This window comes from Choloepus didactylus, chromosome 8 (assembly GCF_015220235.1).
Source record: "Choloepus didactylus isolate mChoDid1 chromosome 8, mChoDid1.pri, whole genome shotgun sequence".
NCBI lineage: Eukaryota > Metazoa > Chordata > Mammalia > Pilosa > Megalonychidae > Choloepus > Choloepus didactylus.
Genome location: NC_051314.1, coordinates 76,586,162 through 76,707,842, shown reverse-complemented (window position 1 = coordinate 76,707,842; position 121,681 = coordinate 76,586,162). Strand labels below are relative to the sequence as shown.

Genomic DNA, 121,681 nt, shown 5'->3' with positions numbered 1-121,681 from the left:
TTTCCCTTTATTTTTTATTCTTATTCTGATTCTTTCTGATGTACGGAAAATGTTCAGAAATAGATTGTGGTGATGAACGCATAACTATATGATCGTACCGTAAACAGTTGATCGTATACCATGGATGATTGTATGGCATGTGAATATATTTCAATAAAATTGAATTTAAAAAAATAATAAATAAATAAATAAATAAATAAACAAACAAAATCACACACACATACACACAAAATATTAGCTCAAACGACATCTTTAAAAACGCTATTCTGACACTGACAAAACTTCCAGGCTGGGGAAAGGCTTTAAAAGGGACTTCTTTTTTTCTTTTTACTCTTTTATGTTTTCTTTATTTAAAAGTAACATATGTGGCTCAAAAATTTAAAGTAACATATGTAGGTATTTTCTATCAGACAGCCCAAGTTGAAGGTCTAGGCTAGTCTTGGGGGAAGATGGGTACCCAGAACTTCTTTGAATTCTGAATTCATTTCTGAAGAAAGTCCCCACCCCAGTCTTTAATTGACAACTCAGGCTGACCAAGGAATTAAGCTGGAGTTGCCCCAAAGAGGAGAGGGGAGAATGGAATAGGGACCCTGGGAGACAGCTGGAATTCCTAGGATAGGGGAAGTGGAGGGATGCTCAGCTCAATTGTCAGCTGTCCTTCTGGAAATCAATCACCAGGGGCTGGAATTGGGAAACAAGCTTCAGCCAGCCACACCCCCAAAAAGATCAGAGTCAACAGGAGAACTAAAGACACTGAAACTTCTTACACTGGTTAGGAGCTGTGGGCTGGCACGCACCACCTGCTGGAAAGGATAGGAAAATCACCAAGTGTACAGGTCTCATGGGGGGGTGTCAATCTCAGGGAAGAACCATATACTCTTCCTGAGACCTGGGCCTCTCTAGACTGGGAAAACCTGACTGGGGTCAACCATATCTGAGGAGACTCTCCAACAAAAAGGCTAAAGAGAGGCAGGGCAAGAAACAGAAACACAAGAGGTGTAAAATTCTGATCGACTAAATAGAATTTAAGCTAGAGGTCTAGAATAAGTTCAATTATACAGCAAAATTTAGAGAACAAAGACAACCCACAAGAAAACCCTAGGTAAAAGGTGAAAATGAGCTCCAGAAAAAACTAATCCAGAAAATCAGATGCCTAGACAACTTACAATAATGAGCCACACTAGGAAACACAAAAATGTGGATTAGCTAAAGGAACAAACTAATCTTTTAACCAAGATACAGGAGTTGAGGTAACTAATGTTAAATCAATTCACTGAACTAAGGGAAGAACTAATTAAAGATGTTCAAACAATCTCCTAAATTAATTCAATGAGCTGAGAGAAGATATGGCAAAAGAGGTGAAGGATATAAAGAAGACACTGGATGATCATAAAGAAGAATTTGTGAATTTGAAAATCAAATGGCAGAACTTATGTGAATGAAGGGCACAATGCAGGAGATAAAAAAACACAATGGAGGGATACAACAGTAGATTTGAACTGGCAGAAGAAAGGATCAGTGAACTGGAAGATAAGGCATTTGAATTCATACACAAAAAAGAACAGATGGTGAAAAAAATGGAAAAATATGAGCAGGGTCTTAGGGAGCTGAGTGACAACATGAAATGCACAAATACACGTGTTATGGGTATCCCAGAAGGAGAAGAGAGGGGAAAAGGGGCAGAAAGAGTAATGGAAGACATATTCACTGAAAATTTCCCAACTCTTATAAAAGAAAATTAGAGAGTCAAGAAGTAAAACATACCCCAAATAGAATAGATCCCAATAGACCTACTCCAAGACACTAACTGATCAGATTGTCCAATGTCAAAGACAAAGAGAGGATTCTGAAAGCAGCAAGAGAAAAGCAATCCATCACATTCAAGGGAAGCTCAATAAGACTATGTACACATTTCTCCACAGAAACCATGGAGGCAAGAAGACACTGGCATGATATATTTAAGATACTGAAAGAGAAAAACTGCCAATGAAGAATTCTATATCTGGCAAAACTTTCCTTCAAAAATGAGGGAGAGATTAAAACATTTTCAGACAGACACTGAGAGAGTTTGTGAATAAGAGACCAGCACTACAAGAAATACTAAAGGGAGTGATGCAGGCTTATAGGATAAGACAGGATAGAGAGAGTTGGAGAAGAGTGCAGAAATGAAGATTATCAGGAAAGGTAAAAGGAGAGAGAGGAAAAAATAAGATATGACATATAAATTCCAAAAGACAAAATGGTAGTAGAAAGTACTGCCCTTACAGTAATAACACTAAACATAAATGGATTAAACTCCCCAATAAAAAGACACAGACTGGCAGAATGGATTAAAAAACAGGACCCATCTATATGCTGTCTACAAGAAATTCACTTTAGACACAAGGACAAAAACAGACTGAGAGTGAAAGGTTGGAAAAAGATATTTCACACAAACAACAAACAAAAAAAAGTAGGAGTAGCTATATTAATATCAGACAAATTAGACTTCAAAAGGAAAACAATTAAAAGAGACAAAGAAGGACATTATATATTAATAAAAGGGTCAATTCATCAAGAAAACATATCAGTCATAAATATTTATGCACCAAGCCAGAGTGCCCCAAAATTCATGAGGCAAAAACTGAGAACACTGAAAGGAGAAGTATATACCTCTACAGTAATAGCTGGATATTTCAATACACTGCTGTCATCAATGGATAGAAATTTAGACAGAGGATCAATAAAGAAGCAGAGATGTCGAATTGTATGATAAATGAACTAGACTTGACAGGCATTTATAGAACACAGTGCCCCATAACAGAAGGATACACTGTTTTCTCAAGTGCTCATGGAACATTCTCTAGGATAGACAACATGCTGGGTCACAAAACAAGTCTCATCAAATTTTAAAATATTGATATTATACAAAACACTTTCTCAGACCATAATGGAATGAAGTTGGAAATAAATAATGGGCAGAAGGTCATAAAATTCACAGATATATGGAGACCAAAAAAACCATATTAGAAAACCAGTGGGTAAAGGAAGAAATTACAAGAGAAATTAATAAATACCTCAAGGAAAATGACAATGAAAGCACAATATATCAAAAGTTACAGGATGCAGGAAAGGCACTGCTGAGAGAGAAATGTATTGCCCTAAACACCTATATTAAAAGAGAAGAGAGAGAAAAAATTGAGGAATTAATGGTTCACCTTCAAGAACAAGAGAAAGCAAACAGGGTAAGCAAACTAACCCCAAATCAAGCAGAAGGAAAGGAATTTCAAAGATTAGAACAGAAAAAAAAAAAAATTGAGAACAGGAAAACAATAGAGAGAATCAACAAAATCAGAAGTTGCTTCTTTGAGAAAAACAACAAGATTGATGGATCCCTAGCTAGGCTAACAAAAAAGAGAGAGAGGGAGAGTGGATGCAAATAAATACAATCAGAAATGGGAAAGGAGACAAAACTACTGACTCTGCAGAAATAAAGGAGATAATGAGAAGATACTATGAGCAACTATATGCTAATAAACCAGACAACTTAGATGAACTGGACAACCTCCTAGAAAAGCATAAATAACCAACATTGACTCAAGAAGAAATAGATGACCTCAACAAACCAATCACAAGTAAAGAGATTGAGTCACTCATCAAAAAGCTCCCAAAAAGGAAAAGCCCAGGACCAGATGGTTTCACATGTGAATTCTACCAAGCATTCAGGAAAGAATTAATACCAATCCTGCTCAAACTCTTCAAAATAATTGAATAAGATGGAAAGCTACCTAACTCATTCCATGAAGCCAATGTCACCCTAATACCAAAATCAGACCAAGATACTACAAAAAAAGAAAATTATAGACCAATCTCTTTAATGAATATAGATGCAAAAATCCTCAACAAAATGTTCACAAATTGAATCCAGCTCCTCTTCAAAATGTCACTCTCAGTTGCTCTCCAAAATGTCACTCACAGCTGCTCTGCTTTCATGTCCTTTTGTCTCAATTCCTTTATAAGACTCCAGTGATCCAATTAACACCCACCCTGAGTGGGTGAGGTGACACCTCCTTGGAAATTATCCAATCAAATATTTTACTCATAGTTGATTGGGTCACATCTCCATGGAAACATTCAAAGGATTCCAACCTAATCAACACTAATACATCTGGCCCCAAAAGACTGCATCAAAGAATATGGCTTTTGGCAGGACATAATATATCCAAACTAGCACAAAAATAATAGGAGTAAATCAAGTTTTACACAAATTCCAGGAAAAATTTCCTTGTACCAATGCTGGAAACCCTCTGCCCAAGCAGGAAACTATAAGACCCATCTTTTAAAACTCCAAATATTTTCTACAGACCAAATGTCAAATATGTTATATAAATATTGTTTGTATCCTTCATTCAGATTCCAAAACTAGCTTCTTATGACACTTCTCTCCTCAGGGCCAATCACTATTGAATTGAGGAAAGGCAGTGATGAGAAATCAGAAAACAATAACAATACTCATCCTCCTGAGATGGACAGATAACTCAAAGCTACATGTTCTGCTTTTGATATTTTTATTTCTCACCTATATGTCTAGTGTGGCTGGGAACCTAACCAATAATAGCCTCACACTTTTGGATTCTTGTCTTAAAATTCCCATTTGTTATCAGGTTCTTTTTTTTTAAATCCAATTTTATTGAGATATATTCACACATCATATAATCCATCCAAAGTAACAATCAATAGCTCACAGGGTAATCACATAGTTGTGCATTCATCAGCACAATCAATTCCAGAACATTTTCATTAATCTAAATTAAAGAAATAAAAATATAAAAGAATACCCATTATCCCTCTATTATTTATAAATTTTTCTCATTATTTTATTACTCATCTTCACATACACTGGCTAAAGGGAGTGTCAGTCACAAGGTATTCACAATCACACAGTCATGTCATAAAAGCTATGGTTATAAAATTATCAAGAATTGAGTCTACTGGATTACATTTCAACAGATTCAGGTATTTCCTTCTAGCTACTGTATTACACTAGAAGTTAAAAAGGAATGCTTATATATTGCATAAAAATAGCCTACAGAATGACATCTTAACTTTATTTGAAATGTCTTAGCCACTGAAACTTTATTTTCTTTTCCCACATTTTGGTCAAGAAGGCATTCTCAATCTCATAATGACAGGGCCAGGCTCATCCCTGGGAGTCATGTCCCACACTGCCATGGAGACCTACACCCCTGGGAGTCACGTCCCATGAAGAGGGAACTGAGTTGAATTGCAGAGTTGGCTGTAAGAGGACACATCTGAGCAAAAAAGAGGTTCTCTGGAAATGAATCTTAGGCATAATTATAAGTTGGCTTAGCTTCTTTTTTGCAAGAATAAGTTTCATAAGGGCAAGTTCCTAGAGTGAGGACTTGACTTATTAAATTGGGAGTCCTTAATGCTTGTGAGAATATAAGGAATTCCCCAGGTGAGGGGAGGTTTAATATTTCCATATTTTTCCATAGTCCCTCAAGGGTACTTCACAAATAGTTTTTTATTTTCTGCCCAAAATACTCTGAGGTGTTTTCAGGTATTACATTAACCTGTACAGAATAACAAGCTCTCATTCCCTATTCTAGATTCCATGTAACTGTGTTGTTTAAATAAATTGAATATATATCTTAAATTAAAAAGGTGCTAGAGAGAATACTAATTTTGAACCAAATAAACATCTCTTAAATAACAGTTAAAATGCAGGAATAGATGTGACTACTTTAAGAGCTTACAATCTACAAACCCTTACAGTAAGAATTATTGAAAAATCTGTATCCAATTGCCCAATCTCTGCATACATTCTATCTCCTGATAACCTATGCTTTCAAATTCAGTTCTACACATTTGCACATTATTGTTGGTTTTTATTAGTGGGGCCTTACAATATTTGCCAAACAATTGGCAAACAAGCCCGGGGACCAAGACATAGCTGGTAGCAGTAAGTCCAGAGAAGGAAGATTCCACAGGGGTGTTCTGGTTTGCTAGAGCTGCCATTATGCAAAATACTAGAAATGCATTGGCTATTATAAAAGGGGGTTATTTAATTACAAATTTACAGTTCTGAAGCCATAAAAGTTTCTAAACTAAGGCAACAATAAGGGATATCGTCACTGGAGAATGGCCGGTGGCATCCAGAAACCTCTGCTAGCTGGGAAGGCATGTGGCTGGCATCTGCTGTTCCTTTGCTCCTGGGTTGCATTGCTTTCAGCTTCTGATTCCAATGGCTTTCTCTCTAACTGTCTGGGCATCCTCTCTTAGCTTCTCTGGGGCAAACTTTGGACTTCATCTCTCAGCTTAGCATCTCCAAATGTCCTTTTCTCTGCATCTCCAAGCATCTCTAAGCATCTCTGCCAGCTCCCAAGTGTCTCTTAAAGTACTCCAGTGATCTAATTAAGACCCAAATAGAATGGGCAGGGCACACCTCTGTGTAAATATCTAATTGAAATGTCGCACCTACAGTTGGGTGAGTCACATCTTTATGGAAACAACCTAATGAAAGATTAATAAGTCTTCCCTCACAAGATTGCATTAAAGATCATGATTTTCCTGGGGCGCATAATAGATCCAAAGAGAAATTACTACATTGACCTATATCATCCATGTGGGGAGGGGTGGCTATTCTCGTAGATGAATGTGCACTACTGCAAGAATATTAGAATGTCCCAAAAATTCTGGCACATTGCTATTTTGCAACAGATAGTAGGACAACTAAATATTAGTTAAAGGAAAAGAGAACAGCAAATTGTGGTGGCCATAGACTGACCCCTTTTAGGACACTTACCTATGGCTACAGAAGAACAGGGGGCAAAAACAACAGCCCATCATCTAGAGGAAGAATTAAAACTATAAAATAATACACAGCTCACTCAAGTGGACATGAAAGGCACTTTAACCCAGCATTTGCACTGTGTAGATGATCAATTAGAAACATTAGCTTGTAGGTATGCTCATAACCATGGTTGGAAATTACCCCATGTCTGAATCTAGAGAATACTAACTAATCCAAGAGGGAACCAAAAGCTTGAGACACCATAGATATTTCATTTGATTATGAAGAGAAGGCAAGGGAGGAAGTATGGGAAGTAGAGGAAGAGGAGACCCTGGCAAGTACACCCAGTGTTACAGCAAAGAAACACAGCACAGGAGTGATATGCCAGGGTGGATCATCAAAATTTACAACCTCCTGAACAGAAACTCCATATTACTGAGGGAGATTATTTTGCTGCTGCTGAATTAGGTGACATTGGAGAGTATTACAAGCAGAAAGCCAGGAAGTCACTACATGACTGGCTTTTATGATTATGGGACATAGGAGCTAAGGGCATAATATTAACTGGGGGGCAAATGAGTAAGCTAGCATATACCACAACACACCCATATGTCAGTGCCTGTATACCACCCTAAATCATCTAGAAATCATATCTTTGTTAGCCTGGCAAATAGCTGCATGCAAGAATTCCTAACCCAATGAGGGAGATACTCCGCACACTACTTCCCATTCGCAATCTGTGGAAGAACTGCAAGATGTGTTTCAGGATTCTGGGATGAAACATACAATATATTCTAGAACTCTGCAGGCCCCAACAATGAATCTTTTACAGCAAAGATGAAAGATATCATCTTGCACACAGCTCCTAATCATTTTTATGGACCTCTCATGTACATTTTGAGTCCTCTAGTGGGACATCCCATTTTGAGAGATGCTCAACCCATAGCAGATCTTAGGGAATCAGAGCAGCTCTGGAAAAGAGGAGTGAGGACCATGGAAAAAACTCCCCAAGAACATGACAGTCCTCATCAGCTCTTATATAAGCAAATGTGGGCTGATCTAATTGCCACAGGGACAGAACTAGAAACCATAGATAAACAACCATATGCTGTTTTAGTTAAATTATGGAGCAAATTACTCAAAGACAAAATATTTACTAAAATAAATCCCTAGACAGCTGGAGGGGAAGATAAACCAACTACAAACCCCCTTTTAAAACACAAGAACCCTCCTCACCCCCATAGGAGACTGGGCAAGCTCCTTTTCCCCTAACATAGGTGGGAGGTCAAGACTTCTGGGTGTGAGTAATAACCAGGGACTCTTGGGATCCAAGGCCATACATAGAATTAACTATTTATCAGTCCCGTACTAATAAACAGGGAGTGTTGGCAATAGTATATACTGGGACGGAAGGTACTTTAATTTTTGGAAATGTAGCCCAATTTAACAGACCTGTGCTGGCCACAGACAGTTATGGGGAAAAGAAAACCACAGCCAAATAGCATAATTTTTTCCTGCAATTTTGGACATTGCTCCCCCAAGGAATACACAGTACATTTTTCTCCTACACATGAATATATACTAGGAATTGATCTTCTCTTAAATTCCACATTACAAACTACCATAGGAGAATTCAACCTCTGGTGTAGAGTAGTGACAGGAGTCTTAAAGTGTCAGTAAAATGATCCCCTATAAAAGTACCACAACCTCAGAGGATTATAGCCACTGAAAAATATCAGCTTCCATGGAGATTTCAAGGGATTTCTTCAACCATTAAGGAAATGGAAAGAGTGGGAATATTAATACCAACCCATATCCCCTTTAATAACCCTGTGTGGCCTGTAAAGAATCCTGATGGAATCTAGCACATGACACTGGATTAGAGTGAATTAAATAAAGTAATACCCCCTATGAATGCAGTGGTTTGAAATTTTGTCTCTTTACTACAAGAAATTGCACTCATTTATGTCATTACCATTTTCTTTTAGATTTAGCTAATGTTTCCTTAGTATTCCCCTAAATAAAGCAAGTCAACCTGCTTTTGCCTTCACTAGGGAAAGATGATGAAGGACTTTCACCATGCTCCAACAAAGCTATTTTACCTAGTGGCAAAAGACTTGGCCAATTGGAGAACCCCAAATTCATGACTTTCATTATATTGATATTATGTTAACTGTCAATTCTCTTCCAGAATTAATAGAGTTGTCATACATGTTAATATCCCATCTCAAGAGCTGAAGATGGGCAGTCAGTCATGACAAGCTACAAGGCCCTAGCTCCTCAGTTAAATTCTTGGGTGTTGTATGGTCAAGTAAGACAAAAAGTTTTCTTTCTGCAGTAATGGATAAGGTACAATATTTTTCTGTGCTGCATATGCCAAAGCAATTAATGGCCTTTCTAGGACTACTAGGGTGTTGGAGACCTTTCATTACCTATTTAGCTCAAATATTAAAACCACTGTATATGCTGATTAGAAAAGTCATACTTGGGAATTGGATGGCCTCCAGCAGGCTGCTTTTGAAAAGGCAAAACTGGTATTAGCACATGCACAAGCACTGAGTGGGGTAGATCCTGATTTGCCCTGTGAATTTGGATATGACTAGCACCAACATTAGCTTTGAGTGGGGTTTGTTACAAAGGGCACATTCTGAATCATTACCCCTAGGATTCTGGTCACAATTATGGAAAGGGTTAGAATTAAAATATAGTCCCTTAGAAAAGCAACTCTGTGCTCCATATAATGCTCTATTACAATTGGAAGATATGAAGCAGAAATGTCCTCTCACCTTGAGGATCCCCCTCCCTATACAGAGCTGGATTATGGACACAGCCAATAAGCCACACTCTGGGAATGCACAATTAAGTACCTCAACAAAGTGGAAAGCTTACTTGTTGCAACACAGTGTTTTCAATACCAGCCCTCTTAGTGCTGAGATGCACAAAATTTTACGACCAGTGTCATATGTAGAAGATTTAACAGCTAAAATTGCTGCAACTGAAATGGCTGTTAAAATACCCACTACAGAGGGCACAGGAACACTTCCCAAGTCTCCATAGTATACTGATGGATCCACTAGTGGGTGGTCTCCCATGTGAAGAGCTGTGGCAGTTTAACCTAGTACTGACTCTATATGGTGGGAGACTGGTGCTATGCAAAGCAGTCAATGGGATGAATTACGAGCTGTCTGGATGGTTATAATGCATGAACCAAGGAGACATGCTAACTGTCTGTACCAACAGTTGAGATGTTTATGAAGGTCTCATGACCTGAATAGTAACCTGGAAATAAGAAAAAAGAACAGTAATAAGTCATCCCTATAGGGAAAAGAGCTGAGGAAAGACATCTGGGGTGCCTGCCAGTGATGAATTTTAACAGCCAAACATGTCCCTGTGCACACTCTGAACAGGCTACCTGGGAATCTTGAGGCAGACACCCTCACCTGAGTCTGGAGCCACACTTCTGAAACCGAAGAAGCAGCCAAGTGCTTTCAATGGAAGAGTGGACACCAAGGTTATCAAATCATATGGCATTAAGCCCAGCAGTTCCAGCTACCCATCATGTGCCAAAAACCTACAGACATCACATGGGAGTGCCCATTGTGCTCCCTGTGATGACCATGCCAACTGCTCCACCAGATGCAATGCATTGGCCAGTCACAGGCTCCAGTGATCCAGTGGCATGTGGACTACATCAGCCTTTCTGCTCTTGGAAGGGGCAAGGTATGCATTCTTCATGGCAGACACTACCAAGGGACTACTGTTAGCTTTTCAGGTGGGGAAATCCAATCATGAAAACACCATAAGCTCCCTAGAAAGGAGAAGCACCCTCTATAGGATACCAACATAAATAGACAGTGATCAGGGATCCTCTTTCACTGGACAAATGACACAAGCATGTCCCACAGGTGCAGACCTGACAGAAATAATGAATGGCTTCTTAAAGGAAAAGTTGAGAGATGATAAGAAATCCCTACAACAATGGGGTAAAAGGCTATATCAGGCCCTAACCCACCAAAACTCTACACCATGGGCTGCAGCCCCAGCTCCTACTGAAATGGTAATGTCAGGGCCAATGCAAGCACTAAGGTTACAAATTAAAGGGCCTGCTGTTTTACAGCCTAGCAGGGGGAATCATAATAATTTGTTGCCTATGTCTCAAACTGTACAAATGGGAAAATGAGGTCTGTTCTAGTTTGCTTATGCTGCGGAATGCAAAACACCAGAGATGCATTGGCTTTTATAAAACGGAGATTTATTTTGCTACACAGTTACAGTCTTAAGGCCACAAAACGTCCAAGGTAACACATCAGCATTCGGGTACCTTCACCGGAAGATGGCCAATGGTGTCCGGAAAACCTCTGTTAGCTGGGAAGGCACATGGCTGGCATCTGCTCAAAAGTTCTGGTTTCAAAATGGCTTTCTCCCAGGACGTTCCTCTCTAGCAAGCTTGCTCCTCTTCAAAACGTCACTCACAGCTGCACTCCGTTCAGTCTCTTTGAGTCAGAATGTTTTATATGGCTCCACTGATCAAGGCCCACCCTGAATGGGTGGGGTCACACCTCCATGGGAGTATCCCACCAAAGTCACCACCCACAGCTGGGTGGGGCACATTCCAAGCAAATCTAACCAGCACCAAAATGTCTGTCCCACAAGACCACAAAGATAATGGCATTTGGGGGACACAATACATTCAAACTGGCACATTCCACCCCCTGGACCCCAAAATGACATTATCTTTCCAAATACAAAATACATTCATTTCACCACAATATCACAAAAACTTAAACCATTTCAGTAACAAAAGTTAAGTACAAAATCCCATCAAAATCAAATATAGGCGTGGTCAGTCCTAAGGCATACTTTTCCTTTAGCTTGAATCTGTGGACTTAGAACAAGTTATATGCTTCCAATATACAAAGGAAGGACATTCATAGGATAAACATTTCCATTGCCATAAGGAGAAACAGCAAGGAAAACAGGGTTAACAGGAACAAAACAGTTCCTAAAACCTGAAGGACAAACTCCATTAGATTTCAAAGTCTGAGAGTCATTTACAGAACGACGTTGCATCCTTGGGGCTTCAGAGAGCGGGAGCCTAACCCTTCCCAAGGGCCTTTTTGGCAGCTGTTTCCTCTCCAAATGCTTGGGTGAGTGCTCCAACATTTCCACACATTGGGGAGACCACCTTCTCAGCCCCACCCTCCTCAAACATCGGGGCAGCTCCCGGATTCCCTTCCATCTCCGGGGCACACGCTCAACCCCTTCTGAACAGTGTGGTGGCAGCCAGGCTCTCCCCAATTCCCTGGGAATGTGCTCCCACCCTCTTTGGGACCTGAGGTGGCAAAACTCTTCCAGAGCATCAAGGCGGAAAGCCCGCCCTCGACCTCCAGGGCAAACTCACCCTTTCCATGCGTGTGGGCTGCTCCACTCTCCCAGCCCAAGGCCTCTTGACTCCAGACCTCAACCTCCATGGCTCTGTCTTTGAAGAAATTTTTCCTGCAATTTCTTCCTTGTCTGTCTCCTCCAGTCCAGACTGGCAGCGGCTCTGTCTATAAAGTTCTCACAAAAATTCTGTTGGCTTTGCATGAAGCACACAGGGGTCAAAGCCATCAGACAACAGGAGTTTCCACAAATCCTTTCTGGATAATTCCATCTCCAATCTTGGCTTGTACTGAAATGGCGGCTGGGTTCCATGTTCAGTTACATCCTCACACTGGGCTGTAGCTTCTGGGATTCCACCCCCTGGAAGCCTGTAATTTTCCAAGCCATCAGCTTCTGGTTTCTTTGAACCCAAGAATTCAGTTCTAAGTTTATCTCTTTCTGCTCGCATTTTACTATAAGCTGCAAGGAGAAGCCAGCATACATCCTCCACATGTAGTCTGGAGATCTCCTCAGCTAAGTATTCCAGGTTGTTGCTTTCAAATTCTTCCTTCCATCTGACACCAGGGCTCAATTTTGCCAAATTCTCTGCCACTTTAAAACAAGGATCACCTTTCTTCCAGTTCACAACAACACAGTCCTCATTTCTGCTTAAGTCCTCATCAGAAGTATCTTTAGAGTCCATATTTCCATAAACAGTCTCTTTAAAGCAGTTTTGGCCTTTTCTATCAAGCTCCTCACAATTCTTCCAGAATCTTCCCCTTATCCATTTAAAAAGCCACTCCAACATGTTTGGTATTTGCAAACAGAGCAGCAAAAGCACCCCACTCTCGGTACCAAAATCTGTTCTAGTTTGCGTATGCTGCGGAATGCAAAACACCAGAGATGCATTGGCTTTTATAAAACGGGGGTTTATTTCGCTACACAGTTACAGTCTTAAGGCCACAAAACGTCCAAGGTAACACATCAGCATTCGGGTACCTTCACCGGAAGATGGCCAATGGTGTCCGGAAAACCTCTGTTAGCTGGGAAGGCATATGGCTGGCATCTGCTCAAAAGTTCTGGTTTCAAAATGGCTTTCTCCCAGGACGTTCCTCTCTAGCAAGCTTGCTCCTCTTCAAAACGTCACTCACAGCTGCACTCCGTTCAGTCTCTTTGAGTCAGAATGTTTTATATGGCTCCACTGATCAAGGCCCACCCTGAATGGGTGGGGTCACACCTCCATGGGAGTATCCCACCAAAGTCACCACCCACAGCTGGGTGGGGCACATTCCAAGCAAATCTAACCAGCACCAAAACGTCTGTCCCACAAGACCACAAAGATAATGGCATTTGGGGGACACAATACATTCAAACTGGCACAAGGTCCTCTGGTCTTTGTGCTGGCCTATGCAGCTGCACTGGTTAGGAATGTTAGCCCACAGGAAACAGGAGTCACCCCAAACACTGTAATACAGCCATAATTTTTACAAAAAGGGACTGTTAACATTTTTATCACCAATCCAGGACCTCCTATTCCCAGGGGAATTTTATGTATAACTTTGTGGATCTTCCTTATCTCTAGATAAATGATTGATGTCACAATGAATGACTCTCAGGACTTACAAGGAGAGAATATCTGGTATTTAAAACCTCCCCACAATGTCCTTCTATCAGGTACCTTACTAGCTACCAATGGAACTCTTGCATGTATATTATTAAATTAACAAGATTTACCCTTTGTTGTTCCCCATAAACTCTTTATGTCCATAGCACCCTAGCAAACACCTTTCTACAGCTTCAGTGGTAGCTCATGTGCACAATCAAACACAATGTTGGGTTTGCACAGACTTGCCATCTTCAGTTGCTACTGGCTTTCCCTGAACCATAACTCCTGCTAACTGGACTATGTGGAAAACCCTGTTGATGTTGCAGAATTCTACATATCTACAAATCTGGAGTGAGACTTTCTCTTTTAAGACTGAAATCCAGTTATCATCTCATAATGAAACCCTTGTGAGGGAACAATTATATAATCCCTGGCCTATATTAAGGTATGCTGTACATGACAGAATAGGGTGGGTGACAGTGGAAGCAGTCACCTTATCATATTGCCCCTGTCTGCATGGAACATCTTAATGGGAACTGAGATAAGGGGTGGTTACCCTCAGGAGTGTGTAATTTTACCATTAAGCTACAAAATGATAGCCTTTTCAAATTTCAAAATGTCTCCAACAGACACAGAGCATATGCTTCCCCCATGCATGGTTATACACCTGTGGACAATAAAGATGGCCCTCTTTACTTCGCAATTGGAAAGGATACTGTACGTGAGAGCAGCCATATGTCCCTGCCACATTATATTATTCTTTACCACACTCTCCTAGCAAAAGGGAAATGGTTAAATCTAGACATAAAGTGAAGCATACACCATGGTGGTTTTATCCTTTAGCTATTCTTGCCCCAGGGGGACCTGTGATGGTTACTGAAAAGTATATAACAGCCTTAGCCAATGATACAGCTCATGTGCTTAATGAACTAAATTAGCAATATCATTGTTAAATGATGAAACCCCCAATAATGGAAAGTAGTTTACAAAATAGAATGGCTTTAGATATTTTAACTGTGACACAAGGGGGAACTTGTGCCCTCATAAACATACAATATTGTGTATATATTCCTTATCACTCACATAATATCTCACAAGCTTTAAATCATATGCAAGAGAACATACACAGTATTGATCAGTTATCTACTGACTCCTTTCTCCTTGCTTTAATTCTCTTAGCCTTGGTAGCATTTCTTCATAGAAATATCTGCTCTATGTGTTGGATTATTACTACTTTGTTGTCTTTTATATTGTTGTGGTGTTATATGAATGTCTGTACTTTGGTCAATGCAGCCTGTTCTGGGGCTGTGGAGTGTGGTGGCCCAGGGCCCATGGTCTCTTCTAAATTGCCTGTAACAGGCCTCCATTAGCCAAGGACAAAGGTCAAGAAAGTAAAAAATCTCTCCAGATGAGGAAAAATGTAACCACAGATGTAAAGATGGCATTGATTTTATCTTAGTCTTAACACAAATCTTAGTAAAATATCAGGTTTTGGGCCCCTTTAATGATTATGCTAGAGACACAATGTCTTCATAGTATATGAAATGTCTTTGTTCTAGAATCATATCTTGCTCCCTGCACCACCCCACCCCCCATCCCTTACAGGGCACTAACCCTCCAGACCAGCTGCCACAAGAGAATCTTTCCTGTTTGTATGTCCAAAAAAAAATCTATGTCTACTTCTGTGCCTGGAATATTTTTCAGTCTCATGGAAGCACAGCCTGTGCTCTGCAAAAACTTGGTCTGGGCCCAAACAAGAGTAAGAATGAACCAGTAAGAATGAACTGCTGCGTCTTCCATCATGAGAGAGTCCAATGTAATCAACCTGCCACAAAGTATTCAACTAGCGTTATGGTACGACACCAGGGACTGATTATTTGTCTTTGTGGCTGGCATATGGGACACTAAGCAATGGCTGCAGTCAGGTCTGCCTTGGTGGATGGATGGCCATGTTGATTAACCCATGCATAACCTCATTCCCTACCACCTTCACTAATTTGTCCATGAGCTCATTGGACAATAAAACGTGTGACTGTGGAAAGAGGCTGGCTGGTCTCCACAGGAAGGGTCATCTTATTCAATTAATTATAAAAATCCTCACCTCCTGAGGTCACACTTTAATGAGCATTTACATGGGATATACATATGTATGTATGTATATATATCTTTACTTTTTTGCACATTCAGAAATGTCGGGTCTATCCATATATCTCTCACACAGACCTTGTCACCAATTTTCTAATCAAACCCACATATCACTATTCAATCACATCTGATCATTTCTCCTTCAAACCAACAAAACTGGTGTAATATTTAACTGTGTTCTTTGAGAAAAAAATCTACCAGGAAGATTTTGGCCCAAATTTAGAATTTCAAAGTCCCTTAATTTTGGTTTTAATATCTACTCCAGGATGCATAGGGAAGGTAAAAGCAGAATGAATGAAAATAAAACTATTCATACTGGAAAATGGGCAAAGAGAAGCCAAATATCAGTTTGGCCAGGAGTAGTGGTAATGAGTATAATCAGAACAGCGCATTTTTGTGATAAAATTTACTTCACTTTAAATTTTACTTCAAAAATAAAAGTAATCACAATGTTTTAACTCAGACACAGCAAATTGAATAATTAAATTTCCTAACCCAGTAGTGTGTGGGTACATCCTAAAAAAGAAAATAATATAGCTCTATGTGGAAAATTTTATTGGATTTTCTGCTAGTAAATTTTTCTTAAGTATTGTATACATGTCTGTAATTGTGTAAGCAATGGATGCTATTCCATTAATTCCTTGAGTGTTTCCATGGAGATATGCCCCACCTAACTGTGGGTGATGACGCTGGATAATTTCCATGAAGATGTTGCCCTACCCATTTAGGGTGGGTCTAAATTAAATCACTGAAGCCAAATAAATGATCTGAGAAACAGAAGGGACTCAGTGCAGCAGTGAGTGACATTTTGAAGAGCAACTGAGAATGACATTTTGGAGAAAAGCTGAAGCCTAGAGAGAAACATCCTGGGAGAAAGCCATTTTGAAACCAGAACTTGGAGCATATGCCAGCCATGCGCCTTCCCAGCTAACGGGTTTTTCGGATGTCATTCACCATTCTCCAGTGAAGATACCCTTTGTTGATGGACACTTTATGGCCTTAAGACTAACTGTGTAACCAAATAAACCCCCTTTTCTAACAGCCAATCCATTGCTGGTGTTTTGCATTCTGGCAGCATTAGCAAACTAGAACAGATTTTGGTACCAGAAGTGGGGTGCTTTTGCTGCTGCATTTGCAAATACCAAATATGTTGGAATGACTTTTTAAATGGATAAGGGGAAGGTTCTGGAAGAATTCTGAGGAGCTCGATAGAAAATGCCTAAACTGCTTTGAAGAAACTGTTTATGGAAATATGGACTCTAAAGATACTTCTGATGAGGCCTTAAGCAGAGATGATAAATGTGTTGTTGTGAACTGGAAGGAAGGCAATTCTTGTTTTAAAGTGGGAGAGAATTTGGCAAAATTGAGTCCCAGTGCTGGATGAAAGGCAGAATTTAAAGGTGACAACCTGGAATATTTGGCTGATGAGATCTCCAAGCAAAATATAAAAGAAGTAGCCTGGCTTCTACTTGTGCCTTATAGAAAATGTGACAGGACAGAGATAAACTTAGAACTGAACCCTTTGGTTCCAAGAAATCAGAAACTGATGGTTTGGAAAATTCCAGGCTTCCAGGGGGTTAATTCCCAGAAGCTACAGCCCAACATGAGGATTTAACCAAGCATGGAACCCAGCTGCCATTTCAGTGCATGCCAGGATTGGAGACTGAATTATCCAGAAAGGATCTGTGGAAGGTCCTACTGTCTGACAGCTTTGACCCCTGTGTGCCTCATGTGAAGCCAGAATTTTTGTGAGATCTTTATAGATAGAGCCACTGCTGGTCTGGACTGGAGGAGACACACAAGGAACAAATTAAAGAAAGGATTTCTTCAAAGACAAAGCCACGGAGTTTGGGGTCTGGAGTCAGGAGGTCTCAGGCTGGGAGAGCAGAGTGGCTCACATGCATGGAAAGGGTGAGTTTGCCCTGGAGGTTGAGGGTGGGACTTCTGCCTTGATGCTCAGGAGATGTTCTACCACCCCAGGCCCCAGGGAGGGTAAAGCACATTTCCAGGAAATTGGGGAGAGCCTGGCTACCAACACACTGTTCTGAAGGGGTTGAGCATGTGCCCTGGAGGTGGAAGGGAACCCAGGTGCTGACCCAAAGTTTCAGGAGGGTGGGGCCGAGAAGGTGGTCTCCTGAATGTGTGGATATGTTGGAGAACTCACTCTGGTGTTTAGAGAGGAAAGGGCTGCTGAAAAGGCCCTTAGGAAGGGTTAGATTCCCACTCTTGTAAGCCCAAAGGATGCAACATCATTCTGTAAATGACTCTCAGACTTTGAAATTGAATTGAGTTTGTCCTGCAGGTTTTAGGAATTGTTTTGGTCCTGTGAACCCTGTTTTCCTTACTGTTTCTCCTTATGGCAATTGGAATGTTTATCCTATAAATGTTCCTCCTTTGTATATTGGAAGCACATAACTTGTTCTAAGTTCACAGATCCACAGCCAAAGGAGAATTATGCCTTAGGACTGACCATGCCTGTAATTGATTTTGATGAGACCTTGTACTTAACTATTGTTACTGAAATGATATAAGTTTCTGTGATATTGTTGTGGGATGAATGTATTTTGTATATGGAAAGATCATGTTTTTCTGGGGTCCAGGGGGTGGAATGTGCCAGTTTGAATGTGTTATGTCCCCGAGAAAAAGCCATGTTCTTTGATGCAATTATGTGGGGAAGATGTTTTAGTGCCGATTAGATTGGAATCATTTGAGTGTTTCCATGGAGATGTGCCCCACCCAACTGTAGGTGATGACACTGAATGGATGGTTTCCATGGAGTTGTGGCCCCACCCATTCAGCACTATATAGACTCAGGCAGAGGGAGTAAGCTTGCTACAGCCAAGAGGGACACTTTGAAGAACACACTGGAACTGAGAGAGGAACCTCAGCTTACAGGCATTTTGGAGATGGCCTTTAAAAGCAGAATTTTGCTCTGGAGAAGCTAAGAGAGAACAAATGTCCCAAGAGCATCTAAGAGTGACATTTTTGAGGAGCTGAAGCCTGGAGAGGAATGTCCTGGGAGAAAGCCATTTTGAAACCAGAACTTGGAGCAGATGCTGGCCACATGCCTTCCCAGCTAACAGAGGTTCTCCGGACACGATCAGCCATCCAAAGGTACCCGATTGTTGATGCATTACCTTGGACACTTTATGGCCTTAAGACTGTAACTGTATAACCAAATAAACCCCTTCTATAAAAGCCAATCCATTTCTGGTGTTTTGCATTCCAGCAGCATTAGCAAACCAGAATACCATATTCAAAGAATGAAAGAGGATCCCTATCTCACACCTCATACAAAAAGTAACTCAAAATGAATCAAATACCTAAACATTAGGATTAGACTATAAAACTATTAGAAGGAAATGTAGGAAAATATCTTAAAGATCTTTGGAGAGAGGTGGCTTCCTAGACCTTACACCCAAAGCCCAAGCAATGAAAGAAAAAATAGATAAATGGGATCTCCTTAAAATTGAATATTCCTACGCATCAAAGGATTTTCTCAAGAAATTAAAAGGCAAACTATTCAATAGGAGAAAATATTTGGAAACCACATATCCAATAAGGGTTTAGTATCCAGAATACATAAAGAAATCCTACAACTCAACAACAAAAAGACAAAGAATGCAATTTTAAAAAGGGCAAAAGCCACGGATAGACATTTTTCCAAAGAGGAAATACAAATAGCTAAAAAGCATATGAAAAGATGCTCAACCTCACTAGCTATTAGGGCCTCTAATAGCTGACGTTCCTGGTGGAAGAGGCAGTACTTCTGTGAGGGTGACTACTGAATATTCTGCTTTCTGTTTATTTTGGTCCATGCAACTCTTTCCATCAGTAAATATTTCTAGGTCTTGGTCTGCTGGTGGCACATCCATTAGCCCTGGTCTGCCTGAGTAGACTTCATCTAACAGCTGAACACAAACATGTTTTGGGCAGTTCCATTAAGGCCCCTTTTTAATTTCTGGGAGAAGGGTGACAGGATTGAGTTTATCTGTAGTCTTTAGGATGACATTCAGATTGTCCAGCAGCACTGCCTGACAGCAGCTCAGTCTTCGCATTGTGAGCCATTATTCCCCTTTTGTTTTAGTAAGGATATAATAGGGTAAGAACACAGGTTGGGGAGCTTAAAGTAAACTTTTCTGTTTCTTGAAGGAGTCCACAGTGACTGCCACTGCCCTTAGACAATCAGGCCATCCTTGGGCAACTGTGTTAAGTTTTTTGACAAATAAGCCACTGGTCGTATGCTTTTTCCAAAATGCTGCACAAGCACCTTGTATTAGTTAGGGTTCTCCAGGGAAACAGAATCAACAGGAGATATCTGTGAATGTAAGATTTTTTTTAAAGTGTCTCACACAACTGTGGGTATGCATGAGTTCCAAATTCTGTAGGGCAGGCAGCAAACTGGCAACTCCAATGAAGGTGTTTGATGAATGCCTCAGGATACACTTCACTGGATAGTGGAAGAAGAAGTGAAGGTCTTCTGTCTGCCTCACTTAAAAGTCTTCAACTGATTGGATTAAATTCAGCTGATTGAATTTTCTCAGCACAAAGGGTGGGACCAATTGCCCTCTTAAGAGCCCTCCAGCTGAACACAAGGCAGAGTCACCGGCATACACAGACTTAAGATTTGCTTTTGCCATTTTGCATGCTCACACAATTTAAAAAAAGCATGATCTGTTAATCATAACCTGACAAAAAGCATGTAGATCTGATTTTTAAATTGTTAGATGCATTAATGCATCCCAAGGAATTAGCTGTTATCCACTACAAAGGAAATCTATCCATGGATAATAAAAAGGCTTAGACAGAGAAGAGGACAGGCAAAAAGATTTTACAGTGATGCCAAAAGTCCCTGGAAACTACAAGTATTTGCTAGTTATTTGTGGACACTTTTACTAGATGGATAAAAGGTTTTTCCTTGTTAGACTGAAAAGGTACAAGAAGTTGTAAAATGATTACTTCAAGAAATTATGCCTAAATTTGGACTTCTGCTTTTATTCAAAGTGAAAATGGACCGGCTTTTTTAGCAAAGATTGTTAAAGTTGTTTCAAGACTCTTCAGCATCAACTGGTGCCTACATTCTGCTTACAAGCCATGGTCTACAGGAAAAACAGAACGCATGAATCAAACTTTAAAAGTCAGCCTAGGCAACAGCTAAGCCATCTGGGAAGGGATACATCTTTTCTTCTGTAGGCTTGAGTCAAGAACTGTCAGTCATCTTGGATGGATGACTAACATTGTGGGGAAAAGACCAGGAGAACTTTCAGAAACTGTATCCAGTACTCCAAACTCACTGTGTCCAACAATTCAGATATGGCAGAAGTGAAGTCAAAGTTCCAGGAAGTTCTTCCAAAACAAGGGTAGTTGTCTATGGAAGCTATAACCACAAAGGTGCTGTGTAAACCCAAACTTTTACTCTTAAAATCTCCGACTATGGAAAAACTGGAGAAAATGCAGCAAGTTGCACAGGATACAATTCACCAACAAGAAATGGCAGAGAAGGAACAACAGCAAATAATCAACTGAAAGATGATTTAGCATGTCCATGAGCACCTCAACATCTATTTAATAACTAGAAAACAATCTGCATCTGTATGCTGAAAATAGTAATAAAACCAATAGTATTCACATAAATAACACAAAAATACCCAAGACTGATAAAACCTATATTGTGAATTTTAAAATTTTGATTTCTGTTGAACAAGAAACTTCAAACCAAATTACATGGTTTGTGTACCCAGGTGTTTAGAATTGCAAATAATTGTTCAATACTCCCATTGCTGTCAATTTTATAGATAACATTCTTATGCACAAGTATCTAAATGCAACTTCCTGTATACAGAGGATCATCACACCTCTATTAAACATCTGCATTTGAAGATACATTCTCATCTTGAATAAGGTATTCATGCTGGGTTTTTATGTTACATAACATAATATTTTACCAATTTTATGCATCATATCACGTTTAAAGCTATCTTGCCTGACAAACTGATCCTAATCAACGACAAAACTGTTTCTTAAACAAATCTGATTTTTAAAAAACTGTCACCTATTCTGCATAGTCACCCATATTTTTAGTTATACTAATTTTTAAAACTTAAGAATTATGTGGCTACCTTTACCATCCAGGTATCAAAGAATTAAAAACCTGAAAATGATTAATATAATTATCTATAAGTCATAGTAATGTGGACTTTAAAGAGCTCATGAAGTAAATTTGAAGTTAAATTTGAAGTTTTGGTTCTAAAAGACTGTACCTAAACCTATAATAGGTATATTACTAAGAATACCTTTATAAATTCTGAATATAATTCTAGATTGGCTTGCTGTAGTCAATAATAAACAATTTAAATTCACACAGGCCTTGCGGGCTTGCTGAATAATTAATCAGGCTCTACAAAAGAGATATTTGAAATGTGATCATTCTTTAGATAATTGTTATTTATTTCATAGCTAGTATTTTCTCAAACACCAGTAAATATAAAAAGTTGAGTTTTATCATCCTGAGGATAAGAGTAGCACCCTGAAGTGGGTTAAGTTTACACCCTTATAAAATGACATTTGGAAGACCATTTCTAAAAGCTGAATATGCAAGTAACATACATCCAACTCAGAATTAGCTATGATTCAATATGTAAAAACCTTTAAGAGCTACTCTAACTGAAATTAATAATTATGCCTCTAATCATCTTAAGTGCTCCACAGGGACCCCTCCCCAGACTCAACTAAATCCTGAATAGGTTAGGCCTTATCTAGTGTTACTTTTTGCTCATTCTTCTCTTAAATTGTCAGGAATAAAGCCCTGGATTTCCCAACCCAGAATCAAGCCATGACCATTCCAAGACAGACACCTTCCTGTTAGCTAGAAAGTCGTGGTGACAGTAAATCCTCCTGGTAATCCAGAACATAAGTATACTTGTGAACCTCTGAATGGCCTAAAATAGTTGCTTAAAAAGAAATCTTCCCACACAGGCCCTCCTGGCCAAAATGGTGGTGGTCCTTGGTGCAGGGTCTCACTCTTAGTGCCTGTTGCCCTTCCCCTTTGCAAAATGCTAAAGGAGAAGAGGCTGGCAGAAGGGGACTAATAGGCGATGAGTCCACAAAGGAAGCACTAAGATGGCACTGGCCCAAAGGACATGCCGTGCAGCATGGTGGCAGCTGAGGAGTACAGCCTGGTGTTCCAGCCAGGGATGAAGCGGCTGAGGTTGGCCTGTGATTCTGGGCTCTGTGGGGCTGCAGAGGGGCCTCCCCCAGCAATGCAGCAGCAACTACAGCCTCCAGCACCACTACTTGCAGTAAAAGTAACCCCAAGGAAATGTATGAAACAGCAAAGATTGTGCTGAAAATGGATTTATTCTCATGTACCTTCAGTTCTCCTAATGATCCAGATGGACAGAATGATATCTTTTGGGATCAAAATTCTCAAATGACAATACAGTTAGGATGAAAAACCAACAATAAATTCTATGCTGGGCATGTGGATTGGTGCATCTGCTATTCCTTGTACTCCCAATGTAGCAAAAGGAAAATCAAGAGCAAAATTCAGTTGCACAAAGTTAAAGACAAAAAAATCAAGAAGAACTTAGGAAGTTGGCTTAGCAATTTGATAAAAATACAGAAGAGCTAGATGTGATTCAAGAGCAAAACAACAGAAATCATTATTTTATCCCAACAATTTCAGAAACAGAGACTTTACATGACAATAATGTACAGATGCAGTCATTATATGATATGGTTCCCAAAATTGATAATGCTAGAATAAAGAAGCCAATGAGGGAAAACACCAAAATATCTGTGGCAAATGATTAAAATAGCAGTCAGAAGTCATTTGACCAAAACGTTGAAGCAGCCTTTAATGCCATTTTTGATAGTTCCACTCAGAAATGTAGTAGACACTTAAGCCAAGATCCATCTGATGCTTTTTTGAACACCAGTAATACTACCTTTGGAAAGAAAAGCAGTTTGAAAGAGAGAAAATCATTACTAAAGAAACTGGTCACTGAAAAACTGCAAAATAAAAGTCTGGGATCACTTTCTTTTCAAGTAGGTACTACCCTAACAGCAAAATCATGTATAACTGCTTGTACTAAGGAGTTAGAAGTTTTTAACAAGCATGTTGATCCCTTTTACCACCAATAATTTTGAGAATGATTGGGAAAACCTACTAGATGATGAAACTTTTGTTATACAAAATATCAAAATGCCTGAACTCCTCCCTGCTCCTAAAACAACCCATAGTGCTATTCACAAAGGTATTTGTACTTTTAACAGTAAAAATGATAAAAGTAAGCTAAGATGCCAGCCTGTGTCATTCAAATATTTTACAAGATCTTCCTTCAAAGACACATAACAGAGAACTAATAGATGCTGGGAAAGACAGATTTTCAACAAATCCAAATGATAAGCCAAACAAATTGTAATCCACTGGAACTAAACAAAATTTGATAAATCTTTCAATAAAATTGTTATTCAAAACAGAGTTGTACCTAATCGAACAAAAGTAAAGGATGATATTCATATTAAGTTTACTCCAAATATAAATGCTTCTGAAAAGTTTTCTTTGAACACAAGATATGCTAATGAACAAAAAAAAAAAGCCCATTTTTGATCAGTCTTCTAAGGCATCTGCTAATATAGATCCTTTTGGTTCTGCAACTTCAAGCAATGAAACTACTGTTAGTAACCTGAATCAGACTAATGCATCAAAGTTAGGTCCTTTCTTTGATGATTAGAATGACCTATCATTTTCCAATGAAATTATTAAAACATGTCACCAATTAGAGAATACCTGGGAAACAGATGAGGCAGATAATGATTTGTTATAACATGCATGTGATGATACTGAAAGACTGACTCAGCAACAAGATATTAGGAAGGATGATAAGACATCAGAAGGTATACTGATATCAATAACAGTTTCAAATGGTGCTCAAACATGCTCACAACTTCCAAACAAGGAAGCCAGTTGGTGCAATTGAAGCACTTGCATCTGGGCAGCATTACACTGCAAACATCCTCCTTGACAAATAGCTCACAAATAGATAAATCAATAAAGAAGGAGAAAAGGGAAATTTGTGAAAATTTCCCAAATAAGTTAGGTGCTATGATGAATTTGACTATGTACTCTAAGAACTCAAATTGTCAAATAAATAATCTGCATGTCTCCTGGAATAACACTGGTATTCCAATAAAAGTGAATAGTTCCAAGTCTGTTCTTGCAGGAAGTTCAAGTCTGAATGTGAGTTCAGTCATAGCAGTACAGGAATTACTAATTATAAGGAAAAAATGAGTACTCAGCATCTATCTCTTAGGACAACAAATGAAGCTCAGAGTAGTCATAGCAAAGTTAAATTACCAAAGCATACATTCACAAAGATGAAAAATTATCAGGCTCTCTCTCAGTTTAATCAAAATTGTATAACAGGAAGTGCATCTGATACTAAAATTACACAGGGTTTAGGGGAAAAAAAAAACTCTATCTGTGAATCCAGTACTTGGGGAGGCTGTTCAACAACAGTCTTTGATAAGACTTGCTGAATCTTTGAAACAACTTCAAAAGAGAAAGAAGAGAAAAATGGAAAGTATTGTGAAGAAATTCAGAGAAAGAGACAAGAAGCACTGGTTCAGTAATTCAATATCTAGTTTTCTGAGAAGCCACCAAACTGTCTTCCACATGGAATTCCTATGCCAGCTAAGTCCCAAAACTCAGAGGCAATAGCCTCTGCAAGAACATCAACTAGATGTGTCCCCTTTTCTCATAAAGTCAACACCCCTTTTCAATATGAACAAGTTGTGGGGGGGGGGGGTCACTGCCTAGATATTCCTGAAGATCAGAAAGTGATTAAACTATAGGAAGGGATAGCAACAGACAAGATGGAATTTAACAAAGGATTATGAATACTGAATCTTTATATCATCTTCTTTTTCTTAGTTGCTACGGTATTAGAATAGCTAGGAGGAAAGAATTGAAATGGTGAAACTGTAATACATAGCATCCTTTAAAACTTGTTCTATAGCTACTTGTTATATTGTAATTTGAAAGCTATCACCTTTTTGCATATGTTATATTTCACAATAAAGAATTAACAACTTTGGAAATTTCCTATATAACTACTTGTTAAATCATACTTTGGAAGATAGTATCTTTTTGTATATATGCTATATTTCACATTAAGGAAATAATTGAAAATGTGGAACTGTAACCTATAATATTGTTTTCAATTTGCTCACTAACTACTTGTTAAATTGCACTTGGAAAGTTATCACTTCTATGTATATATGTTATATTCTACAATAAAAAAATAATAATAAAAAGAAGCACTAGTTCAAAGAATGGCCAAAGCACAAGCATCATCCGTAAATGCAGCTTCCACTTAGCCTAATTTCTTTAATGAAATAATGGTTGGAAGACTTCACAAAGACTGTTGATAACTATCCATGATAGAACTTTTTTCCTGATTTCCCTATGAGAAATTTAATGCTGACTTATAAAGCATAGATTTCTACTTTGTTATTTAATCAGTGTTTACAGTGGTAAGTGAAACTTTTCTTTGCAGGAGCATATGAAAGTAATTAAATAAATGTTTTGGAAATTCAGGAAAGTTAGCAATTATGTAGTAGAATTACACAGAGGAAAGTAACAATATTTTTAAGTACTATGATTGCAGAGGATCATCAAAAAGTAAGTACTTTACTTATTTGTTTATCATACTAATTCTTTTTCTAATACAAGACTCATCACTAAGATAATAGGGACAATTTTTTATAATTTTACTTTCAATAACTGTTACTTAAGGTTTTTAAACATCCCTGAATTTTAATTAATATTTTCATATTCCTAGGTACATGGTTGGTAGGAAATAAAGGACTTAACTTATTTGTAAGGAAATTATTAATTATTTCAATTCCCAGTCTGAAATGGATTTGAATTTTAATATTTCCAAAACATGATAGATTTTGAAAACTTTCCAACATCTTTAGGGACATTTATTTAAGATGTCCAGTTTAGAAAAAAGGAAGTAGTGGATTGGATTGGTTATATAAATAATGTAGCATCAACATTAACATTTAGAGCTGGCAGAAACCAGAAATCATCTGGTCCAGCTTCTTTATTGTATAATAAGAAAAATGAATACTGTTATTCTTAAAGTCACAAGGCAAGTTAAAACTGTGTTGGGATGAGAATGATTTTGTTTTGGACAGCCAGACAATTACACCATTTGCTTCAGAACATTAGAGCATAAAATAACTTCTTTGAGGAAACATTAATTATTTTATACTATAAAACTAAAAAAAAATGTAATTAAAGACTCATTCAGGACTGTTTAATAACAATGCATATTGTTTCTTATTTTGTATTAAAGAATGAATTGTTCCCAGATATAAAAATGAGAATCTTTCTCCATTCAATTTTCCTGTACTTCTTTACTTCTTGATTAATTTACCGGCTTAACTAATTTTCTTCTCCGTTTATTTTTTTTTTTTTTCCTTTTGCCTGTTTGGAACTTATTGAGCCAGAAATAGATGTCTAACCAGATGGCATAAGGCAGCAAGGAAGCTTTATTGCTCCCAAATGGCTACAACAGGCCTGGGGAAAGCTATAGATACACCTATTCTATCATGGTGTTCATCACTATTCATGTGTCTTAGAGCTGTGATAATACAGAAATTACTAAATGCCTTTTAAGTTTTTCCTATATAGGTATAGATCATTTTGTAAATTGTATTTTCATATACACAGTAGAGTAACAGGTTCTAAATAACATTTATTATTTGTCTAAGTATTTGTAATAAAAACCTAAATAAATATAGGTAAATTCTGTATGAAAATGAAACACTGAGAACATCTTCTAAAGTGGCTTCACAGTGCTTTGACTGCTTTCATATCTCTATCTTTGCTTAGCTCTTCACTGTCTACCACTTGCTTCCTCTAGAAGCCTTTTAGCTGATTCTGTCCATTTATTAAGGCTCAGCCTAATAAGTCCGAGTTTCCTTGAACTTTTACTTGAGCATACTCATTGGAATTAATTTCCTTGCTCTGATCACAGTGGTAGTTATTCCTTGTATCATTCACGGGCCAATTCTATAATGACTTATTTGTGTTCAGTTGTATAAATCTCATAGTAGTGTCTCTAAATCTTGTCATTTGGTGTCTCTTTCAATATTCTGCCATGTTTTCATGCAGCCTATATTGTTATGTACTTAATAAAAGTGACCCCCCCCCCCCGTATCTTGAAAAGGAAAAAAAAGTCTTCTTCTTCAGATTGGTTTGATGTCTCTTGCTTTCTGTTTTTCCATGGCCTTAGTATGCCCTTTAGTAACAACCCAAGAAAGTAATCCCTTCTTGAAATGAGCTCATTCATATGCTGCATCTATGAACCAGGGTAACTGATGGATTTGTAGCCAGCTGCCTATCTCTAGTGTCTCTAGCCTGCCATGGTGGATATCCCCCTTACAGGGAACAGACTGGATTGCTCTCAAGTTATTAATAACTGAGATGCAAGAAAAATACAGTGTGCTAAGCACCAATAACATCACCAGAGACCATCTTGTCACTGGCTAGTAAACTTAATGCAACCAGAACATTGTCTTGTTTTCTCTGCCAAAATCACTAGTGAAATGGTGCTGTTATTCCTGTCAGTTAAATAGAAAGGGAGAGAATTTACTGAAAGCATAAATGATGGACATGTTCAACTCTAAGATAAAATAGTTTAGCTTACCCCAAGATATGGGAGACTGAGCCAGAAGGTGCCACTTTGTTGGGAACAGAAAAATCATGCCCTGTTATACATCCCTTTCTTGATATGCAAAATGGGACAGTTACCCCCTGAAAATTGTTAACAAACCATCACTTTATTAGCTAGAGATTGGTATGGAACTGACTGGAATCTGAGACCCAAAATATATTAGGTCATCCCTAATGGGGAACCCAATAGATTGGATGATCATGTAGCTATAATTTTTGTCCCATCTATAGGAGCAGAAAATGTAATTGCCTGAGTAGATGCACTAAATGACAACTATCACAGTGTAACTCTAGTAAATGCTGAAATGGCTTTAATACACAAAGCAGTATTCCAAAACAAAATGGCCCTAGATATCCTCACTGCCTTACAAGGGGGAACTTGTGCTATACTCAGAATGTTGTACCTATATTCCTAATGACTCTGGTAACATCTCTTCTCTCCTAGATCACCTAAATGATGCAGTTCAGGACATGACTACTCCAGTTGATAATTTTAATTTCTCTGATCTATTCAGTTGGCTACCTTTAAAAATAGGATCATGGTTATGGATTCTTCTTCAAACCATGCTTTGCAGTTTTCCTGATCGTTATATCTATTCTTATTTTTGTTAAATGCCTTTTGTCTCTATGTACTCGAATTGTAACTCAAATATGTATGAAACCCTTTTCATCTTCCAGAACTCCTGCCAAGGGTGATTCATTCTCCCCTGAAATAAATCAACAATATCTGCCAGTTATGAGTCAGAAATTTCACCAGATGACTCCCCAACTATGTCACCCCAGGTCAGCAGGGAGTAGCCAGAATGAAAAGTTGAATTCCCAAGATTGGAAATAGATATTGTTTTAAGGGGGAAATTGTAATAGCAGCCTTTCACATGTAACCTTAAAACTGTAAGCAAGCTGTGAAGTGGAGCTCTTAGTCTCATGGAGAAGCAATATGTAAGTGTAAAGTCTGTACCTGTACCCACATATGAATATGCTTTCATCTATCACCCCAGATATTAATAAGCTTTCATGTATTGCCCCAAACTTGGAGGCACCATGCCCCAGGTGTCACTGAGGGTGTAAATCCTAAATAAAGTAGTAAATAACTGAGATTAAAAAAAACTACTGAAGTTCTCCAGACCTCTGTTACCTATTACCCAAGACAATTACCTTTCTTTTTCTCTAATGAATATAAATGCCAATTAAAAAATCTGTACAGAGAGGAAGATTTGGGAAATTTCCCATGCCTTCCCACTGGCATAAATAAACCTTTTTTTCCTTCCTCAGCCCATTTGGTGGATCTTACCTTGGCCATGTTGAGCATTGAACCCAGATTTGGGGAGGGCCCCATCTGCAATTTTACTGAGGTGGTGGGGCCTTGAACTTTATGGGATGCTATGGAACAACCCAGATTTGAAAGCCCTGCAACAAGTGTTTATATATCCCATGTTAATGTATCTTTGAATTTCCTCCCACGATGATGTCATTAATGTAATGCCATATTTGTGTTCCTGAGGAAAGTTGGATGCAGTTAATATCTTGCCTGAAGAGACCATGTGCCCTGGCAAAGCTGCTGAGATACCTAAAGGGGAGGCAAGTGAAGGTATTTTCTTCTTTGAAGAAGGCGGCAAATTGATTCTGAGAGAATATGTAAATAGGCAATAAACAGAAAATATCCAAATTTATAACAGCATCTATTTCCAACTGCTGATTGGATGGAGTCAGTAATTTCAGGAATATTGAATACGGGAACCTTAACTGAGGAATCCATGGCATTAAGGTTGTGGCACAGCATCAAGAGCATTCATCTGTATCAGGTTTAAGCATGGACCAAACTGGGCTATGAAGGGGAGAGACAGCAGGAACAATGACTAGGCCAGAAATACCCATCCCAGGGGTCTCACTCCATTGTTCTCAACTTTTCCACAAACCTCATGGCAGATTCTCTCATGGAACCATTTCCAAAGTCTCTCTGGAATCTCACCCTGCAACCATATTTTCACAATTTTTTTCAAAACTGTCAATAATTGAGGTTCATTAGCACCTTCTGAGTTTGGGCCCACAGGGTATCTTTAGCTTCTTCAGGAAATTGATCCCTATGTGCCTGCTCAAGAAAGAGCAGATAAAATCCGTCACTCTGGCTAACATGAAACCTGCCTTATAAGACTTCAACATAATCTCCCTTAGAACAAAAATATTAAGGAATATTCAGTCCTTCAAAGGTCTTCTCTTCTAATTCTGTCACCACGGAGGATTTTTTGTTACTTAGTTTCTCTTTTTTATTCCATATGCAATGGACTGTGTCTCCCAGGAACTGCAATTTGATTCTGATTTGGATTTATAAAATGGAAGATAATACACTTCTTTCCTAAGTTTGTCTCACAAGCTTGAGTACTTCTACTATGAGAACGGTAGGATGTAGATGGAAAGTCAATAGAAAACATTAAATTTTAAACTATTTTTAGACTCACATGTGACATCTCACCTTTGATTTACCTCTTAGGAATACCAACGTAAATGACCCACGGCAGTAATTCAGACAGTCAAGGGTGTAAGCACTATATGTTTTTAAAGGCACTGAGGTTATCATTCCATAAATGTGGACCATGAAATCAATTGTGAAAATATGGAAGAAAATGCAACACAACTTGCAAAAGACCACAGGTTAGTATGTACCTAAGGGAAGGGAGGGTTATAGGAGATCCAAGCCAATGCTTAACATCACCTAGTGCCTCCATAAGCATATACAGAATAATGGGAAGATTAACAAGAATGCTTGTGATTATAGTTTTCTAACCCCCATGCATGTGAATTAGAGGAACCTTTTATATTTCCTTGTCCTCTTAGCCATAAAAAGCTAAAGATATATGCAGGATGCCACCACCAAAGTGTCCTTCCCTGGGAATAACCAATTTATTTACAAAGAACTCATTGTCAAAAGCATGAGTGCCCCTTTTCCTAGTCTCTATATGCCAAGAAAAGAGGACAAGCAAGTTTGATACCATGATGAACTGTCATCCTTAGCTGCCATTCAGGAATCTTTAAAACTCTGAGCAAAATCCACTCTGAGATGCTGCCTGGGGATCACTCAAGATCTCTCTTCCCAGAGATAGAAACCAAATTAGTGCCTGGAAACCCTGAATATGGCAGATAAATACATAATAAAATGCTAATTAACATGACTTAGTGATGCCTGAGCCTTAGCCAAGTACAGGGAAAGGCTCACAATACAAAATAAATAATACTGAGTCAAAGATCTTAAAGACCTAAAGTCCCATTACAAATTCATACAGAAGACATAGAATTATAGAAAAAATTAATTTATGACATCAAAGATCTTCAGCATTGCTTGTATTGGGGAAATTCCCACTGGTTTCTGAGACAGAGAAGTCACATATTCAGACAGTAACAGAGATAAGGGACTGTGGCAGATATACAGTGAAAGAGCACTAGTACAGAGAGAGGAAAGGAAGAAACATAAAAGAAGAGAAAACAGAGCCAGACAGAGATATTTCTACCAAGAGCACAGAGTAGTAGAGATGAATAGTCAGAGGAAAGTGACTCAACTATGGAGAATTCATAAACATTTTGGAAGGAAAATGTAAGTTCAAAAACTTATTCTCCTGAAAAAAAATTTGAGTAATTACTCTTTAATACATTTTTGTTAAGTACCCAGGAAAAGATCAACCTGAGGAGAAATGACAAGGACTGCAGGAATAATGCCCCTTATGTAGGAGCCAAACCTAGTCAGATAGGATTCTGATTTGGGCCAATTGGATGGAGGACAATAATATGACCTGATCCTGTTGCTTACAATCAACTTTCTATCACCCACCCTGAAATTGTTTTTTTTTTTCTTTCCAAGCTGAAGTTTTATTTAAAATGTAAAAGAATTGTTTCTTTAAAATGCAGGTAAATAAAGCAAAAGGATACAGTGCTCTTTTCCTACAAGTTAACCAGCCTATCCAAGTACAGGGTATATATAGTACTTAAATGCTGGTAGAACTTCACAGTAGTTTAGTGTTAAGACATTATCTACGTTTCGATTATGAAGAGATTCTCAGTGTGTGATGCTTGGTTTGGAGGTTTTCTTCACTGACTTCCACTTTTTTCATTTAGATGCACTGAGGGTCAACAATGAAAAACCAAACTGCATTTACTGAGTTTATCCTGCTGGGCCTTACAAACCGACATGAACTCCAGGTGGTGACATTCCTCTTTCTGTTCCTCACCTACATACTAAGTGTCCTAGGAAATCTGACCATTATCCTCCTCACCTTATTAGACCCTAACCTCCAGACTCCTATGTATTTCTTTCTCCGGAATTTTTCCTTCTTAGAAATTTCCTTCACATCCATTTTTATTCCCAGATTTCTGACCAGCTTGACAACAGGAAATAAAGCCATCAGCTTTGCTGGCTGCTTGACTCAGTATTTTTTTGCCATATTTCTCGGGGCAACAGAGTTTTACCTCCTGGCCTCTATGTCCTATGACCGCTATGTAGCCATCTGCAAACCCCTGCATTACCTGACCATCATGAGCAGCAGAGTCTGCATACAACTTGTGTTTTGCTCCTGGCTGGGGGGATTGTTGGCTATCTTATCCCCTATCATCCTGATGAGCCAGGTGGATTTCTGTGCCTCCAATGTGCTGAATCACTATTTCTGTGACTATGGGCCCCTCCTGGAGATTGCCTGTTCAGACACAAGCTTCATAGAACTGATGGTCATCCTCTCAGCGACTGTGACTCTGGTGGTTACTCTGGTGCTGGTGACACTTTCTTACATGTACATTATTAGGACCATTCTGAGGATTCCTTCTGCCCAGCAAAGGACAAAGGCCTTTTCCACTTGCTCCTCCCACATGATTGTCATTACCCTCTCCTATGGCAGCTGCATGTTTATGTACATCAATCCCTCTGCAAAAGAAGTAGGTACTTTCAACAAAGGAGCAGCTGTACTCATTACTTCAGTTACCCCCTTGTTGAATCCCTTTATTTATACCCTAAGAAATCAACAAGTGAAGCAAGCCTTCAAGGGCACTGTCAAAAAGATTGTGAAGTTTTAATTTAAAAACAAAATTTAAAAAAAAGTGCTCAAATGGCCTTTGAGGATAAAAATATAAAATTATATGTCATAATTTCAAGGAACCTACAGTCTAGTGGGAAAGAAAGGTGTATAAATAGCAAATTTATAAGATAAAATAAAATAACATGTTAAGGGTTATTAGTGAGATGAATGAAAATCCATAAAAAAGAAGAGTTGGAAATAATGAACTCTACAAGTAAGACCAGGAAATGATTTACCCAGGACTTTCAATTTGTGAAATGAAATATAACTGTTTTGATACTTTGGATGGATCTCAATAAAAGTGCATTCAAGACATATGTATATATAATTGGTTTAGGAGAGTAGGAATAATAATTTATAGGGGGAAAAAAAGAGGCCAGATTATGAAGGTATTTTATTACAAACTACAGAGTTAGCTGGGCACTGGTGAATCGAGAAGTTACAAGGAAGGAGGTGACATTACCAGCCTTGTTTTGAGGGGAGTACATATAACATTTGCATTGTTCTTCAACCCTACAGACCATGTTCCCAACAATGGCTCAATAATCTTTATTCTCCTCCCTTTTTTCATTTCTCTTTCAACTGTAGCCATTTTAACTTCCACCTTTCATAAGAGGAAAAAAAGGAAAAGATACACATTCAGTACACTTTTCTCCAAATGAGGGGGTATTATTGGAAATTCTCAAGATTTTTTGAACTTAAACATCCATTTTCTAGAGGTTGTAGGCAAGGTTAGACAGAATCTCCTAGACAGAATCTATTGTTTCTTTCCTTAGCTGCCATCTCTTTAATTTAATGGCATGAGATTCCCCTGTTCTCTCTTCTTTGGTAGTGCAGAGGATTTTTTTTTTTTCTATTGTGATTTTATTTTAATATTTTTGCTTCCTTTCATTGGATATTAGGAAAGAGTAGTAAGTTTGTGATCAGTCACCACTCTCAACTTTTACAAAAACCTTCACTTTTTATGTTTAACATTTATTTGTTTTATTTTAGTAACATTTTACTATTAACATAAGCCATAGATACCTATTTTGTAAGATGACTATAAAGTATCAATATAGTATGATATCTAAAATGTTCCAAATTATGAAACTTCGCAATCACTAGGAAATACAGTACCCTACCAAGATCTCTACACACAAATTCGAGGTAACAACAACTTGAATTTGAATAGGTATTGGTAGGGCCTCAAATTCAATGGAACTAAAGACATTTTGGAAATCTGAATACTTATACATAATTCAGTAATATCCTAATGTATTATAGTATGTTATTTGCAGTTTGGAGTGAAAGCAAAATATCATTGGGTATATTCACATGAATCCTACGTGGCAGTACGAATTCTATGTGGGACCAAAATGATACCTTGCAAGCATTTAAGAAACAAACTGGATTGGACTGATTATAAAAGTAAATATCCAGAATCATAGAAAATATTGAAGAGTGTAGAATATCCAGAATAAAAGGTCTTTTATGTAAAGCTGCTGCCATTTTGAATATCTATGGTTTGGTTTTGGTTTTGGTTTTTGTTTGAGGGGTTTTTTGGTGCTTAAGCTAGATATTAGTAATGATAATTTATTCCAAGTTCATTGAACTACTTTTCAATTGATAACAGCAACATCCTTAAGGAGCTATACCTGAATCACTAAGTTCCCCCTAAAATTTATATTTCTACCAAAACCTATGGAGAAGTAGAGGCAATGTTATATAGCCATGAAAAACATAAGTTTTAGTTCAAATACCAGATTCTCAGTTTTCTACCAGAATGACCTAGGGATGGCTACTTGATGTCTCTAAGGCTCAACTTTCTCAACTCTGCAATGTGAATAGACAATAGTGTCGATCTTATAGGGTAATTTTGAGCATTATATGAGATAATGGCTGTAGGAGTCAGTACTTATTAAGTACTTTAATAAATGTTATCCATTATGTCAGAATGATAATGGCAAACAATATCCTTTTCAAGGAACTGGAGCTTAACTAATAAGAATGGGTATTAAACTGTTAGGTTCCATCTAACAATGACTGTAAAAATGGTGACCATTCTACTTGAAGGCCCTCTGCAGCAAGACAAGCTTATTTCTGCTATTCCTATTTCCAGTTTCCTGTCTGAATAGCCAAACCAGTGAAGATAAAAACCAGTTGGCTTTATCTACCCACACTTTAGATAAAGCCGTCCACAACACTAGGCAGCAAGCAGAATGTTAGGATTGGGCTGCTGTCAACTCCATGTGCCCCGGGTATCTCTGAGAGAGGGAAAGTGTGTGAGTAAACTGAGAGAGAGAAGGTTCCATGATCTAAGTCAAAGTTTAAGACCAACATCCAAGACTTCAGCCATCCTTCATATTCTAAGCATTTAAAAATGAATTTAGGAAGGAATGTATTATCTTCTAATGAGCTAGCTGAAAAAAAAATAGTCATGCTCTTCTGAAACTATTCATCTAGGCTGGTTTTATGTTAGTCCTACTCATAGATGAGTAAAAGGAATGAGTTTAGTGATTTTCCATTCAATTACTGGAATATTCAGTTTCTAGATCTATCAGTTACTCAGTCTTATCCCTCCTGTCAACTACTGTAGACAAGAATCAAAAGAAATAGTTCTAGCTACCTAGTATTCTCAGAGTAACAACAGAACAATGCTACAGTTAGGAGTTAATGAAAATGAGTGAGGACTGATCTGCCACACTTAAGCATTCGTTTTCCACCCCCTGCCTATAAAGCCCAGAGAGCTTGTGGAATTGTGGAGTATAAATCTAAAGAGGTAGTCTTCTTCCAGTACTATTTCTTAGAAAGAGTTTAAAAGAAAATTCAAAAGGAAAAAACCAAAAGAAGAAAATTTGGGGAAAAAAATGCTAAGTGTGATGGAAGCAAAGATGGTTAATAGCTCTGCAATGACTTGGGCTCTCTGGCCTAGGGATCACCTTCATCTATTTTTTTTTAAATTCATCTAGAAAATCACAAACCAGGGCTTAAGCTTCTGCCCACATACATCACTAGATAGTATAGCTGAAGTTCCCAGGAGATCATGTGCTCAGAAGCCAAAATAACTATCCATTGGATGAAAACACCCACTGAGATAAAAAGGATTACACACTGAACAACATTTAATATAAAGAAGAATTATTGAAGCAGAAACATCAAGAATGTTACATAAGTATAATTTCCTGAAAGAGATAAGGAAGATACAAATAAAGGATGAAACATTTTTTAAAACTCAGTAAAAATCAATCCTATTGAAAATTTCATAAATAAAATAAAGAATAAAATATATGAGGTTAATGCTAAGAAAGATTTAGATTAGATTAGAAAATAAACACCAGAAGACAAGTAGAGATGCCAAAATAAACCTAGATAACAAGAGTAACAGATGAAAAGAAGGAAAAAAAAATAAAGAGAAGGAAATAAGCATTTACTAGAGGAGACAAAGATAACAATTGAAAAGTATCATAGAAAGCCATTTAGGAAAGATGTTTAAAATGCAAGAAATCAAAGATTAAATGTGATACAAAATAAAGGAGGGATTTCTGGGACATCACAGCAGAGGGAAGCCACAGTGAGAATGAGAGAGACAGGAGCCAGGAAGATGGTGGTCACCACCATCGGCAAGGCCTCAGGACAGGATCCCAGCCTTGGCAGCTGAAAGCTCCCCACAGGAATAGTCTGCTGGAAGTGGAATTACAAGAAGTAAAACTAAAGAGCATCCAGAAAGCAAGAAGGAATCTCAGTCTGATGCCAACAGTACTGCTGAATCACATACTACCCAGCAACAGATTCCAATCCCTAGAACTCCTAAAACTGGAAAGAGGAAAAGCAGAATTGAGTCCTCATTACCAGAGATGATTGTTGAACCAGCTACTGATGGGGAGACCTCTGAAGCAGAGTAAAACTGTTCTATGTCTGAGCTCCAGGATCCCATTTTAAGAATAATTAGGAGAAGACAGATATTAGTTCCATGCATTCCACGCACTGTGTCCAGTGTTAGGAAAAACCTGAAAATTACTGACATAAATGATTCTCATACAGAAGAAGAAGTCTCTGAAGCAGAATCTCATATTTCAAGTATTTCTAGAATTGTTCCTTCCACAGTAATAACTACAAGAACCAGAAAGTGTAAGGGGAAATTCTTAACAGATCCAAGCCAAGAATCACATACAGAAGATATTTCTGATGCTGAGTCAGCATGCTTAGACATGTCTTCATTTTCAGGAATTCCAACTAGGAGAACAACCAGGAGTGTGCAGAGGAAATTATAGGCACAGACAGAGTTGAAGGATTCTAAGAGTAGAGCAGAAAATGAAAAGCAAATCACAGCTACACCCATGAATTCTATGAATTCAGAAGATTCAGATACTAGACAAACTTCTCAGTTACTAGCAAATTTTCTTGCTCAAATAAACAAGACAGACTTCTACAATAATGAAACTTACAATGACTTTGATGATGATTCCTTCCATGGAAATTCAGAAAAATACTAACAACACAAAAATGTCCAAGTTTTAATGTAAGAGAGGGAGAAAGGGCCAATGTTACACCTCTTACAGAAATAACAAAGCAGAATTCTAAGAGTTTAGTTGAAGGAGCCCAAAGGAATAATAGATGAGGGAAAATAAACTAATGAGGAAAGTTCTCAGTTGAAGAGTCTTTCTAAACTTCAGGACACTGGACTTCAGCATTTAGCCTCTCAAAGGCTTTCAACCCCCAAACTAACAAAGCCACATCAAAGTCCTCAAATCTGAACTGTGAAGCTATAATGAAATTGTTAGCTCAAATATTTGCAGTTGTGGAAGTAGACAGATGGGAGCACACCTTAAAAACAAGTGACTTGATAGAGTTTGGTGATGATGGTGATAGTGATGTTAGAGAAGAGTGCACAATTATAAGTGTTAGTGAAAACATAAACAATGAAAAGCATGTAGATTTTAAATATAGTATCAAATTATACACATCTCAGGATAAGGATGATTGTTATATTTGTTCTCGGCGGTGATGAAAGCCAGCACTCTGAAAACAGTGAGAATAAACAGGACACCATGTGTTTTGTTGAAAATGGCGGTAAAAGGGAGTCATCAAACAGAGATTCAGGAAACGTTACATGACAATGCACTGTTTGTAATTGACACAACTCCTGGATTGACTGTTGATAAAAATTTTTACTTGGAAGAGGAAGACAAGGCAAGTGAGGTTGCCACTGAGGAAGAACAAGATGAGCAGGAGGAAGAAGAAGATGAAAAAAGTGAAAAAGATCCATCAGACTATGACATAAGTAAAGAAAATGAGCTCAGTGTTGAAGACAACTTACTGAATAACACAAAATCTAAACTTCTAAAGTTGACAAGCAGCAGCACAAACCCTAGTCTAAGTATCAAGCAGTTGGGTGGTCTATATATTAACTTCAATAAAGACAAATTACAGTGTAACAAGAGAACACTAATATAGATTAAAGAGAAAAAGAAAAATGAGCTTCTGCAGAAAACTATCATTATGCCTGATTTTTAAAGAAAAAAAAAAAAAAAACTCTTCCACCATATAGTGAATCCAAGCTTCAACTTCAGAAAAAAATGCAGAAAAGAGTGACAAAAAACAGTAGATGATGGCTGGTTGGTATGAAAGCTCCAGAATTGACAGATGAACTTAAAAATGATCTCAAAGCACTGAAGATGAGAGCTAGCATGCACACAAAAAGATTTTACAAGAAAAATGATAGAGATGGCTTCCCCAAGTATTTCCAGATTGGAACCATTGTTGACAACCCAGCTTACTTCTACCATTCATGAGTTCCCAAGAAGCAAAGGAAAAGAACTATTATGAAAGAACTGCTGGCTGATAATGAGTTCAGAAGGTATAACTGAAGGACGTACTCAGAGATCAGGCTGAGAAAGCAGCAAATGCAACAGAAATTTCAAAAGAAGAAACTTCACAGCTAAGATTCATCAAGCAAACCACAATATTTTATATCTCCTTTTGTCTATTTGCCAAAGATGTTTTGAAAACTAACATCATCACATAATTTAAAGTAGACTGACCCTGTTTATAAAGAGATTTCTGTTTGGAAAAAGTTCATTTGAGAGATAATCAATCACATGTATCCTGGGATAAAAATAGGCGAGTCAACAAAAGATTCACCTGGGTTTTAGAACTTTAAGGGGGGTAAAAAAAGGAAAAGGAACCTTAAACATTGTAAGATAATTAGCATTTTTGTAACATTTTCAATTTTTAGTTAAAGAAAATTGAATTAAAAGATATTTAGAAAGCATAAAGTTTGCTAGCATGTTCAAAGAACTTTTAAAAAACCAACCATAGATACATAAACAATATCAAAATTAATGGAAGGTTTACAGTATGTGTTTGTTGAGGGGGGCGGTTGATGGACATGAAATGCCCTGTCGTCAGCTGCAAATTCAGATACAGAAAGTTGGTGAAGTTGGAATTGAGAGATTTGCTTCTCATAAAAATGATAGTTGAAAACAAAGGAATGATAGAAAGTATTCTTGGAGCAAATGTATGTTAGCTAAAGACCAAAAGATAAATGAAGCTTGGGGAGTATAAATAGGACTTAAAGAAAACTACTTAGAAAGTTTGGGCAAAATATAGAAGCAGCAGCAGGAAAGCTGTTTTCTTTCCTTGGCAACTGTGAAACAGGAGAATAATTTATTTTATCCAGATACAATGTTGTGTTACAAGAGAAACAGAATTAAAACAATATAATTTTGATTTGGTCAGCTTGTCTCTGTGGAATAAGGATTATGCATCCTGATTAAGCTGTCTTTCTGGTACCCAATGGGGGTATTTGGTCATTAATGCTTCTTGGTCAGTTATAGTTTTATTTCATTATTTATTGGACTGCTATTTTCCCAACATACTACTCCATTGAGATTTCAGTAAATATGGACACTCATATTTTATATATACTGCTTGGGGTCATAAGCAACCTAGAAATAGAACTGATGACATTTACAGTTGCAATTAGGGAAGCATCTGTGTCTATTCTCTTTCCTTTTATTTCAAGAATATGATGTTTTGTTTTCTACCGGGTAAAATAAGACCAGTATGAGAATTAAATATCAAAACAGTAAAAGTGACTGAGTCAATTTACCCTTTAAACATTCTTCCAGAAGTAGATATTGCCAGAAGAACATTCCTTCAACTTTTGCTACTATGGGGTGACAACGCCCAAAGTTGTGAATAATTCTGTTTAATACTTCCCTGCCTAGAAAACTGACAACTGGTCCAGTTACTCCTAGTCATGAGATGGGTTAGCTTCTTATCTATCATTTGATTTTCACACTGTCTTCTGGCTCATGAATGCAAGCACAGGTTGAATTACTCAGTTTGTTCTTCAAAGCCTGCAGTTATGACAAAGTTCTGCAATTGATTTTTGAGTGAAGTAACAGCAGTTTTTCTTACATTTAGAAGAAATTTTTTAATGATTTTAATATTATAGTGCATTTTACAGAGAAAACACAATTGGTATCCTCTGATCTTTTCCACACAAAGCAGTGATTAGAGCTTTCTGGATTGGAAAGCAGTGATGGGAAAAGAGCATTTAGCCTAAATTTTATGTCCAGCTCTTGTCAAATAACCCACCTTAGAGGTCCTAATGGTATGCCTTTCAAGTATTTATTTTTAGTTAAATTTTTACATTCATGCTTTTGGATTTTTACTTTGTCTCCATTGATTCATTTTTAATTTTATTTTGTTATACCTATTTTTGTAAGCCACTAAAATAACTTTTGGAACAAAGAAGAAAGTTTTTAATGTATTTTTCTCATTCAGTGAAGTCAACTGATATTATTCAACTAAAAAGCACCTAAAGTCACCTGTAATTATATTTATTATAAGGGGTTAAAAAAACTTAATAATAAACAGTAGTAGTATGTAGAGCTTTTTCATCTCAAATGTGATCTTAAACTTATTTTCAAATCCTCAACACTAATAAACAATAGTATCTAAAAATATAAGTATAAATAAAGGTCAGAAAGTAGTAAATGACCCAGAAAGAAGCCTTTAAGTCTTTAGTTCAATGCTCCTAGCCTTCTCCTAGCCTTCTACAAACACTTGAATATTTGAATAATAGATCAATATATGTGTTTATAATGCTTTTAAGCAATACAACTCAGCTAAGAAACAGATTTTAGTGACTTTGGCCTTTGTTACTAAACTCAGTTCATTTGCTGGAACTTTTTAAACCTTAATGACTTACAGAAAATATCTTTACTCCTCAACTGAAAAGCATTATAAAGCATACAAAGTGCTGATATATCGGGGAGTGCTAATGAAAGAAGGGCCTTAAAATACCCTAAAAAGTTCTTGAAAGATTTCTAAATAGTCTGTATTTATACCCCATCTTGTTCCAAAAAGCTTTTAAGACAATTTATTAAAAAAAACACCTACAACAAATCAATCAATCAATCAATCAATCAATTAAATAAAAGGAGGGCCTAGAAAGCTTGCTGCACAAAGAAAAAATCTGAAAACACTTTTAAAGGAAAACCCAAATGCAAGGAGAAATAAAACCAGAAGGATGCTGTAAATAATATGAAAATAAAAATTAATAACTAGCATTTACCATATAAAGTATATTGTCTTTTTAAAAAGTAAGATTCAAAGAAAAAAAGAGAAAGTAATCTATAACCATAATAAGAACTAAAATTTTACAAAATATATACAAGGTAGGATTGTGAAAGAATGCCAAAGTAAAATGCAAGAAAAGTAAAATGTTGTCATGATCCAAGGAAGAAATAGAAAAGAAATCAGTAAGTGTACATGAAGAAGCATGAGTCTTAAGGTACTCATCACAAAAATAAAATAGAATTTATAACTTTAAGCCATCCAAATAAAAATTTATCTATTCAATGAAACACAAGAAAGGAGAAAAAAAGTAATATAAAAAGTAGAAGAAAGGGAATATATAAAATAATATTGCAGAAATAAGTCTTAATACAGCAGTAAGTTCAACAAGAATATATCCATTAAACTCAATAATACAAAAGACAGAGAACTTTTACAGGAGTTATCAGGAAAAAAATAAATATACAGAAAGAATGAGAAAAAAAGAGGTAGGTATGGATAATAGGAGAGGACATAGCAATAAGATTCCCAGAATGAAAGGGAAAAAGAACAATCAAACAGAAGCAAATTTTAGAACAATGTTGCCCAAGATCATAGAGAGGAAGAAAAGCCAGGAGAAATACACCCAGCATTCATAGCTGCTTCTCCCCTAGAGGCATCTTCAATTACAATAACACAATTGAGAGGAGAGTGAAGGGTAGCAGAGCTTCCGAGAGTCTCAGAGCACTAGAGGGACAAAATTTGAGTTCAGGACCTTCTAAGGAGGGGAAGACTTGGGTTGGGACCCCAAATAACTAAACTCTTGGAGTAAGGGGGAACTGGAAATAGTGAGACCTGGCAAAAACTGAATAATATTAATATACAAATGAAATTAATCCTAAAATTAGATTAGGATGATTGCAGATTACTAATGTCCCCAGCCAAACAAAAGTAGCAAACACAACCCCTCCTTAAAAAAACACATCTTTGTCCCAAACTAACGACAGTTTTTCATATGTAAAGTTTGACAGTCAATAGAAGATACTCAACACTCAAGGAGTTTTAAGAGTAGGAGAAACGACAATAAAAACTAACAGAGAATCAATAGAGTTTGACAGTCAATAGAAGATACTCAACACTCAAGGAGTTTTAAGAGTAGGAGAAACGACAATAAAAACTAACAGAGAATCAATAGAGTTTGACAGTCAATAGAAGATACTCAACACTCAAGGAGTTTTAAGAGTAGGAGAAACGACAATAAAAACTAACAGAGAATCAATAGAGATGTCACATAGAGATTCCAAATAAAGACATTAAGTCTTCCTAAGAAGATAAGTTCCAGCAGGGAACTTAAAATAAAAAGTAGAACTATTATAACTAAAAAAAAAAACTGGAATTTTTACAAATCAATAAATTGATGTAAGAGCAAATTAGATAGAGCTAATAGAATAAGAAAAAATATACACAGAATCATAAAGGAATAATCAAGCATGGAAAACACAAAAGACAGGCAAAAAGATATAAAAACATACATGTAATTATAGTCTAGAAGTAGAGAAGTGTGATAATGGTTCAAAATCAGTATTTTAAGAGACAATAACAGAATATTCTAAAGTCAATGAACCTGACAGACACAAGTAGCCATAATAACTCCAACTGGATAAATAAAAATAAAAACACATAAAGGCAGATTTTAGAAAAACCTCTGAAAGGCAAGGACAATAAATATTAAAAGCAGCCAATAAAATAGACATATTAATGCAAAGGGTACAATAATTCAAACAACTCACTTCTCAACAGAAAAAAAGGAAGCCAGACATAATGGAATGCTACATAGCTGCCAAACTAGAATTCTATACTCAATGAAAATAACTTTCAAATATGAAATGAAAAGAAATTTTCAGAAAAACAAAAATAGATCATATCTTACCAGCAATCCACACTAATGGAAATATTAAAGGGTATGTTTCAAAGAAGAGGAAAATAATCTGTTTGAAGCTTATAAATGCAGAAAAAGATTAAGAACAATGGGGGTGTTGAATATGTAGATAAATCCAAATGAATAGTGACTATAAAACAACAATAATGGGAAGAAATTATGAAGAAAAATAAATGTAGGGTTAAATGTACAGATATAAAATAATAAAGGAACAGAAGTATGTTTTAAAATATAGAAAAATATAAAATACATGGCAAAAATATCTTATAACTCAGATGTATGGATAGTGATATGACAAGCATGGCTCCCCTGAGCCAGCTCATCAGTGCATTTCCAATAAATCACCTTCACTCTGAGAGACATGTTTCTTCTTCGTACATAGTGCCAGATCAGGTAAGCCCCTCTACTAGAAACAGCCATGCTTGTGGTATCAATAGTAAAATGTTCTAAGTTTCTTTCCATTGCCCAGGGAGATGTAAAAATACTATATTAAACTCTTATAAGTCAAGAACACATGCCGCAATTTCTAGTTTAACTAGCAGACACCTTCGGCCTTATATTTCCAAGTGCATTGGTCAGCATCCTACCACCAACATCTGCATGTCTTTGGCTAAGGGCTTCCTATGGCGGCTGGACCCCCCAAAACAGACAGAAAGTAACTGAGAATTAGCCAGGCAATTGGTACCAAAGTGGTCAAAGGAAGCAAATTTTCAGGATGGGATTCTGGTATTGAAACATTCACTATCAAGAAGGCAAAAAGACCACATTGTTGATGATAAGTAAGGTAGTGATAACTCGTGGTATGCTATAGTATCAAAATGCCAAGACTCACTGTGTTAAATTGGGATGGCAGTTGGGTCTAATGAGTTACAGTTGGTTGGGAAACATCTCCAGCTATTTCAAGACATGAGAGCACTGATAATTACAAGACCATTGGATTTGCTCATTGATGTTAAATGTCATAGAATCATTAAAGGATGAAAATGACAGCCTGAGGTCAGTCAACTAACAACTCAATGTGTGTTACAAAAGCCAGAACTAGCATTTAAAAGTCCCACATTTTCTGCATCTTATTGAGGCAGAGTATGCTATTGTGAGAATATTAGAATTATAAAGAAGGATGAATTCACAGCTCTGAAAAGTTTCCTACACTAAAGTCAAAGCACTGATAAGAATGCCGTGGGATCAACTTAGGTGGATATACAGAAATACTATATTTCTTTGAACTATCAGAGCTAGTAAAAGTGATCCACTCTTTGTTGCTAGAGGTTATCAGCTTTTCCTTGCCTGGAGATCTGTGAAGGCCTTACCTAAGGTAAATACTTCACAAGATAATGTTTGCCTTCCTTAATATCTGTCCCAACATCCCCTTCTTGTTTTTAGACAAATAATCAGGATCAAGACTTAGCATGAGCCATCTGGGGAGGGCCTGCAGTGAAAGAAAAGGGATTATTCACCAAAAGAGTAGCAGGTTTCAGAAACTGTAGGAGGACTGGGAATGAAATCTTGACAGTAATGAAGTTGGAGAAGGGGAGCAGATATAAGATGGACAAGAGAGATTATTCACATGAGAGCTATAACCTGTGTATGCCCTGTCATGGACACCTGAAAGTGTTCCTAAGATGTTGCAGATGGCTCTTTGAAGCTGGAAAAGAGCAGACTGTAATTAATGAGGTAGAAATGCTGGAGCTAACATGGCAGAATAATTGAGAAAGTGTCAAAAGTCTCAGAGAGATGGGAATGCAAATCTAAGGGCAGAGAAGCCAATAGCTGACTATAATCCATAGGAGGGCATAGAGGGCCCTACCTGCATTAAAGCACTAAGAAATGCATTGGTGAGGGCAGAATGGGCATTATTGGGAAGTTCAACATTGCTTGTCCTCTGAAGGCTAGTTTTGACAGTACAAGAGATTATTATGGAACTGGGCTTACCATTGTCAGTGGAGATGATAGAATTACAATACAGCAAGCACCATGTGGAGAACGTAAGGGTCAAAAACAATATAGATATACTTACTATAATTACCTACAAGGCCAGAAAGAAAGCAGGAACCCGTGAACTTCAGGGATACGTGGTAATGTATAATAGACCATAGTGGTCCTGGGAGTGAGATAGGAGGGCAGCAACCAAGGATATTGGTAGATAATAAATGAAAATGATCAAGAATGGATGAGCAAAAGACTGATACCACCTGCCACAGTGTAACCATAATCATTCACTCACTTGTCGGAACTGATCCAGTTCTCAAGCTCAGAGCTCATCTATATAAGCATATACCTTTCCCATCAGGGAAAAACCTTGGAATTATGCAAAAGTGATTCCTCCAATCCTTTTCCAAAGGCTCCTAAGGGCATTTATTAAGTATATGTACATGGAGAAAGGGGGACTACCCAGGTCTTTATAGTACTGTTGGATAAAGAGCCTGAACTCACACAGATAGAGCATTCAATATTTTATCATGGCACCCCGATATAGTATGGGTATATGGAAATCAGTTCATAAATATCATCCTTGCCCAAGACTAACTCACAATGGACTCAACAGTACTGCAGGCACTCTCAGGTAATATATAAGTCCTTTCAGTGTGCATCACAATGAAAAAAAAATTGAGCACTGGGAAGAGGCCTCACTTCAGTTCCCTGACCTGAGGAGTAAGTACCAAAAGGTAACTGCCAAGTTAAAGTCCCTAAAACAGCCTGCCTTAGCCAAAGGAGTAAATCAAAAGTAATAATATATCTCATGGAAACAGCAAAGATAAGGGGCACTCTAAAAGATTTAAAGGGTGCAGAGGTAGTGGGCTCCATAATATCCTCACTTAATTCACTGTTAGGCACCTGCAAAAACTAATGGAAAATGAGGAAAAATTTTGGACTATCATGAACGTACACAAGTGGTAGCCCAAATTTCAGGTAATATGCAGACCAGATCAACACAACCTCTGATACTTGATACGCAGCATTCAATTTGGTGAATGCATTTTTTTTCAAACCCTATCAGAAGCACTTTACGGTTAATACAATGGATAGTAATACCATTAAAAGTCTTGTCTCAAGGCTATGTTAGTTCTCTTCCTCTCTGTCACAGTAGAATCCAGAGGAAACTTGATGACCTGGACATTCCACAGAATGTCATTCTGGTCCACTGTATTGATGGCACTGTGTTAATTAGTTCTGGTGAACAGAGAATGGCAAGTGTTCTAGATGCCTTGGAAAGAAACATGCATTTCAGAGAGGGGAGATATACCCTACAAAGTTGCAGGAACCTGTTACATTGGCAAAATTTTAGAGATCATGTGGTTGGGAATTTGAGGACATCCCCTCCAAGGGAAAGGACAAGAGATTAAATCCTGTACTTCACAGCATTTGGTAGACCTCTTCACATATTATACACAGCCATACCACACTTGGAAACAAACTCTGACAAAATTATCAGACAATTAGGAAAGCATGGTAAGCAATTCTGTTGAAGAATACAGTACAATCCTGTCTTAATTAAGGTGGAAGTACAAATATAAGGACATTAGAACACACTATAAAGAGACAGCCTGTACTTATACTCCATATAAATACATGCTTTGAAAAAACACAAATAATTCAAAAAATCACTGCTACTGAATTATAGCTCCACCTAGGGTAGCCTAGACAGGCAATAGTGAGAGGAATCCTCCAAATGAGAAGAGCTTCAGGCTGTATACCCATTCATGAATTCCATATGTAGTCAAGGATAATCATAGATTCTTGGGCATTGGGAAATGGTTCAGTTGCTTGGTCAGGGATCTGGAAGGAGCAAGATCAGAAAATCATAGACAAGGAAATTTGGAAAAGAAGCATGAGGACTATCCAATGGGACCAGGAACAAAGTGTGCTGGTCTCTGTGTTTCACATCAGTGTTGACCAGAAGGTATCAATTGCAGAGGAGGTACTGAACAACCAGGACCAGTAGAGATCAGCCAGCTTTCGTCCTTAGTCACCCCAATGCATGTACAATGGGTCCATGTACTAAGCAGCTTTGGTGACAGGGATGGACACTGAACATGGCTCCTTGCCACCAAAACTGATATAGCTAATGTTGGTGCCAAATGTCCAACCTGTCACCATTTCTTGGGGAAACAAGCAGCCAGTTGGTGGCAAGTTGATTATGTTGGACCCCTTCTATCTTGGAGGGGATAGAAATTCAGCCTTTTGGGGATTTGTTTTAGATTCCTAGGCTGCTGAAGCAAATACCATGAAATGGGTCTGATTAAACAATGGCAATTTACTAACTTGTGGTTTGGGGGCTAAAAGAAAGTCCAAATCAAGGTGTTATCAAGGTGATGCCTTTTTTCAGAAGACTGCAGTTCTGGAGCTGGCTGATGGTCATCCTTGACTCCACTGTCACATGGCAAGGCACATAGTGGCATCTCCTGGTCTTTCCCTTCTCTTCCAGGTTCTATTGATTTCAGCTTCTGGCTGCTTCCCTCTGTGGCTTTCTGTCTCTCATGCCTGAATTCATTCCATTTATAAAAGTCTCCAATAATAGAATTAAGTAAGACCCGTCCTGATGAGGTGGGTTACACCTTAACTGAAATAGTCTCATCCAAAGGTCCTACTTACAGTGGGCTCACCACCACAGCAATGGAATAAATTTAAGAACATGTTTTATTAGGGTACATAGTTTCAAATCATCACAGGATTGAAACAAAGGTCTATAATAATACATGAGAGGGATTAATAATGTAAAATATATCAAAATTTAAAAGTCCACATGAGTTTCTAAAAATGTTTACAAGAAATGTTATGTATTCATCGATCCTTTTGTGTAATTCCTGCATCCAGGTTATAGTCATCATCTAATTAAAAATTACAAATGAGAAAATAAAATAAAAATATAACTAGAGATACCTCAGGTAAAACAACTGTTAATAAGTTCTAAAAGTATCAAGATGTACATTGACTATCTGTGGATAAAAACACCTAGAAACCTGTTGAGACAAATGAATAATCATTTCTAGAATGCTCATCTAAATTGTTCTGAAGTCATCTGTTCTGGTTTCCCAATGCTAACGGAATGCAAAACACCAGAAATGGATTGGCTTTTAAAAAGTGGGATGTCCTAGTTTGCTAATGCTTCCAGAATGCAAAACACCAGAAATGGATGGCTTTTACAAAGGGGGTTTATTTGGTTACAAACTTACAGTCTTAAGGCCATAAAGCATCCAAGTAAGTCATCAACAATTGGGCATCTTCACTGGAGGATGGCCAACGGTGTCCAGAAAACCTCTGTTAGCTGGGAAGGTACGTGGCTGGCAGCTGCTCCAAAGTTCTGGTTTCAAGATGGCTTTCTCCCAGGACACTCCTCTCTAGGCTGCAGTTCCTCAAAAATGTCACTCTTAGTTGTTCTTGGGGCATTTATCCTCTCTTAGCTTCTCTGGAGCAAAAGTCTGCTTTTAACAGCCATCTTCAAACTATCTCTCATCTGCAGCTACTCTCTCAGCTTCTGTGTATTCTTCAAAGTGTCCCTCTTGGCTGTAGCAAGCCCACTGCTTCTCTCTGAGCTTATATGGTGCTCCAGTAAACTAATCAAGGCCCACGCTGAATGGGTAGCGCCACATCTCCATGGAAATTATCCAGAGTTATCACCCATAGTTGGGTGGGGTGCATTTCTGGGGAACCAACATAATCCATATGTTCCAACTTAACCCACTAATATGTCTGCCCCCACAGGACTACATCAAAGATAATGGTATTTTGGGGGACATAATACATCCAAACGAGCAAAGGGGTTTATTTGATTACACAGTTACAGTCTTAAGGCCATAAAGTGTCCAAGGTAATAAATCAACAATTGGGTACCTTTACTGGAGGATGGCCAATGGCATCTGGAAAACCTGTTAGCCAGGAAGGCACATGGCTGGCATCTGCTTGTTCCCAGGTTGTGTTTCAAAATGGCATTCTCCAAAATGTCTGCATCAGCTTCCAATGGCCATTTTCAAAACATCTGTCTCAGCTGCAGCTAGCTGTGAGCTCTTTCTGTCTGAGTTTATATAGTGCTCCAGTAAACTAAACAAGGCCCATGCTGAATGGGTAGGGTCATGCCCCTATAGAAATTATCCAATCAGAGTTATCACCTACAGTTGGGTGGGTCACATCTCCATGGAGACTGAACCAATAGGTTCCAACCCAATCCACACTAATATGTCTGCCCCCACAAGAATGCATTAAAGAATATGGCTTTTTCTGGGGGCATAATATATACAAACCACGACATTCCATCCCCTGGACCCCAGAAAAACATATTCTTTTCAAATACAAAATAGATTCATCCCATCACAATATTACAGAAACTTAAATCATTTCAGTAACAATAAGTAAGTACAAGATCCCACCAAAATCAATTACAGGCATGGTCTGTCCAAAAGCAAAATTCCCCTCTGGATGTAGACCTGTGAAACTTAGAATAAGTTATCTACTTCCAATATACAAAGGAGGGACAGTCATAGGGTAAACATTCCCATTGCCATAATTTTTTTTTTTATTGAGATATATTCACATACCATGCAGTCATACAAAACAAATTGTACATTCGATTGTTCACAGTACCATTACATAGTTGTACATTCATCACCTAAATCAATCCCTGACACCTTCATTAGCACACACACAAAAATAACAAGAATAATAATTAAAGTGAAAAAGAGCAATTAAAGTAAAAAAGAACACTGGGTACCTTTGTCTGTTTGTTTCCTTCCCCTATTTTTCTACTCATCCATCCATAAACTAGACAAAGTGGAGTGTGGTCCTTATGGCTTTCCCAATCCCATTGTCACCCCTCATAAGCTACATTTTTATACAACTGTCTTCGAGATTCATGGGTTCTGGGTCATAGTTTGATAGTTTCAGGTATCCACCACCAGCTACCCCAATCCTTTAGAACCTAAAAAGGGTTGTCTAAAGTGTGCGTAAGAGTGCCCACCAGAGTGACCTCTCAGCTCCTTTTGGAATCTCTCTGCCCCTGAAGCTTATTTCATTTCCTTTCACATCCCCCTTTTGGTCAAGAAGATGTTCTCCATCCCACGATGCCAGGTCTACATTCCTCCCCAGGAGTCATATTCCACATTGCCAGGGAGATTCACTCCCCTGGGTGTCTGATCCCACGTAGGGGGAAGGGCAGTGATTTCACCTTTCAAGTTGGCTTAGCTAGAGAGACAGGGCCACATCTGAGCAACAAAGAGGCATTCGGGAGGAGGCTCTTAGGCACAACCATAGGGAGGCCTAGCCTCTCCTTTGCAGCAACCATCTTCCCAAGGGTAAAACCTATGGTAGAGGGCTCAACCCATCAAACCACCAGTCCCCTATGTCTGTGGTCATGTTAGCAACCATGGAGGTGGGGTAGGCGAATACCCCTGCATTCTCCACAGGCTCCTCAAGGGGGCACTACATCTTTTTTTTTCCTTGTTTTTCTTTTTTTTTTTTTTTAACTTTCCCTTCTTTTTTAAATCAACTGCATGAAAAAAAAGTTAAAAAGAAAACAAACATACAATAAAAGAACATTTCAAAGAGACCATAACAAGGGAGTAAGAAAAAGACAACTAACCTAAGATAACTGCTTAACTTCCAACATGTTCCTACTTTACCCCAAGAAAGTTACCTAACATAGCAACATTTCTGTGAACTTGTTCCTACTATATCCATCAGAAATTAACACACCATAGTCATTCCTGGGCATCCCCAGAACGTTAAATAGCTTATCTGTTCTTCTTGGATTATTGATCCCCCTTCCTTAATTGCTCTCTATTGCTAGTTCCCCTACATTCTACATTATAAACCATTTGTTTTACATTTTTCAAAGTTCACATTAGTGGTAGCATATAATATTTCTCTTTTTGTGCCTGGCTTATTTCGCTCAGCATTATGTCTTCAAGGTTCATCCATGTTGTCATATGTTTCACGAGATCGTTCCTTCTTACTGCCGCGTAGTATTCCATCATGTGTATATACCACATTTTATTTATCCACTCATCTGTTGAAGGACATTTGGGTTGTTTCCATCTCTTGGCAATTGTGAATAATGCTGCTATGAACATTGGCGTGCAGATATCTGTTCGTGTCACTGCTTTCCGATCTTCCGGGTATATACCGAGAAGTGCAATCGCTGGATCGAATGGTAACTCTATATCTAGTTTTCTAAGGAACTGCCAGACTGACTTCCAGAGTGGCTGAACCATTATACAGTCCCACCAACAGTGAATAAGAGTTCCAATTTCTCCACATCCCCTCCAGCATTTGTAGTTTCCTGTTTGTTTAATGGCAGCCATTCTAACCGGTGTTAGATGGTATCTCATTGTGGTCTTAATTTGCATCTCTCTAATAGCTAGTGAAGCTGAACATTTTTTCATGTGTTTCTTGGCCATTTGTATTTTCTCTTCAGAGAACTGTCTTTTCATATCTTTTGCCCATTTTATAATTGGGCTGTCTGTACTATTGTCATTGAGTTGTAGGATTTCTTTATATATGCACGATATCAGTCTTTTGTCAGATACATGGTTTCCAAAAACCATGGGATAGGCTTTTATAAAAGGGGGTTTATTTGGTTACACAGTTACAGTTTTAAGGCCATAAACGGTCCAAGGTATTGCATCGACAATTGGGTACCTTCACTGGAGGATGGCCAATGCCATCCAGAAAACTTCTGTTAGCTGGGAAGGCATGTAGCTGGTGTCTGCTTGTTCCCAAGTTGTGTTTCAAAATGGCATACTCCAAAATGTCTACATCAGCTTCCAATGGCCATCTTCAAAATGTCCGTCTCAGCTGCAGTGAGCTGTGAGCATCTTCTGTCTGAGCTTTTAAAGTGCTCCAATAAACTAAACAAGGCCCATGGTGAACAGGTGGGGCCATGCCTCCATGGAAATTATCCAATCAGAATTATCACCTACAGCTGGGTGGGTCACATCTCCATGAACACTGAACCAATAGTTTTCAACCCAATCCACACTAACACATCTGCCCCCACAAGAATGCATTAAAGAATATGGCTTTTTCTGCGGGACATAATATATACAAATCAGCACATCATCTTATCCATAAAGGAAAATAGAAAATTGTATTCCTGAAGGGAGAAAGAATTGTACTGTCCTTGATCAGTATTGAATTTGGGAATTTTTCTAGAGCACATTTTAATGGGTTTCCATGAGTGGAGGTTGTAGTTAAGGTAAATCATGGGCCATTGTTCCCAGTAAAGACAAACCACTGCTACTATAAAGCATAGTAGAGCCCATAGATCTTGGACAGTAAAGTCCAAATACTTCCTATGGCCTCATTTTAAATCCCTGAGAGAGCAAGAAAGTTCTATTGATCAGGACAAAAACTGCACCTTCAGGTAGCATGTCTGATGAAGTGAAGGTAGAATCTAAAAGTCATTTGACCACTGCATTTAATTGGTAATGAAGAAGAAGTGAGAACCTTTTGGAAGAGCATTAAAAATGTCTTACATTAAAACAGAATTTAGAGTGATGTCATCAAAAAGGTGACATAAGATATCCCCTGAAAAAGTATCACATCAGAATAAACTAATAAAAGGACAAATCACATTTGCTTGGAACTCTTGAGTATGATAGAGACTGGAGAAGGACTCCACAAATGTTGAATTGAAGAAAAAGAAAAAAAACACCAAAATCAGGTAGGAGATTTACATCCCAGGCCTGCCAGTCTGGGTCCCTCCCCAACAATTGGTGCATGTGGTTTAAGAGTCACACAGAGGCAGCACAGCCCAGGTTCCTCCTGCTGCGGATGCAGACTATAGGCCACTCCCAGCAGCAAGTAAGAATCCCACACATATGCAGGCACAGGGACTCAAGTCCACAGAGACCCAGGGTGGAAAACAAGGAACTGGGGGGAGTCACATTCAAATGTGCCACAAGAGAAAAAAGAGACCACAGCAGAACTGTTATGAAGACATACACACACTCAATCCAGTCTCTGGTTTGCTAGACCATCTAAATGTAAAACAGACCTTTTTGGATTGACCCCATCTGGCTGCCCAGGCAGTAACCTAATGGGGAAGTAAGGTGAGGCATAAAAGCCTCACAGACAAAAATAAAGGGAAGGGGTAACTGAACTGCTGTAAGACAGGATGGGTCCCAGATCTGAAAAAAATGTAAAGAAAAGGGGCATCAAGTGAGGGAGAGAATTTAAACAAATCATAGGTGCTGGGAAGAAAATTCTACACAAAACAAACAGAACAGATCAAAATTCCCACAGAAGGAAATGAGGAAAGGAATCTTTCCCCTGGAGGTGAAACAACTGCACTCAAAAGGACAATCTTAAAAATTGTACCACACACCCAGGGCAAGGATCAGGTACAGAAAAGCTGAAAAAACCTGAACAGTTAAAGACATGCTACTTTAAAAGTCCAGAATAAGTTGGACTAAGCATCAAAGAAGTGCCAAAACACAAAGCCAAACAATAATAAAACCCTAGGAAAGAGGGAGAAACTAACTTTAGAGTTACCACATCAAAAGAATCAGATTCCCAGACACCAGGAAAAAAAATTACAAGCCATAATAAGAAACAGGATTTTTCTTATTATGAAATTGAAAATATTTGATGCAGTCAAGGGAAAAAGTTAAAACTTCAGAGGAGACTCAGAATGTAGAAACTTATCAAAGAAGCTCAAGCAAATCTCCTAGATCAACCCAAGGAGATGTAGGAAAATACACGTAGAAATAAATCAATGGTGGACATAGAAATAAAGGATATTAAGCAAACAATATGTGAGCATAAAGAAGAATTTGAAAGTTGAAAAAGAAATATAACAGAAATTATGGGAAGGAAGTCATAGTAATGGAGATTAAAAATACACTAGAAGTATACAACAGCAGCATTGATAAGGAAGAAGAAAGAATCAGCTAGAAGACAGGATAACCTAAATTATACAGTGAGAAAAGCAGAGAAAAGATTAGAAAAAATTGAGCAGTATCTCAAGGACTTGGATGACAGCATGAAGCATACAAACATATACACCATGGGTGTTCCAGAAGAAGAGAAGAGAAAAGGGACAGAAAGAATGTTTGAGGAAATAATGGCCAATATTCTCCCAACTCTTATGAAAGAAATAAATATACATGTCCAAGAAGCACAACATACTTCAAACAGAATAAACCCAAATAGACCTACTCCAAGACACATACTAATTAGAATATCTAATGCCAAAGATAAAGAGAGAATTCTGAAAGCAGCAGGAGAAAAGCAATTCATCATAACAAGGGATATTCAATAAGACAAAATCCTGATTTCTCATCAGAAACCATGGAAGCAAGAGGCCAGTGGTATGATATATTAAAGGTTCAGAAAGAGAAAAATGGCGAGCCAAAAATTCTTTATCCAGTGAAACTCATTAAAAAATGAAGAAGAGTATAGATAGCCAGTGATAAACAGAAGCTGACCTACCCCACAAGAATTGCTAAAGGGAGTTCTTCGGGTTGAAAGGAAAAGACAAGAGAGTGGCTTGGAGTAGTTGGAAGAAGTGAAGATCTTCAGTAAAAGTAACTAAAAGGGTAAATGTAAAATCCAGTAGTCCTGTATACTCAATATACAGCTCCACTCTTTAATTCCTATAAGAGTCATAATATAATTGAGCAAGAAAAAAATCATATTTCCTAATAAAGGACACAAAACAACATAAAGAGGGAAATTGGGAGCAGAGAATTCATATACTATTGAAGCTAACTTATCTTTTCAAATTAGTAGGTTATAGACATAGGTTGTGTAATGCAAACTCCAGAGTAACCACAAAGAAAATATTTTAAAATATACAGAGACAGAAATGAGAAAGGGGTCAGTCAGATACATCAAAAAATATCAACTAGGAGTGGGCAGGCCTCTGCCAGGAAAATGCCATCCCCATTCTCAGTCAACGCTTTCCCAGTCAGCATTCCATCCATGATCATGCAGACAGACTGGATTGAACCATGGCTGATGGGACTTGCTCTCTTTCATGTCCTCTGCCTGCTGCTCACTTGTTTCTCATTCCAAAGTTATAAACTACAGATTGGGCATTTTCTGTGCCTAGTAATTTTAGTCTATTGTGCTGACTTTATTGATGAAGTAGCTGCAATGAACTAGAGGATATTTTCAAAACACCAGTATTTTGATTCAAGAGGGATGTTCATTTCTATGGTATTTTCAGCTCCACTGCTCTTCAATGCCATGATCATTGTGATTATGTGGGTATGTAAGACTTTGAATGTAATGATTGACCTGAGGAATTTACAAGAGAAAAGAAAAAGAAAAGAGGAGAAGAAAAGAAGAATAGTATAACAATTACTATGGATTTTTATGTTAATTTTTTTCCTCCACCATTGTTACCAACGTTAAAGTAAACATTTAGGCATCCTTCTTTAGCAACTGATTCCTATGATTTGAAAAGGTGATAGATTCTTTTAATGTGAAATCCACAGTGATAGTACATAGGCTAAAGTTGATTTTTAAAACAAACACTAATATCAATCAGGAGATTCGTTAAACATAGATCTGTATTTAGAATGTTCAGTGTGTTCCTAGTTAAACTTAATAAATAGTCTCTAATCAGAGACTTTCATAATTTCCTAAGTAGTTCACAGCATTTATGCAGTTAGTATTATTACAAAATGTTAAATCAATATAGAAATGTTAAATTGATAAATATTTAATGATATTCTACTCTTGGGCATCCTTAACTTTTTATCATGCTGTGTTTTCTAGTCTACAGCAGTAGTTCTTAACCAAGGATGGTTCTGTCCCTCAGAGAACATTTGATTGTCAGGACTGGTGGGTGCTATTGGCATCTAATGGTTGAGCCAAGGGATGCTACTGAACATAATAGAATGCGCAGGATAGTCCCCCACAGCAAAGGATTATCTAGCCCAACATGTCAACAGTGCCAAGGCTGAGAAACCCTGGACTAGAGAAACTTTAAAAAAAAAAAAGACTTTTGAGGCAAGGTATTGAAAAAACATTACATTTCAATTTAACAGACTGATTCTTATGATATCAGTCTCTGTAAACATCCACACAGGCCAGGCCCTGTCAAAACAAAGTAAAGTTAGAGCATACTTCACTTTTTCAAAATAGTTTAAAACATTAAGATATAATGGAAGGCACCAAGTCAAGATTCCACAGAAAAGAATATGTTGAATGAGCCCTTTGTTTTTGTTTTTCCGGATGCGAAATTAGAAATGCAGAAATATTGAATGAATATTTTAGCTTTTTCAACTAATAGAACTATATGAAAAATAGAAATATTGATTATATTCCTTCTTAAGTTTCACATTTTATTTTCCTATGCTTTGGGTGCTCAAGAACACAGTGCTATCAATTTTATTTAAAAAGATATAATATGACTTGACTTTATCAAATAGTTCATACACAGCAAGTTCCTGGTTCCTTACAAATCTGGAACTATAACTAGGGAATGACAGGAAGTGAACAGAGATTCAAATTTTTAAAAATATAGTGTTCAAATAGGGAATGCAATTGGCTCTTGATTTTGGTTTAAAAAAAAATGGTTTGAGAATAGTTGTTTCAATTGTAACAGGATTTTTCCCCGAAGTGAATACACTCAGATTTCAAAAGGAAAAAAAAAATGTCTAAATGAAAGGATTCATATTCAGCAGTTTAAAAGTTGAAACTTTCTTAGATTATAAAACTTAAATTTTAAAATTTAGATATATATGTTTTATAGACAATTTAAGTGTTCTTAGTAGAGAAACTGTTTCTTGAACTTTGATTTTAGTTTTAGAAGTGAGTTGATAACAGTTTTCTCAATAAATCCACCGGAAATTTTATCCTGAAATTTTTGCCAGTCCATTCTTGATTTTTTAACTTTTGTACTAAACATTAAAAAGTGACTTAAAAAATAGCATTTCATTGTCAAGTCAAATTTTAAACTTAAAATTATCCAATTTATCAAGTATTGCATACCTGATGTCCTGATAATTTGCCTAATTTTGCATTTCTGAAGATTTACCAATTCAGCATGTTTACTGGTTTTATGAATTCAGAAGAGTTCATTATATCATGAGTTGATTTCACAGAACGTAAAATCAAATTGGGCATTAGATTAAAATTGTAATCTTAAAATAGAAGATAATGCCTAGCTAGTGTGGCATTCTGCCACTGCAGGTTTGTTTCACACCTCTCAAGCCTTTGTGACAGGCTGATAATGGATTCTAGTCTTGGTATTTTCAGAGTCAGCTATGACATAGTCAACTTAGCTAATATAAGAGAAACTTGTTGAAATTGTATGTTTTCACCATCCATAAATTACTTTGTCTAAATATGGGACCATCTGACTAAGTCTGTTTTATTGTGAAAAATAGTGTAACGGCATTGTTAACTTTGCCTTAACTTTGTTTCCAATGTTAATATCTTATATGAAAGTATAAACATAGCATGGGTCTCTTTGTTTTGTTTCCTTTTTATATTTTGGAGGAGGGGGGTGGAGGTCACTTATTGTCAGGTCTGTTTCACAAAAAAAACAGGCTTCCCTCATTTTTTAACTGTTTACTAAATTCATATTCAGTGACTTAAATTGCAGTATTAATAGATGTTTGTTACTATTTTGTTCTCACTACTAGGAAAAATCATACAAGTCAAAATTGTCAACAAACAGTTCAGTAACTTACATAAATTGTGCACATTGTTAATCCCATGTTAAAAGTTTGAGGAAATACATAACTTGCTTCATTCAAGCTCTATAAAAATAAAAGGACACATTAGAGATTCTTTTGTCTATTAATAGATTCTTTGGTCTATTTATGTATTTATAAACAAAATAAAATAAAAAATATTTATGAGTAAAAATATATTTTGTACATTCCAAATATATATATATACCAACTATATTGAAATGGAGACTGCAATAAAGGAAGAGAGACAAAAAAGATATGACATATAAAAACCAAAGGAAAACATGGCTGAAGTAAGTACTGCCTTTACAATAACAACACTAAATTTTAATGGATTAAACACTTCAATCAAAAGAAACAAACTGGCAGAATAGATAAAAAAGAAAACATGATCCACTCTATGTTGTTTAAAAGATATTCTCCTTAAATCCAAAGACACAAATAAGTTGAAAGTGAAAGAACAGAAAAACCAAGATGGCGGCTAGGTGAGACAGGGCTAAGGAACACCTCTGTGGAAAACACTACATAAGGACCAAAGAGTGACCCAGAATACCGGTTACAGCGATGTGCCAGCTGGACGAGATCTGCTAGTTCCCAGGGGCTGTATACTTGGTGAAACTGGGAGTCTGCATTCTGAAACGAGTGAGTAAGCTGGCTGGAAGTCCCGCAGCCGCGCGGCAATCTGGGGAAGCCAGAGTTTGGCGTCTGGAGACCAACAGGCTCTTTTAATAAAAAAAAAAGGGGGGGGGGGACCCAGGAGCGGCTACAGGTGCAATCGTGGGAAACACACAGTAAAACACAGCAAGAGGGGGCTGGCCTGGCCTCTCGGTGTCTGGCCTGGAAGATAGCCCGCTACAGATATCCCTGGGGCTGGGGGAATGGAGCAGAGAGCCAGAACCCGAAAGAATCCCCACGGCTTAGCAGCTCGCTCCCGGGAGGGCTTGATAAACTCCTGCCTGGGGCCGTGCCCACAGCCCAGAGCCCCACCAGTTGTCCCGGAGCTGGGAAGGAGGAACTGTGTGAGGAGGGGGGTGTGGAGATGCCACGTTCGGCCATTTTTGCGTAAGGCTGAAAGCGAGCTGGCTTGGCCCAGCGGCCCGGGGCTTTCCTTGAGGGACGGCATGCACTGATGACATAGCACGGCATTCCCTCAGCAGAGGTCCTGAAGGATCACGGCTGGGCGGGGGGACCCGCTGGGAGATCCCAGGGACACTACGCCAAGTCCGGTGGTTTGTGGGACAGGGAGAGAGAGGAGCTGGAGCTGAAATGAAATGAAGGCTTGGACTCTTGCGGCAGCCTTGAATCTCCGGGAACTGGGGGGATATGAATATTGAGGCTGTCCTTCCTCCCTGACCACTCATACAAGCTCCCCGCATTCAGCGTGGACAGCTCCAGTAACACACCCAGGCTGAGTTCTCCGGCTGGACCCCGCAAGACTCATTTCCCCACTCACCGCGGGGACAAGGTGGAGAACTGACTTGAGAGGTATAGGTGACTCACAGACACCATCTGCTGGTTAGTTAGAGAAAGTGTATGTCACCAGTGTTTCTGAAAAATTAGGGTTTTTTTTACAAATTAAAAGAACCCTGTTGAGCAGACCAAATGCCAAGAGGCCAGAAACAACAGAAAATCTCAATGCATATGATAAAACCAGACGATATGGAGAATCCAACTCCAAACACACAAATCAAATTATCAGAAGAAACAAAGTTCCTCACAGAATTAATCAAAGAAATACATAGGAGAACATAAAGAAGACTTGCAAGAGTAAATAAAAAAATAGAAGATCTTATGGAAATAAAAGAAACTGTTGGCCAAATTAAAAAGACTCTGGATATTCACAATACAAGACTAGAGGAAGCTGAACAACATCTCAGTGTCCTAGAAGTCCACAGAACAGAAAATGAAAGAACAAAAGAAAGAATGGAGAAAAAAATTGAAAAAATCGAAATGGACCTCAGGGAAACGATAGATAAAATAAAACGTCCAAACTTAAGACTCATTGGTGTCCCAGAAGGGGAAGAGAAGGGGAAAGGTCTAGAAAGAGTATTCAAAGAAATTGTTGGGGAAAACTTCCCAAACCTTCTACACAATATAAATACACAAAGCATAAATGCCCAGTGAACTCCAAATAGAATAAATCCAAATAAACCCACTCTGAGACATATTCTGATCAGACTGTCAAATACTGAAGAGAAGGAGCAAGTTCTGAAAGCAGCAAGAGAAAAGCAATTCACCACATACAAAGGAAACAACATAAGACTAAGTTGTGACTACTCATTGGGCACTATGGGGCAAGAAGGCAGTGGCATGACATATTTAAAATTCTGAGAGAGAAAAATTTCCAACCAAGAATACTTTATCCAACAACACTCTCCTTCAAATTCGAGGGAGAGCTTAAATTTTTCACAGACAAACAAATCCTGAGAGACTTTGCCAATAAAAGACCTGCCCTACTTCAGATTCTAAAGGGAACCCTACCAGCAGAGAAACAACAGAAAGAAGAAAGAGATATAGAGAATTTTAACAGAAATATGTAGTACCTTACATCCCAAAGCACCAGGACACTCATTTTTCTCTAGTGATCACGGATCTTTCTCCAGAAGGGACCATAAGCTGGGACATGAAACAAGCCTCAAGAAGTTTAAAAAAAAAAAAAAATTGAATATACTCAAAGCACATTCTCCAACCACAATGGAATACAAATAGAAGTCAATAATTTTTGAACTGTAACTCCACTATTTACTTCCTACATGATATAAATTACACAAACCCTAATGACAAATCAGTGGTTTTGGACTCAATGTAAAATACATAATTTTTGACAAGAGCTATATAAAGGTGGGGGAATGGAGGAGTATACGAACACAGTTTATGTGTCCTATTGAAGTGGAGGTGGTATCAAAGAAAAACAAGAGTGATATGGATTTAAGAGGTTAATTTTAATCCCCACAGCAAACACAAAGAAACTATCAGAGAATATAACCATAGAGATGAAATGTAGAGTTCGGGTTAAGAGAAATGGGGGAAGGGGAAATGGGGAGTTAAGAAATGAGCATAGGATTGCTGTTTAAGGTGAAGGGAAATTTCTAGTAATGGATGGTGGGAAAGAGCATTACAACATTCTAAAGGTGATTAATCCCACTAATGGAAGGCTAGGGAGAGGGTGGAATGGGAAGATTTAGGCTGTATATATGTTCCCTCAACTGAAAAAAAAAAAAAACAGTCTAAATAGATGATTGAATGCCAAGGATGAACTTGGATGGAATTGGAGGATAGAGGACAGGTGGCTCAAAGGGACACAGTTGAGACATAAGGTAAAGGAAATATAGAATGTAAGCTTTGTATCATTGTTGAATCTCTTGTACTTCTTAGCTGCGCTTAATGGGATTGCATAGAATGTTCTTGTTCATGGGAAGTGTATACGTGAATTATACTGTATGTTCAAGGATGTGTGAAGCTAGATCTCATATGTTCAGAAGACAGAGCAATAGATGATGGATGATAGGGAGGGAAAGAAATAGCAATGTGACACCATGTTAAGGTTGGTGGATTGAGCTATCGGGGGAGGGGAGTCAGGGTATGATGGAATTCTTTGTATGGGGTTAGTATTGTTTTTGCAACTGTTCCTATAACTTTGAATTTATTTCAAAATAAAATTAAAAAAAAGAAAGTGAAAGAACAGTAAAAGATAATCCATGCAAATAGTAAACAAAAAAGAGCTGGAGTAGCTACACTAATATCTGACAAAGTAGACTGTAAGTCAAAAGCTTTTACAAGAGACAAAGAAGGATACAATATATTAATAAAAGGATCAATCAACCAAGAAGAAATAACAATCATAAATATTTATGCACCTAGCCACGGTACACCAAAATGCTTGAGGCAAGCACTACCAAAACAGAAGGGAGAAGTAGACACCTCTACAATAATGGTTGGAGACTTCAATACACCACTGTCATCAACAGGTAGAACATCTGGACAGAAAATCAATAAGGAAACAGTGAAGTTGAATAATATGATAAACCTAACAGACATACACAATACACTGCACCCCAATACAGCAGGATATACATTCTTCTCAAGTGCACATGGATCATACTCCAGGATAGACCACATGTTGGGTCATAAAACAAGTCTCAATAAATTTTAAAAGATTCAAGTTATACAAAGCACCTTCTCTGACCACAATGCAATCAGTAACAGGCAGAGAACTGGATAATCCACAACTATATGGGAGTTAAATAACACAATCTTAAATAATCAATGGATCAAAGAAGAAATTACAAGGGAAATCAGTAAATATCTTGAGACAAAGGAAAATGAGAACCCATATCAAAACTTACGGGACTTGGTGCTGGCTCCAGGGATATGCAGCTGCCAGCACAGGGCTGCATGTCAAATGATTATGGAGCCAATGATGCTTCTGGAGACCATGGGAACACAGCTAGTCTTGGTGCCATCAACCCTGCCTACAGTAACTCCTTTCTTCCACAGTCCACAGAGCCCTCAGAGGAGCCCTTCACCACCTACTTGCCATTCCTGAGGAGGAGAACTTCTGTTTTAGCTTTCACAAACTCTGGGCTTTCACAGGACCAGGCTTTCTTATGAGTGTCACCTACCTGGATCCAGGAAACATTGGACCTGATCTGCAGTCTGAAGCAGTGTCTGGATTTAGGTGATCTAGGTCCTTTTGTTGGCCACTATTGTGGGGCTCCTACTCCAGTACCTTGCAGCTAAACTGGGAGTGGTCACTGGGCTGAATCTTGCTGAAGTATGTCAACAACAGTACCCCCAAGGTCCCATGAATTATACTGTGGCTGACAATGGAGATGGCTATCATTGGATCAGATGTACAAGAAGTGCTTGGCTCAGCCATTGCCATCAATTTCCTGTCTATGGGAAGGGTTCCTCTATATCCTCTATGGGGTGGAGTACTCATCACCATTGCAGATACCTTTGCTTTCTCTTTTTGGACAAATATGGCTTGTAGAAGCTAGAAGCATTTTTTTGGATTTCTCATCACCATTATGACCTTCACATTTGGATATGAGTATGTTACAGTGAAACCCAACCAGGGCCAGCTGCTCAAAGGCATGTTCGTGCCATCTTGTGCAGACTGTCACACCCCACATATCAAGCAGGCTGTGGGTATTGTGGGAGCTGTCATCATGCCACACAACATGTATCTGCATTCTGCCTTAGTCAAATCCAAACAAGTTAACTAGGACAATAATTCGAGAAGCCAATTAGTACTTTCTCATTGAATCCCACATTACTCTGTTTCCTTCATCATCAATGTCTTTGTCATCTCAGTCTTTGCTGAGGCATTCTTTGAGAAAACAACAAAGTAGTTGCAGTCTGTAGAAACAGCAGCAGTCCCCATGCCAACCTCTTCCCTAACAGTAACTCAACACTGTTGACATCTACAAAGGGGGTGTTATGCTGGGATGTTACTATGGGCCTGCTGCACTCTACATCTGGGCAGTGGGGATCCTGGTTGCAGGACAGAGCTCCGCCATGACAGGAACCTACTCTGGCCAGTGTGCCATTGAGGGATTCCTGAATCTAAAGTGGTCACACTTTGCCCAAGTAATTCTGATCCACTCTACTGCCATCATCCACACTCTACTTGTTGCTGTCTTCCAAGATGGAGAGCATATTATGGGAATGAATGACTTCCAAAATGTGCTACAGAGATGACAGCTTCCCTTTGCTCTCATAACCCATCCTCACACTTACCAGCTTGCAGCTGGTAATGAGTGACTGCCCATGGAATAGGCTGGAGGATTGCAGGTGGGATCTTGGTCCTTATCATCTGTTCCATCAACATGTACTTTGTAGAGTTTTATGTCCAGGAACTAGGGCATGTGATGTTGTATGTGGTGGCTGCTGTGGTCATCATGGCACATCTGAGCTTTGTTCTCTACTTGGGTTGGCAATGTTTGATTAAACTATCTTTCCTGGACTGTGGGCACACAGTAAGCACCTCCAAAGTTTTGTGATTGAAGAAGACATGGTGGCTATACTAAGTAAACACTAGATCATTCTGTCTGTCCTCCCCAGGTAGCCATTAGAGCCAGTGTGTTTGTATGTTTTACTGTGTGTGCCAGTTTGAGTGTATTATGTCCCCCCAAATTTGCCTTTATCTTTGATGCAATCTTGTGTGGGCAAACATATTAGTGTTGATTAGATTGGAATTCTTTGAGTGTTTCCATGGAGATAGGACCCACCCAAATGTAGGTGATAACTCTGATTATATAATTTCCATGGAGGTGTGGCCCTGCCCATTCAGTGTGGGCCTTGATTACTTTACAAGAACACTATATAAGCTCAGACAGAGGAGCAAGCTTGCTACAGCCAAGAGAAACATTTTGAGGAATGCACAGGAGCTGAGAGAGGAGCTGAAGCTTACAGAGACATTTTGGAGATGGCCTTTGAAAGCAGACTTTTGCTCCAGAGAAGCTAAGAGAGGACAAATGCCCCAAGAGCACCTAAGAGTAACATTTTTGAGGAGCTGCAGCCTAGAGAGGAACTTCCTGGGAGAAAGCCATTTTGAAACCAGAACTCCAGAGCAAACGCCAGCCATGTCCCTTCCCAGCTAACAGAGGTTTTCCAGATGCTATTGGCCATCCTCCATGAAGGTACCTAATTGTTGATGTGTTACCTTGGACACTTTATGGCCTTAAGACTGTAACTGTGTAACTAAATAAATCCCCTTTTATCAAGCCAATCCATTTCTGGCGTTTTGCATGCTGGCAGCATTAGCAAACCGGAACACTGTGTGACCACAGCCAAGAACATGTGCTGCTGCACAGAATGCATTTAGGACTCAGTTGTTTATTGGGAAAGATTTTGTTTTATATATGTTTGAAAATGGAATAGTCTTTCTTCCTGACATCCTAACCTGGGAATTGGATTAGGTAGGACCTGTAAAAAGCTGGCATTTCCCACTATCATGCCAACACTAAATTCTTGGACCAGCCTTGTTTTATTCTTTTGACAGATAATCATCTATGCGTACTTCTCAACCAGTCTGTCTGATTTAAAAAAAAAAAAAAGCCATCATATTTGGAAAATGCAAATGGATTTTTCATAATACAAACCACAGAATGAGTATGCAAATTTTATCAAAATATAATGGATTTTTAAAGGTTGAGAAATAGTTTTCTTATGCATACCTTTTTAAATATTTTAATTACAAAAACACGAAATCTCAGGTAGAATATAAAATTAAGAGACATCTAATTCTAACAGGTAGTTACTTTTTCAGTGGAAATCATAAAGCAGGTAGAAAGCATAAAGAAGGTAGAAAATGGAAAAATAGCAAAACTTAAAAAGTGGTGGTTACTAATCACCTTCTGAAGATTTTCCTCAGAGACTAAACGTTTATCAGGATTTTCCTTGGAGTTCTGATTTTAATAGCCTTCGTGTTAACACAGTACTTTCCTAACAATATTTACTCTTAAGATCACATGTAGTTGAAAACCTTCAACTTCCCCCTGTCATGAGACTTTGGGGATGGTGAAGGGGTGGGGAGAAAAGACTCAAAAGAAAAGTAGAACCATCTGTTTTATTCCTAAAAGCCACTTCTCACCATAATCATGTTTCTCTGAAGCTTCACTCTGGTTCTTGCCCAAGATGACTTGCAAGGCAATTTCAGAAGCTATGGACCTATCCATTGCCAAGCACCCTCTCTCCCTCTCTCAGCAAGTCAGTTAGTGTCACTAATGCTTGCAAAGCTCTCAGCAAGGTTGAACTGGCATACCTCTCTTCAGCTATCCCCTTGGAGGGAAAAACTTTTGAGACCAAATGATGGATCTCTGGATCAGAGGAAATAGGTGTCTTCACCACGGAGTTGCTGCTCTTATTTCAGCCACTTCTGACATCTTTACATGTGGAACAAATCATGTTTGTCTGGCAGAGTTAAATAATCAAAAGCCTCTTGTAGGCAATGATTGGTGAGAACAATAATGGGAATGACATTGAGGGATGTCTCATTTTTGGAGCTTTCCTTCTGGAGTCCTGGTTAATTTATGTTCTCTGTTCATCTGAGAACCAAAAGCATTATTGCTTATATTTTGTATGCAATCACAAGTGCAGACTAAATGGATGGTCCTCCATAAGGCATTGCAGGCAAACCAGTGTTTCACTGACCATGCCTTTCTCTTAACCCCTCAAGTAATGTAGCACATAATCATGAATGACAATTTCCCTAACCATTCCTCCTCATATCACCCTTCTCCCCCTACCATCATTCACCAAACTGGTCATAAGGACACTCTGAAGATATCAGGAACTGATATCATAAGCTCTCATCTGGCTGCATTGGGTGAAAGACACATTTACGTCCAGTCTCAGAATCACAAACAATAAGGAATGCAGGTAAAAGCTGCTAGTATTTTTTTAAGTTATATTTGAGACTTACAATGATTGAAAATTTCTTCCAGTTAAATGGCATTTCATAATACTATATGGGTAGTATTTTGCAAGTGTTAAAGCACTCCCATATATTATTCCATTTGATCCTCACAGAAAAAAGTGTACTTCAACTAGTATTTTGGGTTCAATAAACAATGTTTAGAGCTTAAGTCCCCCAATGTCAGCATGTGCAGTGCATTTGTGGCAGTGTGTTTGTGTGGAATATTTAAAGATATACAATTGTATTTATAGAAGTTGGTCCCTGTTCTTCAATGTGATATGAAATAATTGTGCTGCTACAGCCCTACTGGGAGTTAACGGGTGGAGAAGAGCTGCAGTTTGGCTCCTGTGTTAAGGAATAGCTACAACTGCACCTATAGTAACCATTCAACAATATATAAACTTGGTTTTTATTTTTTTTTAATTTTTCTTTTTCAAAAAACAAAAAAAAAAATTATGGGATGCAGCAAATGCAGTGCTGAGAGGGAAATGTATAGCCCTAAATAGCTTATGTTATAAAAGAAGAAAGAGCTAAAACAAAGTCCCAACTGCACACCTGGAAGAACAACAAAAAGAACAGCAAACTAACCCCAAAGCAAGCAGAAGGAAGGAAACAAAAATTAGAACAGAAATAAATGAATTAGAAAATAAAAAACATTACAAATTCTAGGACTAACAAAACCAAAAGTTGGTCTTGAAAGGATCAATAAAATTGACAAAGCCTTAGCTAGACTGACAAAGATACAAGAAAGAAGACAATTAAATAAAACCAGAAATGAAAAGGGGAACATTACTAATGAGCCCACAGAAATAAAAAGGATCATAACAGAATTGTATGAACAACTTTATGCCTACCAATTAGGCAACCTGGATGAAACGGAAACACACAAAAAAACTATACTGACTCTAGAAGAAACAGAAGATCTCAACAACTACTCACAAGTAAACTGAATCAGTGATCAAAAACCTACCAACACAGGAGACAGAAATAGGGTCAAGATTGGGCATCTGATGCTGAAGGAGTATGAAATGTTCAACAGAATTGATTGTAAAATGATCCAGAAATGGATGGCACAATACTAGCTGACGGTGGCACAATACTGTAAGTGTAATGAGCAAAGTTGAGTGCAAGTCTAGTTGAAAGAGGAAGGCTAGGGGCATGTATGACACCAGAAGGAAAGATAGAGGATAAAGGCTGGGACTGTATAACTTGGAGAAACCTAGAGTAGACAGTGATGGTGATTGTCCTAGTTTGCTAATGCTGCAGAATGCAAAACACCAGAGATGGACAGGCTTTTATAAAACGGGGGTTTATTTTGCTACATAGTTACAGTCTTAAGGCCACGAAGCGTCCAAGGTAACACACCAGCAATTGGGTACCTTCACTGGAGGACGGCCAATGGTGTCCGGAAAACCTCTGCTAGCTAGGAAGGCAGCCGGCATCTGCTCCAAAGCTCCGGCCTCAAAACGGCTTTCTCCCAGGACGTTCCTCTCTAGCAAGCTTGCTCCTCTTCAAAACATCACTCCCAGCTGCACTCACTGAGTTTTCTCTCTCTCAGTCAGTTCATTTATATGGCTCCACTGATCAAGGCCCACCCCGAATGGGCGGGGCCACACCTCCATGGGAACATCTCATCAAAATTATTACCCACAGCTGAGTGGGGCACATTCCAAGCAAATCTAACCAGCACCAAAAACTTCTGTCCAACAAGACCACAAAGATAATGGCATTTGGGGGACACAATACATTCAAACTGGCACAGCGATTAAATGTACAAATGTAAGAAAGTTTTTACATGACGGAGAACAAGTGGATGTCACCATTGCAAGGTGTTGAAAATGGGATGTTATATAGAAAAAATACAGTCAATGCAAACTAAGGTCTATAGTTAACAGTAACAGTGTAATATTCTTCCATTAATTATACCAAGGCTAAATGTCAATAAAAGGGGGATACAATGGAGGGGAAATAGAAGTCTTCTTGTTGATACGGTTGTCTCTCCTTTTCATTTTTTATTTTTTTATTTGCTATCTTTTTTATCTTTTTCCTCTTCTTTTCTTGAAGAAGAAATGGAAGTGTTCTCATATAGATTCTGGTGGTGAATTCATAACTATGTGATTATACCAGGAGCCATTGATGGTTCACCTAGGATGGATTGTATGGTGTATGAATAAAACTGTTTTAAAATAAACAGAAAGATACAAGTGCTGGAGAAGATGTGGACAGAGGAATATAACTATTCACTGTTGGTAGGGAAGTAGAATGGTTCAGACCCTCTGGAGGACAGTGTGGTGGGTGGTTCCACAGGAACATGGGTGTAGGGCTGCCATATGATTCTACAACCCCATTATGCGGTATATACTTGGAAGAACTGAAAGCAGGGACACAAATAGACATTTGCACTGTGATGTTTATGGTGACAATATTCATAATTTGCAATGGATGGAGTTGGCCTAAGGGTCACTGACAGATGAATGGAGGGGCAAACTGTGATATATACTCACAACAGAATATTCAGCAGTTGCAATAAGGATTGAAGTCGTGAGGCATGAAACTAGGTGAATGAATCTTGAGGACATTATGTTGAATGAAATAAACCAAAAACAAAGGGACAAATATTGTGAGACCTCACTAATATAAACTAATTATAATGAGCAAACACTAAGAAGTGAATTCGGGAGCATAGGTTATCCAGGGATACAATGGGGGCAGAGATTGGGCAATCGATTAAGGAGTACAGACCTATTGTTCAATAAGACTTATTGTAAAGGTTCCTAGATTGTAAGCTCTTACAGCAGTCACATCTATTCCTGAGTTATAACTGTTATTTCTGAATTCTGAGATGCTGTGCTCTTTGTATATATCCTGGTAGTTCCCTGGAAATTTGGGTATCTGTGTGATGCCTGAGACTTGGAGTTGAAGTTCAGCAGCTCTGTGGGTCAGTATTACTCCATGTGGCAACTGTTGGAGAAGTTAAAATGGAGATCAGACTACAATTAGAGATGAAAATGAAATGGACTTGGTTAAGCCTAAGGTGGGTTAGGGTACAGGGTAGAGGACAGTTTTAACCATATTTTAAAGCTCCAGCTTCTGTGTGAGATCAAAGGAAAAGAGATTTATTTGATACAAAATTTATATTCTTTGTAACACACTATCTAATTTAACTCAGTTTATTTAAAGAATATGATTACATGGAACCTAGAATAGAGAATGAGCTCTTATTATCCTGTATAGGCTAATGTAATATATCAATATATCCCAGAATATTTGGGGGCAGAAAATAAAAAAGTATTTGCAAAGTCCCCTTGAGGGACCAGGGGAAAATATGGAACTATTAAACTTCCCTACCTGGGGAATTCCTGCTATTCTCTTAAGCAATAGGAGTTACTAATTTAGTAAGCCAATCCCTCGGTCTAGAGGCTTGCCCTTATGAAACTTACCTCTTCAATGGTGAAGCTAAGCCTACTTATAACCATGCCTATGAGTCACCAACAGAAAACCTCTTTTGTTGTTCAGATATGGCCTGTTATCTCTAAGTCAATTCTGCAGATTAACTCACTACCCTCCCCCATGCATGGGACATGATTCTCAGGGGTGTAAGTATCCCTGGCAATGTGGGACATGACTCCCAGGGATGAAACTGACCCTGGAATCATGGGATTGAGAATGCCTTCTTGACCAAAAAGGGGAAAAGAAATGAAACAAAATAAAGCTTCAGTGGCTAAGAGATTTCAAATAGAGTCAAGAGGTCATTTTGGAGGGTATTCTTATACATTATATAGATATCCCTTTTCAGTTTCTAATGTATTAGAAGAGCTAGGAGAAAATACCTGAAACTGATGAACTGTGATGCATTAGCCTTGATTCTCAATGATGACTGTATAACTATATAGCTTTTTCATATGACCGTGTGATTGTGAAAACTTGTGACTAACATTCCCAGTGTAAGGGCAGAGGAGTAATAAAATAAAGACAAAAATATATATATAAATAATAGAGGGAAAGGGGGTGTGGGATGTTTTGGTTTTTATTTTTTATTTTTATTTCTATTTTTTGTATTTTTATTATTTGGGGGAGAGTAATGAAAATGTTCTAAAATAGATTGTGGTGATAAATGCACAATTATTTGATGACATTGTTGAGACACTGATTGTATACTTTGTCAAAAACAATCTCATCCAGAGCCTTGCCTCTCATAAGCATTTGGGCAGCTATATCCAGTGTTGATATTTTGTGTATCTGTATTGCCAACTCATGCCATAGACTATTAGTACCATCTTGATTATCGGAAATAGGGTCATTTGCCTTTTAATCTAATCCCTGGTTTTTCAAGTTGTATGTCATGGATATTGGGCTTATACTGTGTAGTTGCTGATCTGTTGAAGGTAGATTATTATCTTTTGAGAAGGGAGTGGGCATTAATCAACCTTGCTTTAATGAACTAGAGCCTGAGACAGAGAAGCTGAAAGTGGTGAGAGGGAATCTGAGTTTATCTGGGCCTCTCTTGGGTCTGATATTTATTAAGGAAGTACCTAGATGGACTTCAGGGAGCATTCTACCAACTGAGACATAAAGTTATCATTTATAGGCCAGATTGGTAAAATTCCTGTTACACTGTTATTTATTTTCCTTGTATTATTCCTAAGTCTTCAACACATGTTTTAGGAGTCATGTACTCTTATTTGGGCCAAAATGTCAAAGGGGATATACCATCCCTTGAGGACATTGTGGCAATGGCCCATTAGATTGTGAGCTCCTTGATGGCAGACGCTATTTGTTTCATCTCTGTTTCCTAGTATCTAGCCCTGGTATCTAGTACAGCTGACACATGGCATTTAGCAAATGTCTTATCTCTAATGCCTAACATGGTGCTGGGAACTAGCAGATGTTTAATAAGCACTTAGGGAATTGGTGAAAGGCCCAAAGGGTGGTATATTTCTGGGATCTAAGCAGAAAAGCTATTGGAGTTCAACTGGATTCCACTTGTTACCAATTCTTAAAGAAGTGGTTTTAATTTTAAAGAAAGCACCTCCTCTAGGAATCAAGGATGACTACTAGATAAATAGCTAGTGAGAATACTCATGCAAACAAAATACAGGAAGAGGGGTGAATTTTCTTAGAGAAGCACTCAGAGCTGTAGGTTTATTCAACAAATGTTTTGAGTGCCTACTATATGTCATGTAACATAAGAAAGAGTTTTGTGACAGCAGTGTAAAGGATAAATTGGAGTACAGGTAAACTAGGGAGGACTCTCTGGGAACAGACTAGTCTCAGACTAGAGAAGCTGCAGTAAAATGGCACCAAAATAGTTCTGTCACTGAAGGTTATGTCTACTTGCCAGACCAGTAACACTCTGCTCCTGTCCTTACTTATTATAACTCAATGAGTTCAGTGGGATAAACGCACTCTGAAGATCCAGCCTAAGATCTCTTCTCACTGTACTAGGGATATGGCAACTGTCAGGCTCTGCCATCAAGTGTTCAGGACAGGGATGACTTGCTATCTTCATGCCTTCTCATGACTACCACTCTAGTCAAGCCTCTGAGCTTGAGGATCATGCTGACTGAACCAAGCCTGACTTCACAGTAAATAAGAGATAGAAAGGAACTCCCTGCTTATCACATGCCCTAGCATGCTGAAGCCAGATTTCCCTTTTCTGAGTTCCACAGAGGCTGAGAGTTGACAATAAAAACTTTCAGGAAATTCCCAGCAGGTTTAACTTCCTAATCCTCCTTCCACTTCAATCCTCTCCATCATCCCTCCTCTGCACACCAAGAGGAAGGAGCTATCCCAAAGTCCAACATCCTCTGCTGAATGCCTCCACCCCCTTCAGCTGGCGTAATGGTACACCTGAATTCTCAGGTCCTTTCCTCCAAGACCTATTCAGGGCTTGATGGAAGGAAATGAGAGTAATGTGTGACCGTGCTTAGAAACAGAGGAATGTCTGTAGTATACTTTGAAGATTCCTAGGGTACCAGATTACTAGACTAGGCTTACTTCCAGATGTTCATTCCCCAACCTATCAGGAAGTAGTCTTTCTCCATGAAATCTCAGGGGTCCAGTCTCTATGCTAAATCTCAAAACTCAATCACCTTCAGGGGTCAGTCTGGAGTCACAGGATATATGCCCCATCTAAACTGGCATTAAGAAAAACAAAACTGTGCTAACAAACACAACTCAGATCTAAGAGACAGAAAATAAGTTATGAATTTACTACTCCAGGTAGATTGAGTATTTGGATAGTTCTCATTCTCCAGAAATCCCACAGGAAGAAAATAAAATTAATTTACATATATTCATACAAAGAATTTTATCTATTGTACAAAGAGAGGGCTATCTGGTTCCCAAAAGGTTCTAGGCCCCAGTAAGACTGTCCATTTTACAACTCTAGCTTCAGGTCTTTGCAGAGATTGAGTTCCAAAGGCCTGTGATCACGGGCAATGATAGGGCCATAGACCTGTCAGCTCCAGTTAAATCTCTGGTGTTTGAGCTGTAGGGAGGGGGGCTATGGATGCTGGTTTCCTGTTCCTGGCTGAGATCTTGCCACAGCCCCTGCAGCAGCTGGTTTAAGAGTGTAAGGTTCAGAATTTCAATTAATAGTGATTTCTTTACTGCTAATTTATGTGTCCTCCTTCTTCTGTTGGTTCCTATGGGATGCTGAACCTCTGGCAAAGATTACATAGTACTCCCTTCTAATAGACCTTCTTACCTATGCTCTGAAACTCTAACTGAGATGGATAACAGTGATATTAACAAAGAACTGAAGCAGAAATTAAACTTTTCCTATTGTGAAGAAGAGACTGAGAACAAAGGGCAGAAGAAAGCACAAGAGAATAAGGAGGCCCAGAGCCAAACCCCAGAAAAGTCTGAATTTCAAGATTTAGAGGCAAAGCTTTTATCTCCCAAACCCCAGAACCCAGCACATTTCAGGGAAAAGAAAAAGGAAGTCCAGATCATATTCTGAAGACTCCAATGTCAGGCTATCTCAAATGTCCTAAAGCACAGGCACAATTGGACAGCAGGAGAAAGTTGCTGTACTGTGACAGTCCCTTTACTCCTCAATGCCTGCCAAGCCAGTTGGTGATTTCCTCAACAGGGAAGGTCCCCTACAGAGGCTGTAAGCATTTGAGGCTCACAACTGTTTCTTCCGCAGATGAGATGACCTCATTGGCTCTGGTCAACATTAATCCCTTCACACCAGAGTCCTATAGAAAATTATTCCTTCAATCCAATGGCAAGAGGAAAACAAGAGGAGAGCTTGAAGAAGCTCGTCCAGGGGGAGGCAAGGTAGAACAAGGGCTGTCTGCCAAGAGATATGTCCTATGAGAAACACCCAACATGGATTCTCACTATGAAAAATATTCTTGGAGGCAGAAAAAAATGGAGTTGGAGAATTTGGCACAGTCTACAAGTGCATTAAGAGGCTGGATGGATGTGGTTATGCAATAAAATGCTCTATGAGACATTTGCAGGATCATCAAAAGAGAATCTGGCTTTGCGTGAAGTTTTTGCCCATGCAGTACTTGGGCATCACCCCCACGTGGTACGTTATTACTCTGCATGGGCAGATGGTCACATGATCATTCAGAATGAATACTGCAATGGTGGGGGCTTGCAAGTCACTATATCAGAAGCCAAGAAGTCTAGCAATCATTTTCAAGAACCAAAACTCAAGAACATCCTTCTACAGATTTCCCTTGGGCTTAAGTATATCCATAACTCCAGCATGGTGCACCTGAACATCAAAAACAAGTAATATCTTCATTTATCATAAGATGCAAAGTGACTCTCCTGTAGTTCCAGGAGAAACTGAAAATGAAGCGGATTGGTTTCTCTCTGCAAATGTGATGTATAAAATCAGTGACCTGGGCCATGTGACCTCCATAAGCAAACCCAAAGTGGAAGAAGATGGTCGCTTCCTGGCTAATGAGATTTTGCAAGAGGATTACTGACATCTTCCCACAGCAGACATATTTGCCTTGGAGCTAACAATTTCAGTGGCTGCAGGAGCAGAATCACTACCCACCAATGGCATTGAATGGCATCATATCTGCCAGGGTAACCTTCCAGACACTCCTCAGAAGTTCTCAGAAAACTTTAACAATCTGCTCAAGAATATGATCCACCTGGATGCAGAGCACAGATTTTTTGCAGCAGCTCCGGCCAGAAATAAATTGTCCAGTCTTCCCTGGGGAAAACAGAAGAGTTCCAGCAGCAGCTGAACTTGGCAAAATTCAAGACAGCCACACTGGAAAGGGAACTGAGAGAAGCTCAGCAGACCCAGTCCCCCAAGGAAAATATCTATCAAGGTGATCCTGGGTTCTCTGGAGCCCACACAGGATCAAGAAGAACCAAACACCTGATGGGAGGAAAGAGTGCAAAGTCTTGAAGCTTCACTTGTGGAAAATCTTGCGGGAACAGAGTTTTGTTTTCCCTTTCCCATTCTCCATAAGAATTCATTTTACACCAACCATTCTTCTACTATATAGATTCCAGAAATACTGTCCCAATCTTCCTTTCATAAAATTGAAAAATTAATCAACTTCAATGCCCAAAGATTTCAAAATCCACTCCTAATCCTAAAGCTATTAAGGGTTTTTATTACCAATTGTCCCAAGTGTAAAAATTGTAGCCAATTTTCTTCTCTTTTGTTATATTCCCAACACCCTCTTTTCACAATTTATGTGCTTCTCATATTTGTTCTAACAAAGGGAAAGCATGGACCTCTGAATTGAAAGAAGAAAGGAAGTAGCCCTGGGGGTGGCCTATGGATTAAGAGGTTGTTGATGCCAATTATCTACTAAAGATCCCAGAGCTTTCATTGTACAAATAAACAAAACTTGGTTTTGAATTCATGTAACACCTTACGAGAATATTTGCTGGATTTCAACAGTGCTTCCCGGGTCATATGATGATATTCCTAAAAGAGAATTCTTAGCCACTTTGAACTAGTGGTTCTCCTAACATACTTTCTAGATGGAGAAAAACCCTTTTCCTAATATTGTATTTACTAAATAAATGGTTTCACCAGTACATGAGGTAGGTAGAAATAAGACTACATATAACTTGAACATTTCTGACCTGGCTGTTAACTTGTCAGACAAAAACACTGAAAATAGAGGACTCGAGGGAAATTTGACTTGGCCATTCTCCCTCAATCTGTTTGACCTGATTCTCTTATGGCTGTTATGGCTATTTTTGATTTTCTGGGTGCAACCAATTTCTCTTGATCTTATGATCAGAACTTGGCTTTGTTTCCTGTGATTTTATCAAATTTTATTTGAATCCTGTATATATTTTTATTTCCAACAACATTCCTGTGGATATGAACTCATTTGTAAATAGTCTGAATATGTTAAGATGAGTCAGGATGTGGACTCACTTGTAAATAGGATTTTCAATGATCCTATGTAGGTGTGGCCAACTGAATCAGGGAGGATCTTAATACTGGAGGCCTGTTTTAGTTTCCTTGGCTGTTCAAGCATCTATCATGCAATGGGTTGGCTTAAACAAATGGGATTTTTTTTTATTATTTTGAAACAAATTCTAAGTTATAGGAACAGTTGCAAAAACAATACTAACCCCATACACAGAACTCCATCATACCCTGACCCCCCTGCCCCGATAGCCCAATCAGAAAACTGCAAGCATTAAGACAATGATTGTATAGTGGAAAAATGTGGGTATCTGCTGATATAATTAATAGAGAATGCCTGAGAAAAGTCCTTGGAGCAGATTAATACTAACTCAGAATCAAAATATTCTTGACTGTTGGATTAATTATTTATTATGAGACAAATATCACATCAATTAAGATAAATGAATTCATTTGACAGAAAGATCAGGGAGAGAAGAGAAGTCCATCATTTATCTGCCAGCAGTAAATAAACATATTCATTCAGTAAAGGTAATGTACAAATTCATGAATAAAGAAATGAGTTGTGTGGGCACAAGCAGCAGAGTGAAGGGTTGTTCCTAGGAATTAAAAATGCTTGTCCTAAACACCAACCAATATACAAAAATGTTGCTTTAGAATAAAAATTATGTTCTGTTCTAAAGTATGTACAGTGAGTCCAAGTTATTGTTATATAATGCATTGTTTAAAAAAGACACAAAATTATCAAGAAAAAACATGAAATCTATCATGAATTTTTGTGATTGCATTTGGGAATAAGGAAGAAGTCTGGAAGCAAAAGGGCATTATTGCAACCTACAAAATTATACCTCATTCGACTAATTTATTTTCATCATAAGGGAAATTCCTAAGCAGAGAATGGAAGTTAATGGTAAATTTTTTTAATTTAGCATGGAATAAAATACTTAATATACTGAATTGTGGAACAATTAAAAATTATAAGAAAATATCCCTAATTATTGCTTACACATTGAAGAGAAATCAGCAGTCAGTGATAAGAAACAACTATAACAACATTCATCTTGCTAGGACTGACAGATGACCTTCAGCTCCAGGTTCTGATTTTTATATTTCTACTTCTCACCTACATGTTAAGTGTAACTGGGAACCTGACCATCATCACACTTACCTTTGTAGATTCCCATCTTAAAACACCCATGTACCTTTTCTTACAAAATTTCACCTTCTTAGAAATCTCCTTGACATCCCCATGTGTTCCTAGGTACTTATATAACATAGCTATGGGTGACAAGGTCATCACCTACAATGCTTGTGCCATCCAAGTGTTTTTACTGACCTCTTTGGAGCATCAGAATTTTGCTCCTTGCTGCCATGTCCTATGACTGCTGTGTGGCCATCTGCAAACCCCTGCATTACATGACCAAAAGAGTCTGCAGCAGTCTCACCATCTGTTGTTGGTCAGCTGGTTTGTGTATAATAATCCCACCACTTAGCCTCAGTTTAAAACTGGAATTTTGTGACTCTAACATCATTGATCATTTTGCCTGTGATGCATTTCCCCTAGTGAAAATCGCACACTCAGACACATGGTTCATAGAGCAGACAGTTATAATCTGCGCAATACTGACCCTGAATATGACTCTTACTTGTGTAGTTCTTTTATATGCTTACATCATCAGGACAATTTTTCGATTCCTGTCTGTCCAGCAAAGGAAGAAGGCCTTTTCAACCTGTTCTTCCCACGTGATTGTGGTTTCCATCAGTTATGGCACCTGCATTTTCATCTACATGAATCCTACAGCAAAGGAAGAAGTGACCATTAACAAAGTGGGTTCACTGCTCTTTTCTTCTATTTCACCTACATTGAACCCCTTTATTTATACCTTGAGAAACAATCAAGTTAAGAAAGCCTTCAAAGATTCAATTAAAAGAATAGCATTGTTCTCAGTAAGTAAATTATATGGCATATAAAGAATCATCTAAGGTAAAGATAAATGGCCCTGGATATTTTCACCTTGCTGGTGTTTAAAATAAGCTATATGTTAATTACATTAATTTTCTCAACATGTCTTTACAAAATAACTTGCACTGAATACTGGTCAAGCCATTCTTGTACATTCATTTTTCATACAAATACCTGATAATGTTTTGCATCTCATTGAGAGAACATTTTTTATTTCTTAAGAAAGTCATTATTTGCAATGAAATTAATTTCATAAATTAATTTCATAATTAATTTTGAGATTTAATAAAATTCATTCCACTAATCAGGAAAATATGAAGTACTATCCCTTATATTTCAACATTGAGAAAATATAGGATTAAGGTAACCTCAAAATAATACTTTTACAAACACATATAAGTGCTGGTGAAAATTAAATAAATATTCTTTGCAATCTATAGTTAAGCAGTTCAAAGTACAAATATAAGGTCTACACAGAAATAAAGGTGCAAAAAAATTTCTACAATGATTTATAAAATGACTTATGTATGCTCATGGGAGCATAGATTTGAGGATAGGAGGCAGGGGTGACATTTTGGATCCTAGCAACCCAGGTGTAAAGTCTCAGGATCAATGTTGTGACAGTACTTGGAATGAAACAATAGAATAAAGTCAGAACGGCCAAATCATTGTACAACCAATGAACTTTTGACATTGAACAGCTGAATAGTAGGTATATTTGATTCCCTGAACATACATATAATACTATAAAATGGATGGCATCTAGTATTGCCTGAAGTTTGACAAGTTTTATTTTTGAACGTAGAATATAGTATTAGAATGTCTGGCAGTTGATGTTAAAACTGATGAAATGTGGCATATTTTTTCCCTGTGAGGATGGTCTTATATATCCTGAAAACTTAAGAAACTTAAATAGGAGCAGCTCAGATCAGCAAAATCTGCCAGTGCTTGTGGCCAGGGGCCTGTGCCCCTCCCTGCCAGGCACAACAGACTGTTTTGCAGCTGGTTTCCCAAGGGAGGAGGTGTCATAAATGCTGGGAACCAGGGGGGAGAACTGCAGTTGCAGAACTGATTAACGAACTCAGATTGCTGACCAAAAACTCCAACCATAGATAAACTGAGATCAGACACAGGAGAATCTGGGAGTAGTCAGCCCAGTGGAGATGAGATATGCCTAGCAAAAAGAGCAAAAAAATAAATAAAAAACAGAAACAAAAGCAGAGACATTTGATGTTGGGGGTGAACATAATACAGAGAAGAGCTAGGCTCAAATAGAATCAGGCACATATGCAAACTCAGGGGGCAAGGGCCCTTCCCTGAAAAGCTGGTTTTTTGTTTGTTTGTTTTTTCACCTCAATTGTTCTCCAACTTCTTGTCTTTTTGCATTTCAGTAGTCCATCAGAATTGCAAGGAATGAATTAAAGTGCTTTTCTTTATATAGTCTACACTGGGCCTTTCTTTTTCTTTTTTCTTTCTTTTTTCATCTTTTTCTCTTTTTTAAAAAATAATTATTCTAAGTAGCCCATTACAGAAAGTCTCAATGACTTGCAATTTGGAACCAGGTAAGAACAGAGCTAAGACAGATCTAAGAGACAAAGCAGTAAGTCTAATGTGAGAGACAATTGGCTAAAGGCCATAATTTCCCCAGGAGAAGGGGGGTGTGGTCCAGCTCCATAGGCAGCCCCCCTTTAGGCAACTCAGACCCAGGGACTGGAATTCAGAAACCAACTTCAGCCAGCCATGACTCCGACAGGGTCAGGGTCACCGGGAGAACTAAAGTCTCCATAATTTGTTACACTGCTGGGGAATTGTGGGCTGGCAAGTGCCACCTGCTGGACAGGACAGAAAAAGCACAGAATCTAAAGGCCTCACAGGAGGGTCTCATTCTCAAGGAAACTCCATAACCTCCTCCGAGCCATGGGCCTCTCTGGACTGGGAAAATCTGGGGTTGAAAATATCTGAGGAGACCCTCAGATAAAAAGCCTACATAGAGGGAGGGCAAGAAACAGAAAAAAAAGAGGTGAAAAACTACAATCAACTAAATAGAACCTAAGTTAGAGGCAAGTATAAGCTGAACTGAACACCAAAGGTTAGAGAACAAAGACAACCAACAAGAAAACCATAGGTATAAGAGTGAAAACTAGTTCCAGAATAAATTAATCAAGAAAGTCAGATGCCTAGGTACCTTAAGAAAATGAGCCATCCTAGGAAACATGAAAATAAGGACCAGGCAAAGGAACAACCTAACAATTCCACCAAGATACAGGAATTGAGGCAACTAATGCAAAATCAATTCAATGAACTGAAGGAAGATCAAACAAATCTCCTAAATCAATTCAAAAATCAAGTTAATGAACTGAGGGAAGATATAGCAAAAGAGATGAAGGATATAAGGAAGATATTGGATGACCATAAAGAAGAATTCATAAACTTGAAAAAGCAAGTGGCAGAACTTATGGGAATGAAAGGCATAACAGAGGAGATGAAAAAGACAATGGAGGAATACAAGAATAGATTTGAACAGGCAGAAGAAAGGATCAGTGAATTGGAAGACAAGACATTTTTTCATACACACAAAATAACAGATGGTGAAAAGAATGGAAAAATATGATTGAGGTCTTAGGGAGCTGAGTGATAAAATGAAGCACATGAATATACATGCTATGGGTGTTGCAGAGGGAGAAGAGAGGGGAAAAGGGGCAGAAAGAATAATAGAAGAAATATTCAATGAAAATTTCCCAACTCTTATGAAAGACGGAAAACTGCAGATTCAAGAAGCACAGCATACACGAAATAGAATAGATCCCAGTACCCTTACTGCAAGACACTTACTGATCACATTGTCCAAGGAAAAGACAAAGAGAGAATTCTGAAAGTGGCAAGAGAAAAGCAATCCATCACATACAAGGGAAGCTTGATAAGACTATGCACAGATTTCTCTGCAGAAACCATGGAGGTGAGAACACAGTGGTATGATATATTTAAGATATTAAAAATAAAAACTATCAACCAAGAATTCTATATCTGTCAAAATTGTCCTTCAAAACTGAGGAAGAGATTAAAATATTTTCAGACAAATAGACACTGAGAGAGTTTGTGAATTAGAAATGAGCACTACAAGAGATACTAAAGGGAGTGCTACAGGCTGCTAGGTAAAGACCTGAGAGAGAGGTCTGGAGAAGAGTGTAGAAATGAAGATGATCAGGAAAGGTAAAAGGAGAAAAAGGAAAAAAAAAGACATGACATATAAAATCCAAAAGACAAAATGGTAGAAGAAAGTACTGCCCTTACAGTAATAATGCTAAATGTTAATGGATGAAACTCCCCAATAAAAAGACACAGACTGGAAGAATGGATTAAAAAACAGGACCCATCTATATGCTGTCTACAAGAAACTCACTTTAGACACAAGGACAAAAATAAGCTGAAAGTGAAAGGTTGGAAAAAGATATTTCACCCAAACAGCAACCAGAAAAAAAGTGGGAGTAGCTTTGTTAATACCAGACAAATTAGACTTCAAAAGTAAAATAATTAAAAGAGACAAAGAAAGATATTTTATATTAATAAAAGGGTCAATTAATCAAGAAACATAACAATCATAAATATTTATGCACCAAGCCAGAGTGCCCCAAAATTCAAGAGTGAACACTGAGAACACTGAAAGTAGATACCACTACATTAATAGCTGGAGACTTCAATACAACACTCTCATCAATGGATAGAATATTTAGACTGAGGATCAATAAGGAAACAGACATGTTGAATTGTATGATAACTGAGCTAGGCTTGTCAGATATTTATAGAAGATGACACCCCAGAACAACAGGATACATATTTTTATCAAGTGCTCATGGAACATTCTCTAGGATAGACCACATGATGGATCATAAACAAGTCTCAACAAATATAAAAATACTGATATTATAAGAAACACTTTCTTGGATCATAATGGAATGGAGCTGGAAATAAAAAATAGTCAGAAGACTGTAAAATTCACAAATATATGGAAACTAAACAATACACTGTTAGAAAACCAGTGGGTAAAGTAAGAAATTACAAGAGAAATTAGTAAATACTTCAAGGCAAATGACAACAAAAACACAATTGTGCTGGTTTGGATGTATTATGTCCCCCAAAATGGCATTATCTTTGATGCAGTCTTGTGTGGGCAGGAAACATATTGGTGTTGATTGGGCTGGAAACTTTTGATTGGATGTTTCCATGTAGATGTGATCACTCAACTGTGGGTGAGATCTTTCATCAGATAATTTCCACAGAGATGTGGCCCTGCCTCTTCAGCATGAGCCTTGATTAGTTTGCTGGAGCACTATATAAGGTCAGACAGAAGGAGCGAGCTTGCTACAGCCAAGAGGGGCACTTTGAAGAATACACGTGAGCTGAGAGAGCTAAGCTTACAGAGACATTTTGGAGATGGCCTTTGAAAGCAGACTTGCTCCAGAGATGCTAACAGAGGACAAATGCCCCAAGAGGAACTGAGAGGGACATTTTGGAAAGGAGCTGCAGCCTAGAGAGGAACGTCCTGGGAGAAAGCCATTTTGAAACCAGTACTCTGGAGCAGACACAAGCTACATGCCTTCACAGCTAACAGAGATTTTCTGGGCACTGTTGGCCATCCTCCAGCGAAGGTGCCTGATTGTTGATGACTTACCTTGGATCCTTTATGGCCCTAAGACTGTAACTTTGTAACCAAATAAACCCACTTTATAAAAGCCAATCCATTTCTGGTGTTTTGCATTCTGGCAGCATTAGCAAATTAGAACAACAATATATCAAAACCTATAGGATGCAGCAAAGATGGTGCTAAGAGGGAAATTTATTGCCCTAAATGCCTATATTAAAAGTGAAAAGAGAGCAAAAATTGGGTGGTTAACTCTTCACATGTAGGAACCAACCCCAATGCAAACAGAATGAAAGTAATAGCAAAGATTGGATAGAAATAAATGAAATTGAGAACAGGAAAAAAATAGAGATAGTATTGCGAAAAAATATAATCAAAACAAACTGGAGTCTACAGAAAACAGTAACATTGTAATATGCTTACATTAAATGTAACAAAGTAAATATACCAAAGCTAAATGTGTATGAGGGGGGGATATAAGGGAGGGATATGGGATTCTTGCTAGTGGTGTTGTCTGACCCTACTATTATATTTTATTGTATTATATTTAATTTTCTTTTTATTATCTTTTTTATTATTTATTAATCAACATCTTCAAGTGCTGACTGTGGTGATAAATGCACAACTGTATGATGATACCATGAACAACTGATTGTACACTGTGGATAATTACATGGTTTGTGAATATAACTCTATAGAACTGCATGTAAAAATATAAACAGGGATAAAAGTGCTGGAGAAAACCTGGAGAGAATGATGTACATATTTACTGTTTGTTAGGAGGTAGAATGGTATATAGCCTTTCTGGAGGACAGTGGGGTGGTTCCACACAAAGCTTAGTATGTGGGGGCCATAAGGTTCTGAAACCTTACTAGGGGGCATTTACTTGGAGGATCCGAGAGCAGGGACATGAAGGAACATTTGCACACTGGTGTTTTTTGGAGACAGTATGCATGATTTCAATGGGTGGAGGTGGCCTAACAGTACATCGACTGAAGAACAGAATGGTGAACTGTTGTGTGTGCATACCATGAAATATTGAGCAACTGTGAGAAGGAATGAAGCTGTGAGACACGCAACTAGCTGAATGGAACCTGTAGACAGCATTCTGAGTGAACTAAGCCAGAAACAAAGGATCCCTTTGTGTACAATCTGATCGATCCCTGGAACTTTGGGTACTTGTTTGACACCTGAAACTCAGAGCTAGAACTCAGCAGATAAGAATGTCAGTATTAGCACATATAGCAACTGTTAAAAAAGCTGAAAAAGAATTCAGACTTCAACTAGTGATATGAATGAAGCAGATTTGGTTAGAACTAGGGCAAATCGGGCCAAAGGGTAAAGAAAAATACTGACCGCATTTTAAAACTTCAAATTCCATGTGAGACCAAAGTAAGAGATGTTAAGTTGGTGCAAGATCTATATTTCTTAAACAATTTAACTCACAAAGTTTGTTCAAATACCATAATTACATGGAACTTTTAATAGGAAGTGAGATATGGTAGGCTTGCATATGTTAGTGTGAAATAGAGACACATCTTTAATTTAGACAGAGAATAAAAATATATATTCATGGACCCCTGAGGAGCTGGGGGAAAATGCAAAGGTGTTGGGCTTCCTCACCTGGATTGTTGCTGATGTTCTCACAATCATTGTGAACTGGTGGTTTGGTGTGTTGAGCTCTCTATCATGGGACTTACCCTTATGAAGCTCATTACTGCAAAGGAGAAGCTAAGCTGGCTTATAATTCTGCCTCAGAGTCTCCCTCATAGTGCCTTTTTGTTGCTCAAATGTTGCCCTCTCTCTCTAGCTAAGCCATCTCAGTAAGTGAACTCACTGCCCTCCCCACTATGCGAGATCTGACATCCAAGGGTTTAAATCTTTCAGGCAACATGAATCTGGACCCAAGAGGGTAGGGATCAGGCATTTGATGCTGAAGGACTACAAAAAGTTTAGCAGGATTGATTGTATAGATCCAGAAATAGAATAATACTGTGTGATGGTAGCACAATATTGTAAGTACACTGAACAAAGATGTTTGTGGGTAAAGCTGAAAGAGGTGGGATAGGAGGTAAAGATAGAAGATAAAAACTGGGACTGCGTAACTTGGCAAAAACTGGAGTGTCCAATGACTGTTACTAAAGGTACAAATATAAAAATCTTTTTACATGTGGGAGAATGAATGAATGTCAACCAGGCAGAGTGTTGAAAAAACGGATGGTATTTGGGAAAAAAATAATCTAAGCAAACTGGAGTCTACGGTCAATGGTAACATCATAATATGTTTCCATTAAATGTAACAAAGGCAATATACCAAAGCTAAGTGTATATGAGAGTGGGAGATAAGGGAGGGATATGGGACTCTTGGTAGTGGTGTTGTTTTCTGTCCTTACTATTATATTGTATTGTATGACATGTTATTTTTCTTTTTATCATCTTTTTTATTATTTGCTTAAAAAAAGCACTTTTTTTGTAGTAATCAATATGTTCAAATGCTGACTGTGGTGATAAATTTACAACTTTATGATGATACCATGAACAACTGACTGTATACTGTGGATAAATGTATGGTATGTTAATATAACTCTATAAAATTGTAGGAAAATATAATAGGAGTAAAAGTGTTGGAGAAAGCATGGAGAAAGGGATGTACCAATCTACTGTTGATGAGCAGACAGAATGGTGTAGCCTTTCTGGATGTCAGTGTGGTGGTTCCACAAAAAGCTAAGTATGTGGGGGCCATAGGTCCTGCAACCTCCTTATGGGTTATGTAATTGGAAGATCTGAGAGAAGAGACATGAATGGACATTTGCACACTGGAGTTCATGGAGGCAGTATTCATGATTTGCAATGGGTAGAGGCAGCCTAAGAGTACATAGACTGAGAAACAGAATGGTGAACTGTGGTGTATTCATACAATGGAATATTGAGCAACTACAAGAAGGAGTGAAGCTGTGAGACATTCAATGAGGTGAATGGATCCTGTACACAGCATTTTGAGTGAAGTATGTCAGAAATAAAGGCAAACACCATAATGCCTCACCAATATGGACTAATTACAATGTGTGAACTCAGAATTGAATCTTAGAACACAGCTTAAGAGGGGAACAATTATTGTAATGATCCCTAGATTGTAAGCTCTTACAGCAGTCAAATCTATTCCTGAATTGTAATGACTATCTCCAAACTCTGAGATGCTGATTCCTTAGTGTAAACCTGATTGGACTCTGGAACATTGGGTATCTCTGTGATACCTGAAACTCAGAGCTGGAGCTCAACAGATATGAATGTCAGTATTAGCACATACAACTGTTAAAAAAGAAAACAAAAAACTGAAAAAGAGCCCAGACTTCAATTACCGATATGAATGAAGCAGATCTGATTAAAGACTAGGGCAAACCGGGCCAAAGGGTAGAGGTCAAAACTATGCTTTAAAACTTTAACTTCCATGTGAAACCAAGAGAAGAGATGACTATTTGGTGCAGGATCTATATTTTCTAAACAGTATAACTCTACAGTTTGTTCAAACACAATTACATCAAACTTTGAATAGGAAGTGAGCTATGGTAGGTTCGTATAGGTTAGAGTGAAACAGTGACAAATCCCAAAGTAATTTGGGCAGAGAATAAAAATATATTTGCATGGCACCCCTGAGGAACTGGGGGAAAATGTGGAAGTGTTGGACTTCCTCACCTGTACTGATGCTGATGTTGTCACAAACATTGAGGACTGGCATTTTGATGTGCTGAGCCCTCTACCATGGGACCTGCCCTTATGAAGCACATTACTACAAGGGAGAGGCTAGCCTTGCATATAATTGTGCCTAAGAGTCTCCCCTGAGTACCTCTTTGTTGCTCAGATGTGGCCCACTCTCTCTAAGCCACCTCAGCAGGTTGAACTCACTTCTCCTACATGTGACCTGACTCCCAGTAGTGTAAATCTCCCTGGCAATGCAGGATATGATTCCTGGGGATGAATCTGGAACCAGCATCATGGGATTGAGAATATCTTCTTGACCAAAGGGGGATGCAAAATGAAACAAAATAAAATTTCAGTGGCTGAGAGATTTCAAATGGAGTTGAGAGGTCACTCTGGTGGACATTCTTATGCACTATTTAGGAAACACCTCCTAGATTTTAATGTATTGGAATAGCTAGAATACCTGAAATTATCAAACTCTAATCCAGTAGTCTGGACTCTTGAAGATGATTGAATAACAATGTAGCTTACAAGAGATGACAGTGTGATTGTGAAAACCCTGTGGATGGCACTTCCTTTATCTAGTGTATGGATGGATGAGTAGAAAAAATGGGGACAAAAACTGAATGAATAATAGGATGGGATGGGGGACGATTTGGGTGTTCTTTTTTACTTTTATTTTTTTTTCTTATTCTCATTGTTTCTGATGTAAAGAAAACATTCAAAAATAGATTGGGGTGATGAATGCATGACTATATGATGGTACTGTGAATAATTGATGGCACACCACAGATGATTGTATGGTATGTGAATATATTTCAATAAAACTGAATTTAATTTAAAAAAAAAGACTAATGGATGCAGGAAGAATAAAAACAAAGAATAAATGATCAACAGAAAAAAAAAGAGAAGTGAGACAAGTTTATAAATTATGTTAATTAACATAACTCTGGTAAATGTGTAAATTTGAAACAGGACAAATCTCTGCTATGGTTTATGGTTGACCCCAATATAAAACAACTGTTAAATGATTTTATTTCTGAAAGTAGCTTCACTTAAAATTAGGGCTTAGATTGTAAGCTCCTACAGCAGTCACATTTACTCTTGAGCTTTAACTATTATTTCCAAATTCTGAGGTGCTTTCCTCTTTGTATAACCTGGTAGTTCCCTAGCACTTTAGGTATCTGTGTGACACCTGTGACTCAGAGTTAGCATTCTCCAGCTCTGAAAGTAAGCATTACTCCACGCAGCAACTGTTTAAAAGCTGAAAAAAATCAGACTTCAATTGAAGTGTGAATAAAGCTGATCTGGTTAAAACTAAAGGTAAATCAGAAAACAAGGTAAAAGATAATACTGTCTATATTTTAAAACTTTGACTTCTGTGTGAGGCCAAAAGAAGAGATATTTATTTTGTCCAAAATTTAATTTTTCTCTAGCACACGATCAAATTTAATCTCTCCAGTCAGTTTATTTAAGCAACCGAATTCAGCTTTATTTGACATGGAACCTAGAATAAAGAATAAAATCTTGATATTCTGTACAAGTTATTGTTATACTGTGTCTATTAGTTAGGGTTCTCTAGGGAAACAGAATCAATGAGAGATGTCTATGACTATAAAATTTATAAAAGTGACTCATGCAATTGTGGGTATACATGAGTACAAATTCTGTAGAGCAGTCACAAACTGTCAACTCCAAGGCAGATGTCTGATGAACTCCTCAGGAAGTGAACCGACAACTTCGATAAACTACTCAGGAAATGAACTGGGATCATCAACAAACGTGTTCGATGAACTCCTCAGGAAACAAACCAGCAACTTTGATGAATTGCTCAAGAAATGCTTCACTGGGCAGCCAAAAAAGAAGTGAAGGTCCTCTATCTGTTTCACTTATAAGTCTTCAACTGATTACTTGGATTAAATCCAGCCAATTGCATTGTCTCATTGTGGAAAACACACACTTTGGTGAGTCATCAGTCACAGCTACAGTCAATTGACTGCTGATTTAATAAACCAGCCTGTTGGTTTATTAACCAGCCACAAATGTCCTTGCAGCAATTGTTAGGCCAGGGTTTGCTTGACCAGACAGCTGGGTACTGTCACCTGGCCAAGTTGACACATGAACCTAACAATAACAGTCCACCCCTTGTCAACTTGACAGTTATACACATCACCTAAAACCATACTTTATCTCTAAGTAGATAAAAATAACAGACATATAGTTTGCCTAACAATACTCCACTTTTCAGCATACAACTGGAAATGCACTAAATCTCTCCAGAATAGGGTGCAAGTCCTTGGATGACATTAGATCTCAAAATTGATTTCCTTTAGCTTAAATACAGCAAAATGAACAGTACAGGTTATGCCATATGATAAGGGGATAAGACAGAGAAGAAAGCAAAGATATTGGACCTAGTAGACAGATTTTTGGACCTAGTAGACAGATTTTTTTAGCCAGATGATAAAAAGATGTTTTTAAAATGTAAAAATGCCACTCTCCTTTTTCTAAATATACTTATTTTAGATAAAAAAATGTCATGCCACTGACAAATGTGTTTATTATGTTTATTTTAAACAAGTTAATATACAGTCTTTTTAAGCTCAGTTCTAATTTCTAACATGATTAAAAAATCAATAGACATAAACCCCTAGTAGATTGATTTTCATAGGAAAAAATGCAGACAGATAACATTGTTAGTCTGACTACAAGGAGCAAATTTAGGATTAAGTTCAAATTTAGGATTGTCATAGGATCAGTGGTCCTTGGTTTACTAGTGAAGTTTAGCTTTACATAAGGTACTTTTCATTTTACCAAAACTTCAAGAAAGCTGTCCAAAAATTTTATCAGACTTTATAGTCACCTTCAAGAAGAGGTAGTAATTACATCTTGTATTAAAGTTCTACTCCAGACCACTTTTTCTCAGATTGTAGACAATTTAATTTTAATCCTTCTTACTGTGACAAGTCTAAAACTGTCTCTGCCTACTATAAAAAGGATTTCTACTATATACAGTTGTAAGATTGATATTTCTGACTCTATCTCACATTCCAGTCATGAAATAGGAATAAAAACTATTACCAAAGGATCCCTAACATGAAGAACCACCAATCTCCTTTTAAGGGAAGATTCAAGAGAGTTGGAATCTTGGGCCATGCCATGTTGGCAATACACAAAACCTGTAGGGCTGGACAAATATGCCTGAGCTTTAGAGGACATATTTTGGAGATGAACCTAAAGACTCTGAGAGTGAAAGTGGCTGCCTGAGAATGAGCCAAAATTCAAGAATTACAAATAAACATAAGTTCTAGAATGCCATCACATGGTCAACCCTCCACCCACCCCCATATCATGGTCTGCCCCACCTTTGTTTCATTCTTCTCTAGCAGTGGACCAGCTTTCCTAATCCATAATCCACTGTCACCTCTCTTTCATGGCTGCCCTGTGAAGTCTACATCACTTTAACGTTGACTACAACAGTTAGCAAATGTAAGCCCTCTAACCCACCTATAAAAACAAACAGAATATAAGCTATTTAACGTTCTGGGGATGCCCAGGAATGACTATGGTCTGTGAATTTCTGATGGATATAGTAGGAGCAAGTTCACAGAAATGTTGCTATATTAGGTAACTTTCTTGGGGTAAAGTAGGAACATGTTGGAAGTTAAGCAGTTATCTTAGGTTAGTTGTCTTTTTCTTAGTCCCTTGTTATGGTCTCTTTGAAATGTTCTTTTATTGTATGTTTGCTTTCTTTTTAACTTTTTTTCATACAGTTGATTTAAAAAAGAAGGGAAAGTTAAAAAAAAAAAAAAAAAAAAAAAGACAAACAAGGAAAAAAAAAAGATGTAGTGCCCCCTTGAGGAGCCTGTGGAGAATGCAGGGGTATTCGCCTACCCCACCTCCATGGTTGCTAACATGACCACAGACATAGGGGACTGGTGGTTTGATAGGCTTCAGCCCTCTACCACAGATTTTACCATTGGGAAGACAGTTGCTGCAAAGGAGAGGCTAGGCCTCCCTATGGTTGTGCCTAAGAGCCTCCTCCCGAATGCCTCTTTGTTGCTCAGATGTGGCCCTGTCTCTCTAGCTAAGCCAACTTGAAAGGTGAAATCACTGCCCTCCCCCCTACGTGGGATCAGACACCCAGGGGAGTGAATCTCCCTGGCAACGTGGAATATGACTCCCGGGGAGGAATGTAGACCTGGCATCGTGGGACGGAGAACATCTTCTTGACCAAAAGGGGGATGTGAAAGGAAATGAAATAAGCTTCAGTGGCAGAGAGAATCCAAAAGGAGCCGAGAGGTCACTCTGGTGGGCACTCTTACGCACACTTTAGACAACCCTTTTTTAGGTTCTAAAGAATTGGGGTAGCTGGTGGTGGATACCTGAAACTATCAAACTACAACCCAGAACCCATGAATCTCGAAGACAGTTGTATAAAAATGTAGCTTATGAGGGGTGACAAGGGGATTGGGAAAGCCATAAGGACCACACTCCACTTTGTCTAGTTTATGGATGGATGAGTAGAAAAATAGGGGAAGGAAACAAACAGACAAAGGTACCCAGTGTTCTTTTTTACTTCAATTGCTCCTTTTCACTCTAATTATTATTCTTGTTATTCTTGTGTGTGTGCTAATGAAGGTGTCAGGGATTGATTTGGGTGATGAATGTACAACTATGTAATGGTACTGTGAACAATCGAAAGTACGATTTGTTTTGTATGACTGCATGGTATATGAATATATCTCAATAAAATGAAGATTAAAAAAAAAAAAAAAGAAAAGGAAGGGTAACAATTCTAGATGAAAGAAGACTGAAGAGATATAACTACCAAGCATAATGCATGCTTCTTCATTGGCTTCTGAATTTTTTTAAAAAAAGAAAGCTCCAAAGGACATTTTTCATATTTGGGAAAATTTGAATATGAACTGTATTTTAGATCTTATCGTTTACTTATTCAACTTGTGTGTGTGTGTGTGTGTATGTGTGTGTGTCAATGAGACGATATTTATTGTTAGCAGATCATGCTGAATTATCATGATGTCTGCAACTTACTTTTATTTGACGAACCATTTGCAAGATAGAGATAAAGCAAATGTGGTAAAATTTTAACAACCAGTGAATCGAGGTGAAGAATATTTGTTGTAATAGTCATTTATCTACAGTGGGCTTTAAATATTTCCAAATAAAATGTGGAGGAAATTTCAAAAAAAAAAAAAAACACACTGATATAATTAAGAAGCATCAATCCATTACGGTTTTTCTTTCTTTTTGCTTGTAGCAACTAATAAATTAATTTTTTACTGATGATTTTATATATACAAATTTGATAAAAGAAAATGTTCCCTGAAAAAAAAAAAAAACAAACAGAAAGGGAATCCAACTGTGAGGCATTGACTTTGGTGCCCACGACATTTCCAATCATTGGTTGCTAAAGAGTTGCCTTTTCTAGGGTGACCCTGTTCTAGTTTGCATATAGAAAGTTATGTACTGAATCATCCATCTATCTTACAATCTGTCGTCCTTGGAAATCAGTCCACATTTGGCATTTCCATATAAATGATATAAATGATTCAGGGATTGAAAACATGTAAATTTGAGGAACCTAGAGATGCAAAATCAGAAAGGAAGTGGGAGGGGCCATAGGGAAGGGAGTTCACACCTATAGAGGACAGGATGGATGGACACAGAATACCCTGTCTTCCACCATACAGCAGGAATCAGAGAATAATATACCAAAACAGGAAAGAGAGGCTGTTATAAAATAAATCCTGAGCCTCCCCATTGGTGATACAATGCCAATGACAAGAGAAAGCAAGCAATACTTCTGTATCCCTTATGCTCCCAAGGAGGCATGCATTCTATAGCATTTTATATAATCAGATAAACCTGCTGTCAAATGCCAAAAATTCACATTACCTGCTATGTGACTTTGTTCAATTACATAAATTCCCTTTTTTTTTTTTTGACCTATCACCATTTATTATTTCAGCACTATAACTGATGAGGCTACACGGATTTCTCTTCTTCCCTATTTCTGTAAGGATCACCGCCCTCCTATAAAAGGTTTAAAACCTTTTACATAACTTTCTATATATTTCATTCCCTCATCTACAAAATGGGCAAAACAATAATAATAATGCATCTAGCATTTACTATGTGCCTAGCACTTTTCTAATTTTCTAATTTGCATCACACACTTATGATTCAGGGATTACTTGTACCAACATTTTACAGATAAGGCAACCTAAGAACAACTTCCTCCATTGTTATAAGCATAAAATAATGAAATACATGGAAATTGCTAAAAACTCTGCCCAGCTCAGGTAAACTGTTGTGGCACTGTTTACTCCATTATCATCATTATTGCTGCAGATCCCACAGGCTTTTATCCTGTCATTAATGCTTTTGTGGCAGCTTCCTTAGGAAGGGTCTCTTAGGAACACTTTCCCAAGTCACCTGTTGAAAGTTTATTCACAGCATAATTTTTTTGTTAAAAGCTAATTAACACTTCTGGACTGGAGTCCCCAGAGCAATAATTTATCCCCAAATAGTCTCTGCTGACTGAACTAGATAAAATGTATCACTCTAACTGGTATAAAATACGCAGAGAAGTCCATATCCAAACTTCAGGCAAAGAAACATCTTGAAGACTAGAGTGCTTCTCTACTCCTTGATTAGTTTTAAAAAGGCAGCCTCTCCAAGGATTATAGGTCCATTTCCAATTTGGATCAGTCAGAGAAGGGCCTTTAACATTGCTTAAAAGCAAGGGGAGCTAGAATCTCTTTTTTTTAAATAGTGTCCAAGAAGCCTTTATGCTTTGTGAGCAATCAGGGTACGAATCAGTATTAGGAAAGCAAATATGTTCAATTTAATTCCACCTTTCCATGAGCATCTGACTTCTTGGTTTCGACCCAACCACATGGCATCCAGGGGTAAAATTCCTCAGCATCTTTCCTGAGTGTCAAAAAAAGTGAGTATGTCCACAGTTCATCAAAGTTATCTTTCTATGAAGGTAAACCATAAGATCCATCTGAATGTGAATTTCTACTACTCTTTGTTTTTTTATCATCACAAGCTCATAAGGCTTGTTTAAAAAAATTAAACTATCAAGATGGGTATAAAGTAAAAGGGAAAGTCCCTGTCTTCATTAATTGTTCACTGTCACCCCAGAAATAACTGTCAACAACCATTCAGAATTTTTCTGGAAGATTATCTATGCACTTAGAAATAAACATACATACAAACTTCCAGTGTTGTACTCAAATAAAAGCAATAAATATAAATTTCCCATTTTATTCCACATTAGGAATGGTCATTCTATATTTAGCCATCCAACTACTGTTGGAATTTTATTGTTTACAATATTTCATTATTATACACAATGCTTGTGCTGGTCTGAATGCATTGTGTCCCCCAAATGCCATTATCTTTGTAGTTTTGTGGGGCAGAGGTTTTTGGTGCTGGTTGGATTTGCCTGGAATGTGCCCCACCCAGCTGTGGGAGATGATTCTGATTGGAGGCATGGCCCACCCATTCGGGGTGGGCCTTGATCAGTGGAGATATATATAAATGAGCTGACTCAAAGAGAGGGAACTGAGTGCAGCTGGGAGTGATGTTTTGAAGAGGAGCAAGCTTGCTAGAGAGGAACGTCCTGGGAGAAAGCCGTTTTGAGGCCGGAGCTTTGGAGCAGATGCCAGCTGCCATGCCAGCTGCCTTCCCAGCTGATAGAGGTTTTCCGGACACCATTGGCCATCCTCTGGTGAAGGTACCCGATTGCTGAGGTGTTACCTTGGACGCTTTGTGGCCTTAAGACTGTAACTGTGTAGTGAAATAAACCCCTGTTTTATAAAAGCCTATCCATCTCTGGTGTTTTGCATTCTGCAGCATTAGCAAACTAGGACAGATTTTGGTACCAGAGGAGTGGGGTGTTTTGCTGCTGAGTTTGCAAATACCAAACATGTTGGAACAGCTTTTCAAATGGATAAGGGGAAGATTCTGGAAGAATTGTGAGGAGCTTGATAGAAAAGGCCAAAACTGCTTTAAAGAGACTGTTTGTGGAAATATGGATTCTAAAGATACTTCTGATGAGGTCTTTAACAGAAATGATGAACGTGTTGTTGTGAACTGGAAGAAAGGTGATCCTTGTTTTAAAGTGGCATAGAATTTGGCAAAATTGAGTCCTGGTGTCAGACGGAAGGAAGAATTTGAAAGCAATAACCTGGAATATTTAGCTGAGGAGATCTCCAGACTACATGTGGAGGATGTATCCTGGCTTCTCCTTGCAGCTTATAGTAAAATGCGAGTGGAGAGAGATAAACTTAGAACTGAACTCTTGGGTTCAAAGAAACCAGAAGCTGATGGCTTAGAAAATTATGAGCTTCCAGGGGGTGGAATCCCAGAAGCTACAGCCCAGTGTGAGGATGTAACCAAACATGGAACCCAGCCACCATTTCAGTACAAGCCAAGATTGGAGATGGAATTATCCAGAAAGGATTTGTGGAAAGTCCTATTGTCTAATGGCTTTGATCCCTGTGTGCTTCATGCAAAGCCAACAGAATTTTTTGCGAGATCTTTATAGACAGAGCCATTGCCAGTCTGGACTGGAGGAGACAGACAAGGAACAAATTGAAGGAAAAATTTCTTCAAAGACAGAGCCATGGAGGTTGAGGTCTGGAGTCAAGAGGTTTAGGGCTGGGAGAGCGGAGCAGCCCACACACATGGAAAGGGTGAGTTTGCCCCAGAGGTCGAGGGTGGGCATTCCACCTCGATGCTCTGGAAGAGTTTTGCCACCTCAGGTCCCAAAGAGGGTGGAGCGCATTTCCAGGGAATTGGGGAGAGCCTGGCTGCCACCACACTGTTCTGAAGGGGTTAAGCGTGTGCCCCGGAGATGGAAGGGAATCCGGGAGCTGCCCCGATGTTTGAGGAGGATGGGGCCAAGAAGGTGGTCTCCCCAATGTGTGGATATGTTGGAGCACTCACCCAAGCATTTGGAGAGAAAAGGGCTGCCACAAAGGCACTTAGGAAGCGTTAGACTCCCGCTCTCTCAAGCCCCAAGGATGCAACATCGTTCTGTTAATGACTCTCAGACTATGAAATCTAATGGAGTTTGTCCTGCGGGTTTTAGGAACTGTTTTGGTCCTGTTAACCCTGTTTTCCTCACTCTTTCTCCTTATGGCAATGGAAATGTTTATCCTATGAATGTCTCTCCTTTATACATTAGAAGCACATAACTTGTTCTAGGTTCACAGATCCACAGCTAGCGAGGAATTATGCCTTGGGACTGACCACGCCTAAATTGATTTTGATGGGATTTTGTACTTAACTTTTGTTACTGAAATGATTTAAGTTTTTGTGATATTGTGATGAAATGAATGTATTTTGTATTTGGAAAGATAGTGTCATTTTGGGGTCCAGGGGGTGGAATGTGCCAGTTTGAATGTATTGTGTCCCCCAAATGCCATTATCTTTGTAGTTTTGTGGGGCAGAGGTTTTTGGTGCTGGTTGGATTTGCCTGGAATGTGCCCCACCCAGCTGTGGGAGATGATTCTGATGAGATGTTCCCATGGAGGCGTGGCCCACCCATTTGGGGTGGGCCTTGATCAGTGGAGATATATATAAATGAGCTGACTCAAAGAGAGGGAACTGAGTGCAGCTGGGAGTGATGTTTTGAAGAGGAGCAAGCTTGCTAGAGAGGAACGTTCTGGGAGAAAGCCATTTTGAGACTGGAGCTTTGGAGCAGACGCCAGCTGCCTTCCCAGCTGATAGAGGTTTTCCGGACGCCATTGGCCATCCTCTGGTGAAGGTACCCGATTGCTGAGGTGTTACCTTGGACGCTTTGTGGCCTTAAGACTGTAACTGTGTAGTGAAATAAACCCCTGTTTTATAAAAGCCTATCCATCTCTGGTGTTTTGCATTCTGCAGCATTAGCAAACTAGGACAATGCTGAAATGACATCTTTGAATAAGTACCAATGCACATTTGTGTTGGTATTTCTGTGGAGAATTAAAGTGAAATATTGAATGATAAAATACAGAAATTCTCCAAAGACCAAAGGATAGTGAACAGAAAGTTCCTCAGAAATCTGAGCCTCTCAATCACTGGATGACATTGCAGTGATTATGATGCAGCCCAGTGATGATGATGGTCCAAGGGCACAGGTGGACCTCATGTATGAATTTGTCCCAGATAGGCAGCCACTTATGGGGTTCCTCTATGTCAGGGATTTTGGAAAATCAAATTACAATGTCGTTGTCTGTGATGGTTAATTTTATGTTTCAACCTGGAAAGCTTTGGGCATCCAGTTCTTTGTCAAACACTGGCCTAGATGTCACTGAGAAGGTATTCTGTAGATGTGATTAGCATCCACAATCAGTTGACTTTAAGTTAAAGTGATAGGCTAGCCCTTGTGATGTGTGTGGACCTCATCCAATCAGTGAAGGCCTTAAAAGAAAAAACTGTGGTTCCCGGGAGAAGAAATGCTACCTCAAGACTTCACCATTTATTTTCCTCTGAGTTTCCAACCTACTGGACTCCCCTATGGATTTCAGACTCAAGAATTCATTCAACATCAACTCTTACTAGAATTTCCAGCCAGATGGCCTTCCCTGCAGACCTCAGATTTATTGGTCCCTACAATCACATGAGCCAATTCCTTAAAATAAATCAATCTCTCTTGCCCTTTCTTACACTCATATACTCATACACATGCATGTGCGCGCACACACACACACACACACACACACATAGAGCCAGTTGGTTCTGTATCTCTGGAGAACTCTGACTGATACAGTTTCTGAAAGGATTCTTTACCATAGCAGGTTCTTTCCTGGGAGGAACAATTACTAGTCTGCAAGGGACCAAACAGACACTTCCCTAGTTTTCTATACCAGAGTTACATCTGTGTCCTAGATGCTGAAAGAACATAGGGGATCCAGGTACACATAAATAGAGCTTACTGAAAGTTTACAGCAGCTAAAGAAAGCCTTCCTAAAATAATAGTTATCTACAATATCTCCCAAAGTTAGAAAAGAGGAATTCATATAGAAAACAATGCAATATTTAAAAACTTTCTCAAGCCATGCTCCCAGGAGAAAAAGCCAAAATATATGAAGAGAGTTGTTCACTCTTGCCTTGGAAGCTTAGAGTTTGCTATCAGACATAGCAAAAGTATAGGGCAGGTCTCCAATTTGTTGGAGAGGGCAATATTGATGCAATAACCAAGACTGGCAAAAGATGAAACATTACCACCAGGACCATAGGAAAGGGGTTTCATAAATGTGAGAAGAAAACAAAACAGGGTGAGAATAAAGCAGTGAAAATAAAATTCAGAAAAGTTAAGGAGTGTCAATTGGCCATTGTGTTCTCAGAAAAGGGCCTCAGAAATAAAGCCTTCTACCTGGGAACTTTAGTAAGCAGCTTTTGTGAAGGGCCTGACTGAGCCCAAGACATTATGTTTGGATCAGATGGACAGAATTGCCCATGAACACACTCCACCAGAAAGCCACAGCTTCCCCTCCATATTCCTGAACTCTATTCCCTTCTCATTACTCATTTCTCACCTTCTCTACTTCACAGACAGCAAAAGTTAGCAATGAAAAATGAAACTTTGACTAAATTCATCCTACTGGGTCCAGCAGACATCCCAGAGCTTCAAATTATACTTCTCATATTTCTCCTCCTTGCCTACATCATCAGCACATTAGGAAAGCTGATAATCATCATTCTCACACTACTGCATTCACATCTCCAGATCCCCATGTATTTCTTCCTCCAGAATTTCTCCTTCTTGGAAATTTCCTTTACAACTACTTGTACACCTAGGCTGCTATTCAGCATCTTAACTGGGAAAAAAAGTATCTGCTTTACTGACTGCTTCACTCAGCATTTCTTTGCAATATTCCTTGGGACCACAGAATTTTACCTTCTCACTGCCATTTCCTTCAGAATAGTTCTGAAGAGGCAGCTCCCCAAATAATAGAAAATCTTGAGTCAGATTGGCAGAAAAAAGCACTTGAGCCAATTTGTGGGAAGACCTGAACCCCCCCTCAATCCTCAATATTCCTGAGCTCCTCTCACCTTATTTCTTACCTTTGTACCTTAATAGGCAGCAAAGATGAGCAATGAAAAACCAAACCTTTCTGAATGAATTCATTTTGCTGGGACTAACAGACATTCCAGAGCTTCAAGTTGTAAGTTTTGTACTTCTTTTCTTCACCTACATATTCAGCATCATTGGAAAAATGATCATCATCACCCTGACACTATTGGACTCCCACTCCACACTCCCATGTATTTCTTCCTCCGGAATTTCTCCTTCTTGGAAATTTCCTTTACAACTACTTTTACACCAAGGCTGCTATTCAGCATCTTAACTGGGAACAAGAGTATCAGCTTTACTGGCTGCTTCACACAGTATTTCCTTGCAATATTTCTTGGGGCCACAGAATTTTACCTTCTCACTGCCATGTCCTATGACCACTTTGTAGCAATCTGAAAACCCCTACATTATACAACCATCATGAGCAACAGGGTCTGTATCCCACTGGTTTTCTGCTCCTGGCTTTGTGGGATGATTAAGTGGATGATTATGTAGTAGTGCATATAAACTTCCACTGTTGTATTCAGATAAAAGCAATACATATAATTTTCCCATTTTATTCCACATTAGAAATGGTTATTATTTATTTACCCATCCAACTACTGGTGGAATTTTATTGTTTACAATACTTCATTATTACACACAATGCTGAAATGACATCTTTGAACAAGTACCAGTGCACATTTGTGTTGGTATTTCTGTGGAGAATGAATGTGAATTTTTGAATGATAACATAAATTCTCCAAAGACCAAAGGATAGTGAACAGAAAGTTCCTCAGAAACCTGAGCCTCTGAATCACTGGATGACATCACAGTGATTATGATGCAGCCCAGTGATGATGATGGTCCAAGGGCACAGGTGGACCTCAGGTATGAATTTGTCACAGATAGACAGCCACTTATGGGGTTCCTCTATGTCAGGGATTTTGGAAAATCAAATTACAATGTAGATGTCTGCAATGGTTAATTTTATGTTTCAACTTGTATAGTTTTGGGCGTCAAGTTTTTTGGTCAAGCATTGGCCTAGATGTTGCTGTGAAGGTATTTTGTAGATGAGATTAGCATCCACAATCAGTTGACTTTAAGTTAAGGTGATAGCCATTGTGATGTGTGTGGACCTCATCCAATCAGTGAAGGCATTAAGAGAAAAAACTGTGGTTACCAGAAGAAGAAATTCTACCTCAAGACTTCACCATCTATTTTTCTCTGAGCTTCCAACCTACTGGACTACTCGATGGATTTCACACACAAGACTTTATTCAACATCAGCTCTTACTAGAATTTCCAGCCAGCTGGCCTGCCCTGCAGACCTCAGATTTATTGGAACCTACAACCACGTAAGCCAATTCCTTCAAATAAATCAATCTCTCTTACACTCATATACTCATACACATGCATGCACATGTGCATGCACACACACACATATCCAGTTGGTTGTGTACCTCTGTAGAATTCTGACTAATACAGTTCCTGAAAGGATTCTTTACCATAGCAAGTTCTTCCCTGGGAGGAAACATTACTAGTCTGCAAAGGACCAAACTGACCCTTCCCTAGTCAGGGATCCAGGTACATAAAAATAGAGCTTACTGAAAGCTTAAAGCAGTTAAAGAAAGGCTTCCTAAAATTATAGTTATCTACTATATCTCCCATCAGCAAAAGTTAGAAAAGAGGGATTCATAGAGAAAACAATGCAATATTTAAAAACTTTCTCAAGCCATGTTCCCATAAGTAAAACCCAAAATATATGAAGAGAGTTGTTCACTCTTGCCTTGGAAGCTTGGGGTTTGTTATCAGGCATAGCAAAAGAATAGGGCAGGTGTCGAATGTGTTGGAGAGGGCAACACTGAAGCAATAACCAAGACATTAAGGCCGGGAAAAGATGAAACATGACCACCAGGACCATAGGAAAGGGCTTTCATAAATGTGAGAAGAATACAAAACAGAGTGAGAATAAAGAGGTGAAAATAAAATTCAGTCTTAATTGACCATTGTTTTGTTCTCAGAAAAGGGCCTCAGAGATAAAGCCTTCCACTTGGGAACTTTAGTAAGCAGCTTTTATGAAGGGCCTGACTCAGCCCAACAGACATTATGTTTGGATCAGATGGACAGAATTGCCCATGAACACATTCCACAGGAAAGAAACAGCTTCCTCTCCATATTCCTGAATTCTATTCCCTTCTCATTACTCATTTCTCACCTTCTCTACTTCACAGACAGCAAAAGTTAGCAATGAAAAACCAAACTTTGACTGAATTCATCCTACTGGGTCTAACAGACATCCCAGAGCTTCAAATTATACTCTTCATAGTTCTCTTCCTCGCCTATGTCTTCAGCATATTAGGGAACCTGATAATCATCATTCTCACACTACTGGATTTCCATCTCCAGACCCCCATGTATTTCTTACTACGGAATTTCTCCTTCTTGGAAATTTCCTTTACAACTACTTGTACACCTAGGCTGCTACTCAGCATCTTAACTGGGAACAAGAGTATCAGCTTTACTGGCTGCTTCACTCAGTATTTCTTTGCAATATTCCTTGGAGCCACAGAATTTTACCTTCTCACTGCCATGTCCTATGACCGCTTTGTAGCAATCTGCAAACCCCTACACTATACAACCATCATGAGCAACAGGGTCTGTATCCAGCTGGTTTTCTGCTCCTGGCTTTGTGGGTTCCTAATCATCTTATTCCCAATTATCCTGACCAGTAAGCTGGATTTCTGTGCCTCCAACTTGCTGAATCATTATTTTTGTGACACTGGACCTTTAATAGAAATATCTTGCTCAGACACAAGACTCCTGGAGCTCCTTAACTTTTTCTTAGCAGTTAAGACCTTAGCAGTGACCCTGGTGCTGATAATTTTCTCCTACATAAACATCATCAGGACCATTCTGAAGATTCCCTCTGCCCAGCAAAGGAAAAAGGCCTTTTCCACTTGTTCTTCACACATGATTGTCATCTCCCTCTCTTATGGCAGCTGCATCTTCGTGTACATAAAACCTTCAGCCAAAGAAGGAGTTGCCTTCAATAAGGGAGTAGCTCTGCTCCAAACCTCACTTGCACCTTTATTAAACCCCTTCATTTACACTCTAAGAAATAAGCAAGTAAAACAAGCCTTCAAAGATGTGGCCAAAAAGGTTATGGGTCTTTAATAAACTCAAAGGAGTTTCTAAATAATATTGATGAATTCAACAAAGTTGATGACAGTCCTCCCCATGAAAGCTCAGGAAGTGCTTCTCTTACACGCTCCTGTTTAAAAAAAAAAAAAAACTCAGATGATTTGATCATGAGGAGATGTCAAAGTTATATTTCAAACTTGCTGATGTGGACAAAATCTTCCTGGAATAAAAATCTTACGTTTCTTTCTAGACTGTTCAACTGCAACCCAGTAGCCTTGATTCTTGAAGACAATTGCATAACTATATAGCTTCCATGGTGTGGCGGTGTGACAGAGAAAACACTGTGGCTCACATTCCCTTTATCCAGTCTATGAACAGACAAGTAGAAAAATGGGGACAAAAATTAAATGAATAACAGGGGAAGGGGGGGTGTTTGGGGTGTTATTTTTTACTTGTATTTAAACTCTTTTTTTTTTTTTTGGAGTAACGAAAATGTTCAAAAACTGATTGTGGCGATGAATGCACAACTATATAATGGTACTGTGAACAACTGATTGTACACTGTGGATGACTGTATGGTGTGTGACTATAACGCAATAAAACTGGACTTAAATATATATATATATATATATATATATATATATATTTATTTCTGGGGGATAGATTATTTAGCCAGATGATAAAAAGATTTTAAAAAATGTAAAATGCCACTATCCTAAATTTTTTAAAATATATTTATTTTAAATAAAAATATGTTACTTATGCCACTGAGAAATGTGTTTATTGTGGTTATTTTAAACAACTTAACATATAGAATTTTAAGCTTTCAATTCTAATTTCTAACATGGTTAAAACCAATAGATATATACCCCTAGTAGATAGGTTTTTATAGGAAAAAATGCAGATAGATAACATTGTCTGACTACAAAATTTAGGATTAAGTTTAAACTTAGTATTGCCACAGGATCAATGGTCCAGAGCTTGCTGGTAAAGTTTAGCTTTACATATGGGGCTCTTAATTTTAAAAAAATCTTTAAGATACTTGTCCAAACATTTTATCAGAAATAAAGTCACCTCCAAGAAGAGTTAGTAATTACATCTTGTAATAAAGCTCTATTCTAGGCCACCTTTTCTCAGATTGGAGACAATTTTATTTTTCATCTTTCTCACTGTGACAACTCTAAAACCATTTCTTCCTACTACAAAAAGGATCTCTATTACATAAAGTTGCAGGTTGATACTTCTGATTCTACCTCACCTTCCAGTCATGAAATAGGAATGAAAACTATTCCCAGAGGATCCCTAACAGGGTGAACAGCCAATCTCTTTTTAAGGAAAGATTCAGGAAAGTAGGAATCTTGGGCCATGCCATGTTGGCAATTCCCAAAAACTGTAGGGTTCAGCAAGTATGCCTGAGCATTAGAGGACATGTTTTGTAGTTGACCCTGAAGAGTCTGGGAGTGAAATGGGCTGCTAAAAATGACTTATGTAATAGTACACAAAATCTTTAACGATTGGTTTTTCAAGGGCAATAAAATGGGATAGGGTAAAGAAACCTATATAAAGGCATACCTCATTTTATTGCACTTCATTTCATTGTGCTTCAAAGATACTGCATTTTTTACCAATTGAAGGCTTGTGCCAACCGTGTCACATTTTTCCAACAGTATGTACTTACTTCGCATCTCTGTGTCATATTTTAATTAAGGTAAGTACACTGTTTTTTTACAGAATCATGCTACCATATAGCATAAACATAATTTTTATATGCACTGGGAAACCAAAAAATTTATGTGACTTGCTTTATTGTTATGTACCCTTTACTGCAGTGGTCTGGAACCAAATTTGCAATATCTCTGAGGTATGCTCTAGAATTTTAAGATTTCTACATCCCATTTAAACTGGCAAAATATTGATTCAAAGTGTATTGTGAAAAGTTAAACATGGGTACTATAATCTCTACACAAATGACCTTAAGAACTAAACAAAGAGATACAATCAAAATCACAATAAGAAAACCCAAGATGACAGCTAGGAGAGACAGGGCAAAAAAACACCTCCATGAAAAATACTAGATAAAAGACAGAAAGTGACCCAGAACACCAGTTCCAGCGACACACCAGCTGGACAAGGTCTGCTAAATCTACAGGGACCATGCAATTGCTGAAACTGGGACTCTGCATTTTGAAACAAGTGAGTAAGCTGCTGAATATCCGGCAGCCACACTGCAGTGTGGGGAAACCGAGGGTTGGCATTTGGAGGCGGACTAGCTCTTTTTTAAAAAAAAAAACAAAAGCAGCTGCAGATATGGCAGTGAGAACTGCACAGTGAAGCGCAGCAGGAATGGGCTGTATGAACACCTCAATATCTGGCATGGAAGATAGCCTTTCACGCACCCACTGCTAACTGTCTCAGAGCAAGAAAGGCAGAGGTTAGCCAAAAGGGGAAAAAAAACACACTTCTTGCAGCCATCTTTCCAGCGGGCTGTGAATGCTCCTGTCCAGTGCCAGAGCCACAGCCCAGAGCCACACCAAAAAAACCAGTGTGACAGGAAGTGTTTCCAGCAACACACATACATGCCACAATATTAGGCACGGACTATAGCCTTTCATGTACCCACAGCTAATCATCCCAGAGCTGGGAAGGCAGAGCTGTGCAAAAAGGGGAAATTAAAATGTCCCAATCAACCATTCTTTTAGCAGGCTGGGAACACCCCTACATGGCCTGGCAGCCCAGAACTTCCTTGAGGAATGGCGTGCACTTGTGATGTGGCACAACCTTCCCTCAGCAGAGGCCCTAGAAGGGCATGGCTTGGAAGAGGGATCCACTCGGATATCCCAGGGACCATACTCCAATACCAAAGACTTGTGGGTCAGTGGCAGAGACAAACTGTGGTGAGACTGAACTGAAGGTTTAGACTCTTGCAACAGCCTCAAATCTCCAGGAACACCTGGGAGGTTTGATTATTAAAGCTGCCCTCCCTCCCTAACCACTCAGATACATGCCCCACATTCAGGTCAGACAGCACCAACAACACACCCAAACTTGGTGCACCAGTTGGACCCTACAAGACTCAGAACCCCACACACCACAAAGACAAAGATGGGGAGAACTGACTGGAGGGGAACAGATGACTCACAGACACCATCTGCTGGTTACTTAGAGAAAGTGTACGCCACCAAGCTGTAGATCTGACAAATTAGAGATTAGGCTTTGAATAATCCTACATATCCTAAAAGAACCCTATCAAGTAAAGCAAATGCCAAGAGGCCAAAAACAACAGTAAATCTTAAAGCATATGATAAAACCAGATGATACGGATAACCTAAACACAAACACCCAAATCCAAAGGTCAGAGGAGATACAGTACTTGGAGCAATTAATCAAAGAACTAAAGACAAACAGTGAGAACATGGCACAGGATATAAAGGACATGAAGAAGAGCATGGCACAGAATATAAAGGATATGAAGAAGACCCCAGAAGAGTGCAAAGAAGAAATTTCAGGAGTAAATAAAAAAATAGATGATCTTATAGAAACAAAAGAAACTGCTGACCAAATTAAAAAGATTCTGGATACTCATAGTACAAGACTAGAGGAAGCTGAAAACAATGAATCAGTGACCTCAAGGACCACAGAACAGAAAATGAAAGAACAAAAGAAAGAATGGGGAAAGAAACTGAAAAAATTGAAATGGACCTCAGGGATACGATAGATAAAATAAAACATCCAAATATAAGACTCATCGGTGTACCAAAAGGGGAAGAGAAGGGTAAAAGTCTAGAAAGAGTATTCAAAGAAATTGTTGGGGAAAACTTCCCAAACCTTCTACACAATATAAATACACAAAGCATAAATGCCCAGTGAACTCCAAATAGAATAAATCCAAATAAACCCACTCCAAGACATATTCTGATCAGACTCTCAAACACTGAAGAGAAGGAACAAGCTCTGAAAGCAGCAAGAGAAAAGCAATTCACCACATACCAAGGAAACAACATAAGACTAAGCAGTGACTACTCAGTGGCCACCATGGAGTTAGAAGGCAGTAGCATGACATATTTAAAATTCTGAGAGAGAAAAACTTCCAACCAAGAATACTTTATCCAGCAAAGTTCTCCTTCAAATTTGAAGGAGAGATATATGGGAGACGGGGCAAGATGGCGGACTGGTGAGCTGTATGTTTTAGTTACTCCTCCAGGAAAGTAGGTAGAAAGCCAGGAACTGCGTGGACTGGACACCACAGAGCAATCTGACTTTGGGCATACTTCATACAACACTCATGAAAATGTGGAACTGCTGAGATCAGCGAAATCTGTAAGTTTTGCGCCAGGGGACCCGCGCCCCTCCCTGCCAGGCTCAGTCTCGTGGGAGGAGGGGCTGTCAGCTCCGGGAAGGAGAAGGGAGAACTGCAGTGGCAGCCCTTATCGGAAACTCATTCTACTGATCCAAACTCCAACCATAGATAGTCTGAGACCAGACACCAGAGAATCTGAGAGCAGCCAGCCCAGCAGAGAGGAGACAGGCATAGAAAAAAAAACAACACGAAAAACTCCAAAATAAAAGCAGAGGATTTTTGGAGTTCTGGTGAACATAGAAAGGGGAAGGGCAGAGCTCAGGCCCTGAGGTGCATATGCAAATCTCGAAGAAAAGCTGATCTCTCTGCCCTGTGGACCTTTCCTTAATGGCCCTGGTTGCTTTGTCTCTTAGCATTTCAATAACCCATTAGATCTCTGAGGAGGGCCTTTTTTTTTTTTTTTTTAATCCTTTTTTCTTTTTCTAAAACAATTACTCTAAGAAGCCCAATACAGAAAGCTTCAAAGACTTGCAATTTGGGCAGGTCAACTCAAGTGCAGAACTAAGAGAGCTCTGAGACAAAAGGCAATAATCCAGTGGCTGAGAAAATTCACTAAACACCACAACTTCCCAAGAAAAGGGGGGTGTCCGCTCACAGCCATCATCCTGGTGGACAGGAAACACTCCTGCCCATCGCCAGCACCATAGCCCAGAGCTGCCCCAGACAACCCAGTGTGATGGAAGTGCTTCAAATAACAGGCACACACCACAAAACTGGGTGTGGACATTAGCCTTCCCTGCAACCTCAGCTGACTGTCCCAGAGTTGGGAAGGTGGAGCAGTGTGAATTAACAAAGCCCCATTCAGCCATCATTTCAGCAGACTGGGAGCCTCCCTACACAGCCCAGCAGCCCAGAACTGCCCTGGGGGGACGGCACTCACCTGTGACATAACACAGTCATCCCTCAACAGAGGACCCGGGGTGCACAGCCTGGAAGAGGGGCCCACTTGCAAGTCTCAAGAGCCATACGCCAATACCAAGGACTTGTGGGTCAGTGGCAGAGACAAACTGTGGCAGGACTGAACTGAAGGATTAGACTATTGCAGCAGCTTTAAAACTCTAGGATCACCAGGGAGATTTGATTGTTAGAGCCACCCCTCCTCCCTGACTGCCCAGAAACACGCCCCATATACAGGGCGGGCAACACCAACTACACACGCAAGCTTGGTACACCAATTGGACCCCACAAGACTCACTCCCCCACTCACCACAAAGGCTAAGCAGGGGAGAACTGGCTTGTGGAGAACAGGTGGCTCGTGGACGCCACCTGCTGGTTAGTTAGAGAAAGTGTACCCTAAGAAGCTGTAGATCTGATAAATTAGAGATAAGGACTTCAATTGGTCTACAAATCCTAAAAGAACCCTATCAAGTTCAGCAAATGCCAAGAGGCCAAAAACAACAGAAAATTATAAAGCATATGAAAAAACCAGACGATATGGATAACCCAAGCCCAAGCACCCAAATCAAAAGATCAGAAGAGACACACCACCTAGAGCAGCTACTCAAAGAACTAAAGATGAACAATGAGACCATAGTACAGGAGACAAAGGAAATCAAGAAGACCCTAGAAGAGCATAAGGAAGACATTGCAAGACTAAATAAAAAAACAGATGATCTTATGGAAATTAAAGAAACTGTTGACCAAATTAAAAAGATTCTGGACACTCATAGTACAAGACTAGAGGAAGTTGAACAACAAATCAGTGACCTGGAAGATGACAGAATGGAAAATGAAAGCATAAAAGAAAGAATGGGGAAAAAATTTGAAAAAATCGAAATGGACCTCAGGGATATGATAGATAATATGAAACGTCCAAATATAAGACTCATTGGTGTCCCAGAAGGGGAAGAAAAGGGTAAAGGTCTAGGAAGAGTATTCAAAGAAATTGTTGGGGAAAACTTCCCAAATCTTCTAAACAACATAAATACACAAATCATAAATGCTCAGCGAACTCCAAATAGAATAAATCCAAATAAACACACTCCGAGACATATACTGATCACACTGTCAAACACAGAAGAGAAGGAGCAAGTTCTGAAAGCAGCAAGAGAAAAGCAATTCACCACATACAAAGGAAATAGCATAAGACTAAGTAGTGACTACTCAGCAGCCACCATGGAGGCGAGAAGGCAGTGGCACGATATATTTAAAACTCTGAGTGAGAAAAATTTCCAGCCAAGAATACTTTATCCAGCAAAGCTCTCCTTCAAATTTGAGGGAGAGCTTAAATTTTTCACAGACAAACAAATGCTGAGAGAATTTGCTAACAAGAGACCTGCCCTACTGGAGATACTAAAGGGAGCCCTACAGACAGAGAAATTTGAAGGAGAGCTTAAATTTTTCACAGACAAACAAATGCTGAGAGATTTTGCTAATAAAAGACCTACCCTACTTCAGATACTAAAGGGAGCCCTACCAACACAGAAACAAAGAAAGGAGAGAGAGATACTGAGAAAGGCTCAGTACTAAAGAGACTCAATATTGGCTCATTAAAGGACAGTAAAAGAGAGAAGGAAAAAATATATCTGACAAACATAAACCAAAGGATAGAATGGCTGATTCAAGAAATGCCTTCACAGTAATTACGTTGAATGTAGAAGGATTAAACTCCCTAATTAAAAGATATAGATGGCAGAATGGATCAAAAAAAATATGAACCATCAATATGTTGCATGCAAGAGACTCATCTTAGACACAGGGACACAAAGAAATTGAAAGTGAAAGGATGTAAAAAATATTTCATGCAAGCTATAGCCAAAAGAAAGCAGGAGTAGCAATATTAATCTCAGATAAAATAGACTTTAAATGCAAGAATGTTATGACAGACAAAGAAGGCCACTACATACTAATAAAGGGGGCAATTCCACAAGAAGAAATAACAATCATAAATGTTTATGCACCCAATTATGGTGCCAAAAAATACATGAGACAAACACTGGCAAAACTAAAGGAAGCAATGGATGTTTCCACAATAATGAGGGAGACTTCAATACATCACTCTTTCCTATAGATAGATCAACCAGACAGAAGATCAATAAGGTAACTGAAAACCTGAAAAATCCAATAAATGAATTTGATTTAACAGACATATATAGAATATTACATCCCAAATCTCCAGGATATACATTCTTCTCTAGTGACCACGGAACTTTCTCCAGAATAGATCATATGCTGGGACATAAAAGAAACCTCAATAAATTTAAAAAAAAAATTGAAATTATTCAAAGCACATTCTCTTACCACAATGGAATACAATTAGAAGTCAATAACCATAAGAGAAATAGAAAATTCACAAGCACTTGGAGGTTAAACAATACTCCTAAAATAAATGGTTTATAATGTAGAATGCAGGGGAACTAGCGACAGAGAGCAATTAATGAAGGCAGAAAGATACCCAATCAGAACAGATAAGCTATCATGGGTAAATTTAATGTTCTGGGAATGCCCAGGAATGACTACGGTTTGTTAATTTCTGATGGGTATGGTAGGAACAAGTTCATAGAAATGTTGCTATATCAGGTTATTTTCTTGGGGTAGAGTAGGAACATGTTGGAAGTAAAGTAGTTATTTTAGGTTAGTTGTCTTCTTCTTAATCCCTTGTTATGGTTTGTTTGAAATGTTTTTTTATTATATATCTTTTTTAAAAAAATTTTTTTTTATATAGTTAATTTTTTCAAAGAGTTAATTAAATAAAAAAAAAACAATGAAAAAAATATGGTGAGCCCCCTTGAGAAGCTGGTGGAGAATGCAGGGGTGTTGGGCTTCCCCACCTTGGTGGCTGCCGATGTGCTCACAGACAAAAGGGACTGGTGGTGTGATGGGCTGAGCCCTCTACCATAGGACTTCCCCTTGGGAAGAATGTTGCTGCAAAGGAGAGGCTAGGCCTCCCTATAATTGTACTTAAGAGTCTCCTGCTGAGTGCCTCTTTGTTGCTCAGATGTGGCCCTCTCTCTCTAGCTAAGCCAATTTGACAGGTGAAATCACTGCCATACCCCCTACATGGGATCTGATACCCAGGAGACTGAATCTCCCTGGCAATGTGGAATATGACTCCTGGGGAGGAATCTAGACCTGGCCTTGTGGGATAGAGAACATCTTCTTGCCCAAAAGGGGGATGTGAAAGGAAATGAAATAAGCTTCAGTGGCAGAGAGATTCCAAAAGGAGCCGAGAAGTCACTCTGGTGGGCACTCTTACACACAATATAGATAACCCTTTTTAGGATCTAAGAAATTGGAATAGCTAGCAGTAGATACCTGAAACTATCAAACTACAACCCAGAACCCAGGAATGTTGTAGACGATTGTATAAAAATGTAGTTTATGATGAGTGACAATGTGATTGGGAAAGCTATATGGATCACACTCCCCTGTGTCCAATTTATGGATGGAAGAGTAGAAAAATAGGGGGGAAAAAGGAAAAAAAAAAGGCACCCAGCATTCTTTTTGACTTTAATTGTTCTTTTTCACTTTAATTTGTATTCTTATTATTTGTGTGTGTGTGGTAATGAAAATGTCAAAAATTAGTTTTGGTGATGAATGCACAACTATATAATGGTGCTGTAAATAATTGAATGTATGCTTTGTTTTGTATGACTGCATGGTATGTGAATATATCCTAATAAAAATGAATTTTAAAAAAACTCTCAGTGTCATAAGGGAAAATCTTCACTGATAACTCCCTTCTTAATCAGCATTAATATTCTTACACTGAGGAGGAAAACAATCTTAAAGACAAATTGGAAAAACCTTCACCTGGATTTTCACATCAGAACACTCAGATGTAAAAGTTAAAAAAAAAAATTCCAAAAGAACATTTAAGCACACGATTCAGCATGGAATAAAATTTTTGAAAATTTTTATTTGCAAATATGTCTTTTAAAATGTACAACTCTGAAGTGATCTAGAAATACTGAAGGTAGAATTTTGCAATAAGAAACAAGAAATGAGATTAGATGCAAAAGACTAGTACTTCTGAGGTGGGGCAAGATGGCAGAGTGGTGAGGTGCAGGTTTTAGTTACTCCTCCAGAGCAGTTGGTAGAAAGCCAGGAACTGCATGGACCAGACACCGCAGAGCAATTTGACTTTGGGCTTACTTCATACAACACTCATGATTGCATGGAACAGCCGAGATGAGCAAAATCTGTAACTTCTTACAGCCAGGGGACCTGCGCTCCTCCCTGATTCCATGAGATGAGGGGCCATCAGTGCTGGGAACCAGGAGAGAGAACTACAGTTGCAGCTTTGCTTGAAAACTCAGATTGCTGATCAAAAACTCCTTACATAGACTGAGAGCAGACACCAGAGAATCTGGGAGCAGACAGCCTGGCAGAGAGGAGACAGGACTAGCAAAAACAGCAAAAAATAAATAAAATAAAATAAAAATAAAAATAAATAAAAACACACTTTTTGGAGTTCCAGTGAACATAATATGAAGAAGGGTAGGGCTCAAACAGAATCAGGCTCATATGCAAATGCAGAGGGGGAGGACTCTTTTCTGAAGAGACTGTTTCTCTGCTTTCTTGATTGTTTCTTAATGGCCCTCAACTCCTTGTCTCTCAGCATTTCAATAGCCCATTAGATCTGCAAGGACAGTAAATAGTTCATACTGGGCCCTTCTTTTCCTTTTTTATTCTTTTTTTTAATCTTTTTCCCTTTTTCTAAAAAAATTATTCTAAGAAACCCATTACAGAAAGCCTCAAACACTTGCAATTTGAGCCCACGCAAGAGCAGAGCTAAGACAGCTCTGAGAGGCAAAGCAATAAGTCTAGTGGTACAGAAAATTCACTAAACACCATAACTGCCAAAAAAAATGGGGGGTGTGGCCAAGCTCCAGTGGCAGCCCTACTTCTGGGAACTCACACCAGGGGCTGGAATTCAGAAACCAGCTTCAGTCAGCCACACCCCCGACAGGATCAGGGTCACCAGGACAAATAAAGGCTCCACACCTCCTTACACTGCTGGGGTGACTGTGGGCTGTCAAGCGCCACCTGCTGGACAGCATAGGAGAAGCATAGACTCTAAAGGCCTCATAGGAGGGCCTCATTCTCAAAGAAATTCCATACCCTCCTCCTGAGACCTGGGCTTCTCTGGACTGGGAAAACCTGACCAGGGTTGACCATATCTGAGGAGACCATCACACAAGAAGTCTACAGAGAGGCAGGGCAAGAAACAGAAAAACAAGAGGTGAAAAACTCTGATCAACTAAACAGAATCTAAATTAAAGGTCTGGAATAGGCTGAACTGAACACCAAGGGTTAGAGAACAAAGTCAACCAGCAAGAAAACCCTAGGTGAAAGAGTGAAAACAAGCTCCAGAATAAACTAATCAAGAAAATCAGAAGCCTAGACAGCTTAAGATAACGAGTCATCCTAGGCAACACAAAAATATGGACCAGCCAAAGGAACAAACTAATAGTTCAACCCAGACACAAGAGTTGAAGCAATTATTGCTAAATCAATTCAATGAACAGAAGGAAGAACTAATTGGAGATGTCCAAACAAAGCTAAATCAATTCAAAAATCAAGTCAATGAACTGAGGGAAGACATAGCAAAAGAGATGAAGGATATAAGGAGGAACTTGGATGACCATAAGGAAGAATTCGTAAACTTGAAAAAGCAAATGGCAGAACTTATGGGAATGGAGGGCATAATGGAGGAGATGAAAAAGAAAATGGAGGGATACAACAGCAGATTTGAACAGGCAGAAGAAAGGATCAATGAATTGGAAGACCAGATATCCGAATTCACACACCCGAAAGAAAAGATGGTGAAAAGAATGGAAAAATATGAGAATGGCCTTAGGGAGCTGACTGACAACATGAAACACACAAATATACATGTTATGGGTGTTCCAGAAGGAGAAGAGAGGTGAAAAGGTGCAGAAAGAATAATAAAAGAAATAATCACTGAAAATTTCCGAACTCTTATGAAAGACAGAAAATTAGAGACTCAAGAAGTACAGAGCACTCCAAACAGAATAGACCCAAATAGACATATTGCAAGACACTTACTGATCAGATTGTCCAATGTCAAAGACAAAGAGAGAATTCTGAAAGCAGCAAGAGAAAAGCAATCCATCACATATGAGGGAAGCTCAATAAGCCTATGTACAGATTTCTCTGCAGAAACCATGGAGGCAAGAAGACAATGTGGTATGATATATTTAAGACACTGAAAGACAAAAACTGCCAAGCAAGAATTCTATATCCAGCAAAACTGTCCTTCAAAAATGAGGGAGATGAAATAAGCTTCAGTGGCAAAGAGATTCCAAAAGGAGTTGAGAGGTCACTCTGGTGGGCACTCTTACACAAAATATAGACAACCCTTTTTAGACTCTAATGAATTGGAATAGCTAGCAGTAAATACCTGAAACTATAAAACTACAACCCAGAACCCATGAATCTTGAAGACGACAGTATAAAAATGTAGCTCAGGAGGGGTGACAATGTGAATGGGAAAACCATATGGACCACACTCCCCTTTGTCCAGTATATGGATGAATGAGCAGATAAATGGGGGGCAAAAAAAAAAAAAAAAACACACCCAGTGTTCTTTTTTACTTTAATTGTTCTTTTTCACTTTAATCTTTATTCTTATTTTTGTGTGTGTGGTAATGAAAATGTACAAAAATTAATTTTGGTGATGAATGCACAACTATATAATAGTACTGTGAACAACTGAATGTATGCTTTGTATGACTGCATGGTATTTGAATATATCTCAATAAAAATTAATTTCAAAAAAAATTAGGAAGGGTTTAAAATATTTCCAAACAAACATACACTGAGAGAGTTCATGAATAAGAGACCAGTGCTACAAGAAATACTAAAGGGAGTGCTACAGGCTGATAGGAAAAGACAGGAGAAAAAAGTTTGAGAAGAGTGTAGAAATGATTATCAGGAAGGGAAAAAAGAGAGAAGGGAAAAAATAAGACATGACAAATAAAATCCAAAAGACAAAATGATAGAGGAAAGTACTGCCCTTATGGTAACAACACTAAATGTTAATGGATTAAACTCCCCAATAAAAAGACACAGACTGGCAGAATGGATTAAAAACAGGACCCATCTATATGTTGTCTGCAAGAAACTCACCTTAGACACAAGGACAAAAATAGGCTAAAACTGAAAGGATGGAAAAAGATATTTCATTTAAACAGCAACCAGAAAAAAGTGGGAGTAGCTATATTAATATCAGACAAAATAGACTTCAAAAGTAAAACAATTAAAAGAGACAAATATGGACACTATATATTAATAAAAGTGTCAATTAATCAAGAAAACATAACAATCATAAATATTTATGCACCAAGCCAGAGTGCCCCAAAATTCATGAGGCAAACGCTGAGAACACTGAAAGAAGGAGTAGATGACTCCACAATAATAATTAGAGATGTCAATACACAGTTCTCATCAATGGATAGAACATCTAGACAGAGGATCAACAAGGAAATGGAGATGTTGACTTGTATGATAAACGAACTAGACTTGATAGACATTTATAGAACACTACACCCCACAACAGCAGGATACACGTTTTTCTCAAGTGCTCATGAAACATTCTCTAGGATAGACCACATGCTGGGTAACAAAGCAAGTCTCAACAAATTTAAAAATATTGATATTATAAAAACACTATCTCAGATCATAATGGAATCAAGTTGGAAATAAATAACAGGCAGAAGATTGTAAAATTCACAAATATATGGAGACTAAACAACACCCTCTAAGAAAACCAATGGGTAAAGGAAGAAATTACAAGAGAAATTAGTAAATACTTCAAGGAAAATGACAATGAAAACACAACATATCAAAACTTATGGGGGGCTCGGGCAAGATGGCGGCATAGAGAGGAGTGGAAGCTAAGTAGTCCCCCTGGAACAACTACAAAAAACCAGAAACAACTAGTAAATAATCCAGAATAACTGCGGGGGGACAAACGAGACAATCCATTCATCATACACCAACCTGAATTGGGAGGAATGCCTGAGAACACAGCATAAAATCTGTAAGTAAAACCTGCGGAACCAGGTCGGGAGACCGCCTCCCCCATAGCCCGAGCTGCAGAGCCGCGTGGTGCCACAGAGAATCTCTCCCCCAGCAAGCGAATACAGCTCAGCTGAGCTCCAACTGGGGTTTTAAGTAGCGAGTGTGAACTGCTCACTACAGGTACGCAGCCCCAAAAAAGACAGAGGCTTTGGGTGACGACTGACCTGGGAGAGCCAGAGGGTTGCCTTGGACTGGGTCTGAAGGGGACTATCTGTTTCTTTTTTGGCTCAGTGGAGAAAGCCCAAGTCATTTTCAGTTTCCAGGGTTGTGACTCTGGGAAGGGTGGAGACACCACAAGCAGAGAGAGAGACCATTGAAATGCTAATGACCTCCACCTGAGGGGTCTGTCTTCTCTAGGAGGAAAGGGGTGGGGCCCTTTCCATTCAGAACCAGACTCCAGAGCCTGGGGGAACACGGCCATACCTCCTCACACCAGTCAAGAATTATAGGCTAACAGGCGTCACCTGCTGGGCAGAAAAGCACAGTGACCCGAGGCATCAAAGGGTGGAGCAATTTTCTAAGACACACCCGCAGGGAAACCAGATACTGAATATTTCTTCCCTCTGGGACCTGAGCCTGTTCTGGTCTGGGAAAACCTGATTTGGATAACCAAGGAAACCATGCCTAGACAACAGAAAATTAAAACCTACACTAAGAAAAACAAAGTTATGGCCCAGTCAAAGGAACAAACGTACACTTCAACTGAGATACAGGAATTTAAACAACTAATGCTAAATCAATTCAAAAAGTTTAGAGAAGATATTGCAGAAGAGATAGAGGCTGTAAAGGAAGCACTGGACATGTATACGGCAGAAATCAAAAGTTCAAAAAACCTACTACTAGAATCTATGGAAATGAAAGGCACAACACAAGAGATGAAAGACACAATGCAAACATACAACAGCAGATCTCAAGAGGCAGAAGAAAACACTCAGGAACTGGAGAACAAAACACCTGAAAGCCTACACGCAAAGGAGCAGATGGAGAAAAGAATGAAAAAATATGAGCAACGTCTCCGGGAACTCAAGGATGAAACAAAGTACAATAATGTAAGTATCATTGGTGTCCCAGAAGGAGAAGAGAAGGGAAAGGGGGCAGAAGCAATAATAGAGGAAATAATTAATGAAAATTTCCCATCTCTTATGAAAGACATAAAATTACAGATCCAAGAAGCGCAGCGTACTCCAAACAGAAGAGATATGAATAGGCCTACGCCAAGATACTTAATAATCAGATTATCAAATGTCAAAGACAAAGAGAGAATCCTGAAAGCAGCAAGAGAAAAGCAATCCATTACACACAAAGGAAGCTTAATAAGACTATGTGCGGATCTCTCAGCAGAAACCATGGAGGCAAGAAGGAAGTGGTGTGATATATTTAAGATACTGAAAGAGAAAAACCGCCAACCAAGAATCCTGTATCCAGCAAAGCTGTCCTTCAAATATGAGGGAGAGCTCAAAATATTTTCTGACAAACAGACAATGAGAGACTTTGTGAACAAGACACCTGCCCTACAGGAAATACTAAAGGGAGCACTACAGGGTGATAGAAGACAGGAGTGTGTGGTTTGGAACACAATTTTGGGAGATGGTAGCACAACAATGTAAGTACACTGAACAAAGGTAACTATGAATACGGTTGAGAGAGGAAGGTGGGGAGCATGTGAGACACCACAAGAAAGGAGGAAAGATAATGACTGGGACTGTGTAACTTGGTGAAATCTAGAGTGTTCAACAATTGTGATAAAATGTACAAATATGTTCTTTTACGAGGGAGAGCAAGCAAATGTCAACCTTGCAAGGTGTTAAAAATGGGGAGGCATTGACGGAGGGATGCAATCAGCATAAACTAGAGACTGTAACTAATAGAATCATTGTATTATGCTTCCTTTAATGTAACAAAGGTGATATACCAAGGTGAATGCAGATAAGAGGGGGAGATCAGGGGAGGCATGTTAGACACTTGACATTGGTGGTATTGTCTGATTCTTTATTCTACTTTGATTTAAGGTTATTTTTCCTTTTGCTGCTTCCTAGCTGTCATTTTTTTGTTTCCTCTTTCTTTTGCCTCTCTACCTTCTATGACTCTCCTTCCTGCCTTGTGGAAGAAATGTAGATGCTCTTGCTTAGTATGAGAATGTTCAATTAGGATGAACTTAAATGTTTGGAAATGAACAGGGGTGTTGGTAGCAAGATGTGAGAATAACTAACAGCACCAAATGGTGTGTGAATGAGGTGGAAAGGGGAAGCTCAGAGTCATATATGTCACCAGAAGGAAAGTTGGAGGTCAAAAGATGGAAATGTATAAAACTGAATCCTATGGTGGGCAATGTCCATGATCAACTGTACAAATACTAGAAATCACTCCATGAACCAGAACAAATGTATGACAATACAATTAGAAGTTAATAATAGAGGGGCATATAGGGAAGAACTATATACCTATTACAAACTATATAGTACAGTCAGTAGTATTTCAACATTTTTTCATAAACAGTAACAAACATACTATATCAATACTAGGAGTCAACAACTGAGGGGGTTGGTTAGGGATAGGGGAGGTTTAGAGTTTCCTTTTCTTTTTTTCGTTTTTCATCTTTCACTTTATTTCTTGTCTGGAGTAATGAAAAGTTTCTAAAAATTGAACAAAAATTAAGTGTGACGGATGCACAGCTGTATGAGGGTACCCAGGGGCAAGTGATTGTACACTTTGGATCTTTGGATAATTGTATGGTATCTGAACAATCTCAATAAAAATGAAAAAAAAAAAAAAAACTTATGGGATGCAGCAAAGGTGGTGCTGACAGGTAAATTTACTGCCCTAAATGCCTACAATAAAAGAGAAGAGAGAGCAAAAATTGACGAATTAACTGTCCAACTAGAGGAACTAGAGAAAGAATAGCAAATAAACCCTAAAGCAAACAGAAGGAAAGAAATAACAAAAATTAGAGCAGAAATAAATGAAACTGATACAGGAAAACAATAGAGAATCAACAAAACCAGAAGTTGGTTCTTCGAGAAAATCAACAAAATTGATGGACCCCTGGCTAGGCTGACAAAAAAGAGAGAGAGAGAGAGAGAGAGGGTGGATGCAGATAAATGCAATCAGAAATGGCAAATGAAACATAACTACTGACCCTGCAGAAATAAAGGAGATAATGAGAAGATACCATCAGCAACTATATACTAATAAACTGGACAACTTACATGAAACGGACAACTTCCTCAAAAAGCATACACAACCAACACTGACCCAAGAAGAAATAGATGACCTCAATAAACCAATCACAAGCAAAGAGATTGAGTCAGTCATCAAAAAGCTCCCAAAAAAGAAAAGCCCAGGGGACTCGGGCAGGATGGCGGCATGGAGAGGGGTGGAGGCTGAGTGGTCCCCCTGGAACAACTGCAGGAACCAGAAACAACTGGTGAATGATCCGGAATAACTGCGGGGGGACAAACGAGACCATCCATTCATCATGCACCGGCCTGAATTGGGAGGAATGCCCGAGAACACGGCGTGGAATCTGTAAGTAAAACCTGCGGAACCGGGTCGGGAGACCCCCTCCCCCATAGCCTGAGCTGCGGAGCCTCGTGGTGCCAGAGAGGGGCTCTCTCCCAGCGGGTGAATGCGGCTCAGCTGAGCTCCAACTGGGGTTTTGAGTGGCGGGTGTGAACTGCTCACTGCAGGTACGCAGCCCCAAGGGACAGACAGAGGCTTTGGGTGACGACTGGCCTGGGAGAGCCGGAGGGTTCCCTTGGACTGCGTCTGGAGGGAACTATCTGTTTCTTTTCTGGCTCAGTGGAGAAAGCCCCAGTCATTTTCAGTTTCCAGGATTGTGACTCGGGGAAGGGTGGAGACACCACAAGCAGAGAGAGACCATTGAAATGCTAATGACCTCCACCTGGGGGCTCTGTCTTCTCTAGGAGGAAAGGGGTGGGGCCCTTTCCATTCAGAACCAGACCCCAGAGCCTGGGGGAACACAGCCATATCTCCTCACACCAGTCAAGAATTATAGGCTAACAGGCGTCACCTGCTGGGCAGAAAAGCACAGTGACCCGAGGCATCAAAGGGTGGAGCAATTTTCTAAGACACACCCACAGGGAAACCAGATACTGAATATTTCTTCCCTCTGGGACCTGAGCCTGTTCTGGTCTGGGAAAACCTGATTTGGATAACCAAGGAAACCATGCCTAGACAACAGAAAATTAAAACCTACACTAAGAAAAACAAAGTTATGGCCCAGTCAAAGGAACAAATGTACACTTCAACTGAGATACAGGAATTTAAACAACTAATGCTAAATCAATTCAAAAAGTTTAGAGAAGATATTGCAAAAGAGATAGAGGCTGTAAAGGAAGCACTGGACATGTATACGGCAGAAATCAAAAGTTCAAAAAACCTACTAGTAGAATCTATGGAAATGAAAGGCACAACACAAGAGATGAAAGACACAATGGAAACATACAACAGCAGATCTCAAGAGGCAGAAGAAAACACTCAGGAACTGGAGAACAAAACACCTGAAAGCCTACACGCAAAGGAGCAGATGGAGAAAAGAATGAAAAAATATGAGCAACGTCTCCGGGAACTCAAGGATGAAACAAAGTACAATAATGTATGTATCATTGGTGTCCCAGAAGGAGAAGAGAAGGGAAAGGGGGCAGAAGCAATAATAGAGGAAATAATTAATGAAAATTTCCCGTCTCTTATGAAAGACATAAAATTACAGATCCAAGAAGCACAGCACACTCCAAACAGAAGAGATATGAATAGGCCTACGCCAAGACACTTAATAATCAGATTATCAAATGTCAAAGACAAAGAGAGAATCCTGAAAGCAGCAAGAGAAAAGCAATCCATTACATACAAAGGAAGCTTAATAAAACTATGTGCAGATCTCTCAGCAGAAACCATGGAGGCAAGAAGGAAGTGGTGTGATATATTTAAGATACTGAAAGAGAAAAACCGCCAACCAAGAATCCTGCATCCAGCAAAGCTGTCCTTCAAATATGAGGGAGAGCTCAAAATATTTTCTGACAAACAGACAGTGAGAGACTTTGTGAACAAGACACCTGCCCTACAGGAAATACTAAAGGGAGCACTACAGGGTGATAGAAGACAGGAGTGTGTGGTTTGGAAAACAATTTTGGGAGATGGTAGCACAACAATGTAAGTACACTGAACAAAGGTAACTATGAATACGGTTGAGAGAGGAAGGTGGGGAGCATGTGAGACACCACAAGAAAGGAGGAAAGATAATGACTGGGACTGTGTAACTTGGTGAAATCTTGAGTATTCAACAATTGTGATAAAATGTACAAATATGTTCTTTTACGAGGGAGAGCAAGCAAATGTCAACCTTGCAAGGTGTTAAAAATGGGGAGGCATTGGGGGAGGGATGCAATCAGCATAAACTAGAGACTGTAACTAATAGAATCATTGTATTATGCTTCCTTTAATGTAACAAAGGTGATATACCAAGGTGAATGCAGATAAGAGGGGGGGATAGGGGAGGCATGTTAGACACTTGACATTGGTGGTATTGTCTGATTCTTTATTCTACTTTGATTTAAGGTTATTTTTCCTTTTGCTGCTTCCTAGCTGTCATTTTTTTGTTTCCTCTTTCTTTTGCCTCTCTACCTTCTATGACTCTCCCTCCTGCCCTGTGGAAGAAATGTAGATGCTCTTGCTTAGTATGAGCAGAATGTTCAATTAGGATGAACTTAAATGTTTGGAAATGAACAGGGGTGTTGGTAGCAAGATGTGAGAATAACTAACAGTGCCAAATGGTGTGTGAATGAGGTGGAAAGGGGAAGCTCAGAGTCATATATGTCACCAGAAGGAAAGTTGGAGGTCAAAAGATGGAAATGTGTAAAACTGAATCCTATGGTGGTCAATGTCCATGATCAACTGTACAAATACTAGAAATCACTTCATGAACCAGAACAAATGTATGACAATACAATTAGAAGTTAATAATAGAGGGGCATATAGGGAAGAACTATATACCTATTACAAACTATATACTACAGTTAGTAGTATTTCAACATTTTTTCATAAACAGTAACAAACGTACTATATCAATACTAGGAGTCAACAATTGAGGGGGGTTGGTTAGG

At 38.6% G+C, this 121,681-nt stretch overlaps 3 protein-coding genes and 6 pseudogenes across 3 annotated transcripts; all 9 read left to right on the top strand.

Annotated features, from left to right (window-relative positions):
• The first annotated feature begins 21,218 nt into the window (after positions 1-21,218).
• On the top strand, positions 21,219-21,431 carry LOC119541809 (annotated as a pseudogene).
• Positions 21,432-23,044: 1,613 nt separating this feature from the next.
• LOC119542706 lies at positions 23,045-26,285 on the top strand (annotated as a pseudogene).
• Positions 26,286-32,775: 6,490 nt separating this feature from the next.
• On the top strand, positions 32,776-33,705 carry LOC119541804 (olfactory receptor 6C4). The gene has a single exon (XM_037846071.1). The coding sequence runs from the start codon at positions 32,776-32,778 to the stop codon at positions 33,703-33,705; it is 930 nt and encodes a 309-aa protein (XP_037701999.1).
• A 385-nt stretch (positions 33,706-34,090) lies between these two features.
• On the top strand, positions 34,091-39,336 carry LOC119542705 (annotated as a pseudogene).
• A 16,725-nt stretch (positions 39,337-56,061) lies between these two features.
• Positions 56,062-56,487, top strand: LOC119542703 (annotated as a pseudogene).
• A 6,743-nt stretch (positions 56,488-63,230) lies between these two features.
• On the top strand, positions 63,231-73,753 carry LOC119542702 (annotated as a pseudogene).
• Positions 73,754-73,990: 237 nt separating this feature from the next.
• Positions 73,991-75,646, top strand: LOC119542701 (annotated as a pseudogene).
• Positions 75,647-77,679: 2,033 nt separating this feature from the next.
• On the top strand, positions 77,680-78,604 carry LOC119542700 (olfactory receptor 6C2-like; the record flags this gene model as incomplete). The annotated part of the gene is given in 3 exon segments (XM_037847391.1): positions 77,680-77,959; positions 77,962-77,988; positions 77,991-78,604. Coding segments are annotated over 3 exon segments (921 nt in total), but the record flags the coding sequence as incomplete, so codon positions are not given.
• Positions 78,605-101,263: 22,659 nt separating this feature from the next.
• Positions 101,264-102,190, top strand: LOC119541805 (olfactory receptor 2AP1-like). The gene has a single exon (XM_037846072.1). It carries the CDS (start codon positions 101,264-101,266, stop codon positions 102,188-102,190), a length of 927 nt encoding a protein of 308 aa, XP_037702000.1.
• Positions 102,191-121,681: the final 19,491 nt, after the last annotated feature.

Bases quoted from the DNA above. Each gene is read 5' to 3' on its own strand.
- LOC119541804 (XM_037846071.1), top strand. From the start codon at position 32,776: ATGAAAAACCAAACTGCATTTACTGAGTTTATCCTGCTGGGCCTTACA.
- LOC119541805 (XM_037846072.1), top strand. From the start codon at position 101,264: ATGAAAAACCAAACTTTGACTGAATTCATCCTACTGGGTCTAACAGAC.